The sequence below is a fragment of the Girardinichthys multiradiatus genome, chromosome 9 (genome assembly GCF_021462225.1).
Source record: "Girardinichthys multiradiatus isolate DD_20200921_A chromosome 9, DD_fGirMul_XY1, whole genome shotgun sequence".
Taxonomy (NCBI): Eukaryota; Metazoa; Chordata; class Actinopteri; order Cyprinodontiformes; family Goodeidae; genus Girardinichthys; species Girardinichthys multiradiatus.
Window position 1 is genome coordinate 27,889,335 of NC_061802.1, and position 126,509 is coordinate 28,015,843.

Here is a 126,509-nt window from a genome sequence, read left to right on the forward strand (position 1 = left end):
TTACCCCTCCGCTCGGGTTTAGACAATGGATTGATTTAACTTTAAATTGTTTTCATTCTGGAAAATATCAAATTTTGACAAATGTCTAAAAATATCTAAATTAAAAATACCTATATTGTTTATAAATATTTCTCCTGGTGCTGTACCTGGCAAAAAATATTTATACCTCTTGATCTTTTTTACATTTTGCCATGTTAGAAACAAAATCTGATTGTATATTATTGGGTCTTTAGGTAATACACCAACACATCATAGTTCATAATTGTGGTGTGGAAGGAAAAAGATAAATGGTTTCCAACATTTAAAAAAACAAAAATCTGAATAGTTTGTCATGCATTTGCATTCAGCCATTATCCTGATACCCTTAAGAAAAATCCAACATAATTAGTAAACACAGTCCACCTGTGAGTAAATAAATATCTGTAAAAATTCAGCTTTTCTGTAATTGGAGAACAAGCTATGAAGACTGAAGGGTTGTGTGTCTAACCAGGTAGTCAGCAGCACAGGAGCACCACAGGGGACTGTACTCTCACCATTCCTTTTCACTCTGTACACCTCAAACTTCCAGTACAAGACAGACTCCTGTCATCTGCAGAAATACTCGGATGATTCGGCAGTCGTGGGGTGGATCAGAGATGGACAAGAAGCTGAGTACAGGAAGGTGGTGGATCGCTTTGTGGCATGGTGTGGAAACAATCATCTCATTTTGAACGTGACTAAAACAAAGGAGATGATTGTAGATTTTAAGAGAAACAGGAATAAGTCAAAAACTATTTCTATCATGGGAGAAGAAGTGGAGGTGGTGGAGGAGTATAAATACCTCGGTGTTCACCTGGACAACAGACTAGAGTGGAGATGCAACTGTGAAGCCATCTACAAGAAGGGACAGAGCAGACTGTACTTCTTGAGGAAGCTTAGGTCATTTGGTGTTTGCAGCAAGATGCTGCATATCTTCTATAAGTCTGTTGTGGAGAGTGTGATCTCTTCTACCATCATCTCCTGGGGAAGCAGCATCAGAACCAGGGACTCCTCTGGAACCTCTGGAGATCATTGTGGAAAGACGGATTCTTCATAAAATGAAGAACATTATGGAGAACCCTGAGCATCCTCTTCATGAGACTGTCCTACAACAACAGAGTGTCTTCAGTCAGAGGCTTCTTCAGATCTGCTGTAAGACGGAGCGCTACAGGAGATCCTTCCTGCCCACAGCCATCAGCATCTACAACGGCTCTTTGAAGAAACCTACATAATATGAGCTATAACAACATTTAATTTCCCTTTGGGATTAATAAAGTATTTTTGAATTGAATTGAATTGAATTGAAGACCAGCGAACTCTTAATGCAGGTCATGAATAAAATTGTGGATGTGTTTAAAGCAGGGTTAGCATCTCAAAATTGAACAGTTGGGGCATAACAAAACCTATCGAGACATATCCGTAAAACTAAACTGACAAATCTGACAAGGAGAACATTCTTTCCCAAAGAAGCTAAAAGGCCCATGGTAACTCTGGAGGAGCCACAGAGATCCACAGATCAAGGGGGAGAATCTGGTGGTAGTAGGTAATATCATTCAGGTGTTTGCTGTGTCCTCCTACAAGCTATGTAGAAGACATGGTAAACATGTGGAAGAAGGTGCTCTGGCCAGCAGAGACCAAAACTGAATCTTTGGGCCACCATGCACAATGTTGTGTGGGGTGAAAATGAACATCGCACAAAACCCTGAAAAAAGCTGGAAGAGATGCACCCCAAGAGGCCTGCAGCTATAGTTGCAGCACATGTAGCACACTTTTCAGATTTGTATTATTGGTATCATCTTCATCCCACATCACACAATACTACTGAGCACTACTTTCTATTGGTCTGTCACATAAAAACCAAAATAAAATACTTTGAAGTTCGGGGCACGGCATAGGTGCAGGGGTTAAACACACGACCCATGTACGCAGGCCTTTGTCCTTGACTGCAGCGTCTTTTTAGATCCCAGACAATCAGGCAGATGAAGTGATGAACATTTTCTGGCAGGAAACGGCTCCACTTCCTTCGGGCTATATGTGTAATAGAAGTGAACGAGGGGCTTTGGGAGACTGCTCTATCAGAGCAGTTTTAAATTGTGTGCCAGTAAATTCTACCTTCTTGGTAAATGCATGATGTGCAAAAGTGCAACGTGAAAACATTAAAAACATTTTACTATTAAAATGTTCCAGAATGTGGACACTATAATCAGAAGCAGGTTCTTTTATTCTGAGGAAAATATTCATGGTCCAACTGGCAAAGCTCCATTTCTCTGTGGGGCCCCACTGTAAGTGTGGGGGCCCCATGCAGCTGCTCTGTTGGCTTGAGCCTCTTGTATGGCATACACTGCTGTATTTGTATTGTTACCTACTATGGCAGGAACACAGATGTTTCCTGTGTACATTGAAAAGAGGAAAAGGTTTAACATCGCTTTTTGAATTTGAGAGGACTGTTTCGCCTGAAACATATGAATAAGTAACGTGACATATTACTTATACTAAATGTAGAAATCACAGGGAAGACAAAGCTGTGAGCAGAAAATGATGCAAATATACATAAAAGTAAAGTAAAGTAAAAAGAGTGAAACAATAAAACTGATTGCCTCTCTCCTTTGTAATAAGGATGGGTGTTGGGGATCGTGTGCTTTCAGGCTGGGGCCCACTGTCTGATAATCCGTCCATACATTCAGGATCTCTCACATACATGAGAGCTTTGTGGGTGTTGTACAGAGTCCCCCTTTCTCATTGGCTGGCCCAGAGTGAAAAGTCCAAAACAGCTTTGGAACAACAATGGATTTCCAGAAGACACCCTCATACCTCTTGAGAAGTACATCCCCTTCTCATATCAAATCACAGGAAATAAAAACAAGATCTGGAGACACCATGCACACTCCATGCCTGCCCTGCAAACCCTTTGTTATGCTCCTTTAGAGTACAGAGGCACCTCCAGAGCTGTTACAAGCATTAGGGTTTTACATTGACCGAGTATGTCATTACATCGCCCTGAAGGCAAAAGAGACTAATGAACAATATAAAGCACTGTAGATAGAATGCATTCATATCATTGCACAGAAATATGCCGTGTTTCTTATCTACTGTGAAAGTAAAAGTTAAAAATGTGTCAAATGTGTTTTGCATAAACTCAGACATGGAACAAACCCCATCAATGCTGATTATTATCACCGTTAAAATCGGTGAGAAAGGTCTCGAATACTGCACATGATCTTTGTGAAAGGTAGCATCAGTTTCCTGTGTATATCTGACAGCAGTGGCACCCGGTGTGGACTTTAGCTCCTGTAGCCCATCTGCTTCAAGGTTCGACATCTTCTTCACACAAAGATGGTATTTATTCTGCCCTGACCTCTGACATCAACAAGTCAATTTTGTTCACACAACTCCATCTTTAAAATAATTTCAATCCTTTTTCTTCCCCATGCTGCATCCCAGTTTGAGTGTTAGCAAGTTGTCTTCAGCTCATCTAGATGCTTAAATGCATAGAGTGGCTGCTCTGACTGACTAAAATCCTATTTGAGTTAACAATCAATTGGCAATGTGTACCTAAGATTTTTACCAGGTGCCTAAAGGTGTGTGAATCAGTTTTGTCGGCAAAATAGATCTGACCAGTTAGGTCATGGGGTCTCTGTGGGCTTGTTTACCACAGACACACATCAGAAGCCAAACAAACACCTCATACAGGCTTATGTGACTTGCAGCTGCCAACATTTATGTGAATCCAGAGGTCCAAGCTGCATTTCAATGTCAGGGGACATGTTTATTTGTTCTCTGCATCCACTGTAAATTACTACAGTTTGTTTGTATGTGTTGGTAGAGAAGGTGATGCTTATGGACCGGCGAGTGGGTCCAACCCAGCGATTAGGCAGAGGAGCAACACCCATTCCTCCATTTGGGATTTCAGTTTCTGTCTCATGATCCAGAGATAGACCAGCAGTGATAAACAGCTAGGCTGAATTACTGTGTGATACACACACCAACAACAGCCTCCAAGTTACGTTTAACTTCATAAATGTTTTTAGCTACTTTATCTAGAGGCTTCTCAGCTGCTTGGGGGTTGTTGTGACTCAGAAGAAATCACATTAGGTAAATAGAGTAAACCAGGGGGTCAGAGATACCAACAGACTCAAAATGCAAGAAGAAGACAGTTTTGTTTTTAGCTTTCAAATGATTCAGTTTGCTTTTCCTTAAAGGAAATCAAAGGGATCTTTACGGGAAAAAACAGATTGCCTCCACTTTCCTGTTGCTGCTTTTGTCACGATAGGATCTCAAACCCAAAGACAACACAGTTGATTCACATTTACCGTGTCTGCACAGTCTGACGGTCCGAAGCCGCTGATCAGATCTGAGCCAGGGACCCAACTTCACTAATATGCTGGTGTTTCAGATCTAGTTGCAAATTTTAAAATCTGTCGTAAATATTTTCCACCTGTTTCTCTGTTGTCTGTCTTATGCCTGCTAGGTTTACATTTGTTTACAGGATGTAAAAGTACTCTGAAGAGACACTCAAGATCTGCAGGTGAAGTTACAGGTGCAAGTGAAGCCTTTATGACAACATAGTAAAGTTAAGCTATATGTTTTTATTGTGTAATGTAAACCACATGAACCTGTGTTGATGAACCTGCAAACAAACAGCTTGGAGCAAACATTTATTATGATAAGTCACAGAGAAATGATTCTGGGAAAAACTAAAAAGGGTTTCTCATAATGATGCTTAATTTTTTCCTTCTACTTGATGTGGATAGTGCTGTGTTTAGATGCATAGTGTGTGTCGTCTCAGAATGTTACTCCAAAGTATCCAGCCTGCTGCACAACAAGAAAGTCTTACTCATCCACATGCAGCAAAATATAAATCCTTTTTTTCTTCCCTATCAGTCCATATCCGTATTGTGGATGCACAACCTAACAAATTGACGTCTAACTTGCATGCTTGAGATGCTGCAAGAGCAAGGCCATCCTATAATTATTTTTATTCTCCTGTTGGGCCCCTTTACACTATGTTCCTCTTTATCTGTACGTCTCCACCTTCATTTTTCTCTGCATATCTTCCGAGTCACAACAGAACATCAAAAAGACCTTCAAATGAGGAGGCGTTGAGGTTTTATTTGATGGTCAAAAGCTGAAGATAAACCTCTAATTAGAGCTAACATGGTTCTTGATTCCAATGGCCCATTCAGAAAGAGACAGATTCCCTCTGTGTGACTAAAAAGAAAGTGCCTGCACAGTAGGAGTTTACAAGTCCCTCACTAAAGACTCAATAAGGTTGTAAAATAAACTAAAGGAGACGTATGTTTGTGAGGGCAGCCTTAATTCAGTCTTTTAGTTATGGCTCCTGTAAAAAGGGGTTGTTTGAAACACTTGTGCCAGCGGTTTAACAACCAAACTACTTGTTGCATGAAGTTTATTGTGTGCGTGTGCTTTGGTTGACCGGGTTGCTTGTATGTCATTTTTCTTTTGCAGGCCTCTTTTTACAAACTTGCAGAGAACAAACCAGCTTTTCAGGTGAAAAACATGACTTGCAGGACTTGGAAAACAGGTTAAGTTCAAATGTTGAGCTGTTTTGGTTGGTATACAGATGCAGGCCCTTCCACATCAAACAAACAAAAAAAAACAATGCATATAACGTTCTGTGAGGGATCTTGAAAAACACACAACTTCAGTGTACAGTATTTTATTGGGATTTTATGTGATAGACAAAACACAAAATAGTGCATATTTTGGAAGTGGAAGAAAAAGCATGAATGGTTTTCTAAATCTTTTACAAATATAAATCTTAAAAGTGTACCATGTATTTATATTCACCCGACCTGGGTCAGTACTTTGTAGAACCATATTTTACTATGGTTGCAACTGCAAGTCATTTGAGATATGTTTGAGACAAAAAAATTAAAACCCATTCTTCTTTGCAAATTAGATTAAACTCAGTCAGATTGGATGGAGGGTTTCTGTGAACACAATTTTTAAAGTCTTGCCACAGATTCTTACATGTTCTAAGGTCTGGGCTTTGACTGGACCATCATAATACATGAATATGCTTTGATCTAAACCAGTGTTGACTGTATGTGGTCATTTTCTAATGAAACGTGAACCTCCTCCCCAGTCCACAGAACCTCTATTGGCATGCTTTTTACAATGTCTTCTCCAGAGCTACCAAACGTATTAAAGCACATTATTATGTTATGAAGAGCCAGACTTAAATCCAACTGAGAATCTGCAACAAGACTTGAAGAGTAATGTTCACAGCATCTCTCCATCCAGTCCTTTCCACTAAAGACTTGTTCTAATACTATGTTGTATTAGTCTAGAACGGTGGTGTCCAAATATTTTGCCATGCAGACCAAAATCATCAAGTTGAAAACACTCTTGAGCCACAAACATTTGATTTTGTTCAACTTTAAAAAATGCTTGAGTAAAAGTAAAGAAATGTAAGTAAAATTAAAGTTGTGGTTATAATGTGACAAAATGTAAATTTTCAAAGGGTATGAATTATTTTAGAGGACATTGTTTCTAATCAAAGTGAACTAAAACATTTATCTAGACCCAAGGAGAGACTCACCTTCTCACATAAATCACAGTTAAAAGCAGATGGTAACATGCACTATATAAAGTATATAACTTTTTTTCCTTTCTGTCTGATATTAAATCAGACTAAACTCCCTGATTTAGGTCAGTTATGTTTTAACAGAGTTGTTTCTGTTTGCTAAATGCCAGAAAAATCACAGAGAGAATCTTAAAAGATAAGTTTTTTTTTACTTTCTTCAAATTCAGATGTTTTCATACATTTGGTAAGATTGCCTTTAAAACTGTATGTTTTGGGTCAAATATTTTGGATCTCCTTCCACAAGTTTCTCACAGCAGTTCGCTTGAATTTTGGTCCATTCCTCGTGACAGAACTGGTGAAACTGAGCCAGGTTTGTAGTCCACCTTGCTCGCACACACCTTTTCAGCTCTGCCCACAAACCTTTAAGGGTCTGATGGCAACTCAGAACATAGACTTTTTTTGTCATTCGCCAGTTTGTAGCATTTTATTGGTATACTTAGTGCCAATGCTTTAACTTCCTGGTTGATGTCCTGAGCTGTTTCTTTAATATTTCTTAATGATATCATCTATTTTCTGACCTGCACCATTCCCTCCTACACCAAGACACCCACACAACATGCTGTCACCCCTGTGCTTCTCAGTTGGGATGGTGTTCAGTTGGTTTGCAAGCATCCTCTCTTTTCTTCTAAATGTACAAATGGCCATTATGGACAAACAGCTCTGTTTTAAGTTCATCAGATCCCAGGACATGTCTCCAAAAGTTGAGGTCTTTGACACTGAGTTACTTTTCAAACTGTAATGTGTCTTTTGATGTTGTTTTTAAGGCAAAAGCTGCTTCCTCTCTGAGTGGTATTTCAGTTCATGTCAGTACAGAACTCGTTTCAGTGTAGATAGTGACACTCTCTCACCAGATTCAGCCAGCTCCTTAACAAGGTATGTTTATTATGTTCTGGGGTTGATCACATATTTCACACAAAACACGTTCATCTCAGTAACACAGAACCCATCAACTTCCAAAACAGTATTTTGGCTGGACATTCCCGTGATGTTTATATTTGTGTATAATTGTTTGAAAAGATAAATGTGGCACCCTCAAGCATCTGGAAATTGTACTCAAGGATGAACCAGCAGTTTGTTTGACATGTGGCCTTCCAGAATACCCACAGGTGTTCCCCCAATTCATTCAAATGCTGTAAATTACCCTGTCAGAAGCTTAAAAAGCCAAGGCATCATCTAGGCTTTCGTACATTTTAACAAAGTAATAAAATCATCTAAAGCATCCTTTCTCTCTCATCAAGCTTTAAGCAAATATAAATAATTTTAGTAATGCTATCTAACCTAAAACAGGAAAGAATTATTCTGGTTAGTCAGGCAGTGTGGTAAAAAATATGTCTAATTACACAGTGTATGTAAATATATGGTATTACGAGCAAATATGAAAGGATAATGTACATGTTTCTGGCTGCATGTGTATTGTTCAAATATTAGCTGGCAATGTGTCAGTCAATTCACGCAGGACGTCTACTGTCTTTTACCCACTGTGACCAGTACACAGATATGTTTAGCACACTCTTGCATTGTACCTATCGATTGTACAAGAGGTTCAGCACAGGTTTGGCCACAGCATATGGATGTGTGCAATGAAGCAGGATCAGAAACCTGAGTGACGGCTATATTTCATCCACGCACGCAGCTGTGCATGCTGCTGTTGAGCATCGTGCTGCAAGCAGCCTGCAGACTGGAGTTTCTCAAGCCCTCTCTGATGTCACAACTGGAGGACATTTGTAAAACACTTTTGATTTCATTTGCTCCAAAGGATGCCAGCATCTGGGAGGCAGTGGTGGGGTGGGATTGCACATAAGGACACACTGGCAGGCCTGATCACTTATGTGGAAACCTATCGCACTACAGCACACAGCTTTAAACCTTAAGACATAGTGAAATATATCCCAGGAATCAGCACTCATTTGGATCAATCTTCTGGTATATCTGGGCAAAAAAAGTGACCACCTTTCTGCATGAAGTCCTCATCAGGACAGGTGGATGATATAAAGACAACCTGGACAAAGTCCACATCTTTTAGATCACAAATATTTGACATTTTAACAGGACTGTGTACACCTTTGGGAGCCACTGCTTACTATTTTTCTTGAACGTTCAGAGAAAACTGCTTAAGGACACTCTGAAAAGTATGAATCCAAAATCCTTCCCTTTCTAACAATAAATAATAAGCTCTTTCTAACAACAAAAAACTATCTGGCCCTGAGAAAGTAGAAAGTAATTGCCACCTGAAACAAATAACTGGTTTCACCAACCATTGGCCGCTACAGCTTTCACTGTGGAGGAATTTTGGTTCCCTCTTTTGTGATTTGTTTTGAGGCCACAGCAATTCAATCGGATTTAAGTTTAGTCTTTGACTAGACCACTCCAAAATCTTGATTTTGCTTTTTATTAGCCATTCAGAGGTCTGTCCTGCTGCATAAACCAATGCAGTCTTGGCCTTAAGGTTATGAACTGATGGTTCATATTTATTGTTCCATCCAGTCATCCAAATCCTGAAGCTGAAAAAGTGACTAATACACAATTACCAGTTAGATGTTTCTTGGCAAATGTGTGATAGGATTCTCTGTTTGTTGTGGTCAGCAGTAGTTCTGGCCTTGGATCTCTCCCATGGATGCCTTTGTTGCCCAGTCGATTTCTTATTGTTCAATCATGAACACTGAACTTTACCTGGTCACGTGAGGTTTCCAGAGCTTTAGATGTTGTTCTGGGTTCTTTTATGACCTCTTGCATGAGTTGTTGCTGCGCTCACAGAGTAATTTTGATAGGTCTGCCACTCCTGGAAAGGTCTACCACTGTTCCATGTTTTCTCCCTGTGTGGATAACAGTTCTCCCTGTGGTTCTCAAAGCCTTAGAAATGGCTTTATAACACTTTCTAGCTGAAATATATCAGTGGCTTTGTTCCTCTTTTTCGTGGAATTGGTTTAGATCAGAGCATGATGGGTTGTGTTTTGAGATCCTTAAGACTACTTCATGTTGCAACAGGTCTGGGTATGGCTAGTGAAATTTAAATCAAATATGTAGTTAATCATAGCTGAGTTAAATTTTACTCAGGTTATCTTTCTCTGATATTAGAATTTGTTGGTTGATCTGAGGCTGCACGGTGGTGCAGTTGGTAGCACTGTTGCCTTGCAGCAAGAAGGTCCTGGGTTCAATTCCCAGCCTGGGGTCTTTCTGCATGGAGTTTGCATGTTCTCCCTGTGCATGTGTGGGTTCTCACCGGGTACTCTGGCTTCCTCCCACAGTCCAAAGACATGCCTGTTAGGTTAATTGGTCTTTCTAAATTGCCCTTAGGTGTATGAATGAGTGTGTGCATGGTTGTTTGTGTGTTGCCCTGTGATGGACTGGCAATCTGTCCAGGGTGTACCCTGCCTCTTGCCCATAGACTGCTGGAGATAGGCACCAGCTTCCCCGTGACCCACTATGGAATAAGCGGTAGAAAATGACTGACTGACTGGATGATCTGAAACATTTCAGTGTGGCAAAAGGGAAAAACAGAGGAAATATATAAATGGGCAAATAACTTTCTATAGCTTCTGTAGTGTAAAACGTTTCCCTGCAAGTTGGTTTTCTGTAAAACGTTTCCCTGCAAGTTGGTTTTCTGTAAACAGTTGTCCTGAGAAAATCTGATTTATTTATTATGACAGATTTAAAATTGATTGTTAACTTTTACATCATCCGCAGTATTTTTTGATCATGAGCATGCCAACAGCTCTTCCTGAAATGATCTTCCTCAGCTGTGGAAACAGCAGGTTTGAATCTTAGCAGAGTTTAATAACCCAGTCTGTCTGAAGTTTGCTGTCTGATTCTCGCAGGAGGAGATTTGGCTCGCATCATCCTTCTTGTGCCACATTCCAGCAGCGTGCCATAAGGTCCCCACATATAACACGAATTTTTTTTGTACTACTAAAATGAGTTTTTACTTACCTTTGACGGCAAAACAAAATTGCTGAACAGCCTTTTTAGGGTATTTAGCACCTTAAAAACTCATCCAATAACTCTGACTAGAGCTCATTTTAAAGATCCCAAAAAAAAAACTACTGAGGGATCATTCAGCTTGGGGTTATGTAGTCCAAACCTAAAAATCCATTCAGTGAACACAGCATATCCACCCGGTGCTACTGATCTTTGGTCTCAACAAAACGTTTCCATGTATAACATTCTACTGCTAGAAGAAGACTAAAGGATTTCTGGTGAGATCATTGGTGAGGTGTTTAAAATATGAACTAACAGGAAACATTAAAGCTGTGAGTAGCTTTTCTAAAGAAAACACATTTCTGTGCAGGCACATGGGCTTCTTTATTCAGGCTGCTACTAAAGAAGAGAGTAAGACTTCAGCAAATAACAGGAAGACCTAACCTTTCAACTTTGGTCTTCCATGGAATATGCTTGATTTGGAAATCTTAGGGTTAGGAATCAAAATTCCCTAAGACTGATGTTTGTGATGCTAACCGTGTTAGTCTCTCATATGAGATGCTAAAAGCATGGCAAAAATGTAAACTCCTTAAACATAAACTTCATCTCCTCTGTTCCTAATATAAATGATTAATGAGAAAAATATTCTGGTAATTACAGTTTTAAAAAGAAATCAGAATTTGTCTAAATTTGGCTGGTTGAAGCTTCAAGATTGTAGATTGAAAATCGGCCACAAAAGCCCAGATCGTTGCATCGCTAATAAAATCTAGCTTAAAAGATAAGATTGACTTTATTGACTCCACAATGGGAAAATTTACAGCAGCAAATTGAGGGACAGTGCAAGAGAAAGAATAAAGGTTTATCTTATAGCTGAACGCAGTTTCAGCCTTGATCTCATGCAGACCTCATGCAGCTGATGCTGTCATGATGTGTGCATCTCGGACTGGGCTTAACAACACACACGTTGTATTGTAGGACAATATAGCATTTTGCCTTCTTCGTCATGCAAGTGTTTATTAATGTGTGAAGTATTTGGTATGGATTGAAGCCAGCGTATCCTGGTTGTGTTTGCAAGACTCTTTGCAGCCAAACGCAGGAGCTCTGCTTCTTCTCTGAACTCCACCTGTACTGGAACATAATAAGGATGTTGTCTCAGCTTTGTTTTTGTCCTGCTGGCGAGGAAGCTCTCTGTAGATCCTCCTGCGATGGATCACACTAGAGTAACAAAAAATGACATTCGATCACATTTCAGCAGATTTTGTTGCACATTTCATGCTAGGATCCACTAAAATTAATTCAGAAGATTTGATTGTTTAATATAATGAGAAGACCACTAAATTAGATTTTCTTTCTTAGATGTAGGACAAGCATACATCTCTAGAACGTGCTGAAGATTTCAGATTGTGTGCTGTAGCATCACACATAATCATGGTAAGTTACAGGATGTATCTAGTTTTATTGCGTAATTCTTTTTAGCCTCTCATTCCTGTTGCTGATCATTAAGAAAATACGTTAGTTTGTTATACTTGGCTGGAGCTCATTCACATAAGGCTTATTTATATCAGTGTAACAATGTAAATATTTATATGTAACACCGTCTTAGATAAAATTTTTTTTTTTATGAATCTGAGAAATAAAGTTATGGACTCCTTACATAAAGTTATAGTGATATGATTAGAAGAGAGTAACCTGAAGTCATGACAAAATAAGGCCTTAGGTTTATGGTTTGTCTCTTGTAGGGAATGAATTGTCAACTATCCCATATCAGTTTGGTTCTAACGAAACACAAACATTGTTATTAAACACATGTGTGCTTTAATTACCCAGAACAGTTCAACTAGACCAATAAAAACACAAAACAGAAATAAACTATGACACGAGTCACTATGGCTGATTACCTTTAATTTTAAATTAATTTAAACACGCAAGTTGTATTTTCGCAGCTGCAGAAAATGAGTGAATCTTCTTCTGACATATTGAAGGGAAAGAATAGCAAATCACGCCAATTTAGTAGAAACATCAGAGAAAAACAAACACAATCATGTTCCAGACACCAGGAATCTGACTAAATGATGTTTCACAGTGAGAGGCCAACACTGATGATCAGAGGGGCCTCTTCTTTGCTTTGACCTCACTTTGGTTCAATAGATGGACACAGATTTCTATCCTGTACCTCTGAGGCATCTGAAACCATTCTGAGGATCTAGCTCGTGTTTTTTCTTCTCCCAGTGGTCGCTGTCATGCTGATTCATGTTGACTCTACTACATCTGGAGGATTATTTGTAGTTGAGGTTGATCAGTGCTCTGCTTCTAACCACTAACACTTTCTCATGTTCACAACGTGTCCTCTGTGCCCCTGATTTACATCTCCTCCCTTCCTGCAGAGCAGTTGGTGCCACACTGATGTTTCGAGGGGTCAGACCCATTTACACCATGAATTTATGATGTTTTAGGCAGGTTCTGAAGTTCGGCTTGTTGTCATTTTTCCAGCATGTTTACGTCAGGTGATACTTCCAAACATATTCTTAGTTGGATTTATTATTCATGGTCATATATCGCCCTCTAGTGGTGGAAATGGGAAGTCAAACAGGAAAACTGGGATGACTTTATGCTAATGTTTAAGCTTTCATGCCATAATGTATAAAGCTTCGTTGTTATGGAGAGCAAACGTGGCATTGTTAAAGAATAAATTATTAACTAAATAAATAAATAAATACTTTTTATTTTTAAATAGCAAAGTCAGATTTGAAACGTATTAAATAAAATAAATAAGTGAATAAATAAATTCTTGCCTAATTATTTACTTGTGTCAGTTTATGATATACATATTTAAACATTTCAGTTCAGTTTAATTAAATAGCACCAATTCACAACAAATGTCATCTCAAGGCACTTGACAAGACAAACAGGTCAAATTTATATACTGAGCTAACAAAAAAATCGGATCATATCAACCGATTAAAATTCAGCTATATACATTACAATCCCAGTTACATTTATTATAAAATTTTCATTAAAATCACGAAGAACTATTGTAAATACATGGTTTGTGGATATAAAATTATTAAATCTGTCACCTCATACAAACCCTTTTGATTGGTTAACCTCCACAACGAGTCAAATTTGGACTAAATATAATGACCATAGCAGTTTGAGCCCCATTTACTGGCTTTAATGAGTGAGGTTTACATATTAAAGTAGATTAATGTTAAATTATTAGTGACACATTTAATTTTATATAATACTTTATTGATTTAGTTCTGTCACTTTCATAATTTGTTGCTGCAAACAGTGAAAACAATTTTAAATGACTGGTTCACACATTTTAAAAAGTCCATGTATGGAGATGGATGCTATGATGCTTCAGTTAAGCACATCTGATCAACAGCAAATACAAAAACAGTAGCAGCCAAAAACTTTTAATTACACAGAATCTTTTAAAACTGTAACAGTTTTTGCACGTAGAAAAAATGTAAGTACAATTCTCTTAGGGTGTTCGACCTTCATAACAGTAGAAGTACAAACGTTTTCCACAGTAGGTGCAACTGTTTTCAGGAACTTTTACCCGGATAAAAACTAACATACTTGATATAAATAGCCTGAAGTTGGATGTAGTTGACATTTCAAACTCTTGATGACAAATGTTGAGTTTTTATCTCTAAAAAGGAATTTAGAGGAAGTTTTATCTATGACTAAATGACGATGTGGTTCCTGTTGCTTTTGGTAATTTTGTAACAACTCTATATCTGGAAGTTATTACAAAGCCAGCACTGACAACACCAATGAGTGAGAAGGTCAGAGGTAAAAATCATTTACTGTTGGGACTATTGTTCAAAAGTCATAGATTATCTTCACAAAATACAGCTTTGCTTCCAAAGAAATCTAGAATGCTGTCTCAAGTGTAAATGAAAGCAAGTTTGCTAATTACTTTTAACAAATTTTATGTCCGTATAAAGGCAGCCCAACAATTATAACTGGACCACTCGCTGTTGTTGGCACAAATTATATTTCTACATGGTAGCAAGACCATGGTAACAAGAAAAACAACAGCCCAAAAGTTATGATACGCATGGTGCCGATTCTGGTATTTTTATTATTAATTGAAAGAGGCGTGTTCAAAATAATAGCAATGTGGAGTTCAAATCCACTTTTTTTTTTTTTAAGAAACAAGCCTCAAACAGTGCTGGTTATAGTACTTTATAGTTGTTCAATTCATCGCTCAAAAGAAGAGCAGAGTTTTATTAAATGGAAAATGGACTGAACATATATAGCACTTTTCCAGTCATGCAGACCACTCAAAGCACTTTACACTAGAGTCACATTCACCCAATCACACATTTATACACCGATATGCAGATCGGTAGGCAACTTGAGGTTAAGTGCCTTGCCCAGGGGCACATCGACATATTGCAGGAGGAAGCTGGAATCGAACCCACAACCTTTTGATTGCAAGACAACTACTGTTCCTACTGAGCCACATTCGCCTCATTACAATTAAACAGTTGATTAAAGAGGAAAAAAACGTCTGAAGTGCAACAAATTATGGGCAGCTCAGCTAAAATTACAACAGAAGATTTGATATGAAAACCAAAACCAGGAAGTGGAAAACTACTCGACTTAAGACACATCCATTGATCAGCTTCAGGGTGATCAAAGGTCTGCAGTTCTGGAACAATTAACAGACACCGCAAGAAGCCCCAACAAAGTCCTGTTGATGAAATAATGCTACAGGCTAAAGAAGTCCCAATTTGTCAAAGAACACCTTCACTGGTCCAAAGAGAAATTGTGCACCATTTAATAGATAGACGAAAGCAAGATTGTTCTTTATGGGCTGGGGACCAATGGTTTTCAACCCCTGGTCCTCAGTCCATGCTTTAGATATGCATCTGCTCCAGCACGCCTGATTCAAATGATTGTATTACCTTTTGCATTCCCTCGATGATTGCTGCAGAAGTCTGTTAATCATCCATTGATTAAAGTCAGTTGTGTGGCAGAAGGGACACATGCACGACAGTGGGCCCCAAGGACCAGGGTTGAGGACCACTGAATTTACACTGTCAAGCATGGTGGCACAGGCATCATGGTATGCAGATGTTTCTCAAACATTGGGTTCAAGCCTATATATCAAATCCAAGGAATCATGGATCAGTTGGAATACATTAAAATACTTCCACGGTCAGGGTGCCTTATGCTGAACAGGATATTACCTTGAAACAGATGTTTCAGCAAGACCAAAACCCCTAACAACCTAGTAAAGCTTATTTCCAGACCAAGATTACTTTTAATTGATCTAATCTTGTGGGGTGATATCAAACATGCAATTTCTGAGGTAAAATACAGAATAACAGTAAAATGAAGACCAATCATGCCGGAAACCAGAAACAGTGGTTATCCAACTAAATATTGTGATTCACAGCAAAAGTAAATGTTGGTTTGTAAAGAAAAATAGACAATTCCCAGTATTTATTTTTTCCTCACCTTTGGGCCAGTGATAGCAAGTTTTGAGCCATTTTTCTCCATGTTTGATTTCTTACCACACTGAGCCTTATTTCTTAATGGGTAAGGACAAAAAGTTTGGAAATACAGATATGTTTCTGCACTCAATTTTCCATATTTAACCAAACCTGAAACGTTTTCACATCACCTCATACCTTCCCAAACTGCACAGAACCATACAGCAGAATTACTGTTCAATAAACAGAATCATGACATGACCAACAGCGCCTCCCTTTTTGTCCAAAGCAGGGCAATGTATGACCAATTTTATAGTTTCAAGTAATAAATTTGGATTCCTCTTTAGTGTGAGCTCCTGGACTTTATCCTCAGAAGTCTGACCTATGCGGGCTTCCTTCGTGTGAGCATTAATACACCCCATCTCATGACAGAAGGCTTTATTTAGGTACTTTCAACCAAACCTGGGTGCATTTTGTGTTCAAGACAAGCACTAATAAAATGATGAAAATGTTTATTAACATTTCACCCTGTAAATTTAACAAGACATCAGCTGTTCTGATCCAATATTAAAACACTCTTGAATGAGGAACAAAATCACCCAAACAGTACACACAAAATCAGAACATACCTGACTTGACATTTTAATTAAGCATAAATCCCATTTGCAAATGGTGAAAAAGTCTAACAAGTACAGTTTTAATGATTTGTGACATTAAATTTAAAATTCCTCATATGTGCACAAGGTTTTAAAATAAAACCCTGAAAGCCCAAAGGAACCTGGCAAAATAAATGCTCCTCTAATGAGAACATTTCTAAAAAAAAACAAAACACAAACCTTCTGACAGACTGGGAAACAGAGGAGACTGGTGCTGAGGTTAGGTCCATGAACCCAGGTGTCTAATGAACATCTCAATTTATTACAGTCGAGGTGGTTTCACACACTGAAAATGATCGATTTGTACAAGTGACAAATACAGAGCAGAAGATCACTACCATCAAAACAACACTAATCTAGCAGAGAAAAAAATGCTAAAGATTTCTGGCAAAAAGAATAAAAAATGAAAGTACAAAACAATGTCATCACATCCATGGAAAAAAAAAAAGAAAAAGATCATCTCAAACTGTACATCATCATATGAATTAGTAGCGTCGCCCGAAAGCTCCTCCCTGGATCCCACTGCCCTGCATCATTTGGTTCTGTCTGTTCAGAGCTCCAGACAGAGACTGAGATGTTCCTGTGTTCATGTAACCCCCACGGCTGCAAAACAGAAGACGCACACTTAGTTTGGTGCTGGCATCTCTTATGACCAATGGTTGGGAGAAGAAATTTAAGAAACTGAGTAAAAACTCAATCTACTCACCCTGCCATCCCTCCACGTGGCATGTGGCTCTGGCCTGGAATGCCACCATCTCTACCTGGATTTGGGAGAGAACACATCCATCAAGCCTGTTGGTCAAGATGGTGCAACTACCATACTTTGTGAAAGTATTCACACCCCTGAACATTGTTTCATTTTGTCACCTACAAACTGAAACTTAATGTGACCTTCAATAAACTTGAAAGCATGTGTCCAACTGTTCCTTATTTCAGAACTTTTTGCACAACTTGCTGTTGTCTAACAAGGAGCTGAACTCCAAAACTCAGAACAGGTGTTTGATCCATGAATGGACCAAAACATTCCTGGTCAAGTTAGAATCTGTTTTTAAATAAACCTCATCATCATGCTGTTCACATTTTGACATCATGAGACCAAGACGACACCCACTTTGTGAACGGTACAACGACAATCCCTTACTACCTGAATATCATCATGCATCCAATCAATGTGTCCCTGCATTAACAACACAGGCTCAACTTCATATCTATGGACGACAATGCTCCAACTAAGAGATCATTGGGGCACGGATGCTGCGGAGCCTTGAAAGGAGCGGACGGCGCTTTCTCCAGACCTGAATCCCATAGAGGCTCATGACTGTACGCCAGAACCTCAATGACCTGAGGGCCGCCGTTCAAAAAGAGCGGGATGCCATGCCTCAGCAAACAATAAGTCGACTTGTGAACAGCATAAGACGTCGAGCTGTAATTGATGCTCAACGGCACGACACCTTATTGAGACAAAAACAGGTTTTGTTGTCGTCTACCCACCAGTGTTGTTGGCCTTTGCTTCTATATATTATTGGAGATGAGGAAATGTCAGTTCCACATTTTTAATAAAATGCCCTGCTTTCATGATATATTATTACTGTAGTGCGAACCGTTCCTGTTTTCCAATAATTTCACCTGAAAGCCAGATATCCCTAACCTTTGTGAGTGGTTTAAATTAGAACAAAAAGTTTCAGATATGAACTGGATAGGTTATGAATGGGAAATTATAGACAATATAGCGAGTTTATAGGACTGTATTGCCATAATGTATATGCAGGATAAGTTAAATATAGGGTGGGATATGATGAGCGTTTGCTTTCCGCTTCTCCTTTTTGAAGTGTTAATGAATACATTTTATTTATTATATATTTTTACAGCCTCAGTATTAAGCTTAAGTATGAAGGTTCGTCCCATTAATATGACACACTTCAAGAACTATACGCTAATTTTAATGAAAACAATGTGACTGTACACATATCGGTGGTAATCTAGCCAGATGAAAACAAATATTTACTTTTTGCACAAGAGGCAGAAAAAAATACAATGCAAAACATGAATGGTACAGTTTTTAGATTCTCATGTGCAAAAGGTTTGCAAGGCTCTGTAAATCCTGTCACTCAGGTTATATTACCTGTAGTTTCAGGACATGTAAAATATAAAAGTCTAATGAAATAAACTGTTATTTCTTTACTGATCTAAACCACTGTTTAAAAAACTAAAAGAATCTTTATCACACTGTTATGGTTACCTTGCCATGGCCTGTCTCCATCCATCTTTCGACCAGAGTCCCAATCACGGCCACCCTCCCTTAAAGAAAAAACTGAATTAGAACGGTTGCCATCTGACCAGAGTTAATAGGAGCTTGAGCAGAGGTCAGTGATGTTCACCTGGGGTTAATGCGCTTGTCGTAGCCTCCGCCCCAAGACTCTCTGCCATGTCTGTCTAAGTGCTGCGGAAAGACACAGAGGTAATTACTTTTAAGCTCCTTTTGTGTTGCTGCAAAACAGAGTCTTTTTTAAACGTGTATTTAAAGAACATCGATCTGTTTGATTTCTGCTTCATAAGATTGAATGTAATCCACACTGCTGATTCAGAATGAAAACGATAAAAGTAAATTACTCCCAGACCCTCTGCACCCATGCCAGTGTCCTGCTCTTAACAGAGTAAATTACAAAAGGAGGATCTCAGTCATCTTACCTGGCCATTGTCCTGGAAACGGCCACGCTCTCTGTGGTCAAAGTCCTGATAGCGATCCTGGCGACCAAAGTCTGAACGGCCGAAACGGTCGTCCATTGCCATGCGCTTATCAGGCCAATCGTCTTTTCTGGAAAAAAAGAAAAATACTGTGAGATTTATCTTTGGGGTAGCTGAGTATGTTGAAAGTCCGACCTCAGCTGAGCAAATAGATTGTCACTGTGCTGTATACCTGCCATCCATGTCATATGGCCTCTTTACGGGGCGTCTGTCCTGGTCAAAGCGCAGTTGCTCTTGCTGCCTCCTCAGCTCCTCGCGCTCCCTCATTATCCTCTCCTGCTCGCGACGCCTCTCATACTCTATTCTCATCCTTTCACGCTCCAGGAACTGCCGCTCCATCCGGTCTGCCTCAAGGCGCTGTTTCTCCACCTAGCAACAAAAACATCAACAAACAACTTGTCAGGATTTAATTATAAGCCAAGATGTTGGGAATTTTAAAATGTTTCTACCGGGATCGCACCTCCAGCCAGCGCCTGTTATTCATCATCCGTTCCTCCCTTTCGCGAAACAGACGGATTCGCTCACGCTCTGCTGGGTTGTCACGATTGCGATCACTGGAAAGGAAATGGAGATCAATTCAGCAACCGTCTTGACCTTATATAGCCCACACCTTGGTAAAGTATCCCCAATAGAGTTCCCTAGTTAAAAGCTATAAAATTGCTTTCATATTTTTTTTCATAAATTAAGCTGACTGTGGCATCTCTGTGCCTGCTTGTGACCCTTACTTGAATCTGAACCTTTCAGCCTCTCTCATCTCCCTCTCTCGCTGCCTCTGTTTCTCCCTCTTTCTCTGCGCCTTGATTTGGGCAAACGTCAGGATGTCTTTTCTCTCTTTACTGGAAGATGCACGACTCCGACTCTTAGAGCTCTAAACAAACGCAAGAAAAGAAGCATTAGAAATAAAGTCATCACATGTAAATCATAACACTAGACATTTTCAAATGGCAGAGAAGAAAAACACCCAGCGTTAAAACAGTTCAATGTGAAGCAGCTAATGGGACGTTTTCTTACCCTCTCCCTGCTTTTGCTTTTGGTCTTGACGCTGACGACAGGCTCCCCCTTGGACTTGTCCATAACTACAGTCCTCTCATTCTGATCTGAATAAAAATAGATGCATAACTTTAGATCACTGGTGACTTATTCACAGTTAATTAATTTATATTAAAATAAAAAAGAAAATTCACCTTTGTCATCTTTGTTTTCTCCTTCCGTCTTGTCACCCTTTTCAGATCTATGTAAATTAATAAAATAAGTCATTTCTGACTACAAATTATTGCTTGATTCCAGTTTTGCATAACCGATTAACTACAGTGTTTATAAGAGAGTAACAACTTATGAAGCACGATTTAAAACAGACATGTCCAAGATGAAATGAACACCAAACCAAGCTTGTATTCTTACTTAGAGTCAGTTGAGTGTCTCCTGTTAGCATCACTCTTGTCAGCTGGCTTTTTGCCTGCAGGCTCATTTTTAGCCTAAAATGACAAAACAACAAAGACTTTCACAAAGTTCTTTTCAGTAATTGAATAAAGAAATACTCTGGATTTTATGTAAAATCAAATGTTCTGATGAAACTGCAGTCAAACAGTGAATATTTATATAGTTCTGCTTGCTGAGGCAGATTCTGAAAAGGCTCAGGCTCAAGTAAAAAGCAGCTCAATCAGGAGATATAGAATCATTGAGTACAGTCAAATGTAATTAACCATTTCAAAATATATACATTTTTGTTAAATCTAATGCAAATTACAGCATTAAATTACAGACATCACTTGCAGAACATGTGGACAATTGAAGCAACAAGTTGCATGACTCACTAAACAGAGGGACTTTTAAAAAACCTCTTCAAAAAACACCTAAAAGTAACGCTTAAACCAACAAGGTCAAACCGTGTAAAAAGTTGTATGTTAAGAATGAATTTCCTCCAAAGATTCTTCTGCCAACAATTGATTTTCTCTGATGCAACATCTACTGTTTAAACTGAGAACTATAGGAGGTGCGTGGACCTCTAAAGATATCAATTTTAAAGCAGGGGAGTTCAAAAGTGTCCCTCGTCTACAATTCAATAATGATGCAAATTTGCCATGACAGCACAGGAGGTTGATGAAGATGGAGACATTTTTATTTTTAAATGAGACACAATTATTACCAAAATTAGACAAATTAGTTTTCCTAAAATGGAAAATATTAGGACATTAATACTAAATAGGACCACATTACTCTAGTAGCTTCTAGTAAAGCAGATTATGATAATACTTTCAAAGAAAAAGAGACCTGGTTTTAATTCTTCAGAATAGATTCATTTTCTTTTCCCCAAATGTTTAAGTATTCCAGTAATACTCCAGTGGCAGTGGGGAGCATTTGCTGGGAATGTGGAAACCTGTTGCTGAATATGAGCATGCACTGTACAGCGTGTGGCATAGATAAATAACACATGCTTACTATTTAAATACCACTTACTGGTGTGCTGCCATGCAAGAGGCTAGTGTAAACATTTTATTAATGTTCATACATGCACTATAGGATATATAGGGTATAATTTGCATAAAGTTAAAATAATTGATACGCTCCTTGTCATTTTTATGACATCCTTCTGATGAACAGTTTGCTAGAGATATGGCCTTTAGGACACAGTTTAGTTTCAATAAAAATGGGTAAAACGTGTTTCATTTCAAAGTAAAGTTACCACTAAACAAATTACAGCTGGGCTACTCTGTTAGAGCTTCTCCATTACAGTAGAGGTTGGTTTGTGTTTCTGAGAAGGAACCTCAAATGTTATATTTGAGATTCCTTCTCTGTTGAACCAAAACCCCTACTTAAATGTGGCTATTCTTGATAATGTGAATAATACAATAATGTCGTTCCAATACTTACCCGCTCCACAAAGATCATCCTGCCATGCAGCTCAGTCTTGTGGAGGTGATCGATACAGTTGGTGGCCTCCTCTGAGGACGACATGGTGACAAAGCCATAGCACCGAGCTCCTGGGCTCTTAGCATTGGTCACCACTTTAACTCCAACAACCTGGAGGAAAAATAACAATGCCCAGAACTTTAAATTTAACTTTTAACTCAGCTATATTTAAAATAAAAACAAATCTAGGATTTGCGAGCAGTGATAAAAAAAGGACACAAACCTCAGCCATCACATTTGATCTATGAAAGCTCTCTCTTTTTTGCCTCAATGCTTGTGAATGAATATGTTTTTATATGAATAATCTTTGGAGTGGAAATCCAGAGAGCTGTAAAACAATCCCAAATTATTAAGTTCAAAGATTGATGCTAATGTGTCGAGCTTTAAATTGGTGTCTTATTTGATAGAACGAGAACACAATTAAAAAGCTCGAATGTGAAAACAGCCTCAGTTATAAGATGGGAATTATGGGCTGAAGTGCTAGATTTTACATTTTTTGGAAGTAAAGTCAAAGACTGATTGGTGGATAAGTCTGCTGTGACGACTCCTCTCCCAAAAGCGCTTCTTTTCTCTCCAGGAGTTGAGCTTTGAGACTCCAGCAGGCCAGGACTTACCTGACTGCCTCAAGAAGACTGAAGAATATTTTGAGAATTAGTTGAGGCATAAAAGAAGCAAGATTTTGGTTTGGTTTTCTCAACATACTCTGTGGAGGCTCTGACAGCCTAACCCTGCAAAGCCATCTAGCAAAGGTTTTCCGTTGCTCATTAGTAATTTGATTCTGTTGTGATGCTAACCAAGGAACCAACAGAATCCCAAAAGCCTGTGCCAGAAGAGACAGTTTGCCTGACAGGCTTAAAAAGATACCCCCATTTTACTAGAAAGGCAATTATACCAGGTTGACAGCAAGAGCACAGACATGAGCTGGAAATCCTAAACAAACATGATGGCCGTGTGGAAGATTTCACACTGTCTGTGAGAGTAATGTAAAGTTTGTGTCCTGCAACACATGCAACTAAACAAAAAATACCCCGCAGTGCGAGGCACGCTTCAACACATCGAATTTAATACGACATTTAAACAACAAGCACTTGGCGGAGTACGCAGAGTTTTGGAGGCTCGTTTCCCAGACATCCGCCTACATGTAGACAAGGCCTTAGCAAATAACCTGAAAAATATTTGAATTATTTGGGCCAGATGACCAGTCTTTGTCAGTGGTGAAACCTCGCTACGTGCCATCGGGACGTATGCTACATATTTCACAGACATAGCCCTGCCCAATGCACAACAGTTTGCTCATGCACAAAACAGTCAGCCATGCTCTCAGGTTGTTTTGATTTCGTAACTTACGTTTATTTGACTGCAACCTGCATTTACCTTTGAATGTTTCCTTTTTTTTACCTTGACATTATTTGATTTAGGCACATTTATTTGTTGTTCTGCATTATTTAGCCTGTTAATAGCCTTAATGTTTTCAGTCTGTTGCATATTGTATTACTGATAGCAGCTTTTTCAGTTGTCCTTTTCACTGAATAGTTGGCTGCATTGTGCCTGCAAGTTTTTTGTGTATTTTTTAATCATGAAAAAGTAAGTAAAAACATGTCTAAATTAAAGTGTTTTATGGTTCCCTTTTTCCAGATCACGTAGCCAGTAGCACTTATAACTAAATCAAAACATTCACGGCCACTCTGTTATCAGTATCGGTGATCGGCACTCATTGGGTGATCGGTACGGGCAGCAAAAAACCTGATCGGAACAGCATCCCTAGAATTCAGCCATGAACGTCTTCCTTTAGGCTTCTGACAGATTGCCAGAATATTCATCAACATCAAGTTTTAAACAGTTTAGATAAAAGTATCTGAACATTCATTTGAGTTTACATTTTGTATCTATTTAGTTAGTAGTTAGCAGATTAATTTGGGCTGCTTGCTTTGTTTTTAGATTTGATTGTGCTTCTTTTGCTAAGTTAGTCATTAGTGAGAAAATGTTGCTTGAAAGATAAATCTAATTATTAATTCTATTAGGGATTACCTCTCACAAATTCCTCGCTTTATACTTGAATTGTAAACCATAATGTAATTTAGCATATCTTAGCAAAACACTACACTCACCTTGCCATGTTTGCTGAATAGTGTCTTCAGATCAGTCGCTCTGCTGGTTGAGGACAGACCACTGACCCACAGATTCCTGCTACTGCTTGCTGCTGCTGCAACAAACAGAAAAATAAGTGAGTCTATGTACACTGAAAACTGAGATGACACAAAGAAAAAAAAATTCTCACCTTTTTCATCTTTTGACTCTGTCTTGGCATCTTTTTCTTCAACGCTACAAAGAAAGGGAAAAAGATGTGAATAAATAGAGTATACAGGTCCTCCTAAAATGTTTACACTTTTGTTAATAAGCTTTCATGTTCCGGTAAATTGATTTAATGCTGAATAAATGATAATACACTCTTACATTCATTACTTCTTAATAAATAGTAAAGTGGGACAGGTGAGTGCAGGGAATGACAATATCGTCACAACTCCGCAGGAATTTTTACCTTCAAAGAGCATCCAAATTTTGCAATCACAAAGGGGCCAATGCAACAGAGATAACCATTTTGGTTTCTAGTAGACAGAAAGCAACAAACCTCTTGTTCTGATCATCGCCCTCTACAGAAGAGGACTCTTTCAGTGCTGAGGTTGAATCCGCGGCAGCCTTATCCATTGTCTTCTCGTCCTCCTCACCCTTCTTAGACCCCTTTTCTGAATCAACAGATTCACCCGAGCCGCCCTGTTCGCTTACACTAACAGCCTGTGAGCTTATGTTTTCAGAGTCAAGTGTCTCTTCTGGGACGGTTTTCACGTCCCCGGCCTCTTTGGCGTCATCCTCATCGGCAGATGCAGCGCTGCTGGACTTGGCACCAGCGTTGGACACGCCGTCTTCCCCTCCGGCGGCTTGCTCTTCTTCGGGATCCTGGTGCTGATCTTCTTTTAGAGGCTCTGATAAACAAGACCCGGCTACTTTGTTATTTTCTACGGATTTAACAGGAATAGAATGGCAGAGTTTAATCACTTCTGAAACACATCAATGGTTAACGAGGAACTGGAAAGGCCTGGATTAGGAACCTCATGACCACTTGGATTGTGCTCTTAAAGCTAAGTAATAATACGAAGACCCTAACAAAGAGACTGGAAGAGAACCCAAAGGCTGCAGAACAACCAATCAACTAAGGTGCGGCAAACTTTGGTTCATTCTCAATGAGAACCTCATAACTCTATTCACCTGGTCAAAAACACACAAATCGTGTTCAGTGCTGAAGAGAGCCACAAAACCAGCTATACAGCAGCAGCCATGGCTCGCTGCAGTTCCGTCTTCTTTCAGCAGGGCACATTCCCGGGATCCACGTTTTTCTGAACAGAGCTTCAGCTCAAGATGAATTGTTTCATTCCCAGATAATTTCTGCATCACACAAATCTTATGGGATCTTCTTTGTCCTGGTCTTCATGTGTCAAACCTAGAAACACTACAATCACCTGCAATGGCTCAGTCATCTCTGGCCATACAGAAAATGTAATTGCTAACATTGTGCATCAGATTGTTAACCACAACTGTCTGAACAAATTAAAACAAAGAATTAATATGTCCATTACAACAGTGTTGGGTTTTGTTTCAATATGTTAACAAAATTCCAGCACAAAGTCAGCAATTTCCTTTGGGCTTCCAGTCTCTTCTTCTGGTTGTAACTAAACTGTCTGCATATCCAAAGTCAACACTAAAAAGATCCTTTGATAGACCTTTTGCTACAGTACCTGTGTTTCCTTCTTCAGTGCCAGAATTTGGGTTCTAAAAGAAAACAAAATAGGTCGATAAGGTGGTGAAAAATTTTTACATCTTTTGATGACTTTTACAAGCGCTTTAAAACAGGTTCCTAAACATATTCCATTTCAAATTTTTACTTTTCCAGACTAAAGTTTCTAGACTTTTCCAGACGTTCTAAAATTATTTTGGACATTTGAGGATAAACATTTAACCAGTTGGGTTTTATTTCCTGCATGTCCAAAAAATTAGTAATGTAAGGCTAAAGTTGGCTTTAGAACACACTGGGTTTATGTGACATTTAATACAGACTCTTTATAAAGAATAGTTTGTGATCTATAATGACTTTACTTTCTTGAGCATCTATACTGAATCAGCTTTAGGAACTATGAATGAAATTTAAAACCTTGATCGATGGGAAATTGTCCCCATTTTTAAAATGTTTGGACGTAGGTTCTGTCAGTAATGAAAAACACCAAAAGGATCAAAATGTTGGACAAACGCTTCAGTTCTGATGTGGCAAATCAAAGACAAAGGAGGTCATTTGCTTATAACGGACTATAAAAAGCTTTTTTTGTTTCTCAGAAATTCAGGTTATCTTTAAGGTACTAGAATAAAGAACAGACTGGAAATACAAATGTCTTTCCATTTCATTTCATTTCTGAACAAATATCCAGAGTTGGAAAATTACAATGGCAGATCTCATGCTGCTTAAGACTTCATAGCAATCCTATTTGAACATGTCAATTTTCACTTTGGCCAGAAAACTATACTGATTGATAATTATATATTCAGCTCTATCAAGCATATCAACCTGGTCCAACTGGTAAATGACAAGTGAAAGCTGAGTTTTAAAATGAAAAGTCACTGTAAGTTCTGCTGCTAATCTTACCTCTGGACCTTGGGTTTCTTGCCCTGACCCAAACCCACTGAAGTCGTTTTCATCCTCCAGCAATGCGTCTTCATCTCTGTCATAATTCCCCTCCTCATCCAAATGATCCCCAGCTGGCATCCCGCTTTCATTCTCCGTCTCATCCAGAACGTTCATGTCAAGGATGTCCATGTCCTGCATGTTCTCATGATCGTCCAGAAACTCATCCTGATGAGAACACAAATAAAACCCAATAAACACACCACTTCCACAACAATAGCAGCGCTTTAACTCCAGTAAAAATGAAGAATTTTTCAAATGAACTTACTTGTCCATCACGGGAATCTTCCTCCAAAGGGCCCTCATCTGTTTCATCATCTTGCCGGGAATCTGACGAGGAAATGCGTTTTTTCATTTAGACGTGAGATGGCGGTACAGTTAGCAATGAAAACTATACCATCTGGAAATGCTAGAATAAACTGTTTTTTTTTTTTTTAAATCATACAAAAATATGTAGGTAAAATAGTCTCATTAGAATCAGACATTTTTTAGACATTGAATTTATAACACTGGATTTTTATCCTGTGCAATTATGTATGTACATTTTTTTTGTACTCAAAATTTGCCAGCAAAAATTCACCTGCAAATGTGTTGACCTTCTGGTGACTCAAGCCAAAGCAATCAGCACTCAATCGAGTTGGATCGAATTGAGCGTCTTTTAGCCAATCAGATTACGCTTATTTGATCACGTGACACACCACTGCCTTGGGCAGAGGCGTGTCTCTTAACACTTTGCTGGATAGTGGCTTAATGAAGATCAGTGATGAGATTTTTCTGCCAAAAATATATTATTACAAAACGGCAGGTAATTAACATCCATTTGAGATTCGGTATTTTTATTTATTTTTTTCCCCATCTAATGGACCTGAATGAAATGTTTGACTGACCTGATGACAGCTAGTGCCCCAACCCTGTCCGCAGATGCTCGTTTCGAAGTGACCGGAAGAAGCGGCAACATGGCGGCGGAAAACCTGGGAAGTTCTTCGGTATGTATAGCATACATTATCTTTCAAGTTTTGCTTTTTTTTGCAGGCGAATTCTTGCAGGGGACTTTTCGCAGGCAAATTTTAAGTACAAAATTTTTTTTCACATACATAATTGCACAGGATAAAAATTCAGTGTTATAAATTCAATGTCTAAAAAATGTCTGATTCTAATGAGACTATTTTACTTCCATATAAAAAAAGTATTTTCATAACACAAACAGTTTTCAAATGTCACCAAGGAGACATCCAAATACTCAATATGTGAAGAAAGCCAGTAGAACTACCCCATGGTAAAAGATTTCGCTTTGCATCAGTCAAGGGGAAAAAATACCAAGTCTACAGGCGGGAAGAGTCAGTGCTCCAACAGTGGGTATTATTCCCATCATCGAGTCAGCGGCTTGTGCATTTGTAGGTGGATTTGTGATTAAGTAGCAAGCTCAATAACAGCTTTTTATTTGCTCTTGTATGTCAGAGTTTTAAAGATAAAGGAATGACACACCCAGGAGAGTTGGTGTCAAACCTTTTAGGCTTCTACCAGTGACCTGGCTGGGTCACCATGTTCAGTATCTTTGTCTAGTCAGCTAGTCAATACTTTCAAGGACATATATACCTAAGATCAACTGATTTGACACATGAGAGCATGCTTTTCAAGTTTGTATTAAATCCGGCCTCCATAAACATTTTAGTCATAATTTCATAATTTAACTGAATCCTTTGAAAAATATTACAAGTAAAACACTTTTTGGCTTCATAGCACGATGCCCTGTTACGTTTTAAATGTGGAAATAACACTTATCTTTTTATAACCAGGACACACCTAACCACAATTTGCGTTTTGAGTGAAAAGGATTGCCTTAATTTCTAACCTACAAAATAAGCCATCAACAGTTAAACACACAAACCCCTCAAATAATATATTTTCGTTATGAAGCTACGGTGAATAAAAAGGCGGCCTAATTTGTTTCCGATTTTATAAAAGCCTCTAAATAATAATCTTTGTCTGAATAGCAAATTATAAAAAGCAGAGGTTCCAACCGCTTTACAAAATAATTGCAGAAAAAAAAAAACTAAAATCCTGATGTCGAAAAAAGCTTCTCCTCTTACATAACATGTAGAAGCATATCGCCGCAGGCCTGGCTGATTCAACCAGTTGAATGTAGCAGATGTTAGCTAGCTGCGCACAATGAGCGGGTTTCTTACCTTTGGTGGACCGCTTGGGTGCAGCTTTCTTAGGGTTCGAGTCTGGAATGAGGACTATCTCGTCTGGATTCCCCCCTTCTTCCTCAATCGCCTGTTTGTGAATAATACAGTAAAAGTACGTTGCACAAAATAGACATAAACCTTTTTAAGCAGTTCGACGCAATAGCATATTTGCACACTACTGAGATCAACGGCCCAGTTAGCTAGCGGCGATGGCTTTCCGTTAAAATTCATTAAGCAAAAATGCGCTTTATAAACCAACAGGAATAATTTATTGTATTTTGAGTGTGTTCTGAATAGCTCTGCCTTGATAACACTACGCTATTATTTCGTATGACAGGGACAGAAGAGTACCTTTTTGAGGCGCTCCGACAGCACGCTCTTGACGCCAGTCGTGTCTAGGTTTCGTTTCTTCAGCTCGGCCTTTAGGTCGATGACTCTCAGCTCCGACAGCTTACGAACCTCTGCGCCCTCCGGCATCTCCACATCACCTGAAGGGTTTGCCATTGTTTTGCCCGAAAAATATTTCTAAATGCTTATACAATTCTTGAGATAAATGTATTTTACTAGCGCTGCCTCACAAATGGAAGCAGCGGACTTGCAAAACGACTGCAAAATGGCGGACCTGAGGAGCCAAGTTGACGTCAATGCGCATGCGCAATTTGGAACTGGTGCGGCGCGATCAGCTCCGTCCCAGGGGTGAAACCTCTACAACCCAAGAGCCATTTTGCCCTGATTCAGGCTAAGATGTTACATGAAAAAAATACAACTTGTAATTTTTGATAAATATGTCCCATGAGAAGTTTGCTGTCCTTTTAAAATATTCTCATTTTATTTTGGTTTTTAAGTTTTAAAATAAAGAAAAAAACATAAAACTATTGCGAAAAGAGGATGGATACAATTTCTTCTATGATATGTTGATATTTGTGGAAAATTATGTAAAAATAAATAAATCAATAAATAAAAACTCAAGTTTTCAACCTAATGTCAAGAAAATATATGTATTTTTAGTGTCATTCTGTCAGGGAAGTTCAATGCAATTATATCATGAAAAAAAAACAAAAAAAACATGCTAAAACCTGCATTTATTATTATATCGATATTAAAAAACATTAGCCAGTTCTTTATCATTTTTAGCCAAAGGTTATTAAGAGAGCAAGTGGAAGGTCCAAAGAGCCCAGAGCTGCAGGCTGCAGACCACTGGTCTACCCAAACCACTGCAGCTGTTCTGGGATCAAGATCATTTGGCTCAGCTCATTAAAATAATCACTTCTTTCTGGTCCCCAATTTGTTTTTCTATAAGTGCCAGTAGTTATGTATTGGTATTTAATAATTATATGTGCATACACACATTCACTACTATTTTATCTAATTCTATATTTCTATTTATTCCAGCTCATATTTAGCAATTTGTCTGCATACTTTTTGCTTATACAAAATATTGTTAGTGGTAAAAACTGATTTTCAGATAGGAGCTAACTCAGATTGTTTACATATCATGCTGGCTTTGTCGCAACAAACACATAACTAATGCAAATACATGAGAAGCTTATAAAATTATGGTAAACCAACAAACAGAAGAACAAAGAGAAATATCAAGCATTCAAATTTTTTGGAGATGTATTCAATCTTCCAAACAGTTGAAGTCATGCTACATTTTTATTTTTTCCATTTTAGTTTTTGCTCATCTAGTGCATTTACATTTATAATATATTAAAAACAAGTACAGATCTATAAAAATGAGGTCAAATACATAACTTAGCGCAAAATATCAGCTAAATAAACCTCAAATAACTCATATTCATGTACAGCTTTTACAAAAAGTTTATATTGCCTTCTTTGGACCTGATAGTGTTGAACAGTGTTGAATTTGATTTTAGTATTTTTATACATCTAAAAAAAGTTTGGAAAAAATACCTAATGTATATAACATATTTTTATATTTATAATATAATAATTTTCAAATATATCACATACAAAATATGGGCACATTCTTGGTTTTTGTTCACATTTTAAAATACTTTGTTAAACATATCCAAGTTTAAAAACTATTCCCAAAGCCTTTTTTTAATATATTGTGTACACTGCATGCAGTCAGCAGTTAGCCCAGCCCAAAAACATACACTCATTTTTCAGCTTTAACCTTGAAATGTTACAAAGTATTACAGAGTAAACATACTGCAATTAAGAACACTTGTGAGTAATACCATTCACTGATTAAGATAACATATCTTTTACTCACAGTCTGTACATTTTTATACTTCGATGTGAAAAATATGAAATAATTAGAAATTTTAATAAGCATAAAAACCCGGAAATAATCTCTACGTCATGATGCTTAGAAAGAATGGAAGTTGTACATATCACTAAATTTGTAGTTAATTTCATTGACTTGGCAGTGGGGCAAGCTTTTACTAGAAGTGAGAGGCTGAGGTGAATCAAAGATTCCCGGACTGTCAGTCTCTTCTGGTACATTGGCGCTCCTGGGTGAAGTCAGAGAGTTGGAGGGGGAAACTGCGCTGCCGGTTTGTCCATGATATGGCCATGTGTTTACGGCAGAGTCGACAGACGTGAAGGAGGAGCACTCCGGGTAGTTGAAGGAGTCGAGGCTGGAGTACGAGTAGGCAGAGCAGCTACGAGACGTTCGAGGTTCATGGAGATTCAGTTTGGAGACCAGAGGTTTGCCCACCGTTACTGGCAGCCGCTCTTGGACCTCTTCATCCATGTTAGAATATGTGTAATGAAGGCAGACGGTAAAGGTGAGGTCCCTCTGTAAGGTCAATGAAAAGCAAAGCGTCTTCTTTAGCTCAGAGAACAAAAAAATATTAACTGAAATTACTAAAACACACATCTGTAACAGTTGGACTATGTTTTTCTGGAATAAAACACACGGAAATGTTTTCCTTTAATTTGAATCAGTTAGTGACATGACATAAATTTATTATTTACGTTTATGTAAAATTATCGATATACCAAAATTATTGATATATTCAAATGTTTTTACTTCACACAATACATGGGAATTGTTTTTAACATGTAACTGTACTGTGCAAAAGTCTTCAGTCATCCATCCTTTCTCTGCATATTTCTTGAAATTTCTACATATAGTACAATTTTTAAGTACTTTACATTTATCTGCATTGTCCCTGATAACTAGTGGACACTGAGTACAACTAGAGTTCTGCAAGAACAGTCCATCAATAAATTGGACCTTATAGATTAAGAATAGGATGTCATCACAGTTTATGTAAATGTAAAAAAGGAGAGACAAATGCTTTTGGCAGTATAGTGTATAATGCCATTTTACACAAAACTGCATGTCACAAAGATACAGCTTATTCAAATTTCTTTATTTAAATGAATAAAACATAGCCTTTGATGAAGGAGCCTGGACAATCATTGATTAAGACCAAATTGAAAGAATACAAGAAAATCCAGCTTCTTGAAGAAATATGTAACTAAATTCAAGGATAAAAAATAAAAACTTTTGCTCAGTACTTTTCAAAGCATTTCAGTTTTTTTTATCTGACAGATGCCCAATAAAGACAAACATGTGTCTGACCTTGAGTCTCTGCAAACTGCGGATGCGTGTGTAAAGACTCTGGGCCTCCGGTGAAGGAACTTCCTCCTTAATCAGCAGCAAACAGCCGGCTTCAAACAGAGTCTCTTGGTTACTCTTCTTCAGGTCAATGTCCATTTCCTGTGCAAGGAAAATTAAAAACATTGTGAAGCTTGAAAACCAGTTCAATCCAGTTTTTTGTGCTTTCAAATAATACGTATCAATTCATCAACATCTTCCCAGTACACAGTTTGTTTACCCAGAAAATCAAGCACTACAGACAGTTGTTTGTACGTTACCAGAAAGATTTAAGATCAACCAACCAACCCATGTTTTGGTTTTACTGGTCTGAACAAGAATAAGAACTGAACTCAGATTATATGCAGAGTTTTTACACATTTTTATGTATTCATTTACTTGTACAATCAAAACAATTTATTTTCATTTTTTCAAAGACCTTCATTAAACATAAAATAAATCAAATAATGCAAAGTGTTTTTAACAGCTTGTTGCAGGAAGTTGTGTAGCGGTCAGGTGGTTCTCTCTGTTGTAAAAATTGTTATCTTTGTATGAAAATCAACAATAGAAATAAAATGTTAGTTGTTGAATTACATTGTGGTGCCTTTCTCCAGTGGTCATTAGGGAAAAAGCAGGGTACACCCTGGGCAGGTTGCCAGTCCATCACAGAGACATATAGGACAAACACACACACTCACAGACACATCAAAGGTCAATTATGAGAGGCCAGTTAACCCGACAGTCATTTTTTTGGACTGTGGCTGAACTGCCTGGAGAAAACCAATAGAATATACCAACACTATGCAGAAAGACCCCAGCCTGGGATTGAAACCTAGGACAATCTTGCTGCAAGTTACCTTGTTTCTGTCTTCTTATGATATTAACAGTTAAATCTATTTTTATCATTCATTCATTCATATTAAGAGGCACTACCAGCAAAGCAGGATCCTTACCGGTTAAAGTACAAATATATATATTTTTTTAACAACTATTAATTAAATCAGAAAAGCGGCATTTAGTATTTTATGGGCTTTCATGAACACAGGAAAACAGAACTGGAGGAGGATCAGATTTTAGACATCACATCAAAGGTTTTGATGCTCTTTCTCACATCAATGCTCAGAGATTAACCTTAATGCTGAAAACTGTAATCTTATCCTGAGAACATTGAACAAATAAACTTCCAGTTTGGTTTAATGTTAATTCAGCTTCATCTGTGTGCATAAAAACACTGGATCAAAGCAAGTCAAGGCAAAACACATAAGGAGTCTGCAGCCAGATAGAGCTAACACACCTGTGGGAAGTCTGTGAGCTGAGCGCAGCAGGAATCTATTTCTGCAGGTTTCTCAAGTATCCGAGTGTAGATGACCATGATGTTGGAGAACTCTGCTGCAAACCCCAGCTGAACCTTCACCCCGCAGTCAAAATGGAGGCAGCGACTCTCAGGCAGAACTGTTAAAAAAAACCATTTTAATTCTGAACGTCTGAATATTGAATTGCAATGATTAAATATGGTGACCTACAAATATAATCAGTAACTTCTGTTGAATTTATTCAAGTAAGTTTTGAGGTTTGTACCATGAGCGACGGCCCACTGCAGGTTCCGAGCAGAGTCGGATGCAGAACTGTCAGAGGGCTGAATACGGTCTGTGAGGGAACGTCGTTCAGACAGGTTGCTGCGCAGCTCCAGAGCCTGCCTCCCTCTTGTTATCGCACAGCGACCCATGTCTGGAAAAAATTAACAGCCTTTTATAAAAGGCAAATCCAAATTCGTTTTTGTTTAAGAGTTTTTCATCTGGCTAAAGCCTAGACACCCTCAGAACACAGGTATAGATTAAAATGCTTATGGATAAGACTCTACAGATCCTACCAGCTTTATATTAAAGCTGGTCTTTTTTGAATCAGGGTCTTTTTATTAAAAGAATAGTTTTGTACAATCAGGACATACAAGCAGCAGAATGTACTGCCTCTAAGTCGAGACCTCAGAAGTTTGATAAACAGGTTAACTCAGTCAAAGCAAATTTTTTCCAACTTAAGGTTTTTATTCAAAGTAAAACCCTTTCTATCTTGGGCAAATCTTGAAATGGCTATCCATTAGCTCAAGAATTGACTACTGTAACGCCCTGTACATGGGAATCAGTCAATCCATTCTTCATAAGCTGCAACTGGTACAAAATGCAGTGTTCGCCACCATGTCAGGACTTTGCACTCATCTGAGCACGTAACTCTACTAGTCCCCAGGACAAGATATTAAAAATGGGGAAAATCCCTCATTTGCTGTTTTTTGCTCCGGTAATCTTTACTATCAGCGCTACGATCTGAGCTGGGAGTTTTTAAATCACAGCTAAAAGCACATTTGTTTAAACGAGCTTTTTAGTTGTTTTGTTGTATTTAACGCTTTATCGGTCACCTACCCAAATGTGTCTTTTATATCTTTAAAATCTTTTAGCTCTCTTATTTTCAATTTTATTGTGTATTTTATCAACTAACACTTAAAGCATGTAAATCCCTTTGAACACAACTTGGATTGTTGTGCTATATACAATAACTTTGATAAATGTATTGATTTGAGGCACATTATCACTACTGAGGCTGAAAAATCATTATTATTCTATCAAAGCAGAAATCTAACTCAATGTTACCAACATTCATTAGGAAGACATAAATGCATTTGTTTAAAAATCTCACTGAGTTTCTAATCTAGCTGAGAAAGACTAATGATTTAACTAGCATATTTTGGCAAGTATTGAAATAAAGTTTGTTATTACTACCTTAAAGTCGTAAACCATTGAAGGATGAAAACATTATTTCATCTCAATGTAATGTAGTGATTAAGGCCTTTTCAACAGTATAGTTCAGTGATATGTCTGCAAAAAGGTCAGATTTCTGATAACACTACATATTAATAATATTATTTGCTGAGAGAGTGCTCTACCTTCAGCGACCCTGTCGAGCATGACGGTGACCTTCTCATCCTCACACACGCGCTTTTTGAGAAAGCTTATGAAGATGCCGTTCGACACGTCTTCTCTCTTTACTTCGTACGCTTCAGCATCAACACATCTAAACATGGTAAATTACACACAAGTGGAATGAAGGACACGTTGAAAAACAGACAACACTTCTGGATCAGAACGGCAGCTTATGATGACACAGAACCAGGAACTTACGTGGCATAACCAAACACTATATTGGCAGTGACTTTGAGTGTTCCTGGTTGTACGATCAAATCGTCATTTGGGTTTCTGGGAAAAGATGGCAAGAGTTAATTGCATGGCATATAAAGCACACATTTTTTAATCACTAACCTATAGGTATACCTTTTGCGACACATGTCCAGCAGGAACACATTGAGTCCAGTCTTTTTCTCCTGCATCCTGGTCAGTATGCGCTGCACACATAAGCAGTGCGCTGATGTGTAGGAAGCTGGAGCATCAATAGGAACCATGAAACTGTTGCCATAGTTCTCATAGCCATGACCGGCAAAATACAGCAGGCCTGCAGAAGTAATGAACAATATCAGAAACATACAGCCTAGGTGAAAGGTTTATGTACAGTTAAAGACATGAATGTAAAGAAAGTAATTTTAGCCTTTAATTTATTTATTTCGGCCATGTTTTTTCCAGGGTGGAATGATAGCACAACTACTTTAGCATTTTTTAGAAAGTCGTATTGGGTGCGCAAGTTCGAAATATATGCATACATCATCAATAATATGCAGATAAATGAATTTTGTATCCATCAGCAAGGTTCTAGCTTAATTTTGACTTGGTTTTTTTCCAACCTTAGCATAAAAAATAGAGCTCACTTAAATTAGTTGATTTCCAGGCATGGATCTTGCTTTTAAGCATGGTCCATGAATTTTCAATAAGGATGAGGCAAGGGATGCTTAATTTTAGCCTGCTTTATCTAATAGGAAACTAGTTTTCATGTTTGTTTGGGATCATTATCTTAAAACACACAATTGTGTCCAAGTTTCAACCACCAAAATATCACGCTCAGATGAAAGGAGACTGGCAATGATTTTCAGGGACTGCAATAGAAGCAAAAAGGCTAAAGCCTTAAATTAACTAGAAACTGCTTCAATACCAGAGTCCCTTTCCATATAGAAGCTACATGGGCTGAGAAGTAAAAGGTACCGGCTGGAAATTTGCCGCTGCCAACATGAACAAACAGAAAGGTGATTGTAGGAGTCAAGGTCAGGCTTTTTAACCAAAGAACACTGTACTAGCTGCAAAGCACAGTGGTGGTAGTTTGATGCTGTGGGACTTCTTTACTGGCAGTGGTACCAGTGCATGGCTGGTGGGATAATGGAGGACAGCTTTGTCCCACATTTGAATAAATTCTTTAATTTTACCTAAAATAAACAGCAAGACCAGAGGTCTGCAACCAGTGGCTCGGAAGCCGCAAGGTCCTCTTGGGACCTTCCATAATGGCTCTTAGTAACTTTGGCTAAAGTGATATAGAACCAACTATTGTTTTTAAATATAGAAATATTAACAAATGCCGGTTTGAGCTGTTTTTCATTAAATAATTGGGTTGAATTTCCTAAACAGAATGACTAGAGGTGTATGTAAGACTTTTCTTTTCATTAGATTAGAAACAATGTGCATTTTTTTACATAATTGTCCACAAATAACATATCATAGAAGAAAATGTATCCATCCTCTTTTTGATACATTTTATGTTTTCTGTATTTTAAAATTTAAAAATAGAATTAAAATGGTAGTTCTTTAAAAATAAATGTCCCATAGTAGATATTTATTAAATATTATAAGTTTTCTTTTTTCAAAAAGTCATGTAGCAGATATGACTCTAAACAAGTTTTATTTAGCTGTCCTGATGGCAAAAATGGGTCTTTGGATTACAAAGTTTGCAGACCCCTGAGCTGGATGGTGTAAAAAAAGACAATTCGGTCTTTCAGTACAAAATGATCTAAAAGACCCATAAAAAAGAATGAATAGAGCAGGGTAACATTAAACATCCAGAACTGCCTTGCCAAAGCCCCAACCTTAACCCAATTGAAAATTTAGGGACTATATTCAATATGTTCAACAATTTTAAATGTTACCAGTTTTACTGGTAACATACAGGCTAAACGTCCAACCAGAACTATGTGGTCATGGTGCTACTTGCTTAATGACATTCAATTAAATATTAGTGCAGCTGTTTGTTGTAGTGTCAATACAAAAAACTAACAGTTGAGAGCTCCAAATTAATTTGATATTCTTGCCCATGATGAGCGAATATAAACTTTTCACTTTTTGAACAAATCCTTTTCTAACCTTATCCTACGTTTCATCTGGCTGGACACAGACTTTACAAGCTTCCAGCACCGTATGAAGGGAAATAAATGGACTGACCGTAAACTCCCTTGTCGAGCAGCAGCAGGAATTCAGTAACAGCACTGTTCATCTCCTGCCAGTTAAGGTCAAGCAGGGAGACGACTTTGAAGTCCATCTGTCTGAGAAGGTTGGTCAGCTCATGGACATCAGAAATGGGAGCAGTCAGCTGAGTGTGGTGGAGGTAGTTCATGTTGCCAATCAGGAGGGCAACTTTGTCTGTAGCTGAGTAGAATATGATTGTGGAACCATGAAACCCACGATTTCTAATGTGGAGATATGCTATGTACCTTCTTTGAATGAAACTAACCATAGAAATTCTTGGCTGCTGGAGGAGGACAGGCCATCTGCTGTAGTGGATTTATTCCTACTCCGGTTTTCAACCTCTGGACTTCTTGAGACTCTGGCAACATGAAATAAAACAGTCACAAAAAAATGATAGACGATTACCACTCTTGTATTACAGTTCTGACAAACAGAATATGAATAGAAAACAGGAATAAAGGTGTATTAAAGGCACAGGAAGTATATTATTGCTGTAGTTCCTCTATTTCCTCCTGAATGTTCTAGCAGAAAGTACAGCATACCTAACCCACGATCAACTTCTACCCAGGAGGCGTCTGTGACTGAACTTGGGCCTGCACCAAAGTGCAAAACAGGAAGAGTTAGCTGTTGCAAAAAGTTTGAAATTCAGTGTGAAACTGAACATTTTTCAGTGTCAGTTATTCATTGCACTACTTGATCTCAACACTATATTGTTGTAATCACTAAAACATAATATTTTTTTAATATAAGTGATAAATGAGAAAAAGTAGCATCTATGCCTCACCAATTGTCACTGTTGCTGTGTCGCTCCATGCCTCGTGATACAGATTAAACACCTTGCATCTGTACTCCCCTCTGTGCTCTGTGGTTACACATGGGATCTAGGAAACAGTAAAAACATAAGGAAAGTTCATACAGAAACCATAGATTATTGTGTGACTCTATTCTGGAAAGCTTTAACTGTAAGCCTGAAGCTACAGTCACACCACCTTGGACAAATATAACTAAACAGTTAAAAAGAAGCTAATTGAAAGCATAGAGAAAATGGCAAAAAAACAAAACTAGCAACTACCAGATCATTCACAACTAGTTGGTAATTTTCAATATAAACGATAAAACATGCTAAACAGTTGGATTGTTTCTAATTTCAGATAACAGAAACAGTCCAAGAATCATGTTCTTAGTTTTTGAAAGCTTAGCCAAACCACCAGTTACCACAATATCCAACAATATATTCACCAATTCAAGAAGTAACCAGTTTGCTGCCTAGTATATAAGTAAAATAAAAAAATCTAAAGTTACAGCTCTGCATCAGTATGAGAGAGAGGGAAAGACCTGCAGCAAAGGTCAGTGGGCCAGGACTCGAACCCATGGCAGCTGTGTCAAGGACTGTAGCCTCCGTAGATGGGTAACGGGCCATAACCCTGCGATGCCGCTGCGCACCACTACAGACTATTTCTAATTAGTCTGTAGTACAAGACAGTACAAGTCATTCGAATCATATCTCATAAAGAGATATTTTGCTTATCCTTGTTCATCTCATTATATCTTTTGTTTTGTTTGGTTGTTTAGTACCATTTCTAGATTTTATCAGATTTAAAGCACTGTGTGATGCCCTCACTATGTATGAAAAGTGCTCTATAAATAAGAACTGATAATCATCAAAGCCGTTTTTAAAAGAAACCCACAGGAAGCTCGGTTCGAAGGTTACCATATAGAAGGAGCTTCTCTAATCGTATGAGACCAGAACTAAACATCTGGGCATACATAAAAAACTATTTGTGGTAGAAAACTAATACTGTGTATCACCCTGAACACAGTGTCCCCACAGTGAAACATGGCAGTGGCAGCATCATGCTGTGAGGGTGATTCTCTTCAGCAGGGACAGGGCCTAAACATGCAAACAATGCCACTATGGAACAGTTTAGATCAAACCATATTCATGTGATACAACGGCCCAGTCAAAGTCAAGACCAAAATATCAATTGAGAATCTGTGCTAAGACTTGAAAATTGCAAAAACAAAAAGGAAAGAAAAAAGAGGAAAGAACACAAAATTTCAGTCTTAAGATGAGCAAATCTGGCAGAAACCTCTAAATGTTTCAAAAGATAAGTATGCTCGGTTTGTGTCCTTTTCCTTCAGTTTCACAAATAGTGAAACAGAAATGCTTTGTGTTGACCAATATAAAATTCCAAAATAACACATTTAAGAATTTGGTTGTAACATGACAAAATGCAGAAAAAGTTAAACATGCATTAATAATACATGCACCTTAATTAAACATTATCTTCTTGTAGCCTTTGAAATGAACTTACCTTGAGGGAGCATGCTTTTTGTTGAGGTATGGGCATTTTGTTGTGATACCACTCATACTGGGGAGGGGGGTTAGCCTCTGCCTTGCACTTCATGACCAAAACATCCCCTTCAGATGCTGCTTGGGTCTGAGGCTGCTGGCTGATTTGCAGTCCGCTTACTGAGCCTGGAAACAGACTGCTGCAACCTGTGATGACAATGATTTACCAACATGTTGCATCACACGCTGAGAGATGGGGTAAAGGCAGGAAAAACAGGAAGTAGGAAAAGGGATAATCTGGACTGGAACCTGCAGAGTGAACCAGTCGAACATGAGCCCACGTGGAGAAGAGGCATTGTCCTCCATGGTTGATTCTACAGATGTAGTAACCCTGGTGAGCTGGGCCCAAAGGACACAGAACCAACTCTGGCAAACTTCCTGTCTCATGTAAAATCTAAAGCAAGACAACAATTAACGTGGATTAAGACGAAAAATGATACCCATCAAAAGATTCATGAAAAGGATTTAGAAGTTGTTGCTCTGACCTCCACTTTGCCTTTGAACCACTGGTAGCTAAGTCCAGGAGGTCCAGAAGCCCTGCAGGTCAGTACCACCCTGCTCCCCAGCGAAGCCTGCTGAGACTGTGGCTGCACAGTGATCCTAATCTGCTCCGACACTGAAAAACACACAACATGAGCATTAAGGACGAAAAGCAGCTCAAGAGTTTCTTTTAAGACGTACCAGCATAAGGTGGGAAAAACATACCAATATTTTTAACATGTGCCACCTTGTGAGTGGTCTGATGATGCATATGTAAAAGTCAAACTTTACAAAGTATAAAGGAGTAGCGCTACACACTTAAACAATATAGATCATTGTCTCTTCCTATTATTTATAGCATATTGTTCACTCTGGATGTCATTAATAACTCAATAACATCTGTTCTGTTAATAAGAATGTTTACACCATTAAAAGAAGGCAAAAGGCTTTGGGCCTGAAACCAAACGTATTTTTCCATAAAGCCTTAAGGGAGAAATGTTGATACACTGGCTTTACTTTTTGAAAGCGAGTGGCTTTGTTCAACATGTATACATTTATACGCAGTCTGTGTTTCCATACCCATAACTTTGCAGCAGAAAAGTACAGGTTCTGATCTACTGGTTTTTTCTTACAAAATCACTGGTGCAGGACTTGAAAATCCTGTTCAGTACGTTACTGGAGCATTTTTACTCCATATTCTTTTTACAAATTAGAGTCTTTGAACTTTTAATAAATAATTATCGATTTTTTGAGGACCCGCATTTATCTTGCCACCACACACACTGAGCAGGATGGTAAGGAAGGAGAATATTCTCCATTGCAAGCAGTAGATGCCATCTGCATGCTAGGTGGTTATTGTGGAGGCATACCCAGAAAAGGTTTTTTTTGTCCTCCTATCAAAAACAAAATACTAAATGTTTTCAAAAAACTAAAAAGCTCCTCTAAGTCAACTCTTTGTAGAACCATCTGTCGCTGCAATTACAGCTACTTCAAGGGACCTAAATGTTTGCACAATCTTATTTTCAAAGAAGCTCAAGCTCAGACAACCTAAACGGACTGCAGAGGGGAATTATTTTGGTAACTCAACAATCCTGCCACTTTTCCATTAAGACCAAATTGGGACATGACTTACAGTTGTCCTGTCACCAAATTCTCTCTCCCGAGCTCCTCCAGAGTCACTATGCTTATTGCTCTCCTCATCTAATCTGTTTGTTTAGATGGACAGCCATCACATTGTAGGTTTACATTTGTGCCATGATCTCTACAGTTTTAGATGATCAATTGATCCATGAGATGTTTTATAGCCTAACCCTGCTTTACACTTCTGCATAATTTTATCCCTGACCTGGAAGAATATAAATGGATGTTCCTCTTTTGAAATTTTAATTTGAATAAAATGTTTAAAATCATACATTATGCCTTTTCCACTTTACAATTATGCACTCCTGGGTTAAGTTTCTGGTTGTTATCTGACAACCAGTCTGCAAGGCACTTTATGTTGATGTTTCTGTGGCTGAATGGATCACCTGCCCTCTCTGTTTTACCTGTGGTGGTGAGGAACTGTAGAGCTTCCTTGTTGTCCATCTTCCTCAGACAGTGCAGGAGGAAGTCCATGGGGCAGCCTCGATCTGCTAACCAAGCCAGAAAGGTGCGGGCAGGACTGCCTGCAGCGTCCAGCACCTGAAGGGAGCAGCTGGTCAGCTCCTTTTCACTACAAAGAGAGAGTTCAGTAGGAGGTGGCATAATGGTGGTCAGCATCAGCAGAGCTGGAGGGGTCACACCCTCAAAAATTAAGGAACGACACACATGAATTTCATATTAGAATATGTTTACATGTTTGGATGAAGCAGACATGTTGGTAAACGCCTTTGATTACAAGTACAGCAGGTGCTAATATATGATGCCTTCAGGGTCTCTCACCTACAGCGGAATTGCGGGTGCTCACCCGCGGCGTTGGCCAACTGCCTCCAACCACAACTGCAGTTGTCCAGCATCTTTGACAGCTTGTTCAGCGATTCTTCACTGAGACTGCTGATATTCATTTCTCCAATCTTCTAACTCCGTATTTACCCCTTCCAACAAACCATAACAAATCCAGACAAAGATACAGATTAGATTGTATGCGTTGCATTCACAGGAGAGGAGACCTCTGGCACCACACAGAGCTGTAATGATTCCCCTGAGAGATGTGACTCACTAACACAACAGCGCACCAACTGTTGCCTGAATGGGCGCTAACCACCAAACCTACCCACGGACCCCGACACACGAGAAAAACTACAGGCTTTAAACACAACTCTGGGATTCCCCCGCGCTGTAAGAGGTCGTGAAAATCAGCCTGGAGGAATAAATGTTATAATAAAAGTCATAAAACGAAATGTTAAGTCAAAATCAGAACATACTAAACAAGCTGCAGTTCGGATTTACAGCTGAGCTGCCGCTTCCGGCATGAGTTGCACTGAAAGAATAATGAGGGAAATAACTTAAAGAGTTTACCAGAAACGTCCGAGCTGGAGATAAACCTCAGAGCGGGTGACAGAGGAGCAGGTGGCCTTTATGTCACGCAGATGTCCGGTTGCATTTTTACACCCCTTCGTTCTTCCAAACTGACACGATTTGGTTCCCCAGATAGTTTGCTTCTCATTTCGGTTCCTCTTTTTTCTGCCATCCCTGACACGTTTTACGATCATTTGCATGAAGCGTTTCCATAGTTACGCCAACAATTCACACCAGCTTTTAAAAAGCCTGCTCACAGCTAGCCTGTTAAGTAAAAACTGGTAATAAAGATCTATATGTTTGCAAGGCATTGCATAATTATTCATACCCTTTTTACATTGTCACGTCACAGGAAAAGGAAACGTTTTTTTTTTTCATAAAAACTTTAAAGTGCATTTGTTAATCAGCCCCCCTGAGTCAATACTGTCAAAATACCTTTTGCTACAATAACAGCTGTACATTTGTTAGTCTTTAGTAGTCTTGCATATCAAGAGGCTGCATTTTTTCTTTGATTGGACCATTCAAACACATAAAACTGCTTTGATCTAAACCATTACATTATAGTTAAGGCTGTATGCTTAGTTGGTCTAGACGGACCAGTCTCAAGTCTTTTGCAACATTCAAAAATGTTTGGCCCTGGATTTAGCTCTACCCATCTTCCCTACTAAACAAAATCATCCCACAGCATGATACTGCCACCATCATGTTTCCACTGGATGATATTCAGTTTTAGTCTACTGCCAAACATAACGTTCTGCACATAGGACAGGTTAGATTTTCATCTCATCTGCCCAGGGCACCTTTCATGGTCCCTGTGTCTTTGACATAAATCATGGTAAACTCCAAACAGGACTTAACATGTTATTTTCAGTGGCTTTTTCTTACCGCTCTTCCATGAAGCCAGATTTGTGGACTGCATCTCTGCAGCTCCCCCAGTGTTACCATGCCTCTCGGCTGCTTCTCTGATTAATACCTACTTTGCCAAGGTGGACAGCCATTTCTTGGTAAGTTTGCAGTTGTGCTAAACCTTTTTTTTTTTTTTTCAAATGATGGACTGAACAGTGCTTCGTGTGATCTTCAAAACTGGGGATATTGTTTTATAATCAAAACCTGCTTTAAACTTCTCCACAGGTTTATCCCTGAGCTGCCAGCTGTGATTCATGCTGTGTGTTTGCACACTTGCACACCGTAAAGACTGAGGCAGAATGGTACAGCCAATAAGATTTATGAAAATAAACTAAAACACAAGTACAGAAATGAATAGAGACCATTTTAGGTCCCATCTTTTATTATCAGAGTAGTTCTGGAGTTTTGTTATCGTGCAGAACTTTTCATTTTTTTTTTGTACTGGTCTACTTTTATTGAACTGTACTCCATTACCTCTTTGGGCAGTCTTTCCTACACAGGAGTAATAACTTGAAAAAAATCCACACTTTCGTTCCATTTTTGAGTACAGTTACCATGTAACCTGGGGAGTAAATGGCATGTGACAAAGAGCGGTTGTCATTACAGACATGAGTTGTGAACACAAGTCATATCACTTTCATACTCCACAGTGTGAACCGCACACCCACAAGTCAGTCCAATGCAGGTCCTACATCTTCTTTCCTTTGTGCAGTCTGTTGTAGCGCCAGATGTTCTCCTTCCTCAGACGTTTCCAGTACTCCCAAGTGTCAGGTTCCAATTCGTGCAGCTTTTTGGCTTTCCCCAAGTTCATCTGAAACAACCTGAACAGGGGATAGGAGAAGAGGAAAGATTGTAAGACATTGTATACCTTTTCTTATTCAAATAAAAACAAAGTTTTTCAAATTTCCACCCCTCTCAATCGTACCATCTTCATATCCTGACGGAGTGATGTCTAAGAACATGTATCTGCTGAAAACACTATAGGCTCAGACTACATTTAATCCGACTTGAGTAGAATCAGAATCAGCTTGAGATTGTGTACGCAAACAAGAAATTTGACATTGGTTTCACATGCTCACAGCGTACAGACATCAAGTAAACATAAAAAATCTTTAGAGGGAATAAAGGACAAAGGGAATAGTATGTACATGTGTTTTGACAGACTGTTTTAATATAACAAAAATAGAAAAAGAAAGGCAGGTTGTGATAGTGAAAATTATTTTACTTTGCTTCACAGCAGAGTAGCTGACTACTCAGGCTCCAAGTTGTTCATTGTGTTAATCAGAGAGACAGCCTGAGGAAGAAACTGTCTCCGTGGCAGCAGGTTTTTGCAAATAGTGGTGGCCTGAAGGTAAAGTGTAAACAGTTTGTGTCCAGGATGTGTGGGGTCTGCAGAGATGTTAGCTGCCCTTTTTCTGATACTAGACCTGTACAGGTCTTGGATGGAGGGATGGTAAGCTCTGAAGATCCTATTTGAAAACCCGATTGTTCGTTTCAGTCTGGGGCTGCCTGTTTTGTAAATGATCCAAACCACACAGTGACGAACCCAGGACAGACTGAATAATAGCAGAGTAAAAAAAAATCTCGGAGTAAAAAACTTTCGAAAGGAAAAAAGATGGGTGAAAGGTTTCAGATAATGAAACTGCACAATATTTTTATTCTGTCAGTGAAAGGCTACCTTGAAAACAGCTGAATTGAAGTGATGTAGAAGTGTACGAATATAACAAGAGAATCTGAATTCACACATTTACAGACATAAAAAAAAAGACTTGCATCCCATAGAAAGTGCTCTCAGCCAGGAAACAGACACGTACAAAGGAAATCTTTTTTTTAATTCCATTTCTTCAAAACATACATAAAAACAGAATTCCCACATAAAAAGACACTTTAAGTTAAAATATAACTATCAGGTTTTAATTTAAATGAATAGAATATGATGTTCTCTGAAAAACAAAATCTCTCAAACTTCTCTCTCTTGTCCAACATTTGTCCACGCATCTTTGTAAAGGGGGACAAACTTGCATTGGTTGACAGGGTAAAATGAAAATATACAGCTTTCTAAAGTAATCAATATCGTAGATGTAGCTATTAACACAAAATACATGTAATCTTGCCTAATCTAGGATTGTATGTGGTAAAATACCTGAGATATAATTTTCTGGTCTTTTCACCAGCTCTTCTGACATCCAGCACCCAGCATAGTTTGTTCTCACCAAAGCCAACAAAACTATGCATGAACACATGGAATTATGTAGCAAACAAAAAGTGTGAAATAACTCTAAACATGTTTATATTTCAGATTATTACCAAATATCCACCCTTTGCTTTGATGACTGCTTTGCTCTCTTGGTATTATCGCCATGAGCTTCATGAGGTGATCACCTGAAATGGTTTTCTAAGGAGTCTAGAAAGAACTTCCAAGACGTTCATTGAGAGACGGCCAAATGTTAATATTTCAGGCATCACACTAAAGGGCGGCAACTTTAAGGAGTCTAAAATATAACATATTTAAACTTCTTTTAAATGGCTGTCTAGGTGGTGTCCAGAAAACAATGTGGGTTACATTTTGGGGAAAACCTGGTCTGATCCGGAGAGACGGCATCCATCCCACTTTGGATAAGAGGATTATTTCACTATAATTGAGTCAACTCCTACTAATTATTTAAATTTTCACATTCCTCGAAATACTGGGCGAGGAGGAGGAGTAGCAACCATCTTTCAGTCCGATTTATTGACTAGTCCCAGACCAATCAATAGCTACAACTCTTTTGAATATTTAATCCTTAGTTTTCCTCATCCAAATTGCAAAGCACTAAAACCACTTCTGTTTGTTGTTTTATACCGTCCACCAGGCCTTTACTCTCAATTTTTAGATCAGTTTTCAGACCTTTTATCTGATTTAGTGTTAAATACAGATACAGTTATTATAGTGGGGGATTTTAACATTCATGTTGACGCTGAAAGTGATAGCCTAAATATAGCGTTTAATGCTATCTTAGACTCAACTGGCTTTGCTCAAAACATTAACAAACCTACCCACCTTTGTCTTCATTCTCTGGACCTTGTGCTGACATATGGCATTGAGTGTAAAGACATAACAATACTCTCTCATAACCCTGTCCTGTCTGACTATTTCTTAAAAACCTTTGAGTTTAATTTAACCGAGTACTCCACACCTGAAAGAAAATTTAATTATAGTAGATCACTATCAGGCGATGCTGTAACAACCTTTAAAGAATCTGTTCCACTTTTAATTTCCTCATTACCACTGAAAAGCACAGTGGAGGGCAATAATTTTGTTTCTTCCCCTTCACAAATTGATTCTTTTGTTCATAGTGTTACTTCATCATTGCGTGGTGCATTAGACAATGCAGCCCCCTTGAAAAAGAAGGTAATCATTCATAGAAGGCTAGCTCCATGGTTTAATTCAGAGCTGCATACTTTAAAGCACAATGTTAGAAAATTGGAGAGAAAATGGCACTCTACACACCTAGAGGATTCCTACTTAATCTGGAAAAATAGCCTACTGTTGTATAAAAAGACACTTCGCCAAGCCAGAACAGCTTATTTCTCATCATTAATAGAAGAGAACAAGAATAATCCTAGGTTTCTCTTTAGTACAGTTGCTAAACTTACACAGTCATACCTCTGTTGAGTCATCCATTCCCTTAGCTCTTAGCAGTCATGACTTTATGGGATTCTTCTTAAATAAAATTGATTCTATTAAAAATAAACTCTTTGACATACTCCCGAAGATGATTACTTCATCCTCAGCAAGTGAGACAACATTGGAAATAACTGCAGAACCTGATTTGTGTTTGGACTGTTTTGATCCTGTGAAGCTTCCTGAGTTATCAGAAATATTAGCTTCATCTAAACCTTCAACTTGTATGTTAGACCCAATCCCAACCAAATTATTTAAGGAAGTGTTCCCTCTGATTACCAGCCCCATTTTAGATATGATTAATCCATCCTTAGTAAATAGATATGTACCACAGGCTTTTAAGGTAGCTGTAATTAAACCTTTACTTAAGAAACCTTCGCTTGATTGAGATAACTTGAAAAATTAGAGACCTATATCCAGTCTTCCATTCTTATCTAAAATTCTTGAGAAAATAGTTGCTAATCAAATGTGTGAACATTTACACAGCAATGACCTGATGAAGAGTTTCAGTCAGGCTTCAGAGCTCATCATAGCACTGAAACAGCTCTGCTGAAAGTCACTAATGATATTCTTATGGCCTCAAATAATGGACTTGTGTCTGTACTGGTTCGGTTAGATCTCAGTGCTGCATTTGATACAGTCGATCATAATATTCTCTTAGAAAGGCTGGAATATGCTGTAGGGATCAGGGGTTGGTTTAAATCTTATTTGTCTGACAGATTCCAGTTTGTTCATGTAAATGATAAATCATCTTTAAACTCCAGGGTTAATTGTGGAGTACCACAGGGTTCAGTACTTGGGCCAATTCTCTTTACTATATATATATATATGCTTCCAATAGGTCAAATTATCAGGCAGCATAGGATAAATCTTCACTGTTACGCTGATGATACTCAGCTTTACTTATCCATAAATCCTGATGAGCCCAACCAGTTAGATAGACTACAAGCATGTCTTTCTCCCTCTTCGCTACATTCTCACACTACTCTCCAATTTTGCATTATTTGCTGTTATTTCAGCTTTTAACTTTGTTCTCTCTTTTCTCTTCCTAGAAGCTAACCCGACCTGGCTCTGTGTCTACCTGTGACACCTTTCTGGAGAGGGGCATTGTCCAATCTTCTGCTGGCAACAACTTAATGCTCACCCTCTACCGATGATCCACATGGCCCTGTCTTTCAGTGTTTAACCCTTTCTCTCTCCTAGACATGGCAATTGAGTGAGCTTTTACTGTGACTAACTCTATGTGCTCTCTTTCAGACTCTAACCTTGAAAACTAGCTCTGAGTTTATCTGTTCATTCCTTCTTGGTGAAATGACTAAAGGAGCTACATCCATTAACATTTACTTTTCCTTCCCATAGAAAGTACTCCTGGATCAGTGCTTCTTTGTTCTCTTTGTGTCTCTGCTCTGTTCTCTCAAACCCCCAGTCGGTCGTGGCAGATGGCCGCTCACACTGAGCCTGGTTCTGCTGGAGGTTTCTTCCTGTTAAAAGGGAGTTTTTCCTCTCCACTGTCGCTACATGCATGCTCAGTATGAGGGATTGCTGCAAAGTCAACACCAGTGACTGTCCACTGTCTCTACATGCTCATCTGGGAGGAGTGAATGCTGCAAGTCACTGACTGGATGCAATCTGCTGGGTTTCCTTACACAGAAAAACTTTTATCCAATTTGAATAAATAACTGAATCTGACTGCACTGTTCAATGGTTAGGATTAACTGGAATGTATGTACCTGACTGTTGTGAAGTGCCTTGAGACAACATGTGTTGTGAACTGGCGCTATATAAATAAAACCAAATTGATTTGAATTTTACAATTTTTTGTTTGCGTGGTTGCATTTGTATTTATTTACTGTTTTGATGCCTTCAGTGAGAATCTACGTACAATGTAAATAGTCATAAACATAAAGAAAACCATTAAATGAGATAGGCGTTCTAAAACTTTTAGAAAATATGGATTTTATATAATCCCAATTAGTTTGGGTGTTGGTTACAAGTCTGTAACAGAAAGTTCTTACTTGATTTGAACCTGCATAAAAATCGAGAAAAAGGCTTGTCTGCTGCATTCAGAATACAAACCAACAGGTCTCCAAGTTAAAAAATTTACAAAAAGTTACTTTTGCATTCAGTAAAGCAAAAAAACTTTAGACATAATTTTTTGTTTACTGTTACTCCTGTACCGGGGAAATTCACTATTTAACCACTGATCTCCACCTATTGGTACTTCAACTACCGCTTAACCACCACGGTGCACAAGCAGTAATGGCCAACAGGTGGCAATTTTCACAGACCCATTTCTCTAAAGAAACCCATAAGAGAACATATTTTAGCAGGACACAATAAATAACAGAAAAAGAAGACTGGACCAACTCTGGAGTATGAGGGAGGAAGTGCAGCATTTTGGGGTTTGCTTTACTGCCATCAAAACAGGCACACTTTGGAGATAAAGAACTATAGTTAATAGTTAGAGATCCATCAATCAATTGACCAGAGATTGCTTTATTTTCCATTTAATTAAAAGAAATCCTACCTTTATCAAACAGTTTGTGACACATGTTTAAAATGTGTTATGTTCGGTCCTTTGACAAAAATGAAAAGAAATCAGAATAGGCAAGTCAGACCTTAAACAGAACCCTTGGGATTGACCAGGGAAAGTGTGACGGGTGCATGAGTACAAATAGATCTTAAGGTAATCTTATCGAGCTTTATATGTCTAGCAGACTCATAAAGGAATGGCAAAAAAATAAAACCTGACAAAAAGTTATATCAAATTTGAATTACCTTAAAATCTTGTGTAGGTATTTTAAACTAGAATAGCCAAAAACATGTAAGTACTGCTTAGTGATGAAAAAAATAAACAGCAATCAAAATAAATCTAAAATGTGTACAAGACAGTAATTTACTGTACTCACCACTCAGGATATTCCTCAGTAGGCCTTAGTTTAGGGTCTTCACCTTGTTTGTAGATGTTAACCCCAACGGCATAAGAGGTAAGTCTAACTGGGTCTTTACACACCTCTGGACCTTTCAGCTCCTCCTTCATCATGCCTTTACCTTTTCCTTTGGAAGGCGAAACATGGTGAAGAAGATCTGGTTTAGTATGATGCAGCCTAACTACAAATAGTAACTAAAGCACAGAAGGAAAACTAACCAGTCAGCATTTTAGAGATATATTAAGATATAATAGCAGCTGATACAAGATGAGATAGAAAAAAGAATAGAATAGAAATAATAGATATAACCTTTATGGTCCCTCAGTGGGAACATTCAGGATAGCGAAGGGGCTACCTCTGACAGTGTAGTAGACAAACTTTACATATATAATTCAACACCTAAAAAGGTGACCTGGAAAACAAATATGTCCAATATTTATCAACTGAAGAGAAAATGCAGGTCATACTCACCAACTTTCTTAGCATAGCCACATGTCTGTATTCTGTTTAACGAGCTTATTCTGCTCAGAAACGCTCCAGCGTTTCTAATGCACTGGGTGGACGGCGCCATCCGAAATAAACTGTATGCAAACATTTTTATTCAGCGTTACCTATAGCCACAGAACACCATGCTCCGGGTTGACATTCATAAATGTATCCAACTTCCGTTCATTCTTTGGCTCTGCAGGGACGGTCTACTGCCCCCTCTGGACGGGAAGAAGCACTGCATGCATCTTATTTTTTGTTTTATGGCAGATTGCAACCATGACTTTAAGGCGCATACTGTCACCTACTATATCGGACTATGTTGAATGAACTATGTTCGATTGGATTACTTTATATCATACAAAAACACTAAATCCTATAATACATCCCTATATTTTGGGATATTGTATAACAGCTTTCTGTTTCCTTTACCCCCTCTTCTGCTGTTCCCAATAGACCTTCGAGGTTCCAGTTCCTTCCTGCCTGACTTACCTTTTGATTTAGTCTAACCCTCTCATTCTTATATTTCCTACAATGTAATAATATATGCTGTACACTTTCTGTGACTTTACATTCAAGACATTCATCAGTTTGTTTTTTGCCTAATTCAAACAATGTTTTATTTAATCCTGTATTATCGAATCTTAATCTGGTTAAAACAATCTCCTCTCTTCTGTTCTTTCTAGTCACACCCTTGTTATTAACAGATTTCTATTATCAATAGATAATATTGCCTTCCACTTTTATCCATGTTCCACCAGTCCTGCCATTTATTCATCATTTATTTTTTAATCATACCCTTAGCTTCTCCTTTTACAAAATGTATATTTATAATTTCTGTCATTCTGGCTGATCTTTCAGCTACTTTGTCTGCTCCCTCATTCCCCTTTATACCTACATGGGTATATACCCAACAAAATCTCATACCTATGTGAAGCATTTATAATCTATATAAACTTTTATGGATTTCTTCAGGCATTTTACACCCGTGCTGTTTCTTTCCAAGCCAGTAGGCGGCAGCGGTGATGCGTTGCACTGTCTGGTATAAAAACAAAGGAGAAGAAAAACCCCAGGAAACCAACATTAGCTTTATAATAAATATTAGTAGGTCAGAGGCAAGAAATATAATTAAACAGAGAATCAGGAAAGAGTGGCAAAAAAGGTGGGATGAAGAAAAGAAAGGAAGATGGTTTTACAGAATCAACAAGATAGTAGGAGAAGTAAGAACAGGAAGAAGGAGTAGAAAAGAGGAAAGATTAATTACAAGATTAAGACTAGGACATACAGGACTTAATTCTACATTGTTCAAGATAAAGAAACATAATACAGGAAAATGTGATTATTGTGGAGAGGAGGAAACAATAGAACATGTAATATTGAAGTGTCAGAAATATGAACAAGAAAGAACAATTTTAAGGAGAGAATTTGTAGGTATTAAAGAAAATTTTATATTGAGAGATACTTTGCAAAGAAGTTTAGGTAGCAAACATATTCAAATTATAATTAGATTTTTCAAAAGCACTAAATTAATAAATAAAATTTGATTGTTGTAATAGTAAATAAGATTTAAAACCATGAAGAACCACACTCCATACCAGTTGGTGGCGGTAATGCACATCTTCAAGTTATTTGCCAACTGCCAAAAAACAACACAGAAGAAGAAGAAGAAGAACCCCAGGAAACGTTCTGGAAAATGTCTGAGTACAATCAAACCCAGAGGAGCTCCCTCAAATTAAAAGGTGTGGAAGAATTTTCAGCAGGGAAGAAGTAAGTTTATAGTGTTAATAAAACGCATTCACAACTTAAAAATTATCCGCTGCCACAAAAGCCTGGCGTTAAAACGTTAACCTCTGAAAGCCAGTTAGCTAGTAAGCTAATACGAGCTAGTCGTGGTGCTTTTCTTCAATGTTTGGAATTAATATTATTTGTGAGCATAGAAATTGCATTTAAGCCAAAGAAAATATCAGTGTCCACAGTTCTCTTGATGACAATACCATGTTATGTTTTTATGGAAAGCTTAAAATGCTGGATTGTTAGCTTTAGCAGCAATCGGCATATAAATCACAAATCAGTTTCCACCATGTCGTATCAAACAGGTTTCGAAATACATTTAAAACATTGACAAAATATTTTTCTTTATGCGAAAAACGAGGGTTTTAATGCAATTTAAGGCCACTAAGATCCAGTTTTCTTCTGAAATCACCATCTATACGTTTGTAAATTCACCTATTTTGACTATTTTTGCTCCCAAATTTCCTTGGATTGCTTTCAATCTAAATGTAATTCTTAGTCTGGTCGATCTAAATATCACTTATTCAAAAAACATTTTCTACAATGCAGTTGTATTGTTATTTTTTTGAGTGTAATTGAGATAAATGCAAATTTCATAAATGTTTAAGTTATTTGACTACCCTAAATAAGGATAGTTTAAAAACTAAACTGTTCAAAACATCAGCTCAGTTACTCCTACAAATCAAGCCTAACGCTAATCGTATCTGTTGTCTGCGTAAAGAACCAGAAGTTTGCTCAGACAGTACGTTTTACATTTTGTGCAATAATGGCCATAAACCAAAACTAAAATACTGGCTGTCTAAATCTTTAAAATGTGACATATGTAAATGACATGGCAGCATTTTCAAAAGAGCAATCTCACAGAATCTAAAGAGAGTGAAGTAAATACATTGTGTCTGAATGAATCTGGTGCCAGTCTAAAGAGTTTGTGATAAATATTGAGTGTCATTCGTCTGAAGTAGCATGAAGCATAAAACTTTTTGCAGTAACAACAAATGTGTTTCAGTTTCCATTAATAATGTGATTTTTTTTAAATTATAATATAAAAGAGAAAATAGAGACAATGAAACAATTGTTAGCAAAAATACCTAAACGGTTAAACGTTAAAATGTGATGTATGTGGTTGAATTTAACTGAAGGGCAATCCAATGTGTATTTTTTTTTGGAAGGAAGAAGAATAAAGAGCGTAAACACCGCTTGGAGCAAGTTGAGACCAACCAAAATGATGAGGAGGAAGTGAAGACAAAGAAAGCATATATCGACAAAAGGACACCAGCACAAATCGCTTTTGACAAGACGCAAGAAAAGAGGGTAAGTAGCTGCTGTCTTTGGTTTTAGGAAATGGACAAATAAAAAGAGCCCGCAAAAAATGGGTTTGGTATCAGGCCTTTTTACTACGGGTGGACCGATCACCAATCTTGAAAAAGCCTGACCTGCCAATCCAAATTTTGGCAGATACCACTTTTTTTTTTTCTTTTTATAACTGATGCTGTCAGGTGTTATAATTTAATTCAAATTAAGAGAAAAAAAACTATGTTAATCCCAAAGGGAAATTGAATGTTGTAACTCATACAGGTTTCTTCAAAGAGCCGTTGTAGAAAGTATACTGTGACCTTCAATGTTTTTCAAAAAATAAGTTTGTAACATTCAACAATACCCGTGAAATAATAAAAAACTTGTTTTAAGATCAATGGATAAGATAGGGTGCATTGGCCGATCATCCAAAATTAAGGAAATCTGGGCCAATCAGTCGGCTGGCTGATCGATTGATGCATCCGTACTCTTTTTGTCTACATTAGGCTAAACAGTTGCTGCCTCCATGTAAAACAAATTATTATGGGAATGTTACAGTGCTGTCAAAATGTATTTTCCCCTCTGAGTTCCTCTGTTTTTGTGATTTAAATATTAAAATAAATTGAACTTGTTCTGTATTTTTGTCTGTTTTCTTGCAGCAAATGGAGCGAATTTTGAAGAAGGCGTCAAAGACACACAAGCACAGAGTGGAGGTGAGTCGTGTCAGATCTGGTGCAGATTCACATGTATAGATTTTATTTCCTGTAATTTTATTAGCTTAATTGCCATTATATTTTGGTCTAAAATTACCTTGTCTTGATGTACATATGCAGATATTACTTTACAAGTGGATCTTTATAACTGATGATCTGTGCTGTTGTTAAATCTCTCTGTAGGATTTTAATCGCCACCTGGACAATCTGACGGAGCATTACGACATTCCAAAAGTCAGCTGGACCAAGTAAAACTGAGCCGATGTTTTTTTTTTTTTTTTTTCCAATATTATTTTTTTTTTTTTTTTGCATGTTGATGAAATGCCATCTATAGTATTAAACTGGCATTCATTCCTTGGTCGTTACTGTGGACAATAAAGTATTTAGCATCATTTTAATGTGTTGCACTTCTTTCCAATGATTGAAAACAAAAACGTCAAGGTAAATTTTTTTAATCACTCAATGGGACACTGCAAATATGACACATTGTGCATATTCTTTAAACCTGAAGACAAATGGTACTGCATTTTATTTTTCAAAGAAAAATATTGTGAAATGACAAATTGTACTGAAACACAACTTTGTGTATAATAACGGCTTTACTGACACCACATTCTGGGATGCAATGTTCTTCAAATCAACACATAAAACAGAAATCTTACAGTTTTATTAAGAGATGTTAATATTTAGAAAATGTGATTTTTATTGAGTTCAATTTCCAACATTTTGTAGTGTTGTCAGGTTTTCAAAGTTCACTTTGGCCCAAGCATTTCACTTGGCTTTACCCACTGATCAAACTGCTCCTCGGTCAGGTAGCCGAGCTCCACGGCCACAGCCTTCAAAGTGGAGCCCTTCTTATGAGCAGTCTTGGCAATGGCGGCAGCTTTGTCGTAGCCAATATGCGGGTTGAGGGCCGTGACCAGCATGAGGGACTCGTTCATGAGCTTGTTGATCCTCTCCGTGTTGGCCTGGATGCCCACTACGCAGTTGTTGGTGAAGGAGACAGAGGCGTCACCAAGCAGGCGGGCGGAGTTCAGGACGTTCTTGACCATCATGGGCTTGAAGACATTGAGTTCAAAGTGTCCGTTACTTCCTCCCACTGTGACTGCCACGTGGTTCCCCATCACCTGGGCCGCCACCATGGTCAATGCCTCACATTGGGTGGGATTCACTTTACCCGGCATGATGCTGCTTCCAGGCTCGTTTTCTGGTAAGATGAGCTCCCCCAGGCCGGAGCGGGGCCCTGACCCCAGGAATCTGATGTCGTTGGCAATCTTCATCATGCTGACTGCCACTGTGTTCAGGGCTCCGCTCAGCTCTACCAGGGCGTCATGAGCTGCCAAAGCTTCAAACTTGTTGGGGGCCGTGATGAATGGGAGACCGGTGAGGGAAGCAACTGTAGCAGCAACCTTCTCTGCAAAACCAATGCGGGTGTTGAGTCCTGTCCCAACTGCTGTTCCTCCTGCTGCCAGTTCATACACCCTGGGCATAGCAGCCTTCACCCTCTCGATGCTGTACTTCACCTGTTGGATATAGCCACTGAACTCCTGTCCTAGCGACAGCGGGACAGCATCCTGGGTGTGGGTGCGTCCGATCTTGATGATATCTTTAAACTCTTCAGCCTTGGCAGCCAAAGCATCATGCAGGGTCCGCAGGCCGGGCAGTAGAACATGGTGGACCTCTGTAGCTACAGCTATATGCATAGCAGTAGGAAACGTGTCATTGGAGCTCTGACTCTTATTCACGTGATCATTTGGGTGAACTGGATCTTTGGAGCCTAGTTTTCCTCCCAGTATCTCAATAGCCCTGTTGCTGATCACCTCATTTACGTTCATATTAGTCTGAGTCCCTGATCCAGTCTGCCACACCACCAGAGGGAAATGATCATCCAGTTTACCTCCTGAAACCTCATCTGCAGCTTTTATGATGGCATCTGCCAGCTTAGGATCCAGGCCGTACTCCATGTTTACCTCAGCAGCTGCTCTCTTTAGGATGCCAAAGGCCTTGATCACTTGGATTGGCATTCTCTCACTGGGTCCCCCAATCTTGAAGTTCATGGTGGATCTGACGGTCTGAGCGCCGTAGTACTTGTCAGCGGGGACTTTGAGTTCACCAAACGTGTCGCGCTCAATCCTGAACTCTGAGCCGGCCATTTTGGAAGTGCAGATCAGGAGTTTTGAGTTGGCGTGAGGTCTATGCAGTGTCAGGAGGTCGCAGTTAAACCGCTGGACGCTTCTTAACGAGCGGAACATGGCTTCTCATTAGAGGTGAATTTGGGGGGAGGTCAACGCAGCTTTCCACATTGTAACATATTATTGGTCGCCAAGAAACCCCGAAGGGAAGTCAGCCAATCGTGGGGCAAGAGAGGCGGGATTTCGGACTACTTCATCCGGATGCGTGAAGCTCTTCAAAATATTGCGCACCTTTATTTCCCATAGAGATTAATAGAACGTGTAATGACCACAAATTTTGTATAGGTTTTATTTAATTTTGTTGAGTAAACCCAAAGAAAAATGTCCAGGTATCTAAAATATCTAAATAAATATAGGAACAATTAGTAAGGGAAATAAAACAAGCATCCATTAACTTGGCTAAAACAGCGATACACATTTCACAGTCAGACATTTTTCCTCTGGCAGATATAAATCAGTAAATAATAAGTAAAATACAATTTTGTGGTACTAGTTTTAACAAAATAATCATGCTCTTCCTATGAATTGCTCTCGTGACAGGACACCAGTCAATTACAAAAATAAATTACAAAGGTTTTATGAAGCTTTTAAGACAAAATACTTTTACAATTGTGTTGTTTTTATTTTTAATTTTCCATTTAGATTTTCATTGGAAAATCTAAAGCAATACCCACATGACTTGAGTAAGATTCACCAGGTTACACGAAAGCAGATATTTTTAATTCTTTGGAGCAACTTGTGGGATTTATGTATTTATTTATTGAGACATCGTATATTTTTGTATATTCACATGCTAATATGTTAGACTGTAACAGTGGCTAATTTCCATCTGTAGTGACTGTAGTGACAAGGCAGGTTAAGTTAATTTTCCCCCAACTAAAAAAAAAATAACTGAGATGCGCATAAATGTAAAAATATATAAATGTAAAACAATATATATGGTCAACAGTTTCAATAAAAAAAAAAACCACATAGCTCATGTAGCTAATTAACCATTAACACTGACAAACTGAGAGAGAAACTCAAAATATTGTAAATAAAATTATGTACAAGTGTTTTGCAATGATTTGACCACAGAAAATAAGCTGTCTAAAGTTATTTCTAAGTTTTCTCTGAAAACCTGTCTTATTTTGAAGTCCAAACTATGTTCCCTAAGCGGAAGTGCTTGCTGCGCTCCCTCTGTCCTCTTCTCGCAGTTTCATCTCGCGGTAACACCAAGATCGGTTAGTATGCAGCTAGCTCATTAGCTGACTCCATCGTTTCCAGCTTTCGTGTCAACCTGAAAACATTGGACTAAGATAGACACAGAAGCCAATTTGACAGCGGAACGCTTTGAACATCCAGGCTGTAAGGACAGGTGGGACAATGCCGCATAATTTCCAGGCCGGAGACCTGGTCTTTGCTAAAATGAAGGGATACCCCCACTGGCCAGCTAGGGTAAGTAAGCAACCGAAGACGAAAGGAGGGGGGGTGCTCTGCATGGGACGCTGTGGAAGATTCTCTGTGAATCTCTGCAATATTTAAAATACATTAAACGATACACAATGTAACCTGTGTGAGCTGCAGTTCGCCTTCTCCTAAAACCTCACAGTCGGAGTTACAGTGGGGACATTTGCATGTGATGTTGGCCTGACCTGCAAGGAAAAAAAAAAATATATACAAGCGGGGCTAACGTTAATTTGGAAATGACGTTTGACATAGCTGTGGCTTGTTTCCTGGATCATACATCTCTCTTAATGGCGTCAAATCGCCTATATCTAGCCTCATACTTCTCATTGATTGTGTTTCAGACATGATGCAGAGTGATGTTTGAGTTGTTGCTTGGATATTGTGCTTGGTTACAGATTGAAGATGTGGCTGATGGAGCTGTGAAACCACCACCTAATAAAATCCCTATTTTCTTCTTTGGGACACATGAAACGTGAGTGCAGTGTTCAGCAGAGATAGCATATATAATGGTTTTGTCACAAAAATGTTCCTCCAGCTTTAATTACTTTCATGCTTGTTGTATTTTTAAATTTTACGCATGTATAAATAAACAAACAAACAAAAAAACAATCTCAAAACTGTTAAAGATGGACTGATCAAGCTTTTTCTGGCCAATTTCAGTTTTTTTTTTTTTTTTTTCAAATAAATGTCGACTAATTCAGATTTTTTTCCCAAATACTATTATTGAGGTGGTCATTTTAAATCCCAAAGAAAATGAAAGAATCAAAACATTACAGCTGTTTATTCATGGAAACTTGTGTACCTCACTCACAATAGTGCACCACGATACACAATTCTGGGTGATGTGTTTGTACATCAAAAATGGAGTTCTGATGTATTTAATGAATGTAGTTTAAAACTGTTTTCAGTGTCTGAGCTGAAGGGGAATTGGTCAGTTCCTATCACTGCTTGATTGATCGGTGCATCTCAAACATTTAAAATTGCGCGGCTAAATCTGTCATATTTACATGATGGCTTAAGTGGCAATGTATGTTATCATGGTTTATCCCTTTTTAGATAAATTAAATACAAAATTCTTTCATTCTTTTAAGTCTTTGTGAAAGGTGCAAATTAGATTTTATGTATGTGATGTATGGTCGTATTAGCTGTGTAAATGGCGTTTTATTGGTGAAACTTATTAGGCAAGATAGTACAAGCAGTATATAAATCCACCAGCAGGGGGCAGAATATCCCATTCCAAGGTCTCACCAGTAGAAAACTTGCTCCATACAAAAGCAAATATCCTGTCGGGCTGAACTACCAGCCTCGTTTTCAGTAATTTAATTTTGAACCATTCTTTTTTTTCCTGTGGCACAGAGCATTCCTGGCAGCAAAAGACCTCTTCCCTTATGACAAGTGCAGAGAGCGCTACGGCAAGCCCAACAAAAGAAAAGGATTCAATGAAGGTTTATGGGAGATCCAGAACAATCCACATGCCTCCTACAGTGCCCCACCTGCAGTAAGTCAGCTGGTTATTTAAAATCTTGAAGCTTCCAGAAATGAGACATGCTTTCCTGATTGAAAGTGATTTGTAAATGATCTTGGCTCGATTTTGATGAAAACTTTAGCAGTTTTGAATGCGTAACGTTTTGAAACTTTGATGAAGCCGGTAACCATCACATGCCCGATGCTGACTGTACACATGAAAAAAAAAAGTTTTAGATATTCGGTAAAGTTATGATGGATTATGTTTGCGTAGAAGTTTAAGTTAATACTGTAGCTGGTATGTTTTTGCAGCAGGCTAACTCATCTGACAGTGAGGGCAATGAAGCAGCAGGAGGAGGAGGAAGTGACGAGGAGGATGAAGACGAAGACCCCCCAGTTCCTCAAAAACCTGACTCCGGCAGCGAGGACGAGTCCGATTCTGCGAGTGACGACAGAGGGAGGGGAGGTGGGATAAAGCGAAAGCCGCAGCCTCCCAAGGTAAACAAAGAGTTTGAATATTTATAATGGGAGTTTTTTTTTAATAATGTTGAGCTTGACAGAAAGTGGCTATGCTTTAAAAATGAGGGGCTTCTGGCACAATAGGTGCACTAATTTCAAGATTTGTCTTTTCATGTTTTTTTTTTTTTTTTGCTTATAGAAGAATATCTGCAAGTGTTAGCAAAAAGGAAAAAAATAAGTTTATGGATGTTTGAAAAATCAAATCAAAGCTAACCTTTCCCTATTATTATTTTTTTTTAAGCGGCCACCTCCTCCGAAAAAACCACGCGGCTCCTCCAGTGATCAAGACGAAGAGGAGAGCGGATCCCCCTCTGAGTCAGAACCCACAGCTTCAGAGTCTGACTCTGGCAAAAACAGTGACAAGGTAAGTTGTGCACACATGTGTGTCATGGTATGGTTGCTGGCTGTGGAGACAAAGCAGTTCACAACCTCTGAATTTGGCTTTTATTTCTCTTTCAACAGGATTTTACTCCAGAGAAGAAGTCTGGTGGACGAGGTGGAAAGAAAGCAGGAGGCAGAGGGAAGAAGAAGGTGAAGCATAAACCCTGTTTTACACATCATTGTCGGTTTATTTTGTGTTTTGAAATCATGAAATTTTCTTTTTGCTCTTCTCCCGGGTTCTTCAGAAGGGATCTTCCGACTCAGATTCAGAATCTGGATCAGCGTCAGAGAAGAAAGCAGCAGACAGCGACTCTGAGGATGAGAAGCCACGGCCAGCTCTGTCCGACTCCGAGTCCCGGTCCGACTCCAAGTCTGAGTCAGAGTCTGATCCACCTCCCCGCAGCAAGGGCCCGCAGCCTCGTAAGAAAGGTGCGAGTTTTGAATCAGTTTCAGCCAAAATACTTATAATAAAGACTTGAACATTTTTCTGACTTGTCCATTTGCGTTCAGATATTTATGCTTTGTGATTGTTTTTCTTGATTCACAGAGAAAGCAGCTCCGAAGCCTCGAGCAAGAAAACCCAAACCTGCACCAGCAAAACGAGCTCCGCCATCATCCTCCGACAGCGACAGGTCTGGCTGCTCTAACTCTTTAATTATTACCGGTTATTAAATCGCTGATGTAATGTGAATATCTACTTGGCACCTTAATAGTCCACCCCCCTCCACTGTGTACAGTGACAGTGAACCCGACCGCATCAGTGAATGGAAGAAACGCGATGAGGAGCGCAGACGAGAGCTTGAGGAGCGGCGGAAAAAGGAGGAGGCAGAAGAGCTCCGCCGGCTACGTGAGAGAGAGAAGGAGGAAGACGAGAAAAAGAAAAAAGACAAAGATAAGAGCAAAAAAGGGCATGACAGTGAGAGCAGTAGTAGTTCAGATGAAGGTATAGACGATCACCCTCTGAAGAAGTCCAAGAAACCCCCTCCGCCTCCGATCCCTGCGCCCTCAGACTCTGATTCTCCAGCGGAGGTAAATTGCCATGAATTTCATTTAGTTTTTTTATGGCGCTAGTTAAGATAAAGCATTTTCTTTTTTCTTTGTTTTTGTCACAAAGGTGAAAAAGACACCAAAGAAGGTAGACAAACAGAAGGCAAGAAAAAAGAAAGAGAAGGAAAGAAAAGAAAGGAAAGAGAAGGAGCTGAAAGAGAAGAAAGCTAGACGGGCAGAGGAGAAGTCCAGAGCAAGGTAAGTGAAGAGAAAGGGTGTAGACCACAGAATGCAAACGTCATTAGAAGAACCTGATTAAATATTAAAGGACACTGATCATGGCGTTCCATCTGTCTTAGGTCTAAGCCTGAAAAACGCAGACCAGAGAGGCATCCAGAGAAGAAGGTGGAAAAGAAAAAAGGTCAGAAAAACTTAACAGTTTTATCTGCACTGTCTGGAAGTAAATCTGACTAAAAAACTGCTATGCTTTTTAAAAATTTACTCTGATACCCCTCAATAAAATCCAGTGCAACCAATTGCATTTAAAAGTCACCTAATTATTAACATTAGCGAACAAACAGCAAAATGAAGTCAAGGAACACAGCGGATTCGGAGGAAGAAAGTTATGAAGAAGTTTATAGAACAGTTTGGTTATAAAACAGCATCCCAAGCTTTGGCCATCTCACAGAGTACTGTTCAATCCATCATCTGAAAATGTGGAGGGCACAACTGCTAACCTTCCAAGAGATCACCATCCACCTAAGCCGACAGGCAAAGGAGAACATTAATCAGAGAAGCAGCCAAAAGGCCCATGAAGGAGCTGCAAAGATCCACAGCTCAGGTGGAAGAATTTGTTTACAGGACAACTATTAGTTGTGTGTTTCAAAAGTCTGGCCTTTATGGAGGATTGACAACAAGAAAGCCATAAGAAGTCTCATTTTTTTTTATTTGTCCAAAAGCTATGCACGAATCTAAAAGTGTGGATCATCTAAACAGGATTTAAGCATGTGGGAGAAGGTGCTCTCGTCAGATGAGTTCCACCTTTTTTTTTCCCTCTCATGCAAAATATATGTAGATGTGAGGTGAAAAATGACCAATGATTTCTTGTGGAAACGGAAAAGTTTAGTTGTATTTTTACTGTTCGTCTAAACGACAACAGTGCATGTTTAATCTGAGAATGGTACAATTTAAAAACGAGTTCCTGAGTGTAATGGTTTGAAAACGTTGCGGTGTCTGTTGTCGTGTAGATGGGAAAAACAAATCTTTCTTATGGGGAAGCCCTGGCCTGGCCACAGTGTGACTGAAATCAGTAGAAATTAATGCACAAACGCACAACATAATGGCTGCTGACCAGTTTGAAATCGACACAGACGAAGATGTCAACAAAAACAATGGTGGGTTGCAGAGTACTTCCTTGTGCTGCTGACTGTTTTGAATCTAATGACGTTTCTCCAACAGAGTGCTCATTTTTCTCCCGCGTTTTGTAAGCAGTGTTTGTAAGCAGTGTTTGCGCATGTTGCGTTTCAAAGAACATACCGCCAACTAGTGGCATAGTGGGGGAATTTCACCATTTTCACGTCTGTTGCCTTGTGAGCAGACGTAGATGTGTTACCAGTAATGGAACAAAATCCAGTTTTCAACGAAACGTCATTGTGTAAACAAGGCCTAAAACTGCTAACACCACAGAATTCCACTCTTAAACACGGTGGTGGCAGCATCATGCTGTCAGGATGTTTTCCTTTAATAGGATAGCAGGTCAGAGTTGATGGAAAGATGGAGCAATCTTGAAATAAAACCTGTAAGATGTTGCTAAAGACCTGGGAAAAGACTTGGGCGGAGGTTAACCTTCCAACAAGATAACAACCTTAAACCTAGAACTACAATGAAGTGGATCTACTCCAGGACTAGATCCACTGTGAATCTTTAAAATTGCTTTTAGCAATCACTCTCCACCCAATCTGAGTGTTCTTGAGATATTTTACTGAGACAAATGGGGCGAAGACATTTCAGTCTCTAGATGTGGAAACACATACCTAAAAATACCGGACGTTGTAATTGATGCAAAAGGGGGATCTACAGAGTGACTCAATGCTGAGGGCAGATTACAGATGTGTGTCAGTTTTCAGATAAAAATAATTAAAATCATGTATGTGTTTTCATTCTTTTAACAACTATACACAATTTTGTGTTTGTCTATGATTTAAAAAATACAAACAATTAAAAATACACTGATAAAATGTTTTTTTTTTTTTTTATCAATATCTAGAGCCGTCACCAGAGGAAAGGCTACAGAAACTCCATACAGATATCAAATTTGCACTTAAAGTGGACAACCCAGTAAGTTACACAAACAACAGTTTGTTTTATATTTCTCTGTTGCCATGAGACATTAATTGTTGTGTATTTTTGTTGTATTCTAGGACATTGACCGATGTCTAAAAGCACTCGAAGAGCTTGAAAATGTACCTGTGACCAGCCAGATACTCCATAAAAATGCTGAAGTTATTGCCACACTAAAAAAGGTGCTCCTTTCTGCTTACCGCCTGGCTGTTCATTTTCTGTGGGATAATTCATTCTGCAGTCACACAGGAAAAAACACAAAAGCCTTTTACCAAAATCCAACATTGTGGTCGGTCTACGTTCCTACCCTCACCTATGGCCATGAACTTTGGGTCATGACCGAAAGAACGAGATCACGGATACAAGCGGCTGAAATGAGCTTCCTCCGTAGGGTGGCTGGGCACTCCCTTAGAGATAGGGTGAGGAGCTCGGCCATCCGGGAGGAGCTCGGAGTAGAGCCGCTGCTCCTCCACATCGAGAGGAGCCAGTTGAGGTGGCTCGGGCATCTATACCGGATGCCTCCTGGACGCCTTCCTCGGGAGGTGTTCCAGGCACGTCCCACCGGGAGGAGGCCCAGGGGACGGCCCAGGACACGCTGGAGGGACTATGTCTCTCGGCTGGCCTGGGAACGCCTTGGGCTCCCCCTGGAGGAGGTGTCTGGAGAGAGGGACGTCTGGGCGTCTCTGCTGAGTCTGCTGCCCCCGCGACCCGGTCCTGGATAAGCGGAAGACGACGAACGAACGAACCAAATATTTCCATATGCTGAATATTCATCAATCTTTTCAGGAAGGAAACAGGTTCTTTGTTCCAGTCATTACTCCAAAAGCACAATAAGCCAGATTACAGTTTCCAGAGGCACTTTGGGGGAAAAAACCTTAACTTCTGTAGACATGATTTTTGGTCTTATAAAACTGAAATGTAATTGTTTTAGATAATGAGCATTGTTACATCTGAAGGAAAAGGGGGGAAGCTCTTCAAAGCCATTTTATTTATAAATCACATTTAAAAAACAGACTGTTAAACTAAAGTACTAGTAGTAGTAGAGTACTAAAGCAGGTCAAATCAAGACACAAATAATGAGAATAGTGAAATACTATTCCCAGTAGGTCTTAAAGTGAGACCACCTTCCCAACTGGGAATTTTAGGGAAGTGGTAGCCTCATGAGGAAAGAACATTATGTGGAAAAATTAAAGAAACAACTCAAGACTTCAGTCAGGAAGCTTGAGTTGTGGCACAAATGGGCTTTTGAAATGGACAATGTCATACAGTGACATAAGTTGGCTTGAGGACAACAAATGCCCCTTTTTTTTTTTTGAGGGCCCATCACAAACCCTGATCTCAGCACCATAGGAAACCTATAAACAAAAAATAAAAGTATATCTGGCTTAGTTACGGCAGTTCTGTCAGGAGGAATGGGCAAAATACCAGCAAACTAGTGTGAGAAGCTTGTAGAAAAATGTTTGGCTAGAGTCACGCATTTAGCAAATGTAAATGAACTTCTGAATTTGAAGAAAGGTAAAAAAAAAAAAAATCTCAAACAAATTCTCTCCTTTATTATTCAGATATTTAGTAAACATAAATAGCTTTGCTTATCCTTAACGAATCTTAAAACAGCTAAGGTTTAGTCGGACAGTGAGAGACTGAAAGGCTCTGTGCATGTAAATATCTGCGTTCACCAGGATATGCAATGATTTTATGCTGTTTCTGTACCATATTTTATCTTTTTTTTTATTAATTTTTGAAAAAAAATTTCTAGCTAGGTTTAGGTTAGGGATGCACGATATATCGGCAGTGACATTGGTATCGGCTAAGATTAGTCATTTAAAAAAATATCGGTATCAGTCCACTAAATAAAACTGGGTCAATATTAATAACTGAAATTTATTACCATTTGTTGCTGTTTGTGTTTCTGGAGAGGGAGGGGCGGGGGTTGGCCTTGTGGTATTTGTTTGGGCATGTGACAGTGATGCTGTGCAGGACTGTAGTGTGTTTAACTGAAGCAGAGGAGCAATGTCAGCGTTGTGGTCGTTTTTTCACGGTGTTGAAAGGGTAGTGAGATATATATATATATATATATATATATATATATATATATATATATATATATATATATATATATATGAGATATATAAGATTGGTAAATATCGGCTGTTGGCTATAACAGCGATATTAATAGTGGATGTCGATATCTGCCTTTATATCGGTGCATCCCTAGTTTAGATTATCGAATATTTTCTTCGTGTGTAGCTTGGCTGTCTGTTCTATACTAATATTTTGCTCTCTCTACATTTTTCATTAAAAAAACATTCATATATCAGATTCGCCGGTATAAAGCCAGTGCTGCTGTAATGGAGAAGGCCAGCGACGTCTACAACAAGTTAAAACTTCGCTTCGTGGGAAAACCAGAGCTGGCAGCTAAACCTGAAATGGAGAATAAAGAAACGGAGAATGATGAAAAGCAGGCACAAAACACTGGTAGGACAGAACACTTCAGACTGGGTTTTACTCTCGCTGCAACCATTTCTAAATCTAACTTGGTCTTTTGTAGAATCCACAGCAGTGAATGGAGAATCAGAGGAGAAAAAAGGTGATGCAGAGGAAGAGAAAAACCCCAAATCACCTCTGAAAGAGGAGAACAATGACGGCCCAGGTTCAAGTCCAAACAGGTTAGCATCAACACGCGTCAGATGGTTCTTATTCTGCTTTCAGCAATTCCATATTGGATCATTGTTTTAATTTGAGAAAGGATGCATGGATTTATTTTAAATGGCAAATGGACTGAACCTGTATAGTGCGTTTCCAGTCATACCGACCACTCAAAGCTCCTTACACTAGAGCCACGTTCACCCATGGTACTTGACCCTTTAAGGGTTAAGTGCCATGCCCAGGGGCACATCGACACAGAGCAGGGAAGCTGGACGACTACTCTTCCCACTGAGCCACAGTCGCCTTGTACAGTTCTTGCGGTTGCTGAAATGTTGTTTTCTCCCTAGGCCCGGCTCAGACAGCCCAGCTCAACAACAGACACCCCCATATGAGGAAGCTGACGGCCCCGTCTCAGCAGAGCCAGAACCGGCCTCTGTAGAAACCTAAAAGACTCTCTACAACCCCGGCAGCGGACCAAGTGCTAAAAGACGGTGGCCTCTGCTTGAAGATCAGACACTGCTCCTGGCAAAGCAGCATCGCCACATGCACCCAGCATTTCCTACAGCTCCTGTTACAAAAAAATAGTTGATGTTCTGGACTTTTTTGTGGTACACTGATAACAAATCAGAAAGCCATCCATTCAGTCCGTTTGGTCCATTATTTCTCACTTCTAGATGAAAGTTTTCTTTTGTTTCTGAATTTTCTTCTCATTTTGTTCAATGTTCAACTTAAACTCGAGCTCCTGCCTTGTCGTCTGTCTACCACGTGGACTTCTTTCAATCTGCCCATACATATGAAAAGAAATCACATTTTTTTTTTAGCTCTTGTAACCAGAATGAAATGGAACAATACTTATTTTAAGAAGAGACCAGGAAGACTGGGGGAGAAATTCCTTATCTGTTTCTTTAAGGATTTTTGTGTAAACCCTTACATCTGCCTGCTTTATTTTATAAAGCCTGCCAAACATCACTAAGGCCTCTCGTCTGTGTGTGTGTGGCATTGCCAGAGTGGTACAGTACTGTTTGTGAGTCTTTTATGTTAGGTATTTTAAATATCTGCTCTAATTCCAGTTGATACAGTCTGAAATGTAAAGAGCCACTAAAAAGCTGTTTTCTAACTGAGGTCCACCTTCTTTTTATTGCCTTGTTTTCATAGGATCACAGTTTTGTCTTTAAAAATTATCGCTGTGCAGTTAAGCACCATGCACTCTCCCCGTTGGTGTCTGCTTTCAGTGGATCATGATGAATTGGGGTGAAAAAAACTGAAAGCTTTGGAGATCCCATGTAGCTGCAGCCTATTTCAATATTTTTTTTATGTGCATACGTTGTGTGTTTTTAGTGCTATGTAAATTGGTAAAGCGTTTCTATGACGTAGTTGAGACTTGAATAAAAATCTCAGCATGTTCACTTTGCTTGTTCTCTATTGATACAGTACATTGAGGACACAATAAATGAAAGGGGTTATGGTGAGCAGCTATGAATTCATCATTTTAGAAAGACTACTATATTTTTAGTCAGAAAATCTTGAAATTTGGGGATTATTGCACCAATTTCACCAATTTTTATTCTTGAAAGAACACATCCTTGCATTACACAGTGATATATACATTTTTGGTTTTAAGCCCCTTTCACATTTATTATTGGAACATATTAATGATACATATTGTAGTTTGTTTTTCTTTAATATTTTAGTTGTATGGCTGTTTCCTATTAAAACACTTTGTTATTAAGACAAAGAGAAATGTCACTTTTTAATTAAATGAAACTATGTGACGTATAGAAGCGTAAAACATATATACTACCGTTATACCTGGATATTTGGGGTTCATTTTGAGTTAATTGACTAAGTATGCCAAAATAAAAATCTTTTCCTTTAAATGAAAATTGCATTATTAAAAATACACAAAAAAAGTTATTTCAACCTTTATTATTTGAAAATATCTTAAAATGTGTTATTGTTTTCGTGGTTTGGGGTTAATTTTTATCAACTAGGACACTTTAATTAAATCTTTCAAATTTCATGGCCATTTTCTATGAGAATATGGGAATAAATATTCTTAACTTCACAGTGTGAAATGTGCTCTTTCCTCTGTTATTAATATTAAGATCAAGCAGTGTGTATCACAGCAGCATAGTGTAAACTGGAGGCTCTGGACCTTTAATTCCACTGATTCCCACATGAGATTCTTCAACACTCCAGTCAGCTGACTTTAGACGCCATTTTGTCAGCCATTTCCTACACTGATCCATTGCCAGCGTCTCTGCACACCTCAGGACGCACCGTCCGGCCTCAGCAGCTTCACCTACCCACCCGGGCTCTGTAGACTGTAGCGGACCGCCAACTCTACTGTACCCGGGTGGATGAGAGACTAGTCCAGCGGGTCTGTCGGTCGGTCGGCACCCAGAAGGACACTCTCTGCAAGAGAGAAGCGGCACAAGTCACAGGCAGACATGGCTTTGAAGATTGTCAAAGGGAGCATCGATCGGATGTTCGATAAAAATCTCCAGGATTTAGTACGTGGCATTAGGAACCACAAAGAAGATGAGGTAAAACGAGCACACTCTGCCACCTGGAACATCTAAAAGCCCAACATTCAGAAATGTTTCCATTATTCAACTCATTTTAGCATCACCGTTATACCGCGACTAGCTAACAGACGTTAACGGCTAACAGTGGGTGAGTTAACGTCAACCCAGACGTTTGAGCCAGCGGTTAGCATGTAACCGGTCCGACTCAGCCGGGTTTGCAGCTCAGTTAGCTTTGCTTCGTCACATTTTACACAGTGAGACCTGCAAAGTGGTTTTCTGAACCGCGTCAGGTGTCTCAACGAAGAGGCTTAGTACAGGGCTGATTCGGACAGCTGGCTAGCAGTTAGAGGAAGAAGAAGATGGCAATGAATCACAGTTTACCAGGAAATTAGGCGAGATCAAAAACACACCAGAGGATTACTGAACTGGCGGGCAGAGCTGGCTTCCCACTAGCTAAAACGATAATACATGTATATTTGTAAGAAAAACTAAACGGCTACTAACAAAAAAAATAACTTTTTCTTTTAGGGGTCTGAACAACAAAACTGCAAAGAAAGGCTAACAACTCACCATTTTGGTGTCTTGTACCTTGTAGTCTAGGTTCACAGTCACGTCTTGAGCCTATTTGATTTGTATTAATGTATTTATTATTTGACCCCGGAAAAATAAACTCACGAAATTTAACAATCTCGTCTGCAAGTGTGTGTTGGACCAGACAGACAGCGACACAGGTTAAAACATGACAAATCATACCAATTAAACCATTTTCATACACACAACAAATTTGAGCAGGCAAAAGTCATTTGAAATGTCTGAGAAGGCCTCATCCTTAATTTTCAGATGTTGACCTTTTTTTTGCTTATATTAAATCTGCTTCTTTAATATAATAACTCAACAAGCAGGCCGAGCCAATCTTTGATGAGATCATGCATGTTGCAGCTCTTTGAGCGAAGGACGTGGGAGTTCAGACTGATCTTTTATATCGGCCTTGTTGATGATGATGGGTGGCTAGGTAGTATGATGGCTATGTGGAATCACAACCAGTCAGTCATTTTCTACCGCTTATTTCATAGTGGGTCGTGGGGGGAGCTGGTGCCTATCTCCAGCAGTCTATGGGCGAGAGGCGGGATACAACCAGTTATGATCTAAACTGATGTTGGATTTCTTTCTATCTTTGACCATCTCACAGTCTCATTTGAAAGCCAGGATTTCTGCAGCAACTAAACCAGCAGATTCAAATTAAACTCTCTCAGATCAGCTGTGTTCTTCAAGCCTATTTGGGCTTGATCTCCTGACTCGGATCATGGTTTTGTACTCGGCGTCAGTTGTAACCTAACCTGGGTCGCCCAGATAAGTTGCTGGTTGCCCAGTCGACAGAGGACAGTTTGCTAAAATATTAATACTACGTGTGTGTACTTATGAGTGCGTGGTAACTCCGGTCAGCCTGCATTTTCTCATGCTCTCTGTTTGCTTTTCACATGTGAGCGACATCTTTTACACATTTCATTCATTTGTTCCCTCTTTGAGGCTTTAGAGCAGAGAGCAAACTGGAGAAGGATGCATGGATGTCGTCGAACGGTTCAGAGAGCTCCTAAAGGAAGCGCTTTAGAGCTTTTTGGTAGTTTCTTGTGGTAAAAGAAAGCAAATAGAACAATCTGGCATCCGATAACAATTTAGAGAATTCAGGCCCTGTGGTATATCTCTAGCCCAGCTTAGATAGAAGCCACTATCATGACTGTGTTGGCCTTGCCTCAGTTATTTCAGGTATTTTGATTGGTTCTGAAAGACTTCCTGGTGATGGTTTGTCAACCCGGTCTTTTCCACACTCAGCTACAGCAAAGCGCTGTGTCTCATGGATCAGCAGCAGAACTCAGCCCCATCCTGCCCCTCCTCTTATCCCTGTGCCGTCTCATGACTCCACACACATGACCAGCAAGCACACTCTACTCAGCTATATGTGTTTGTTTTGTGAGGTTGCCCCTCTCAACAATGGCCGACTGGTTTCTTGCATGAAAGGTTTAACTCTGTTCACTCCACACTGCTGAATAAAATGGATTGTTGGATAAATATTTTATTATAGCAGCCTCAATTAATTCGGTTAACAATTTATACTATTTATTTAGAGATGATCTTTTCATGGTTCTCATTATGTCCATTTGTTGGTTGATTGAGTTTTTACAGTTGCATGTGAATGAATCAGAGTGGAAATAGGTATTTATTTCAGAAATTGAGTTTAAAAAGTGACGCCCGTTACATATTACAATTGGAAATGTAATGTTAAGTTAGGTTATATGGCTTACAGCTAACAAAATCCAAAATGTAGTTTTCACTAGACCAATATTTTAAAGAAAAAATGTTTTAACGTACATTAACGCAACTATGGGGAAGAAGGGTCGCTTGACATTTGTCTAGCAGAAAGTCGTCGTTGGCCCTCCACAAAGGGGTTAGCCACAAAGGTCATTCCTAAAGAAATCAACTTTTCATCGCTGCGTACAGGTATATTAAAGGAAAGTTAAGTGGAAGGAAAATGTGTGGTGGTAAAAGGTGCATTAGCACCCAGAAGGACATTCACCTGAATATATATTACTGATTTGTTGCACTGGGGTCAACTTCTCAGTTGCTACTGGAAGTCCCATTAAAAAACGAGATGAAAAAAGCTTTTTAATTCCTAAGCTGTAGAATTCTCCATTTTTTTCACATCTGAAGGGCACACACATTTTTTAAATCTGCTTAAGAAACATTACTTAGTGTTGGGTTGTAAAAGCAGTTGTCAGAGGCTTTAATTATAATTATTACATTATTATTTACAGATATTCATAGTTTATTTTACCTGTCTTTTTTTAATTCAGGCTCACTTGACTCATATTTGTATGTTAAAGGAGCTGATTTTAAATGTGTTATGTAAATAAATATGAAGTTTAACAGCGATAATAATTTTCACTTTTTAAATAGAATTTCTAAAATGATACATTTCTCTATGGCATTCAAATTTATTGACATGAACCTGAAAGTTTCAAACAACTGACAAGACGGGATAAACAATTTTATTCACGGTGTGCTCCTACACCTTATGTACTCTATATTTAACTGTCATTGGAGTATTTTAAGACAACTGTAAATGAATATAGTTTGATTTATGATTCAGTTGCCTCCCTAAGCCAACAGTAGGAGCATTAATAAATGTAATCTTAGATGGGGAGCAACAGAAAGGGCATGGTTTGTGCAAACTATTACTTTAGTTCTCTTTCTGTCGACTGGATAGCAACAACGGCACAACCAGGATTGTTACAGCTGCTTTTTGGTGCCACTCCGGATATTGCTCTACCCGATCTGATCTGTTGTCTGCTTTTGTCTGGTCTGTTTTTGCCTGCTCCTTTGTCTGTCCTCAGGCCAAATACATCTCCACATGCATCGATGAGATCAAACAGGAGCTCAAGCAAGACAACATTGCTGTCAAAGCCAATGCTGTGTGCAAGCTCACCTACGTAAGATCCCTCTCCCTCCACACCCCAGCCGCCTGTCACGTCTTCTCTGCACATATACACTCATATGGATGAGACTCTGTACAAGCCTGACAGTTTAATCCTTTCCCTCCTTGCTTCTTTTTTTTTTTCTAGTAGAAGACCATGTCCTGGTTTTCAAGCCCCTGCTGACAAATGAAAGCATTGGTAGATGCAGTATGCAGGATCAAGTAACCTTGTGCATTCCTCCATAAGAGAAGTGTGCATTCACCATGTAGGAAGAGAAGCACAGAGAACAGCAGTCAGTTTTCTTTTTTTGTCTTGTCAGATTAAGTACGATATACTGACAATCATTTTGCAGTTTGTTTGGAGAGAAAAGAAGTGGTAGAATGTTATCAAGATTATAAATGGGTTAATGATCGTTGGGTGCCACGATGCAAACATATGCACCTTAATAAGCAAAACAAAATCAGGCTGAATTGTAGAGATTTAACTACTGCTAGCAGCACATTTCTTAATCAAAAGTAAGCAGGTATTTTATTTATAGCTTTCAAACACATCCAGGTTTTGATGTCTCACTTCATTTGGCCACCTTTGCTCCCTTTCAGAGCTTCCAGCTCAAATGGATTAGTTTCTGTGTTTGTCACAGACACAGTTTAAAGCCCCCCCCCGCCCCTGCTTTTACACCCAACGTCTTTGTCTCCTCTTTGTTACAGCTTCAGATGCTGGGCTACGATGTCAGCTGGGCTGCTTTCAACATTGTTGAAGTCATGAGCTCCTCTAAGTTCACATACAAGGTATGATTACGGTTTTATTCTTGCTCAGCTCATCTCACAATGAAGGACCTCTCTGAAACCTGCACAATGAATGCAACCTGTGAATTAAGCCGCGGAGGGATAAATGTGTTTGCTTTTCTTCTTGCAGAGGATTGGTTACTTGGCAGCCTCGCAGTGCTTTCACGAGAGCACGGATGTCATCATGCTGACGACCAATCAGATCCGAAAGGTCAGCAGTGCACTTGGTTTGTGCACCCTGATGTTCATGCTTTTTTCAAAGCTGACTTTTTTTTTTTTTTTTCCTTTTGTCATCTCAGTTTCTTTCTGTTTTGACCATTTTTCCCAACAGGATCTCAGTAGTCCCAACCAGTATGACACAGGTGTAGCTCTAACAGGCCTGTCTTGTTTTGTTACCCCGGATTTGGCGCGTGATCTTGCCAATGACATCATGACGCTGGTGAGTCAGACAGAAAATGTCAAGTTTAACCACATGGTTCATCTTCTCAAGTCCCTTTTTCCCCTCCTGGATATCAGGTTTTCCAAGGCTTTTATCTTATTTGAGAGTAGATTAAAAATGTTCTTTTCTTTCTTTAAATTAAAATAACATCATCTTCTTTCTTTTTTCTTTGCTGTTTTTTTTATCTTAGATGTCCCACACTAAACCCTACATCAGGAAGAAAGCTGTGCTGATCATGTATAAGGTGTTTTTAAAGTACCCAGAATCTCTACGCCCTGCATTCCCAAGACTCAAGGAGAAACTGGAGGACCCAGATCCAGGTATTAGGCAAAAGACATGCATAAAGTTTGTTGTACAGAAAGGCTTTATTCATCGGTTTGTAGTACACTTTACTTATTGGAGGTAAATGAGCTGGGCGCAGTGATATCCTGTCATCTAAGTCTAAATTAATGTGAAATAACATGTTTGGTTATTGGAAAGCAAATAATTCTCTACCTATATGATGTTCTTATTGCTTTATAACATGAATAGCATGAGCTGTTCCTGTTTAAAATGTCTTCTTTCATCATTCTGCGTAGTTATGAACAGATAACGTCAACAGGATGGGCCTTGTGAATTTTATCAGGATTGTTTTACAGTAAATGCAGGTTAAGGCAGAAATTAAGGTTATAAGGTGTTGCTTTCGTGTTAAAATGAACCGTGACATTTTAAAGCTTATGGATCGACCCAGATGAGGGCTGCAGCCTCAAGGTATAAAATGTTGAAACTACTTGAAAACGATGTCCCAGGTTTAAATCCTGCTTTAGTGCAATGTCTCTGTCCGAGAGTTTAGTGTTCTTTCAGCAGTTATTTGCAACATCTGTTTGCATGATTCATATTGCTTTAAGATCTCTGTAATAAAAACTAAACCTTATTTGCATCAGGTGAGGAGTAGTTCAAAAATAAGTCAAAGGTGAGCTGAAATGTTGAACATGTGCTTCTTCCTGAAACTGAAAACACCCTGTTAAGGAAATAAGATTTAAAATGTGCAGCGTAGACATTTTAAGGAGCTCTTTAAAATGAATCAGATGTAATTTAACCTCCAGGAAAATCAATTTCCTGCTGTTCAACTTTTTAAGAATTTGACCAGATTTAAAGGCTTTAATTGCTACACATTAAATTATTCCACATTTTCTTTTTGTCGTTGTACTTGCATTATTCCTTATCTCTTATTTTTTTCCACTGTACATAATATACAAACTTAAAAATATGTCAGAACTAATAAATTGTCTTTTTATGACTCGTTTGTTTTTTGGTCTGTTTAATGTTTTTTGTCTGCCCACTCTTAGGAGTCCAGTCAGCAGCGGTTAATGTCATTTGTGAGCTGGCAAGGAGGAACCCCAAGAACTACCTGTCCCTTGCCCCGCTGTTCTTCAAGCTTATGACCTCTTCTACCAATAATTGGGTTCTCATTAAGATCATCAAACTGGTAAGTCAGCAGGATGATGGGAGCCGTTGCAGTGAACTGCAACATTAGGTAAAAATTGTCAACATTGATGGGTCTGTAGCAAACAACAAAAATCTGCTTCAGTGCCTTGTTTTTTTATTGTTGTTTTTTTTTTCAGTGCAATTAAACAAGAAGCTATATTATGAAACTATTGGAGTATTTAGAAGAGCACATCTAGCTTGAAAGAGGAAATTAAGCTACTCCTTCTGACCCTTTGTTGAAGTTTTCACATGGAAAAATAAACAGTAAATTCTCCAATATTGTAATTTTACAAAGTAATCTCCCTTTTTAAACTCCAACAGTTTGGTGCGCTCACACCTCTGGAGCCAAGGTTGGGGAAAAAGCTGATTGAACCTCTGACGAACCTAATCCACAGGTGAGCTTGAGGTCCGGTTTATATTTGTCCCATTTATACTAAAATATTCCCATTTGATGAACAAATGAATGACTTTGTTCTTCCTCTTTGTCTCATAACCCGTCTTCCTGTCCTGCAGCACCTCTGCCATGTCTCTACTGTATGAGTGTGTCAACACTGTAATTGCAGGTCAGTACTGGGGATCAGTAGGAAATGTGTTCAATTCATTGATCCTGTTTGTAAGAGATCCGACTCCTGGATTTAGATTGTGGCTCCTTATTTTGTGTTTGTGAGCCCTCAAAGTTAAACATGCATTTTACAGTCCAGTAAATCCCATTTATCCAAGTGTGTTAGTCAGATTTATGAAAGTTGGCAGGATATTTACGGCATAATCCACTTCTCGACTTAATATTTAGTTCCTGATCCCATCTAATTGCCCTTTTGCCCTTCATTACAGTGTTGATTTCTTTGTCCTCTGGGATGCCCAACCACAGCGCTAGTATCCAGGTAGGGGTTCTTCAGCTTCCCATCTTATGTCTTACAAGTTACTTGACATGATGCTCAATACAATCCTTTCCGAACCAGTTGATTCATAATGCATGATGACCAAAAAGTCTGGCTGATAGCAAGGACAAAGACACATTTTCATTCAGTCCATTTCTCAGTAATTCAGAAATGTGCTGTCTGAGGTTGGTTTCATTGTTGTTTGCATGATATTTCCTTTTGAGAAGCAGACATGGTGTGGAAATGTTTATTAATGCCTCTGCTCCTCTTGTTTTTTCTCCTGTTTCTCTCCTCTCTCTCCCACAGCTCTGTGTGCAGAAACTGCGAATCCTGATAGAAGACTCGGACCAGAACTGTGAGCCCTCTGTCAATGCCTGCAGTGTGTCATTTTCTCATTGTCTGTGTGTTTCTGACTGTGGAACAGTCGGCCCTCGTAGTCGACAAGACCGTAGACCTCCTGTCTCTGGATAACTCGAACTTTATCGCATTTTTACTCGTGTTAGGATGCCTGCTTGGAATACCATTGTTCTTAAGCAGCATCTACAAATTGCTCTGTGGAAAGGCTTGCAGTGTTTGTTCCTAGACTGTTGTTTCAGTTTGCAGCTCTAAAACCAGCCAGGGAAAAAAAAAAAAAAAGCCTGGCTCTAAGTTTAATGTCCCTCAGCCTTAACAGCACTGGTATTTATACTGTTGGTTCCAACCATTCGAGTTATCCGGACATCCATTTATAGGTAGTTGTGTGTATGTGGTGTAGACAGTGGACCTCTGGTGTTAGCGTAGTAGGTTTTGTTTATCCTTTTACCACACCCCTTGTTTGATTTAATGAGGCTTTTCAAGAGAGAATAGGTTTGAAAGGAAGTAGATCTTGCTGGAAGCCTAACCTGTTTCAGAACAGAGGTTTGGAGATCAGATTAAAGATCAAAACCGAGAAAGCGGCGCCTATCATCCGATAAGAAAATGGAAAAAAATAAAAGGCATGCATGAACACCAGGTCCTTTTCTTTCTCCCCCTCACAGAGTAATAATGCTCTGCCATGTGTCTTGTTTTTGTCAGATACTCTTTATGAGATCTCACAGCAGAATGGATAAACCTTAAACAGATATTGAACACTATAAAGTTTCTAGAGATGAAAATGTGCCAGTTTTCCTCTATTTTGGCTCAGATCAGTGATCAGCAGATCTAACGCTAAACACTTGGAATGTTCTTCTATGTATTTAATATATTAAACCTAAACTCCCACAGATTTTGAGCAATAATCGCATCAACCAACAGCTTGCATTTTGATGCTCATAAATGTCAGGTTAGGTGTTAGGTACATATGCTTTGACTCATAAATGGGGATAATGCTCATTGTTGGGGTTTCTCTAAAAGAAAGCCCAGAAATGTTGAACCTGCTTCATAGTAAAGCACCCAGATTTTAGAATTGGGCCAGTTTCTTTTTAAATGTGGAGCTAATGCTGTGGTCTAAAATGATTAGTTCACTGTTGGGGAAAGTGGTTTTAATGTTTCCAGAACAAACTGGCTCACTAACAAGAATGTAACCAGCAGGGCACCAAACCGGTTCTCTGGGTCCTTAATGGAAATAGTCAACAACAGTTTAAATATTAAAGCAAATTTAAGGTCCTTTTTATTTTTTTGGTATACACTTTGCACTCTTTAGTTTGAAGTCAGAAAGGGGGGTTGTGTCTGCAGTGTTTCTGTGAACAGGAGTAAGGAATCAAAGTCTTTAGGTGATTCATTTAATTTGTGGCTCGCAGTAAAATAAAATCCATTGTTTTATTGTAACAATAGATCATGTAACATGTAAAAGATGGTACCAGTCATCATCTGCTGCTTTTGTGAAGTACCTGCGCCAGTGGGCGGCCATTTGCGTGACGGTGTTCACTGCAAAGGATAAATCAAAACAAAACTAGTCTCCTGTTTGTATGTGTGTTTGTCCTTTCCATTGTCTGGTGTGTTTTGTGTTCATTTCCGTTTTTCCTTTTTAAATTCATAGCTTATAATAGAACATAGGGCATATACAGGAGCCTCTCACTGAATTGAAATATTATGAACAAGTTCATTTATTTCAGTAATTCTGTTCATAATGCTAAACCCATATATTGTATATGTTCGTGACAGAGACGTTTTAAATTTTATTTCTCTTTATTTCTTTATTTTGATGGTTATGGCTTACAGCTAATAAAAACCCAATATTCTTTTATGGGCTATGCTTCCCAGTCCCTTTAAGGCTGCTGATACCTATTGCATGTGCACAGTATTCTACCACGCCTTTCCCTTCCACTAAACTTTCCAATAATGTATGGATACAACAGTCAGCTTTTCTAGCAGTGTTATTTTGGGGCTTGCATAGCTTACGGAGGGTGTGAGTTATTGTCTCCTCCCATGACTGTGTACATTGACATCATATTTCTGCATAAAACTCCTTTAATTGGTCTTATATTAAACATTTCTAAGAAACTTGAGTTCAGGTTTTCCTCAGCTGTTAGCCATAATCATCAAAATTAATAAAAATAAACTCTTGAGCTATTTGTCTGTATCTGATTTTCTTTAAGATGTGTTACACTCTAAATGAAATATCTGAAATAAATGAACTTTTCTATGATCATGTTTTTCGAGATCCTCCTGGAGAGAGCTTTCTCACTGGTTAAGCCTTTTGGAGTAAATACATTTACAAACTGACTGTAAAGCAGCGTAAAAATTAGACTAATAAATTATTAGTAATTGGCTGTCTAAACAAATGAATTTATTGTCAGCAGATACCAGAACTGGTAAAACATGAGGTTGAAATATAGTGGGTGCATTGTATGAGGCTCCGTGTGTTTTCATTTTTATGCAGTGAAGTACTTGGGCTTGCTGGCCATGTCAAAGATCCTGAAGACCCACCCCAAGTCGGTGCAGTCTCATAAGGACCTCATCCTGCAGTGTCTGGACGACAAAGATGAATCCATTCGCCTCAGGGCTCTGGACCTGCTCTATGGCATGGTATGGAGCCAAATCGTTACTCCAAACTGTTTAACTTGCGTATGCAACATAGGCTGTAGAATCTGTTTCATTGTTACCTTTTTGCTGTAGTTGCTGTGTTATATGTTCCAGTTAATTTGTTCGGTGTGGTAAAGTTGTTTTGCTGTTTAGTCTAAACTAGAAAAAGGAAAAAAAAAAAAAAACCCTCGATCTCTGCTGCCTGGAACTGTGGTTTCCATCCTGACTAAGTTAACACTAGGAGTGCACAAAGAACTAAGGAGGCGACCAGAATCAGCCAATTTTCAGCTTGAATGACCCTGACTGGTGTTTTGCCTGCCTGGGAACTAAAACATCTGTTTGCTTATGTTCACTGATTGGGGAAAAAAACAATGTCAGGTCACGATAACGAGCTCGACTGTGGACATTGTTACTGAGTAAAGAAGACTCACAATAAGCTCTTTTCAATATCAGTGAGGTGTTTAAAATAAAGCCTGAGACAGCACATATGTAAGAGGCTACAACCTCCAGGTTTGCCTGGCTTATTCAGGCTGGGAGAGACCCAGACCTCAGCAGATAACAGGAAGCTGTTCCTGATATAAATGATGGCTAACAGCAGGATGGTTTGGAAAAAATGCAGAGTGTTTCCCTTATTCAGAATAAGAATAAATCTGATTAAATCAGCAGGACAAAGTTTCACAAGAATTGGAAGTTGGCAACAAAGTTCAGTGCATCTCTAATTTAGTTTGCGACATTATGAGGTTTGTTCAGTAATGAATAAACAGGAAACAAATGGTGTAATCCCAATCTCACTATGTATTGTTAGTCTCAGCAATCTGTTCTGTTTACATACATTTTATTTAGTGTTTTTGTTAGTTTTTTTTAGGTAAGAGACATAAAGTAAAACCTGAATTCATGCCTTCCATCACTGTGGATTGGATTTCTGTTCTGTTCAGGTCTCTAAGAAGAACTTGATGGAGATTGTGAAGAAGCTGATGCTGCATGTGGACAAAGCTGAAGGAACCACTTACAGGGATGAACTGCTCACCAAGATCATCGATATTTGCAGCCAGAGCAACTACCAGTACATCACCAACTTTGAATGGTTTGTTTTACTGTTTTCTGTTTTACTCTAAGTTCGTTTAACTTCGTTTGATTAAACATTACTTACTATACTGTTGTCTGAATGGCAGGTACATCAGTATCCTAGTGGAGCTGACCCGATTAGAGGGCACACGGCACGGCCACCTCATTGCCTCTCAGATGTTGGATGTTGCCATTCGGGTCAAAGCCATCCGAGCATTCGCTGTCGCTCAGATGGCCACTTTGCTGGACAACGCCCACCTTTTGACAGGCAACACGCAGCGGAACGGCATCTGCGAAGTGCTGTATGCTGCAGCCTGGATCTGCGGCGAGTTCTCAGAGTGAGTTCAGTTTTCCACATGCCACGCACTGAGCATTGAAAGGTTCTTAAAGCAGTAATTGTATAAATCCTATTGTTTTAATAGACACCTAGAGAACCCGATCCAGACATTAGAGGCCATGCTGCGGCCCAAGGTGGCCACCCTGCCAGGCCACATCCAGGCCGTTTATGTACAGAACGCAGCCAAGCTGTTTGCCACAGTGCTGAAGGGCCAGGAGGGCAACACAGACAGCACAGCTGCACAGGACGCCAGCCAGCTATTTATAGACAGGCTGCCGCTGTTTGTGCAGAGCGCCAACCTCGAAGTCCAGGAGAGGGTGAGACAAAAAGGAAGCAAATGGGTCACCTCAAGGCAAACTAATATCCAGTATGTGTAATGTTGACTGGCTCACCTTCGATCCTCAGGCGTCCTGCATCCTGCAGCTGGTGAAGTACGTCCAAAAACTTCAACAGAAAGATGTGGAAGTGGCAGAGGAAGTCAGTGCGCTGTTTGCTGGAGAGCTCAACCCTGTCGCCCCGAAAGCACAGAAGAAAGTACCTGTTCCTGAAGGGTCAGTTCACCCTGTACATTCTTCCTGTTTAGGGAGTCAGCAACTAAACAACTAAAGCTTTAGCGCATCTATATCATAATTAACTTAAACCACTGAAGTGTAAACATGTTTGTATGTTTGTGAAGCCTCGACCTGGATGCCTGGATCAATGAGCCGCCATCTGAAAGCGAGTCTGAGGACGAGCAGCCCAAGGCAATTTTCGCAAAGGAGGAGCCAAAACATTCCCGACCGCGCCACACGGAGGTGGATGAGAAAGAGCTTGCAAGGGTATGCATTGGTGAAGGTTGATACAAGTCTTCCTTTTTTTTAACCAACATTGGCACTTTAATTTGACATTCCCAATGAGGGATAAATATTTATCCCCTTAAACTCGAAGGTGAGGCATGAATATGTTTGTGGGCAGGGATTGTTTTTAGAAAAATAGTATTGATTTTTAGCTCGAGTTTAAGCATGATTTATCTGCCTTCCCATGTGGATCCCTGCTTGTGCTAAAACTAAATTAGGCTTTTATTCATGGATTAATTCAGGCTGCGGATTTTATTTCTTTCCCAGAGGAGAGAAGCCAGAAAGCAGGAGCAAGCCAACAATCCTTTCTACATCAAGGCTTCCCCATCCTCTCAAAAGGTATGTTGACTACTTTCCACTCATCTTTTATAAATAACAGTGTTTTGCTTTCCTCTGTTAATGAAATACAGAGTTCCTACTTAGTTTAGAAAAGTATACATTTATTTCACTGTTCTTTAGTTCAGGATAGGTTTGGAAGAAGAAAATGGAGTATGGAAAAATATTTGTGTTCCCAGACTGTATTAAATCTCAGTCCTTTTGTCCTTGGACAAGACACTTCATCCTCCTTGCCTGCTGATGGTGGTTAGAGGGCTTGGTGGGCCCTATGTATGCCAGCCTCTCTTCTGTCAGTCTGCCCCAGAGCAGCTGTGGCTACATTGTAGCTCACCACTGTCAGTGTGTATGAATGGGTGGATGACTGACTGTAGTGTGAAGCTTTTTTGGGTCTCTGGGGACTTGATAAAGCGCTATACAAGTTCAGGCCATTTACCATTTGCATGTTCCTTGTCAAAGGATTATATCCATCCATCCATTTGTTCAATCATATGTCCATCTGTTTTGCATGTCTGTCCATCCATCTGTCCTTTTGTCTATCCCTTCAGCCATCAATTGCTTTGTTTGTCCATCCATTGGTCCATCCATTTTTCCATTTGTTTATCAGTATGTCTGTCTGTCCATCAGTTCATCTGTGTCTGTCCATAAATCCATTTGCCCATCCATCATCTGTTTGTCCACCAGCAATCTGTCCATCTACTATTTTATCTATCATCCATCTTTCCAGGCTCTGGTTTTGCAGGTTCCATATTTAAAGCCTGACCGCTAGAAATATCTGCTATAGCTCATAGTGAGGTTTTATGTTTATATTTATTCTCTAAGAAGAGAATTGGGAGCCCTGAAAATTCTTGTCTGAAACATCGTTTGTGACGGGGAGGGAATTTTGTAGAGATGTTAACTGTAGATTAATGAACAATGATTTATTTATTTTTGTATTGCTTCTGTAGGTGTACCAAGATGCTCCTGGAGTGGAACACATTCCAGTTGTGCAGATTGACCTCAATGTGCCTCTCAAAGTCCCAGGTAGGGTCCAATATCCTAACACAAATACAAAGATTAATCCTCAGAACTCTTGTCAACATCTAAATAGTTTAGTTAAATTTAAGCATTACTAAAAATCATATTTTCAGTTAATATGACCTCAATCTCACATTCCACACAGCGTTTCCCGTCATTGGTTCTTGCTTTATTTAATTTGTCTTTTTTATAAATGACGTCTCTGCTGTTTAGGTCTGCCTATGTCTGACCAGTATGTGAAACTGGAGGAAGAGCGCCGTCAGAAAGAGAGAGCAGAGAAGAAGAAGAAGGAAAAGAAGAAGAGGAAAGAAAAACGCAGCGGACGAGGGAAGAAACATGATTCGGGTCCGGAGAGCGAAGAGGACATCGCTCCAGCACACATGGTGGACATTGTTACAGAGGAGATGCCAGAGGTAGGCTTGCTGGAAGATTGTAATAATGAAGCAGAAACACCATTCAACCCAAACATCAGTCACAGCCGCTGTTTAGGTTTAGTGCTTAATATTGCTTCTACCAACTGTGTAGAAGGGGATCAATTATAATTTGCTTTGTTTTTGCCTTTAGTGTTTCTGTACCTGCTGAGCATTAGATGTCATTCAGTTGTGACTTCTAGTTGGGGATTTTAATCAGTTTGCTGAATTGTGTCAAACACAGTCAATATTTAATATGTTGGCAAACTTAAAAGTCTCCATGTTGGAAACTTGTTTGCCTAACAGGAAAAAACTTATTTTTGATTTTAAAAGAAGTAGCTACACTCAGACGAAGTACACTATCGCTTCACAAGAGGAAAATATTTTATAATCATAACTGTTTGCAAATTCAAAGTAATCAGTTTTATCTGAACATCAAGTGAACAGTAGCAGTAGTATAAGTTAAAAAGGTGTAATGTCTCTCATCATTTTATCTCTCTCACCGACACACTCAGAATACATTACATATCTGCATTGCATATCTCTCTGGGCTTAATTAGTCTGCAGCCTGAACACACAAAGCACCCAGCATTCAGTGTTTTTCGTGAGGAGAGATGATCTTGTAAAGTAGTTGAGGCTTCCTGAGGCTGAAAACCTGGCATGAACTGTCATGCTATTATTTTGGCTGCCCTGCCAAAAATAAACTGATATAAGGCCTGTAGTCCAGTACGTCTGAGAAGCTGGTGTCTAGTTAAGCAGATAAAAGCAGATGGTTTTAATGGTAATTTCATTTCAAACAGTATGACACACTAGAATGGCATAATACATCGCCATCGCAATACCTGTTTGTTCGATGCTCATATCCCAAAGGACTGTTTGGAGTGCAGTAGTTGTTGGCTAATACAGGTCCTTCTCAAAATATTAGCATATTGTGATAAAGTTCATTATTTTCCATAATGTCATGATGAAAATTTAACATTCATATATTTTAGATTCATTGCACACTAACTGAAATATTTCAGGTCTTTTATTGTCTTAATATGGATGATTTTGGCATACAGCTCATGAAAACCCAAAATTCCTATCTCACAAAATTAGCATATTTCATTCGACCAATAAAAGAAAAGTGTTTTTAATACAAAAAACGTCAACCTTGAAATAATCATGTACAGTTATGCACTCAATACTTGGTCGGGAATCCTTTTGCAGAAATGACAGCTTCAATGCGGCGTGGCATGGAGGCAATCAGCCTGTGGCACTGCTGAGGTCTTATGGAGGCCCAGGATGCTTCGATAGCGGCCTTTAGCTCATCCAGAGTGTTGGGTCTTGAGTCTCTCAACGTTCTCTTCACAATATCCCACAGATTCTCTATGGGGTTCAGGTCAGGAGAGTTGGCAGGCCAATTGAGCACAGTGATACCATGGTCAGTAAATCATTTACCAGTGGTTTTGGCACTGTGAGCAGGTGCCAGGTCGTGCTGAAAAATGAAATCTTCATCTCCATAAAGCTTTTCAGCAGATGGAAGCATGAAGTGCTCCAAAATCTCCTGATAGCTAGCTGCATTGACCCTGCCCTTGATAAAACACAGTGGACCAACACCAGCAGCTGACACGGCACCCCAGACCATCACTGACTGTGGATACTTGACACTGGACTTTTGGCATTTTGGCATTTCCTTCTCCCCAGTCTTCCTCCAGACTCTGGCACCTTGATTTCCGAATGACATGCAGAATTTGCTTTCATCCGAAACTGAGCAACAGTCCAGGGCTGCTTCTCTGTAGCCCAGGTCTGAGGAATGCGACACCTGTAGCCCATCTCCTGCACACGCCTGTGCACGGTGGCTCTGGATGTTTCTACTCCAGACTCAGTCCACTGCTTCCGCAGGTCCCCCAAGGTCTGGATTCGGCCTTTCTCCACAATCTTCCTCAGGGTCCGGTCACCTCTTCTCATTGTGCAGCGTTTTCTGCCACACTTTTTCCTTCCCACAGACTTCCCACTGAGGTGCCTTGATACAGCACTCTGGGAAATTTCTTTCTGTGTCTTACCCTCTTGCTTGAGGGTGTCAATAGTGGCCTTCTGGACAGCAGTCAGGTCGGCAGTCTTACCCATGATTGGGGTTTTGAGTGATGAACCAGGCTGGGAGTTTTAAAGGCCTCAGGAATCTTTTGCAGGTGTTTAGAGTTAACTTGTTGATTCAGATGATTAGGTTCATAGCTCGTTTAGAGACCCTTTTAATGATATGCTAACTTTGTGAGATAGGAATTTTGGGTTTTCATGAGCTGTATGCCAAAATCATCCGTATTAAGACAATAAAAGACCTGAAATATTTCAGTTAGTGTGCAATGAATCTAAAATATATGAATGTTAAATTTTCATCATGACATTATGGAAAATAATGAACTTTATCACAATAAGCTAATATTTTGAGATGGACCTGTACACTCCAAGTGTTGTGAACTTGTGGTTTACATGCTAATGTAGTATTTAGCCAGATGAACAGAGTCTCACGGCAGCAGATGCTCACACTGGACACAGATGACATCGTCTAAAATGCTAAAAGTCACACAGTGATGGAGGCACAGATGAGAAAGGGAGGAAAGAAGAAAACAGGCAGATATCATAGCTGATATTGTCGTCGCCAGATTTCCTAATATCCTGCAGCACTATGACTAACTATATTAAGACTACACTACTATCATGCTATATATTTAAACCAGTAACCATCTCTTCCCTCCTACATGAGTTAATGTGTGAAGCTGCAGGCAAAGGAAAACAAAACTGATGCGTCTGAGCAGGAGTGTAGAACCACACGGCATAGAATGTGCCACACAGACGATCCTTCGGTCTCTCTGCTTTGGGAGCTCATCAGCGCTTTGTAATCCTTGACACCAGTGCAGCTATAAATCATCAGACTCAACATAACTTTTCATAAACTTGTACGGAAGTCGCTCTGAATGACTGTAGCTTGGTATCTCTCTGAATAAGAAAATAAATATAGAAGCTGCCTCGGTTTTCCTGAATCAATTAGTACTGTTATGTGTGTCTGAGACAGAAAACAATAGAAGTCCAGATTTCTCGTTAAAATAAGATGTTTTTTGCCAGGTTATTAACTGATTGCTGTCTCCACTTGCTTCAGAATGCCTTACCCAGTGATGATGATGAAAGAGACCCCAGTGACCCCCACAAAGCTCTGGACATCGACCTGGACAAGTGAGTCTCTACGGCTCTGATCCAGCTGCAGTTCATGTTCTAACCTTTCTTAGTTTAACTCTTCATTTGAAATGTCCTCAAATACCTACTGAACAGACAATCCACTTCTGTTTTTATTTTGTTTTATGAAGCTACATTTCCATAGTGTGCTTTTTTTCAAAATAAATTTTAATTTAAAATCATTTTTATTTATTTTGAAATCCTTTGTTTTGATCACAGTACTGATTACATCTATCAAACAGTTTTCTACATTTTCGGGTTATGTTTATCCTAAAATGGACTCTGTTCATTTTCTCTCACCTTTAACTCATGTTTCCCAAAATATTAAAGTTTTTTTTCCTTGAAAAATCTGAAATTCTTCAATTTTCTCCTTTTTTCAAAATACTGGGAAGGGGGCACATCCTGCTCCTATCAGTGGTCCTTGATGGCTCACCTGTTCTTCTTTGAATCTCAAGGTCATAACTAGGAGGCACACAGATGTCCTTATATGGGAGAACCACCAAGACTATTTAAACTTCAAGCTGTTTTACTGTGCTGTTATGTTTGAAATGATGACCTGAAAATGTCTTAAATGAACTATAAATAGTCTGAAGATTTTGCCTCTTCACATTGTGTTGAGATTTCTGGCCAAAGCATCAAAGTCGATGTTACTTGGTCCTGTCCTTCCTCACACTCCTCATTTATCTCCTCTTCCTCTTTCCTATTCTTGCACACAACCATCACTGCCTCTTCTGTGGGCAGTTTGATGGAGTCGGCTGGGCGCAGGTGAGTAGTACCCCAGCCACAGGAAGTGGGCTCCAGCTGCACACCGACTGGCTTTGTCTTTCTGCAAATAGATGCCTATATACTTACATTACATCCATCTATAGTTGGAGCTTGCCCTATGTAACTCCTTTCTTTTCTCTTCCTGCCTTGTATTTTTTAAAACTAGCACGTTGGGACATCTATAATCTTCCTGTTTCTCTTTCCCAGATGCTTTTTCCCATCTTTCCTCTGCCTTTGCACTTAGCTTGAAAATATCAGCATCTTTAATTCAAACAAATGGTTCTACTCTTTATGTTCTCTTTAAACGAACACTATATATCAAAGCTTACAAACATGGATATTTACCTGTTGGTGCTGATGTTCTCAGGTTTTAATCTTTAATAACCCTTCTTCCTGTGATAGGCTCCTGAAAGCATGTTGTACATTCGTTTCATTAACATGAAAAGATGCAGCATGCTTTTAGAGGCCTTATCCCATGGGGTACATCAGGCCTACTGGGTTTGATTAGGCATACCTGGCTGCTGGCTCTCTGATGTGCCCTCAGATCAGTGCTAGCGTACACCTTTTGAAGCCCAGAACATCAACATTTCTAAAATGGTGTCTGACATCTGGCAGAAAGCATCTGCTCCATAGAACACAGCCAGCAGGGGGAAAAAACTTGCAGGCTTGCGTAGAGAAATGTCATGATGTCTAATGCTTTTGGCCCTGTTAGAGAAATGGCACAGCACTGCATTTTGTAAAACCTGAATGTGCCTGAGTGTCGCTTTCTGTTGCACCAAGTATGCCTCATTTTGTCAGCTTGCATAACATATTAATATTTTGTAGTTTTCCAGATCATGGGACCAAGTCCAGGTGGGTCATTTGTATAAAAATGTCTGGTGATTAAACTTAAGGGTTTCTGTACATTCTATTTGTCCAGGCCGCTTGCAGACAACGAGAAGCTACCAGTCAGATCACACCGTGCACCTGAGGCCCAGAAAAGCCCAACAGATGGAGAAACCGAAAATGCAACTTTGCAGGAACCCAAGAAGAAGAGCAGCAAAGAAAAGAGGGGGAAGAAGAAAGATAAAGACCGAGATCGGAAGGTGAAGGTGTTAAGCAAAGATTGTGACACCCAAAATGGTTCAGTCCTTCTTGTATCATAAGGTGGACTAAATATCAGATTTGGTGAAGAACAACAGCAAGATGTCAGCTGCTTTTGGTCTGTTCCTCAGCCTGACTGACACATGAATCATTTTTTGCTTTCACAGAAGAGCAAAGAAGAGAAAAAGAAGAAAAAGCACAAACATGAAGACAAGGAGGAGGATCTTCTTGGGGGTCAGGCTGAGGAACCTGTGCTCCAATCAGAAGAAACAAGTCAAGTGGCAGCACCTTCTACATCTACCACTGCAGAGGTACTTTTTTATAACAGGTTTATTTTGTGACAGATTCTACTATGTAGTACAAGATTTGCTATGAACCATGAATTACAGCACCTTGCAAAAGTTTTCAAACCCCTAAAACTTATCTAGGGACACAAAAATGTCAAACATGATGCTGATACTTAAAAAACATGCAATACTAGCATTTTCGATACCGATGCAACAATTTTTTTTTTTTTTAAAGGTACAGGGTTTAATAAAGAGCAGAAAATATTACCAATTATAGAATGACAACATTTTCATTGTCACAAGGGCAAAGTAGAAATTTTGCAAAATACATTTAATTCAAAAGTAACTTAAATAAATAGAATGTTACGTGGTTCGGACTCCACACCATCTCCACATCTGGGAAACGTCTTAATGGGGATGCTCAGATTAACTCAGCACTCTAATGGGGCTGTCAGTAAGTAGCTAACGGATGATGTTAGCATATGATGTCAGGGAGGGTTTTTACTTCACTGTTGCATGTACAGGAGTTGGAGACCAACTAGCGTCTGAGGTTATTGGCATCCTTCGGCTTTTCGTCTTGCCTAATTGGCAAAATAAACACCGTTTTTGCACTTGCCTCGTCAGCTAAAGAGTGCTGCAAAGGTTCTTTTCCAGATATACTTACGAGGTTGCTTTAGTTTAAACCTTCCAGCAGCAGCTTAGTGTCTTGATTCTCTGCCATGATTGTTCAGGTGATTTTCTGAAGGGGAGGGTCCGAGTGTTTATGCAGTACTGCTGTGTGAACCCGTGTCTGCTTGGAAGATGAAAATGGCTCAGTTTCTATACATTTTGATGTAAATGACTATCATTATATAATTAAATTTTTTTTATAATGGATTAAATAGAAATATTGATTATTATGACAGCCCTAATTTAATCATATTACAAGCAAAATTTATTTTACTGGGATTTTATATGTTAGACCAATACAGATTAGTGCATAATAGTCAAATGGAAGGCCAATGGTGCATGGTTTTCAGAATATTTCAATAAAGTATTTTATAAGAAGTCTTTTTTTAAATAACAGACAAAAAAGCATGGCCTGTATATATAATCAACCAACAAGAGTTTGTACCGCCCGCCCTTTAACTGCAATAACAGCTGCAAGTCTCATGGGATATGTCTCTACCTGTTTTATGTACCTAATGGCTGAATTGTTTTGCCTATTCTTCTTCAAATCAACACAGTTTCTTAATTGAATCTAGGTCTGGACTTTGGGGTCAATCTAGCACATAAATATGCTTTAATCTAAACCACCTAGCTCTGGCTACAATGGATTCCTGTTGGAAGTTCAACCTGTGCCCCAGTCTCAAATCTTTTGTGGCCACTAATACTATTTCTAAGATTGCCCTGCATTTGGCTCCACCATTCTTCATATTTGCTTGTGGAAAACAGGATCTCTTCAGCTCCTCCAGAGTAACCATGGGCCTTTTGGTTAATTCTCTTAATTAATGACCTGTCATTTTAGTGTCTTTCTTAGCTTGGGATTGTTTTATAACCTCACCATGCTTTAAACTTCTCCACATATTTATCCCTGACCTGTCTGATGCCGTTTGTTCTCTAATGTTTTCCAACAACCTCTGAGGCTTTCAAAGAACAGCTTTTTTTATACTGAGATTTATGTTACACCCTGGTGGACTCCATTAATAGGATGACTTCTGAAGGTAAATGGTTGGACTGGATATTATTTAGGGTTTTGGGAATAAAAGGGGCTAACATACATGCATGCCACACTTTTTACAATTGTTAGTAAAAATGTATTTCAAACAATGTATGTTTTTCCTTCCGCTTGACCATTATGCTCTGCTTGTGGCTATGTCAGACAAATTCTCAATAAATTTCATAGACAGTTTGTGGTTCTAATGTCCCAAACTGCCACGAAGTTTAAGAGGTATGGTTACTTTTGCGAGGTGCTGTACACAAAGTCACACAATCAGAAACGGATAAATATAATATCGGTCAAGAATGTGATTATATTTGTCCTACCTTTGCTGTTCAAAGGTTGCATGTAAACAAATCTGTTTGATCATCTTTGCTTGACTCAGCGCTTCCATTGCTTCTTCCTAAACTCTCTTTCAATCAGCTCCTGTGATCTAGTATCGGCTTCCTCATAGCTGACTGTGCAGTCTCTTGCCAAATACTTGATTTATTCATGAAATAGTGCAGTGTAATCTCTCTATCCGTTTTCATGAATAGTAGTAAGATACAGAACCTGTGTGGCTCTTGCCCCTCTCACCTCCTGCCCCCCGCCTCCCTCTCCTAGGTTTCGGACCTGGATTTCTGGCTCTCAAACGCTCCAGTGCCCTCTAACACCCAGGTTGAGTCATTCCCTCCCTCCCTCTCTCCACATCCTGCCATCCTGTTCTCAGTTTGCACATCCCTGTTTCATAATCCTGTGTTTCCTCACATGTTGGATTTACTGTACTCTGTTTCAGGGCACATAAAAATCTATCTGTTCCCATTTTAAAGTGCACCTCTTTTCTCTAGCATGTATGCCTGTACACTCTGTTTGTGATTGTGAAACAGTGCTGGTAGTTCACATTAGCCTTTGTTTTGCCCAGTGGGTGTCCTCCTGTTTTTGAGGTCAAAGTGGGAGTGGGAAAAAAAAAAAAAAAAAATTGGAGTGGGCTGTGTTTGTTTTGTTGGTGTCCACATCGCATCATGTTATGTCTTCTGACTCTTCCTCTGCAGTCACGTGGATTTTAGTGTTTTTTAATATTAACCCTGGGAATATTACCTAGAGAGATGTAAATCCCTGATTGGGAAGCTCTCAAAGTAATTTTGTGGTTAAAGCGATTGAGCGTCGAGATTTTCTTCTGTTTGCATGCAGGAGCATTCATAGCAAGATCTGAGAAGGCATGTAAACAACGTTAGCTTTTAGACTTTTCTTCATCGTGTTTTTTACAGCGGCAGAGATATAGTTATCCCTATTACGCTAAAGTATAGGCATCACTCAACTGTTTACAATATTGTTGGTATAATAACTTTATTATAGTAATAATATTGGGTACAACTAGGAATTGGCTGGCTTGTGTTATGATGTAGGTATGAAGGTTTTGAACCATTGTAAATTATTACAGTTCTATCATAATGTTCTTGTGGTTTTATAAGTTGCCAGAGCAGAGGTCAGAGTACCCTGGGTTCTCTCTGTGGAAGTAAGACAGCTCTGACCTTCCCCCACATGTTGTCCTTCCTTCCTTTACCCAGCTTCACCCAGCTGATCTACAGCTGGGTGAAGGAAGGCAAAAACACTTTTCCCTTGTAGTGCTCCATTACTCCAAACTCTGGACGGCTGGTTGAAAACCTTGGTCAGTCCTGTCATTTTCCCTGGCATCTCATTAAAATGACTTTAAACCGTGGGAATACCGTGAAAATCTTTGCGATTTTGAAACAGTAACTGTTTGAAACGGTTGTTCGCCTCTTCTGCCAAGATTGCACAAAATGGAATTAAGCTTCTCATTTGTCTTGTTCCTTTTCTCATACATCATCTTGTCTGTAAGCAGTAGGAGAAAACCTGCTATGCTCTTATTTAAACAAAACAACTTGCCTTCTGATGTTCACACAGTCTTGCTTTTACGTCTTTAATAGATTTATTGGACACTTGCTTAACAGAATCAGATGTTTGGAACTTTATCATGAAGCTCATCAGCCCTGAAGAAAAACAAACGAACCTAGAAATATGCCTCAGCGTGTCTTTGTTTCTGTGTTGACTGTCACTCCAGCATAACAGATCTTATCTGCATACATTTAATTTGTTGCTTAGATCATGCCTGTCAGACCATCTGAGTATTTTAACTGTAGTTTGTGTTGCCGATTAGTGCAGTAGTTTTAAGACACCTCCCCATGCATGTATGGGTGCATTCACAACATAATGCAGCTAGGCATGTTTGGTGATCTCCTTACCTATTCAATGTGGCAAACACAGCTGTGTGTGCTACTTGTTGTGGGTCTCTCCTGCTAATGCATTAATTTGGTGCTTTGTGTGTGTGTGTGTGTGTGTGTGTGTGTGTGTGTGTGTGTGTGTGTGTGTGTCTGAGCAGGAAGCAGCAACAGTAGCAGCAGCCCCAGAGCCCTCTGTCACAGCACCCGACTCTGAGCCTGAAGAACCCAAAGACACAGAAATGGAGGAGATGGTGAGTCACCGCTGATGATGTGATAATTACAAAGTCAAGTTAAACGTTTAGCTGCGGCGCTCGAGATTCCTGGTCACAACGCCCTGGCAGGGTTAATCACGTTGCAGCTCTCATTCTAACACATTGGTGTAAATGACATCAACCCGACAGCCTCTGCATTGTTTTCAGTTTAATTTCTGTGCTTCAGCCACTTTCACTACTTTTTTTATGTTTTATTTAATCTTTTTTTTTTTTTTGGCCAAACTTTAATTGGTGCCCACATTTTTGTGTTTCAATGATAAGAAGTCCTCAAAACACAAGAAGAAGAAACAGAAAAAGGAAAAGGAGGAGAAGGAGAAGGAGAAAAAAAAGAAGAAGCATCACAAGCATCACCACCATAGCGACGGAGGTGGAAAAGAGTCTGTTCAGAACGGCACCGTTGAGGAAGAGGAGCCTCTCCCGGTCAGTGTTAAAGCAGTAACACTAAGGCTGCCAAAGTGTTTTATCTTCCAAAGTAATTATCAATCCATGTTCCTTTTTTCTCAATTAATGTCTCTGACGTCAAAGCCAGAGGAGCTTAGGCAGAATCATTTATCTTTATTGTTTTTACTGCTTCTAACTCCCTTGCTGCTACAAAAACACTCTTGCTTATTCAGCATCAGCAACACAGAACAAAGTCCTATTGCCTGCTTTTCCCTTTGAGTGATGCAGAATGGCTGATGTGACCTGAGCTCTTCTCTCCTTTCAGCCAATGTCCAATTACTGCCTGCTGGCTGAGAACTCCTACATCAAGATGGTGAGTGACTGGAATGTTTTCTTTTAAATCCCATCCTCCATTTGCCCTTATTTGGCTCATGGTAACATTTGATTCCCGAGTTTAACTTCTAATACATGAATGTCTCAGGATTGGCATTTTATTATTGAAATGCTGATTTACAGCTAGATTCTGTTGGGGATTCAATCTGATATTAAGACACAGTTGTTGCTTATGGCTTTTATTTTATAAACATTTGTCTTATTTTGTAGAAAAATGTTTGATTAGCTAAGATTACCCAGATTCCTGCTGCTCTTCATATTGGGACTTTATATATTCGAGCTGTACAAAGTAGTAACTGTAAAGTGGAATGAAAGGGAGACATTGTTTCAAACCTTTTTTTTTTACCTTTGTGCATTTGTATTCAACCTCTATATCCTCAAAATAAAATCCACTGCAACCATTTGGTTTCCAAAGTCAGCCAGTTAGTAAATAAGAGTTCACCTGCGTGTAAACTAAACCAGATGTTCTCTGAAGGTGTCTGAGGTTTGTTTGAGAACATTATAGGACTAACGGCATCGTGATGACCAAAGAACACAAACCTACTGAGACATGGCGGTCCATCTAAACTGATGGGGCGCACAAGAAGAGCATTATTCTTAAAACTCTCCCCCAGAGCATCCACAGTTAGGTGGGGTAGTTTATGACAAAACCATGGTGGTACACTCCACAAAGTATCCTTTATAAAACGGTTGCAAAAAGAAAGACATGGTTGAAAGGCAAAAGTAGAGTACGTTATAGTTTGCCACAAACGCTGGGTGAATCCAATATGAGGAAGATGATTTGTAGGGATCAGACCAGAAATGGACTAAAGAAGGAAAATGGAGGAAGCTAAATACAGCACAAACCTGAGAGAAAAACCTTCTAGATGCTGAGATGTTTACTTCCCAGCTGGAAAGTTACCCTAAACATAAGCCAGAGCTACAATAGACTTGTTTATATCAAAGCATATACCAATGTCAGAACCGCCTAGTCAAAGTCCAGCCCCAAATCCAATTAACAGTCTGTGGCAAGACCTAAAACCGCCCTCAGAAGCTCTCCATCCAATCTGGGTTTGAGCTATTTTCAAAAGGTGAAAAGGCAAATGTCTCCAGACGTGCCCAAAACAACTTGCAGCTGTTAATGCACCACAAAGTATTGATTCGTGGGATTTGAATACAAATGCATGCCTCAGGTTTTTATTTGGAGAAAAAAAAACGTTCAAACCATGCGTACTTTTTCTTCCACTTCACAATTATGTGCCATTGTGTGTTCGTCTATCCAACTTAAATACAATACGCTGAAGTTGATGGTTGCAACATGACTATATGTGAACGTTTCCACGGAATATAGATGCTTTTCCGAGGCTTTTAGGTTCCACGTCAGAACAGATGAAAAAGGATTCAAGTTTCTGGGAACGACACTGAGTAAACAAGCTGTTTGCATTTGAAAATGTTAGCAACAATATTGGTGTGGTGGATATTCTGAGTATGATTACAAAATGAAGGAAAAAGTCTAAATTGCTTTCTGGTCTCACTTTCTTTAAAGATGATGGAAGATGCTGACGAGGTATTGGTTACCATCCTGTCAGAGTATCTTACAAACTCCTTCCTAGACGTGCTCTTCTCTGTCCTTGTTGTTGTGTACAGACTGTCCTCTGGGTCAGAGTACATGAACGCCTCTGTGGAGTTTTGCTTCAGTTTCTAAGGCTGAACGTTTGTCCCTGTGTTGATCTTCTTGTGTTCAGACTGGTTCTATGAAACACTGCGTCCTTTCGCTTCAGACTAATTAATCTGATTTCCGATGTTTCTTGAAAACCTTCTTTGTCCAATTTTCTTACGTTTTTGAACTGCTGGGGGAATAAATGAGGCGTTGTGATTATGAGATGGGAACCTGTGTAGTTACCTGTCCTGTGTATCCTCAAGGTGTATGACATCCAGGGGAACCTGCAAGATGGCAGCCAGGTGGTTGTGTCTGTTATATTTGAAAACAAGTGCAACAGCTTCCTCAAATCCATGGAGTTCAACGTCTTGGACTCTCTGAACTCCAAACTGCAGAGGCCAGAAGGCTCAGGTCCGCACGATGGCCTCGTCGTCCCCTTTCAGCTTCCTCCAGGTGAGAAATTATCTGCAGAATGCATCCAGAACAGCCCCACCAGTAACATTTGAGTGGCATTGCCTAAAATCAACTTGTTTTTCTCCGTTGATGAAGGAGTGTCCAACGAGGCACGATTTGTCTTCACTGTGCAAAGCATCGTAATGCCACAGAAACTGAAGGGAACTCTAACCTTCATTGTTAAGGTCGGTATTAAAAATCACATGAACTACACTATTCCTATAAATAAAACAGAAAAATGCAAAACATTGTAGAAGCACCACACTTATACTCACTGCCTCGCAGCATCACTTATGATTGCCAAAGGTTTTTAGTGCAGTTTTTGTTTTTTGTTTTTTATGTTTGACAGCCATTTGTGATGTTGCTTTTAGATTTAGTTGCACAATTTTACAATTCAAGCCTTGGGTTTTAGTTCAAATCTTTTTAAATTATTTTCAACGACTTTTTGTTTGTTACACCCTGAAACCAGAAATCAAATAGGAAATCCTATAGAGGATCATATTCCCATTGTGTCTGTATAATTATTGTAGTCATTTTAGTTTTACTGTTGGGCATCTGTATTATCACGTAAAACATAATGTTTACCTTGTTTAATTTGAACCTGGCTAGTTTTGATGTCAGCGGACCAAAAACTGAAGCAAACTGGACCTGCAGAGGATGCCCTAAGAAAAGAAGGCTGAACATGGTAGAACAAGATAAATTTCCGAGAATAAAAACAGTGGGGCTATGAATGTTCAGTGCTGCATGTTTTTCCAGGGTCTTAAACAGACTGGAAAAGTAGAGAACCACAGAGGATGCAATTTCTGCATTGACCAAAACAAGAAAGGTATGTATTTGTAACATTTTCTGCTATATTTGTTCTGCAGAATGAAGACGACTCTACTCACGAGAAACTGGACTTTAAACTGCACTTTACCTGCACCTCCTACCTTATCACTACTCCTTGTTACAGGTGGGCATTTTAAATGCACACATACACAGATATTTTAAAAAAAAAAGTTTAATTTTATTTTTTCAATTTAAAAAATGCTTCAACATGGATCTGCAACAAAATGCCACCTTTATTTGGGCCCTCAAACCACTCGGATGGTGACGCAGTCATGTGATCATCATGGCTGGAATAGAAAATCCCCCCCGGACATAATTTTACTTGTTTTCAGAGCCAGGAACTGTGTGCGCTCCTACAGAGTTCATGGACAGGGCCTAAATGTTTAGTAATCTTATAAGTGTTCTTCATGCTTTAGGTTCACCGGTGTCTTTTTGGTTTGACACTAGAAATGCTGGGAATGAAAACTGCTGAACATTTTGTCCATTTCTTGAAGTATGTCTCGTCATTTGGTTTGTTCTTTTTAGCGACGCTTTCGCCAAACTGTTGGAATCGGGAGACCTGCAGAGCAGCTCAGTCCGGCTGGAGGGAGTTAACATGCCCTTCCACCATCTTCTGGCCAGGATCTGCTTTCACCACCATTTCTCAGGTAAGATTTCTACTTGGTTTTTTTTTTGTGGTGTTTTTTAAAAGTTTAAATCACAGTTATCCCTAAATTTAAAAGATGCTTCACATATAAGAACAAACAGACATTTTTGTTTTTTAATCGTTGGAATGTTCTCTTGTTTTGCAAGATTGTGTACCACCCACACTGAGTTATTGCACCAACTCCGTTTTAGTCCTAAGTTGGCTGGTGCCTGCAGAGCACAACCTCCTTCAGTTTCTCTCAGCCTCAGCGCTGACACTCCAGTTGGGCCAGAGAAAAAAAACTTGTCCAAGGCTTTAAGGGGTTCCTAAAGATCAGTTATAATGTTGTGAGGTGAATATTAAAATCTCCCATTTATCTCTGCCTTATTCATCAGGGCAGATATAACGGTTTACAAATATAGATTGTCGTTTTAATCACCTCTTTAAAACTCATTGAACAAAAAGGGGACCTGCTCTCGTTTTTCCCCACCTTAGAAATATTGCAAACGCTGGAAATGATCATTCACGCCTTTGTTTCATCACATCTCAATAACTGCAATTCTCTATTAACTTGTCTTAACAAAGCATCTGCAGACCATCTTCAGCTAGGCCAGAAGGCTGCAGCCTGGCTGCTGACTAGATCTGTTCAGTTCTGTCACGTAGCTTCTGTCTTGGTGTCCTCACCCAAGCTTCCAGATGGTTTCAGGATGTGCATAGAAGCCTGATCCTAACCCAGGACCTGCATGGTTAGGCACCTTTTTATCTGTCTAACTTACTTTGCTTGCACTCTCCAAATAGGTCCCTGAGGTCAGATGATCAGGGTTTTACTGGTTTTCTCTCGTAGCGGATTGACAACTAAAGAGGGTGGAGCCTTTGTGTGTGTGGCGCTTCCATAGTGTTTACTGGATGTTTTTTGTTTATATTCTATATGTGCATGTATTTTAACTTTGGGAAAAATGCTGTATAAATGACTTATAAGTAAGACTGGAGTACTTGAGGCATTTGTTTGTAGGGATAACATTACAAAATGAGACTGCAAGCAGTAATGAAAGGGCTCCAAACCCCCATCAGCATGTTCAGTTAAATTCGAAATGTTCGATTGTGCGTGTCGTTGCGCAAGTAACACATCAGCCACTGAAACACAATACGTATCCTCATAAGAGTGGTAAAGTAAGCTCTGCTGACTGAACGATCCACAAATATGAGGAAAAAAAGCAATTCCAAAGAAGTTAGATAAGAAGAAATTACTTCAGAAACTTGTAGTGTAGCTAAGAAGTTTCGTAGTGCTTAGCACAGCAAATGTTGCTTGTCTTTACGAGGCATAATTTCTTTTATCAGCGCCCCCTGGTATTTGATTTATACTGAGCTTTGTGAGTAGGTTTTGATTTATCTTATAAAGACATTTTCATGTCTCACCACACAAGAGTCCAGCATTTTTTGACTTGTTGGCAGTATTTCAGCATGCAACACTGGGAGCATCAGGCATTTAAAGCCTATTAAGATCCCTCTAGCACCATGCTGTTAGGTTTATACCTCTCGTGATTCTTTGTGTTGTCTTTGACAAGTTGTGGAGAGGATCGACTCCTGTGCCTCCATGTACAGCAGGTCCATCCAGGGTCACCACGTTTGTCTGCTGGTCAAAACTGTAAGTATAACCATAGTTATTTTTTAAATTTTATTTAAAACAAAGAGAAAAGAAGATGATAAAAAAAAACTGATATGTTATAGGACATTCTGTTCTATTTAATTACAACCATGAGCGACCCTCTGACACAGCATGAAGTATATTTTATTATGTCTAAAGCCTTTAGTTTTTGTGGAATTTACAACCAATCCATCCAGGTTAAAGCCCGACTAGAGTCTCAGAGATTGATATCAAACAGTTAAAGTGAGTTGTAAAATTTTAACTTTGTTGCTTGCTCTTTCCCAGTCTGGCCAGACGGTGTCCATTGATGCAAAATGTGACGAGCCGACACTGCTTGGGAATGTGCTGGATGAGATCAAGCAGACCTTCTCTCAGTGCTGATTGTTTCTGACGGCCCCAGGGTGCCCCCGACCCCTCCATGCCACCCACTCCCTCATTAAAGCAACACAATCACATTACGAAACACTGCGGCTGGCACCTCCAGCTTCACTCTATTTATTAGTCCTCAGATTTTCAAGGTTTCTTTCTCGTCACCTCCACTCTGGCGCACCCACACTTTGATTCTTTTCTCCACTCTTAGCTCTGTGGTCACTCACTTGTGTTCTGAGTTGTTTTACAGACTCACTGTCTACTTGCTACGTCTTCTCTGCTTTGCACTTTTATTTTTACTTCTGTTCTCCAGCTCCTCCTTACACTGGATTGCCTCATGTCCTCTGCTCTCCCTGGCCTTACCCCCTCCGCCCTCCTGCTCTGCTGGCGGTTCATTCTGTGAAAGTCGTGTAATGTATCAACTGGATGTTTGCTGTTGATGGTTGAATTGTACTTTTACTGTTTGAGGTTTTATGTTTTAGTCAGTAGTTTGTTTTTGTTTGACCTATGGGTTTCTTTTCGTTCTCTTTTGTTTGAAGCCTGTCTGCGCCTTTGTCTCAGCTCCTTACTTTCTGCCTACTGAACATCAGTGCAGCTCTGCTCTGTGGGCCTGGAGAACAGTGTGACTGACTTTTTTTTTTGTTTGTTTGTTTGTTTCTTTCGGAGCCCTGGCTGGAAAAACTGTAGTACTCTTACTTGGTCCCTCACCTGGTGTGTGAAGACTAAACATTTGGGCAGCTGCATTGACGATAGAGCAAAGATGAAACCAAAGCTAAAAAACACTAAAAGGCAGGGGGTTTAAAGGTTTAATAAAAAGCTTTGTCCCTAGTTTCTTATTGGCAATGGTCAAATGATGTGGTGGCATTTAAAAAAATGAAACTTAGTGGTTCAGTGATTTTTGCTCTGTGCCTTTTCTCCTACAGTCTATTCAAGCTCCTCAGAAGAATTTACATATCATTCCTTCCATAAATAAAATAGAAAAAAAATTGTTTGCGTAGAGTATAACTATTCATCAGGAAGGAGTATTCTCTGCTAGCAGATGCCGTTTAGGCTTCCTGTGGTCCAGTATTAGTTGATCTCCACCACGAGGAGGCACCTGCTCTGTCTTGCGTTCTTTTCAAATATTTCCGCCTGTGCCACTTGAACGTTTGCATCACGGTTGTTCCACCCATGTCAGCCGGCACCCAGGTGACATCCCTGATGTTTCCCTTGCATCTTTTCATTTGCTGTTCATGTCATTTAGAAGCATGAGTTTGTTTGTTTTTTCCCTGCCCCTAAAGACGAATTTATCTCCTCTTAGAAATCTTTCTTGAGTTGTTCTGTTTGAGTCATTTCTTTTTTGACTGCTTACCCTGTTTAGCAAGATTAAAATTAGTCTGTTCATATATGTAGTGGTAAGGCTCCTCCTTTGCATCAGTCTGCTGTTGTAGATAATTATAATGATGTCTGTGACCAACAGGTCAGGTCAGCCATTCCACTTGATATTCAGTCTAGTTTGTAGAGTCTTAATACAGAGGTGATCCTTCATTTTTCAGGAATGTTAACGGGAAACGATCATGTATGTATTCCATGTTCCCGAAAGCAGCCTCAGTGAATCCAATAACACCCGTCTCATCATTCATTATTACGATCATTGTTTGCATAATATTAGATTAAAATGTGTATATTGCATGAGTAGGAATGTATTTTTTTATTTTTTTGTTCTATCACAGGACATGCTTACGCAAACAAAAAATATTCTTTCCATACTGTCCTTTATTTTTGTTTTTTTCTTTCCTCTAAAAATATTTTTTGTTTTCTTGATCATCTTCTATTTTCAATAGTATTGTGTTTTTACCTGTTCAGATGTGATATCACTGAATGTTTTAAATTATTAAACACAAGGGAAGGAAGGGTTTGGTGTCATCACACCAAGGGCACGGGGCTCAGAAGAACAGTTTAGACATTCACCTGAAGCAGTGTACTGAGAAGCAACCCACTGTCTTAATTCTCCCTTTGTTGAGTTCATTGTGAGGTCTTCTACCATGTTTGGCTTGTGACATTGAAATATACTCTCAAATGAAAGATTTTCAATCGTTATTTTTTTTTTCTCTTATCCATATTCAGTTATCAAGCATTGTACATTGTCATGATGTCAAGAGGACGACATAAATTATATACTCTCCCTTTAAAGAAAGTCCACCAAAATTAGAAATAACTTCTGGGAGAAGCTTCTGTAGTCTTTTTGTGTTACAAAAAAATAAATCAATAAAAACTTGCATATTCCAAAAGGTATGTTTTTGTCTTTACTATACATAGTTTAAGTTTTTTTTATTCATTTAAGCTATGCACTTTTGTCAACACAAGTTTTCTCGTGTTAAACTTAATTTCCATAAATCCTTGCTTGGCCCTTTTCTGGTTGACAGCGTTAATTTCAGTCAAAATAACAGTTCAGGAATTTAATCTGGTTTTTAAATTCTAAATTTTCTCAGTGAACCGTTTCACACCCAAGCGAGTAGGCAGGATAACGTAGTTTTCGAAAACTACTTCCGGTTTAGAATTTCAAAATCTAAAATTCGTACATTGCTGTGCATCCCTAGTGACTCTGCTGCTGGAACAATAAATTCTGCTCTCTAGCAGAAAATCCTGATTGCGAATGACTGGCCATCAGTGTACCTCAAGTTCAAGCGCTCTTATGTTATGCAGTGGGACCATGATCTGAGCCAGCCCAGAAAGTTTTTCTCAGGTTAAAAAAGACTAAATGGTTTTTGGAGTGGCACACGTAAAGTCTGGACTTAAATTAAAATGCTGTGACAGCATTTTAAACAGTTCCTGCTTGATAACCCTCCATAATTGCTTAATGAAACAGCTAGTTATTAGGTTTAGATATGGTTTAGTTCACCATGGCTTCTTGTTTTTTTCAGTTTGCTGATAAAGGCTTCCGTTGTGGTTCACTGAAGTCCCAAATGCTTTGAAGGGGCCAGATTGCTTCATGTACCTTTTGTCCCTAACTAAATCATAATTTGAAAATGGCTTTTGTATGCAGTCAGGCCATCTTCGTCAAATATTAAAAACTTTAAAAAACTTGGAACAAATGATTGTGCTTTATTTTGAAAATAGGCAACCGGAAATAAGGCAAACTTGACGTCTAACTTGATCGGAGGAGGTTTATTTAGAATGTGCTGAGCTCCCCTGGATCCTTCACAACAAGAGAGGAAGAAGGCGCACCAGCTTTGACCAAATAAAGCTCAGGCGTCGCAGTTTTTTTAGATCCTCTTTTTTTTTTTTTTTTTTTTTTTTTTTTTTATTCTTTTTTTGTCCGAAGACACACCAACGGAAACCAACGTTCACTAACACGTTCGGGGGGCTTCGTTGTTCCGTTGGTAGCCGTTGTTCGCACCGACCTAGCTTTGTCCTTCGCAGTCACAGTTGGCGGTGGGTTGCTGAAATATATTAATATTATTCGTTGTGGAATATGGCTCAGCATGGACATCACGTAGCCAGTTCCCAAAAAGCGCTGATGCTGGAGATGAAAAGTCTCCAAGACGAGCCGGTTGAAGGATTCAAGATAACTTTGGTGGACGAGTCGGACATGTACAACTGGGAAGTGGCGATATTCGGACCCCCGAACACGCACTACGAGGGTGGTTATTTTAAGGTGAGTGGCTAACGTTAGCTAGCAGCACATCTATTGTTCTTCAGCGATTTTTATTTTTCCTACTTTTCCCACACAAAGAGCAGCACTCCAGTTAGCTTCACCTTTTATGTACCAGTTACCCACATAAGCAGGATAAAGTTATTACTGTGAACTCATTGTTTAACTAATAGTTGTTTCCTGTTTAATTGGTGCTGTGATACAACAGAGCTCTTTGTTCAACTTTAAACTAACTCTCCTCAATCAAAATGTATTCAGGTCTAATGGTGAGTGCGTACTCACAAAGAAGCTTCTTCTAGTGGCTTATTTCTTTTACATAATTCTCATTTATTGACCCTTACAGTTGCAGTCAGGATACGATTGATACCTTTACAGTAGAACAAAAGGCTGTGTATACCCGCCTGAACAGGACGCTCCTTAGTTCACCAATTCAATCATCTCCTGGTTACTTCACTTTGAAATGTAGCCAGTTCTAACAGTTCACCTGATCATTTTATTAACCAATCAGTAAAAAAAAAAATCTGATCTCATCAGGATTCCTTTTGCATCGATACGCATTCAACTGTTGAAGCATTGGTCCCTATTCTACAGAATGGCTTTATTTAATCACACAGAATTAAATTTAGCAAACAGTGTGCATGCAAAATGCTTTAGATGCATTTTTTTTTTTATAGTCAGCAGATGCAGATGGAAAATGATGCCACAAATTACAGATGTACGGTAACAAAATCACCATTCATCAGAAAGAGTCTATTTAAAGCCAAATATCCAGATATTGACACCATTGAAATCAGTTGTTTTGGTTGCTTATTCAGCTTTTTTGGTAGAGGTAGTATTTGCAACAACAGAATTGAAATGATCACACGATTACCCTTATTTATGTATCTAAGCTTTTGTCCCCAACTTTAGTTTTATTAAACTCAACTCATTCATTAAAGTCAAAGTAGACCGAATGTGTGTATGTATGTATGTATATATATATATATATATATATAATGTGTGTGTAGTTTTTTTATTTTTCGGCCTGCCGATCACCAATCAAAACTAATTTCTTCATCAGTTTACAAACAATCATCTCAAGACATTTCTACAAGACAAACGGGTCCAACAATGTAGAGTCCAATTCAAGTTCAATTCAGGTCTACCCAGTTCATTCCAAGACAAATTTTCACTTGGGAGAAGAAATATTAATGATCTATTGAAAATACCCATGAGGTAAAACTAGGCAAACCATGTTACAGAAACACACATATCAAGACGGTCTCAATTTAAACACGTAACCTTAAAAGCCCATCTACATTGTCTTCATGTGCAATCAGACCTAATCATACTTACATGTTTTCTTGTAATCTGACTGATTTATCTCAGTCCGGTCCTCTACTGTGTGTATTCTGTATGCTATGCTGAGAAGATAAACTTGTCTGCTCTCAAACTGATTCAATCCATCCTTTGTGTCATTTTTAACTCAACAACCTTGAGAGGGGTGGGCTGTTCATTTTCTGATTCAGATTCACTGGCTGCAAGATGACCCCAGTCTTTTGCATATATGGCCTGGTGTCTGTGTCAGATTTCCCCTTCAGTGTGACAAATAACTGTCTTTGTAACTCATAACCCTCTTGTTTTCTGACATACTTCCTCCCTCGAGTGTAAAGAAGTTTGTTTAACAGATGTTCTTCTTCTGCTGTCGTTTTTGACTCTGCATCTGTCTGGATCTTTAAAATGGACTGCTTGTTTATATAGTTTGTAACCCAGCAATTGAGGCTAGCTACAATAGTTGACTCACTTTAGATCCTACTGAAAGCTACACACCTACATTTCAAATGGTGTTGCCATAGCAAACGGCTTTTTGTCATTTTACATCAGACTTAATAAAGAATGTACACATGACACTAATGCCAACTAAAATAAACAAAACCCTCAGCTAATGTGGCGAAGCAGTCTGTTTTTGAAACAGTAACATCAGTTCATCATCAAAAGATCAAACTTAAACTACTACTGTAATGTATATGTTTGCCCTGTCCGACTCTGTTTGATGGATCTGTTTTGCAAAAACACCTCTCAGCTGTTTGAGATTGAGTAATTCCAGTACTTGAGAAGCAAGCTCAGTCCGCCTCTGTTTTTTTTTTCGAGCCTGTGAACACAAGCAGAGGGCCCCATTGCCTCTGAGGACGGTGTTTTAGTGTGTCGGTGCTAGAGGATTCCTTTGTTGGGACAGAAATGCACATCCCGGCTGTGAAATGCACCGCATGGTTATGACTCATTGTTCTTGTTTGGGTTTCCATCCAACCAGTTTGCCCTACTCTAACAGGCAGGGGCAGAAAAAAATGTTTTGGCCAGGTTACCTTGTTCAACTGAAACAGGGCAGGATACTATTGAAACCTGGCTGAGTCAGGGATCTTCTTCTCTATATGGGTGTTGCTTTCAGTCACATCGTAACTACCGGCCACACAGTGGATTGAGAAATATTATAATATCTTTCCATTTTGTTTAGGTAACTGGCCTGTATATGCAGTGACTGGGGAATTAAGAGTATGACCTGGCCATCGTTTGACGTGCTCCCCTAAACATTCCCAGGCTACTGACACATCTCAGGTTTCAGTTCGTTTTCTGCCTTGTCATAGGAGGTATCCCAAATCCACCATCCCAAGCTCCGAGTGTCTGATTACAGGCAGAGGACCATTTTGTTTCATAGCTGGCAATGATCTTGGGACATGTATAAAGCACCTCAGCTGACTTGGCTACATTTGTAGTACAGGCACACTGTTGGTACACTTTATCTGAATTGTTGTACAATAATATTTTTTTACTGTTTAATGAAATAACCTTCGGTCTGTTAAGTGTTTTCCTGTGAATTTCAGCCCAATATGGAGGTAGTATTAGAACAACAGATGAACGAGCGATTTGAGCACTGGCATTCTCCAAACAGCAAACACTACACACATATGGAATAAATTCACAGCAACTCTCCAAAATACAATAATTTATTAACAGAAATCATTCAACTCCAAGTTAAACGTTTTTCAGTAAATAACTCTAACTAGGCTAGAACAATTCAACTAAAACTACCAAGCAAAATGAAGGAATGAAGAAACTAATGAACAATGTAAAAATAGAGGAACAAGGGAACCAATACAAATGATGTGACGACATCACAGTTCAATGTGGATATTTATGTTTAAGAACCGTTTATGTTGAAGTCAAATTAGTTGTTAAAACTAAGTAAGGACAGCGATTGGTTGTTCTTCGATCGGCAGGTACTCAAACACCAGATCATGGTCACCCCTGGATCCAAGGGTTCTTCCAAATAGTAGAGTTATACTCACCAGCGAGACCTCCAGTTTTGGGCGCTGCCCCCCAATGTGTCAGCTGTGCTGACACGGATCAGAGAGAACGAGGCATGGTTGGAGAATATTGTTAGTAGCTCCATGACATCATGGGGATTCCAGCTGTGACTCCTCCTTCCTGAGCTGGACTAAAAGTAGGTTAATGTGTGTAAATAAAGATGCAGTTTCCTCCCTGTCTCTTTTATTGTGTACAATTCAGTCCACGTTTTCATCCCATGGCTGGGGCACAACAAAATCTTTGCAGAGTTATTAAAGAAATGGACAGATTTAATAAATTAGAAAAAATATATCTTGATGGATTTCTATTAACATTGCACTCTTCAGATAAAAGTGAGAATAGTAAAGACATGTGGAAAAACTGGTAGAACTCTTATTACCTAGAAACTCCAAACTAGAGATGCACTGGTCCGGCTTTTCCGGGCCAGTGCAGATTTACGGTTTTCTTTGAGGTGTGAACAAATGATCCCAAAACTGGTGGAAGTTCTTAATTTGGGGAAATTAAATCAACAGGAGAGAAAATTCAGTTTTTTTCTCCCAGCTATTTGACCTGCTGATGAAGAGAAAATTTACTAATTCAGAATAGCTCACTGATTGGTGCATCTCTAAAAGCATCAAAATAATCTCTTATGATGGCCCCCCTCAATTAGTCACAGTCCACCCAGTTTAAGGTGTAAAAAGAGACTAATTCAAAGAAAGATTTCTGCTTTGTATGTGTATGAAAAGTCTCATACTTATTATTAAACCACAGTTTTTTCTATAGTTGCCATAACATAACAAAGCTGAATTTCTTTTACTTCTCATATGTTTGGTTTTTGCTAAAGTGTAACAATTTATTTATTTAATGTTTTTCAAATTTTCTAAAAATTTTTGGTTTGATCAGTAACATTCACTTTGGGAAACTTTGGGAAATCAGACCATCAATGCATATTTAACAAGATTTTACCTCCTTTTCACTCTGTCCTCCTCTAACCTAGAGTAACTCTTATCCTTTAGGTACACAAACAGTTTCCCCAAAGGGCCACATGAGTAAGTGTGGTGGATGTTGAAAGCCACAACATTGGCTGAACTCAATTATTCCTATATATATATAAAATAAACTTTTAAATAGGGTTCTTTGAGCTTTAGCTAATGGTAGATTTAGACATAGCAACTGAACAAGTGTGATTTGTCAGGCAGACAAATGAAAATTAAATTCTTTAGAAAAAAAAAAAAAAAAGACAAATATGCATGTTTTTGTATTTCACAACTTTTTTCAGATAATGTTTATTCTAGCGGTAATCCCTGAAAGCAGCCGCCTATTCTCCACCGACACGCTGTCTTTACCTTTGGACTTCAGTAAATAAGTACCAAAGAAAATGGCTGCACATTATTAGAAAACTAGATGGCAATATTAGTGCCTTTAACACTATGCATCTTTATCATCTGAGTCAGACAGGAGCATCTACTGCTACTCAATCCAACAGGCTGAATATTTTATTGGCATGTAAAGTGTGTACTCTTCACAACTGGAAATAAGCAAGTATTACATTCCAAGTAGTCGTTTGCAATATTAATAATGCACACACAGATATAGGGATGACACGTATTATGCGGCCCTTTCTTTCACATCCTTGGTAAACTCTACAGCCTCAAACATTGATACTCGTGGTGTTTTTATTGTGAGGATGAATCAATATAGGGCAAACACATGAGGAGTTAATTTAACTTTCAAAAAAGGAAACGACAGGAGTCTCCTTGAAAATAAGTATGTATTAGAGCTGTTGTAGATCAAAGAACAAAAATAATGTGGCCATGTAGGAGTAAAATTCCCCCCCAAAACATGGAAATCTCTACATTATTTTCACATATTTAGAAGAAAAAACTGGGATATTCTCAGATGCCAAAAAGTCAAAAATTTGCATGAAAAAAAATGATAATTTTCCATGATTAAAGGCATACATTTACGATATTAAAACTAGGATATATTCTGACATTGGAAATGTATTCCTCCATGTCTTGTCCTTCCAGCAGAGATGTGTAGAAGGACAAGCTGCACTGGGTTTGGTTGATAATGGGTAGCTCTGATAATTAGCTGACAGCCACCCTTCCCTGTTGAACAGCTTGCTTTCTTCTCCGCTCTGGCTTTTTAGCCTTGCAGCAGCAGTCGAGGGACGGGTACAGGCAAGACGACCCTGCCCAGCTGCATGAAGATCGGCCAGGCAGAGTTTCTAGAGTCATGTTTCCCCCTCAGGCTGTGTCACAGAGAAACAAGAGCAGGCAGGGGAAAGGGGAAGGAATACTGAAACGGCTCGCTCAAGAGCAGACAGATCCCTTCCCTTTGAAAGCAGAGCTTGATGCAAGCAGGGGTGGGTGTGAGGCTCGGCCCCTGCTAGTTATAACCGTCCCCCGAAGCACTGGCAGTGTTTTTTTTTTTTTTCTTTCTTTCTTGTTTAGGCTAGCTGCGCGGTAATCGTATCTCTGAAACATGGTTGTTTGTGCAGCTCGGTCTCATAAGAACCGTTCTGACCATCATTTCAACTTTCCTTCTCCTTGTTTTAGATTTGAGATAACGAGGCAGGGGCCTGTTCAATAAGAATATGATAAACTCTGGAACATGTGTGTGCTTGACATTAGCTGTTCCCTCTTCTCAAGGTCCATTTTTCCCTGTCATTAGGGATGACCATACGTTGTGTGTGTGTGGTTAAGATGGAGGCCTTGAAGAGGTGGAGAGGGAGAACAAGAGGATTTGTTCCTTTCGGGGTCTTTTCATTGACTTGCTTTACTTTGCCTTGCTGTTATTTTTTCTAGGGTGGGTGTGTTCTCCGTCTCATTGCTGTTTTCTACTCAAGGCAGTTTTTTAGGTCACAGTCCTGGAAATATTTTCATAGATTAAAGCAACTAAGCTCACATTTGTGTTAGCAAGAAAAATCTTTCCTGAGTCATGTTTTTGTATGTTTGGCAGCAAATTGGCTTCACTCATGTCTGTCGCTCAGATCTTTAACCCTTCGATGAACGAGTGATTGAACCCTGACTATCTCCATAAGTAGGTCAAAAATGTTTTTTATGCAACGTATGTTGGTTAAGAATAATCGTTTGCATTTTTATTTTATTTTTTGTCCAACATAAGAATTATATTAGTTTTTACTTGGGGAAAATGTCACAACGGCAATAGAACAATGTTTACATTTATTTTTTTGAGCTTATGGCGTCATGCGCACGTGTGTGTCTCGCTGTGTGTCGTGCGTTAGTGTTTGGGAGAGTTTGCCTCAGCATGGGCGGTCCAGCTGTACACCTAAGATTGAAATTGAATAATACTTATTAATAAGTTATTATCCATGCAGGGTGACAGGTTGGCTGGTGCCTATCTCTGGAAGTGCTTGGGTGAGAGGTGAGGTGCACCCTGGACCTGTCATATTGATCATCTCTTCATACTGGCTCCTGACCTTGATAGATATATTTGCAGTTTGCACTATATTTGAAGTAGTTTAACAGTGGCTTAAAAGTGGACTTAGAACTCCTATTTGAATCTGAAAAAAGTATTATTAGTCAGTGTTTTTCAGGACCGGTAGGTATCATTAATAGGAATCTAGATTAATTTGTGTCCCTTTTTAAAGGAGGACAAGGAGAAGCCTCATTCAATGGGATTTCTCAATGAAGTAGACAGTTGCCTGTCAGGGAAATTACATATGCATGCATTTGGAGTTCCACAAGCATGCTGAAGCCCTTTTTTATATCCAAAACTCTGGTCACTCAAACTGACTTATATTCATCTTCTCTTTTGTCTACTCCCCTGTGTGCCAAGTAGTGAGGCAAAAAACAGATCCTATGGTGCTGTAGAGCAAATGAGCCAAGCGGGCCGCCTGCCTTCTTTACACCATCTACCCATCAGTCACAGAGTCTGCAGTTTGAGCAGGCCATTAGGTCCATTATAGCTAAATGACAGAAACTTGTAGTTAGTTTGCAGAGAGGAACAACAAAAAACACTATAAAAGCTAAAGAAAGCCGGTAAGAAGCTTCTTAAAGGAATGATTTTTGCACCACTGAATTTCCCCGCGTTACACATTAGCTGTTTGCTTTCATTTAGCCTGGCAGGGTTGTGATGAATGGGGTCTTTTCCACAGGACACATTGTGGAAATGTGCACAGGCCCTTGTGGATAAAAGCCAGAAAATGATATGTTGGATCTTTTTCTATTGCCAGCTATCTACTGACGTAAAGTTTTCTCTATTTGAGGGGCAAAGTGAGGTTTTAGTATTTATTTGTCCATCACTGAGCAGTTTTTTTGTTGCTATTCTTCATGCATTTAATACACTTGTTTCTTTTTCTAATATCTGAGGGCATTAGGAGTTGATGTCCCTGAAGTGAAATATGTGAAATGTTAAATAGAAATGCACCTAAAGATTTGATCAGCCTACATGAACTGTTTATTAAAACATTCTTGAGGAGAAAAAATGTCTTATTGTATTTCTAATGGTTGTATTTACTTTATTTCTTATCCCAAGTCCTTCTTTAGGTTTACTATTTAATGGATGAATGATGTGGAATAACAGAAAGTTAGATGGTCAGATTTAATTGAAGTTTTTCTGCCTCAGTCTTGGCTAATTTATGGACAAAATATTAATTGTTGGACTGTTTTGTTTTGAAAGACAGCCATGTAGCAACAGTCACTGCTGCTGTATAGGTTTTGTCCACCACCCCCACCGGCTCTCCTCTCTGTGCTGCACCGCTGCCAGCCTGTGATGTGTTCAGTATTGCCTTGAACTCTGGCCTCTGCCTGTCTGCCAGCTTCCTGCCAAGAACCAGTCAAAGCCTGGGATTTCATGTTTTCTCCATTTGTGATCACGTCAGCATTTTCTCTCCAGTAGTGTCTCACGACGGGAGAGCAGATTAGTTTTCCTGATTGTTGATCCTCTTTACATAATACATGTCATGTCAAATGTTGATAGTTTACTCTATGCCTCACAGATCAGGACACAGACACATACAGTTAGCAAAACTCTACAAGTTTGACTAAAACAAAGATTTTGACTTTTTTTGGTTGAAATTATACTTAAACCTTATTATATATAGCCCAACCCCCTCGTCTCAGTCCCCAACCCCCCGAACAAACACACACACACACACACACACACACACTGTGACAGTGCTAAACCAACAAATGTAAGTAATTGTGTGCATATGAAACTGACAAGGGTACCAGCTGAAAGGCTCCTGCTGTGATTGATGTACATGCATGTAATCGGTCCAATCGGTGCATGATCCCCCACTGTGTCTGTCTCTCCTGACACGCTTTTTGTAAAGCCAGAGGGGGGTGGGGGGGGGGGGGGGGGGGGGGTCCTGCACACTGGTTTTACACATTACATGTGCTTGTGGCGGTGCTTCAGTGTTGGGACATACAATAGCAGAACATGAATGTGAGAGTAGTGGGTTGTTTTGGGCCGTCTTTATGTGAACCAACCTCCCCTCCTCCCAGTCACTGATATTTCTCTGAGTTCCCCACACTGTGCAGCTGAATGCACTGTGAGCCTCCATCCCTCCCATCCTCCACACTATATTCCATTACATTAGCTCCTCCATGTGCAGCCACCTTGGAGTGGTTTGCAGTGACAGAGTGTGGACATGTGGAACTTTTAAATGATTTATAATAACCGACCTAATATTGCTTCCAATATTCTTGTTTTGAAGATATTGTACATTTTGATATTTTAGCAAAGACTGCAAGTCAATATATTGTGCAGCTTGAAAACGTTTCCCTGGTGGTTTGTCTGGATTGTGGAAGTAGTTGGATTTGCCTGATGTCAACCAAGAGGGTAAATTAAACTTCCTGCCGCGTCACCAATGTTTCTTCTCCCACCATCAGGCTCGGATCAAGTTTCCCGTCGATTATCCGTACTCTCCACCTGCCTTCCGCTTCCTCACCAAAATGTGGCATCCCAACATCTATGAGGTAATAGTAAAATGTATTTTGTTTTTACTTTTTGTGAACTCCACTTTAAATTCTGAGTAATACTGAAGTCGATGTTCCTCTTAAATCTGGTTTGTAATTATGTGTTTCTGCAGCATCGTGAAGAGGAAGAGATAATCACTCTTCTGTCAGATGCTTTTAGACCCGTATTGCAAACCAGAAAATCAGGCATTTTTTTGTTTCTGTTTAAAAAATTTTTTTAATTTTTCACGTTGGAGATTGAAACAAGAGTTTCAAGTTTCTATTGGAAGCAGGATAGCATGGTATTAGAAGGGATAACGAAGGAGAAAAAGACAGGTACATAAATTCTATAAATTGCTTCTGGATGTTATAAGAAGATGCACAGAAAGTCAAGAGAATTACCACCACAAGGCTGAGGCTCTGCAGAGAAAATGGCTCAAAGTCTTTAGAAATCAATGAGATTAAAAAAAGGGATTTTCTTTAAAACTTTAAAACTCAAATACTGTGTTTGTTTTTCATTCTCTGAATAGTTAAAATATCAGTCTAAGCAAGGTGTACGCTGTTGTCTCTGCAGAATGGAGACGTGTGCATCTCCATCCTTCACCCACCGGTGGACGACCCACAGAGCGGAGAACTCCCTTCAGAGAGGTGGAACCCCACACAGAATGTCAGGTAACCATCAGATCCATATAAACTAACTGATCAAATTGTTTCTTAATTTAAAAAAAATAAAATCTTTGTTAGTTTTGGGTTTAAATGTTTAGCGGATTTGGTGCTATGAACCGTTTACTCACCTGTTTTAAACCGGGTTTTAGTGCTGCATGAAAAGAGTAAAAGTGCGTGATGATGCGTGATCTTCTCATCACATGTAAAAAAAGAAGTTGGTTTGTTAAAATGCTATTAGATGATGGTGGTGAGAAACCTTGGTGCTGGTAGCAGCTTAAATGGTTCACGGCTATAGAATCTTGTCTGCTTGTTTTTACTTTTAATATACTTGAGAGGAAATGTTGGATACAAACATGATACCGACTGGACGTGATAAACTACATGAGTAGTTCCAGCTTGTGTCACTTTGACTGTGACTAAATTGGCTTTGAAGACACGTTTAAATCGTTTGTTTGGAAATGTTGGAACCTGTAGAAAACATACGGTGATAAACTTTGGGATCCCATGTGAAGCGACCTGCTCATGGGTCTATCTGAAACGATGGTCACACCTGAACTGAGTTGTTTTCCTCTGCTTAAGGGTTCTGTAAACAGTTTGTGTTTTCATAATGAATAAAACTTTAAAAACTCAAAGGACGATTTTAGGCTGTAGATGCGACACTGAAGTTAACATTTGACACTAAACCAAACTAAAAGACTGTTTCAGTTTTTTGAGAACTAGACCTGAATGTGTCTTCACTAACCAGAGGCTCTTTAAAACACATTCAACTCTTGACGGTCTTTAAAGTCTTTAAGATATTGTTTGTGAAACCTTTATTTGTGTAAACCAAAACAGGTGATTCTTTGTTCTCTGTCTCATCGTGTTCTTGAGAACAGCTTAGGTTCTGATCTAATGAGCAGAAATCATTTAAATTAAACATGTATCTAAAATCTGCAGATTTTACTGCTGAGTAAAAAGTACCATCCGGACCTGATGTCAACTAGCTGCTGTCTGCATGTTGTGTTTGTCTTGTTATGTAACTGATGCTTCATGCTGGTCAACGTTCTGCCTTCTCAAGTCCTTTCAGGTTTTACACGAAGTCTCGCCTACTTTTTATCAGATATTTATTCATAGGTTTCTGTGTCTAACCCTGCAGTTGCCAAAATGGGTCTCTTTATTTTCATCCAATGTCACATAATCTGACTGATGGTTATCTAAAGTGACACTGGTCACATTGTTGAAGATTAAAAGCAAAATTCAACCAAACTCTAATAATAATGCTCCATTATTTCAGATACTGGGTTGAACTAGTTAAACATTTTACAACACTGTAGCTGTTGTATCCTTTCTGCTTAGTTCAGACATAATTTCTCACTGCCTTACAGTAAAGTAAAGTACTCTACAAGATTCTGGCTCTGTGCTGGACATGGTCTAGATTGGTCCAGATGTGGCAGTAATGATGCGTTTACCTTCTTTCTGCTTTTGTTTGCTGTTCATTTGTTTTGTCTTGCTTTGTGTCTCTTGTCTCATCTTACCTCCCTTCTTGCCTCCCTGTCCTCTTCGTCTCAGTTTACTGCTCATGCTGCATTACGTTCCTCTATTTTAATCCTCCTCCTCCTTGTGTCCCAGGACCATCCTGCTCAGCGTCATCTCTCTGCTGAACGAACCCAACACGTTTTCCCCAGCCAACGTGGACGCGTCTGTGATGTACCGCAAGTGGAGGGACAGCAAAGGGAAGGACAGAGAATACATCGAGATCATAAGGTATCAAGAGGGGATAACATGCAGCATCCTTTTAAAAGGACACTTCCCCGCACAGTGGTGACTCAAAGCGCTTTTTTCTTTTTTCCCCATTTCAAAGGAAGCAGGTGCTGTCCACCAAAGCTGACGCAGAGCGGGACGGTGTCAAAGTTCCCACCACGTTGGACGAATACTGTGTCCGCACCCAAGTCCCACCCACAGACGACGGCTCGAACCTTTTATACGACGACTACTACGATGACGAGGAGCTGGATGAAGATGAGGAGGAAGACAATGAGGACTGTTGCTATGACGAGGATGACTCTGGCACTGAGGACTCCTGACCACGCCGCGCTGTGACATCACCCACCTCTTCCCCATCCCCTGACCAGATCTTGTACCCACACACAGTCAAGTCTCCCTCTTGTGTCACTGACTGAACTTTAACTCCCTTCCTCCTGCTAAAAAACACACTTGGCACGGGGGCCGTCTGTCCAGCATCTGTTACACGCAATCAAAGAATGCACACTAAAGCCTGGGTCATTGAAAACATAGCAGCAGAGTTGTTTTTGAAGTTCCTTTACTTTATTTTGCTATGTTGTCTGAGTAGAGCTTACACATGATACAGAATCAGGAAGATAAATGTAAAAAAATACTTCTGCACTGATACCTGTCAAAATGTCCAAAAGAAAGGCCTGAGACCTATTTCCTCCACAGATGTCAGGGGAAACACCGCTTTCTTATGACTGAGTTTCTCTCTTTTGCAACAGATCAGATCACTGTAAAACAGGAACGTATTTGCAAAGGAAGCTAATTAAGGCAAAAAGACAAACTGTTCTGCTTGAGCCATATTATGCGTGACCTCCAGTTAGCACACAGTCCAAAGCCCTGACACACTTTCACCTATGACTTTTAAAGCCGCAGGGCTTGGGATGTTCTGAACGGGGAAGTTATCCATTTCAGCAAGCTACTCATACTTCCTTGTGCCTTCCTCTACCCCTGATCCAAGTGACCAGTTCAAGCAAGTCCCTACCAGAAGAGTGATATTCAAGCTCTGACTTAAGGGTTCAAACTTCTGTTTCTGCTTATTTATAGAGGCACCTGTTAGATTTATCTATGGTGTGAGGTAAGATCCAACAGCTGAACTCACGAGTCAAATGTAGATCATGCCACCAGTGTGCTGTTTCAAATTAAAAGGAAATCTATGCAGTTGGAGGTTGAGTTTCAGTCACATTGCACGTTTAAAGCATTGCAGTGTTTAAAATGTAACGGTAAAGCAGAGCCTTGCAGCAGTTAGACCAAACTCCAGCTGGAGAGGATCTGAGGGAGTGTCTGTAGTGGAGCTTGCAGCTGGAGTCGTCTTTGTTAGTTATTGGTTCGTCATTTCCACTCAAGAGTAGCACAGATGTCTGCAGCAGAGGAGCTTCATTGTAACCTTTCGCTGAGCTTGCCTCCTACTGGCGGCTGTGTGCACAGCAGCATTACTATTTATTTTTCCTACCCCCTGAAATGCTGGGCTGTATTGCAGCCATCTTGGCTCTCCTGAATCAATGAACCCAGTCGTTTGAGCTGAGATCGGGTGGAAGTGTGTAGGATTCAGAAGAATAAATAATGGCCGGTTGAATACCTGGACCGATTGGTTAGTTTTCAGTCTCCTTTGCACCAGTGGAGGACTGGACATCGCACACATAGCCACCATTAACAACCAGCAGTATTTCTAGAGAAAATCTCAACTTTACTGTAACTGTTTCCGTTGTGTGAATAGCCGCCGTTCGTTTCAAAGATGTGCTGAAAAATGTGAAGAGGACGTTCAGAATGGGTTTTTATCCGAGCCTGAGCAGGACACTGTGGTTCTTCTCTAGCATGCTAATTGGTGTTTGTGGTTTTAGATATGATGTAACGGTTGGGAATGTGTGCAAGGTAAAAAGGTCCTCGAATTTGCTTTTATATATTGTGAATGGGCTGAGGGTTGATTTTTGTTTAGTTTTTATTTTTTCTTTCTCCTGAAATTTTGCAAAGATTTCATAAATGTTTTGATGATTGACTTAATTTCTTTTGAACCCAAGTTTGTTCATGGAAGTATTGAGCAGTAAAATGTTGAAGCAGAAACACGATTATGTAACAACAAAAATGGACAAAGCACACAATATTATGAGAACCTTTTTTCCCCACACTGAGTTATCAATACTGGATCACCAACTAATTCCCTTTTTAATTACCTTTTTATGGTCCCCAATCATGTATTATTAAGTTTTTGGAGAATGGGATTTGTTCATTGTTTTTTTTGTTAAACTACTGTTAAATTATAAATTTTTTTTCTTGTCTCTCATTCCCACTCGCCCCCCTGAGTTTTCTGATCCCTGATTGGTTAAAACACGTTTGATGGAAAACCAGGCTGTTGAGAAAAAAAACGAAAAACCTCAGGAAAAACAACCACCAACAAATTAATTGTATTCCAATTGAGCGAACCTGACCAGGTCGGGAGGGGGGGACTTACTTTTTGGCTTCAAAGGACTGTTTACAATCTCTACCTTGATATGCACATGTGGATAGTTTGACGATCACTTGATATCTTGTTTTCTTGTTTATATATTTTTTTTTTCTTATGGTTTGTAAATCTATTTAAATTCTGAAATAAAGTTCTTTATTAGATATTGTTTTTTATTTATTTTTAATAGATTTAATCCTTTCATTTGTAGTCCCTTTTAAAACTCTCACGTCTACTCTTCATTTTCTGTGCTCCTTTGCAGGTGCTGAAAAGGAGGAATATATGAAACCCAGGGTCAACTCTGACACATGTAAGAACTGGATCTTTCCTTTTCTCTTTTTGTGTTTGCAGTTTTTGACACGAAGTTTACATTGACCTATTTTCCTTTGTGGAATGGCCACACAACAATGAACCTAAATATTCTCGGACTACTGCTTTTTCCAAGATTTGCTGAAGTCTATTATAATTTTTGTTATGTGTAATCCCACAAACTTAATGTTGGCATGCTTCAGCTGTTCCAAAATCAGTTTTGATGTGTGTTGAGAATGCTGATGCTCTCTCTGAACAACCTGTTGTGTTCAGATTTCAACCATTTTACCGAAACTGGCCCTCTGAGATGAAAGAAAATTATTTGGGGGTTTTGAGGAAAACATCTAGCTTTTTGAGTGTAATTAGGCCAGTTAAGATATTTGTTTCTTTAAGGAAATATGACCTGCTCTAAGTATTGAGGATGCAGTCTGCAGCATAACAACATAAAATGAGTAAAGGGAAAAAAAAAACCTTCCCCTTTACCCTTAATGGTTTTAATTTGGTTGTTGTTTAAACATCGAATTGTTTAAACCAGTAGTGCTCCAGGCACATGTTTCCCTGCTTCAGCAACCTGATTTCAGTTGATGGCTGATTACCAGGCTTTTGCTGAACTGCAATCATCTGAATGAGGCGTGTTAAAGCAGGGAAACCTCCTAAACATGCAGCGCATTGTTCCTTGAGGACTAGGGTTGGAAAAACACTGACTTAACCTGGTCTTTCCTATTTTACGCATAATGTCATTACTTATTTTGGAATAACTTTAGGTCGAAGTTGTGGGACCACTGTGAAGAGTTGTATGTGGATCTGGAGACGCCGTTTTAAAGCCGTGAATTGAAAGCTGATTAAACACCTGAAAACTGTCTCAGTAAAGCAAGTGTTACATCTCCATGGGTGGTACAGCTCCTCGTTCTGCCAAAGAGTGCTCAAATTTCTAGCCAGAATTATGCCAGAGGCTTGTTGATGGCTACATGAAGCCTATGGTCAAGATGCAAATCACCATCTAAATATCGGCTGTGTATGTATATATATATATATATGTATGAAAAATTAAGACATTCTACAACCGCCTGTACTTTTAACAGTTTTGGACATATGGATTTTTTTTTTACATCAGTTTGAACACTACTGAAAAAGTAAATCACAGAAAACTGAACAAAATACATTCTAAAATTGTATGTAAAATGTTATTTCAAATTAGCTTTTTTTGTGTGATGCCTCTGTGTGTGTTGAGGTGAGAGTGACCACCTTGGTGAAATAGTAAGAGCCTTCAGAGGTCTTGAACAATTTGAAATCAGCAATTTGATTCTCTAGGAAACCGTCTGCAAGTGGAGAACATCCAAACCAACTGCAAAAATGACAAGGTTTGGCTCTTCAAGTCAATTCAATTCTGAAAACAGGACCACAAAATGCTAGAAGAAGTCTCCAAAACCCCTAAAATGTCATTTCAGGACCCACAGCAGGTTCTTGCTACTGTTGATATAAAAGTGCGAAGTGCTAGAATCAGAAAGAGACTGAACATAGAGGTGTGCAAAGAGGAAACGTTTGCTTTCTAAAAGAAACATGAATGCTGTAATAGGTTTACCATGCAGAATTTAGACAAAGACCAGAATTTCTTAAGATAGATGAGTTCAAAATTGTATTATTTGGACGCCAGTATTAAGAAAATTTTTGGCATAAACAAAAACCAGCATTTCAGTAAAAGCACCTGAATCCAACTGTGAAGCACAGAGCTGGAAGTGTCATGGTTTGGAAATGCCTTTCTGCAGTAGCATCTAGTCAGTTCACCATCATACAATCCTCCTTAAATTCTATGGTGGGTCAGAGGGTGCTTGACAAATATAAGACAATCTGTCAAAATTAGAATTGAGATAAAGCAGAACCAGACCCTGAAGCATGTCCCTCACTTCAAATATACCAGTAAACCCAATAAAGACTGGCCAGGAGTTAAGAAATTGAATATTTTGGCCCAGTTCTTTATTTCATAGAGATGATGTGGGGTGACTTGAAATGGGTTGTACATGAAGAAACCCCTCAAACATCCCACATCTGAAAGTAAGGAGTGGGGGGTACTTTCTGTAGGCTGTTGTCAGAGACCGGTAGATGGCTATGAGAAGCATCTCACCGAATTATTTCAGACAAAACCTTTCCTTGAGAATAAAGATTATCTTTTTTTAAAGTTTGGTGTTTACCTCTAATCACTTTTTATCCAGAGATTAAAAACTATTACAATTTTTTAATATGTGAACATGTCATAATAAAGAACTGAATATTTATTGGGGTGTCCTAATTTTTTCATATAACTAAATTTAAGTCTGTATGCATACCTTTGGAGTTGTGCACCCAGTGCTTCTTTAAAACATGTATTTAAGTTGTTTGTTGTTTGATTTCGACCTGCAAAAGGAACACCTCGAATGAACAGTTAAAACACAACATAGTGTGAACATGGTCAACATATGTCAACTTCTCACCTGAACTGTAATGGTGTTGAAAGTGCATGATGAGCCATGGAAGCAGGAGTCACCCTGCTACACTTGGAGGGTGGGGGAGACTTTTAAAGGATTTTCTAATGCTTTTGTGTTTTGAGTTGCAAGAAGGAAAATAAGAAGCAACCTCCCTGATTGTAGCTGTTTTTCCCTTCTCTTCCTGCTCCAGGAAAGTTTGCTCTTGGAGGAAACAAAGATAAGATGTGTGGAGAACTTGCTGATAGTTTAGCTCTGACCAATCCCAGATAAAAGCTTTCGATCAACGTTTTTATCGGGTTCATTATTTTTGTCTTGAAACTTTTTTTTCAAAACTCAAAACAAGTCACAACAATTTTCTTGCATGTTTAATTGACATTTTATTGGGCACACCACATTGAAACGATAGAAACTTGTATTCTAAGCGCTCTCTTTGTTACGTTTGGTCATTTCTGGATTTTATTTACAGAAACAAAAAATACTGAATACCACCAAAAGCCCTTCAGCACGATTACTAAAGCTATACATTCTCACCAGCATATTTTGTGGAAAATTAACAAAATAATGTGGATGTGACACAAAATGTAACACAATATTAAAACACAAATTCCAGTAAGTTAATTATTAGTTAATTGTTTTAACTTGAAAAATATTTGATCCTTTCATGCCTGTATATTTTTCCAAATTTATAACAAAGGGCAAGTTCTTCTCAACATTATTATTTTTCTTATGTTCAGTGCAGTTAAATGTACTGACAGACAGAAAGAGCAAATGCCTGCAGGAAGGGCTTTTCAGTACTAATAGTTACTATTGTGCTTGCTTCAATCTGAGCAGACGGTTCAACATTATGTAGTTTGCTATAAGTGATGCCTGAGGGGTGTAAAACATTTAAGAAACATGATGGTTCTCATGCTGTTTTCTATAGCTCTACATTTATACGGTCACAGAGGACTTGAGTCAGTAATGAGATTTGATTCTAAGTTACAAGATAGTTGTGTTTTTTATAGTTGGAGATTGATGAAATACTCTGGTTTATTTTGCATGTTATGTTAAAATCATGATTATAGGAAATTAATCGCAGTACAGTGTAGTCGCATTTTGCTTCTAAAGAAGCCAGCTTTATTGTCATCTTTAAAATGGTCTTAGACACTTTGCTGTCATAATCTGTTTGAGTGTGCTCTGAACAGTAAACTGTCATATGACTGAGTAAAAATGGCTGAAGAAACAGCAAAACCTTTGGGAAGACCTTTAGAAACGCCGGAGAATAGCTATTCAAGACCACATTAAAAGGTTTTCAAAAAGAAAGTGCATAGATAAATTTTATTTTAATAGCACTGATAAAACTGACAGTGCTTCATAAAGAGACCATTAAAGCACCATTAAAAGATGATTAAATTAGAGCAAATTAAATGATACAAATAAATAAAAATTAATACACCCATCCATCTATTTTCTATACGCCATGTCCTTGCAGGGTCATTGGTTGAGAGGGGAATACACCCTGGTCAGGTCGCCAGTCCATCACAGGAAAAACAGCCATGCATGCACACATAGGACCACTTACAGATCAATTAACCCAACAGGCATGTTCCTGGACTGTGGGATGAAGCCAGAGTACCCCGAGAGACCACTCATGCATGGGGAGAACATGCAAACTCCAGTCCCGAGGACTTTCTTCCTGCAAGGCAGACAGTGTTGCCAACTGTGCCACCATGCAGCTTAAACAAATACTATAACATGTTTTTAATATTGTGTCGGCCTGTATCTTTGGAAGCAAAATATGTAAAAATGTGGCCTTTGAGCTCAGGGGTCCCTCCAGAAGAAGTCATACAAAGGACCTTTAGAAACCAAAAGGGCTCCTGCAGAAAAAATGCTGCAATATTCATATGAATATATTTTCCCCTCACTTTTAAAGCTTAAATCTTATAAACATTCAGAACTGTAAACTTATTGAATATTTTTTTTTGTTTTACATTTTAAGTCCTTTTTTATCAGTCTAGCGTTCCCTATTTTACTTTTATAAAACTTTTATAAACACAATTTATAAAAGGCTGACCTGAACATTTGGACTGTGGACGATAATATATTTTATTTTCATGCAATTATCCAACAAAATACTGTATAATAGGGGCTAAATCTAGACCTTTCCATAGGCTCTGCTGCCAAGTAGTGGTTAAACTTGTGATTTCAAAGAAAATTAAAAACAATTTCACCCAGATGCTTGAAAAAAACGATAGTCACTTGTATCTGGTTTTTGAATGCTAAACTAATGATAACAATTCACTTTATTTATATAGAACCAATTCACAGCAACAACTAAAGGCAATTTAATCAATCCAATCAGACAGACAAATTTCAAATCAAGTACATAGATTCCAAATTGATCTGAGTTATCAAACAATGCAGTCAAGTTTATTTTTCAAATTGGTTAAAGAGTTTTCTATCCAAGAAAACCTAGCAGATTGCAGTAAGTCAGTGACTTGCAGCATTTTCTCATCCTGTGAGATGCTCCACTATGAGCATGTAGTGACAGTGGAAGGAAAAACTCACCTTTCCTAAAGTAGTAAGTGAGTGAGTAAAGGTTGTTTGAATGGCTGGTAAGGGGGGGTCCTAAGTGTGTAGTGTATGTTTAACTTTTATGCTATGATTGGAAGTGAGGGGGGGGCACTTTTTAACCTTGATCCAAATTATTAACCTTTGAATAAGCCATTAGAGTTAACACATGCAAAAATATTGACTACAAAAAAGTTAATAAAAAAACCCCAGTGTGCTTCCCAGAGGGTCAACATCTTAAAAATTAAAATGTTATATGTTTCAGTTTATTAGCAAACCCCATGGTTATAGTATCAACAGATGATGCTTTCTTCAAGCTTCTCATCAGCATGCAGAGGTACATGCTGATGTTTGACAGGCTTTTAGCCATATCTTCTGGCAAAAAACATATTCTACATCGCCTGTTAAGGATATGTAAAAGCCCTGAAATGCATATTTTATTGCAGAAGTTTATTCTTACACTTTTGTTTTTGTGTTATATTTAAGTATTTCACATTATAATTGATATTGCCAATAAATGTGGACAGTATAGAATGTCTAAGAGTTTTATAGAAAGGTCAGACTAGATGTTAAAACATCTGCAGACATTTCTACCTGTACTTAAAAAAGGGTGTTTCTGCTCAACTGAGGTTTGCACAGTTTTTTCTTTTCTGTAGACAACTCGGTATTTGATGTCAACTAGACTTAGAGTTGTTGACTATTAGGGAATATTCCTCTGAGAATTAAGTCGATGTACCTTTTGGTTCCTCGTACATTTTAAGTCCTGTAAAGATTTTGTGTCACTGTTTTCTTTTTTTTTTGTATTACAAACACATGAACCTGAAATAAAGGTAAGACAGAAATGTCCTCTGGGATGAACTGAACAAACAGCTTAGATCTGAATGTTTTTATTAAGTAAGGTGATTGAGTTTGTATTAACAGCTGCCAGAGTCTGTTTCTTTAACTCAGATAAAATCTCGGAGTAACGTCAGATGTATTAACTGCACAGTTTTTTTCTCCATCTGAGATATTTGTCTACCTGAACAATCCCACATCCAGACATTTCTTTGCTTCTTTAAACATGTATTGATGAGGGAAAGTTTAGGGGTCTCCAGTTCTCCATCATTCTCCTGTTAGTTTTTATGGTGGGTGGAAGTTTTTTTTTTTACACCTTATCTAACTTTTCCTCCTCCTTTGTTTTAGCATAACCCCTCTAGAGGGCAGCAAAGGCTTGTACCTGGTTACAGCCAGCTCTCTATCCATGGTCTCTTCACAAGCTGGAGAATAACTGTAGATCCGATAAATTTGAGAAGAGAAACTTGATATTTTAGAAGGTATCAATCTGTTTTCTGTCTCTTGTTTTCTTAGCTCACACCTCTAATTAGTCCACCAACAATGCACTCTGAAGATGTTTACCTGCTTTAGCTAGAGAATCTGCACTTTGCTGGAGAATAGAGAGCAAACACAGCTTCACGAGGAACCTTCTCATTGCTGCTTGATATGCCAGACTTTGACAGCATATTTATCTGGCAGCATGTGCTGTGACATCAATTCAGAAACTGTAATATACAGTCCAGTTAATCCTTTATTTCCATAGTGTCCTTTTTCTGCATCCCTAAAATGCTGGCCCATCGTCTACCCCTTGGAAATGAAACCCATTACTCTGTGAAATGCGATGAAAGACGTTTTATTTGACAAAACTACAGATCAGTATCCCATATTTCAGGGCTCCAGGCAGTTCATAAATGCTCACAGCAGTGTGCTGGCCTTTCTTGGTTTATTATTTTATTTTCTCCCACCTTCCTACCACTAGACCCCTAACTACTTCCATCAGTTTCTCCTTGCAGCAATATACCATATATGCACGGAGTCCATTCAGATTTGCTTCCTGTGGCAACAGTTCTGACCTTTTGCCCTGCGTGTGTCCATTCCAAATGCCAGTTCAGTGAAGTGGAGAAAGCAAGACGCTCAAACAATCCTGGCATTTGCCAAACTGCGCTCCCACCCCACCCTCTTTTGTGATTTTGCTCATACCTTACAATGTTTTGTTTTCCTCTCAATGTCCGCTCAATGTCTCTGTATATATATATAAACTACCTCTGGATCTCAGCCAGATATTCCAATCAGTGGCCCCTTTTTTTGGCTCTTTCACATTGTGACCATGAGTCACATATGTTACTATGTCCTTGTGCTGTCTGAATGGCCATCAGTGGCTAGAAGGCAGCCGAGTCGTCTGTGAGCTGCAGAGAGATGGAGAATGAGGGAGCTGCAACAGACTGGAGAGATGAAGAGAAGCGAGATTGGGGGGGGGGTAAATCCATATGTCAGTCTATGAGATGTCTCCAAGGCAACAGAAGCTGTGGTGAAGGAGGGAACAGGTTGGCTGGCAAGGAGAAAGATGGATGACAGCAATAAGAGCAGGGTGGCTAGAAATCTACATGTTGCTCTTTGTTTTTTCTCTGTACTTGATCATAATGGATGACAACATAAGCAATAGACCTTGTGAAGATGAGTGTCACCGAGTCCTGTACAGGCATGAGCTGAAAGGCCACTCGGAGAGGAGGTGGCCATTAATTCAAAAACATCACAAAGACACAGAGTATTGTTTGCAACTGGATTCAGTGACAGTCGTTTATTTTTACTTTACTTAATGTTCCTTTACTTTACAAAATAGATGGCATTAGGAGGAAAGAACATTCTATTGAAATATTGTGGTGACATTTCAGGACATGAGGCAGGAAGTTAAAGCTTGGACACAAATGGGTCTTCCAAATGGACAATGACCCTAAGCAAATTGCCAAATAAATAACAAAGTGAAAGTGGCTTAAAGAAAACAAAGCTGACCTTCAACAGAAGAAGTTTAACCTGAATAAATGTCAGAAAATGAGAAAAACAAGGAAGGCGTCTTTTTAAACAATGTGTGTAAACCTTATACATATGTAGTACTAAAGGAACATGTGTTGAAACCTGAACATTTACAGGAACTCTTGCTAAGTTTCTGTTCAGCCTCGTTTTTGAATCTGGATCCTAACTACTACTACGTCTGTCCAGGAACCCGATCAGACCTCTGCAGGACCAATAATCCGTAGCGATGTGCACATTCTGACTCTTATCCTCCAAGTGGTTTTCTTTCCTCCTTATTAAACAGCTGATTTTCCTACTCTCTGCCTTCAGCTTTCTAATTGCTCATGTGTTCCTCCTGTTCTCTGACACACAGAGTTGTAGTGGCTGGTCCCCTTAAATGGGAGAAGAACAAACACATTAACCTTTTCTCTGTAGATCCACTGAAACTTCTATATTGTTCTCATTTTTTTTTTGGGGTGGGGGTGGGGGGGGGGGAATGTTTAAGCCCAGAGTTCTGCACAGAGAGATCTAATATCCACCAGTTTTTTTAGTTTTAATAAAAATGGTTTCATGCAAACATCTACATAATGTATTTTGATTAATAATTACTGTATCACGTGACCCAGTCAGTTACTAGTTTATGTGCCTTCCTAGTTATATAATTCAGATTTTAGACTGAACAATAAATAAATAACCAGATTCTTTTTTTCTCCTGTTTTCTTTTCTAAGTGTAGCAGGTCGATCTCTGGCCTTTCTTCTCAGGACAAACAGCAGTTGGTTCAGATGTTCTTCAGTAATCCATCTAATGAATGGATTTTTCCACAGGTTGATCTAATCAGGCAGAGCCCTCTTAAAGTGATATATATATATATATATATAATGTGCGCCAGGCTCAAAGGACTGATGTGGTTCTTAACAC

At 39.1% G+C, this 126,509-nt stretch overlaps 8 protein-coding genes across 12 annotated transcripts; 4 read left to right on the forward strand and 4 right to left on the reverse strand.

The window, feature by feature from the left end:
- Positions 1–16,864: 16,864 nt before the first annotated feature.
- Positions 16,865–29,843, reverse strand: safb (scaffold attachment factor B). 2 transcript variants are annotated; one of them, XM_047374814.1, is made up of 20 exons: positions 29,574–29,843; positions 29,220–29,310; positions 27,302–27,363; positions 26,995–27,201; positions 26,096–26,129; positions 24,934–25,285; positions 24,583–24,626; positions 24,413–24,504; positions 22,266–22,415; positions 20,796–20,869; positions 20,579–20,625; positions 20,406–20,491; positions 20,120–20,262; positions 19,855–19,948; positions 19,567–19,763; positions 19,338–19,464; positions 19,028–19,089; positions 18,889–18,947; positions 17,356–17,410; positions 16,865–17,252 (listed from the first exon to the last, which is right to left on the reverse strand). In XM_047374814.1, exons 1-20 carry the CDS (start codon positions 29,724–29,726, stop codon positions 17,135–17,137), a joined length of 2,247 nt encoding a protein of 748 aa, XP_047230770.1. In that variant the 5' UTR covers positions 29,727–29,843; the 3' UTR covers positions 16,865–17,134. The 2 variants fall into 2 exon arrangements, with proteins under 2 accessions (XP_047230770.1, XP_047230769.1); XM_047374813.1 differs by having other exon boundaries at positions 24,413–24,507.
- Positions 29,844–30,859: 1,016 nt separating this feature from the next.
- On the reverse strand, positions 30,860–44,592 carry malt2 (MALT paracaspase 2). 4 transcript variants are annotated; one of them, XM_047375652.1, is made up of 17 exons: positions 43,513–44,592; positions 42,937–43,092; positions 42,561–42,727; positions 41,022–41,152; positions 40,786–40,930; positions 40,499–40,683; positions 38,968–39,064; positions 38,726–38,776; positions 38,449–38,541; positions 38,160–38,363; positions 36,117–36,294; positions 35,967–36,041; positions 35,732–35,859; positions 34,375–34,524; positions 34,091–34,248; positions 32,782–32,919; positions 30,860–31,989 (listed from the first exon to the last, which is right to left on the reverse strand). In XM_047375652.1, exons 2-17 carry the CDS (start codon positions 43,056–43,058, stop codon positions 31,558–31,560), a joined length of 2,454 nt encoding a protein of 817 aa, XP_047231608.1. In that variant the 5' UTR covers positions 43,059–43,092; positions 43,513–44,592; the 3' UTR covers positions 30,860–31,557. The 4 variants fall into 4 exon arrangements, with proteins under 4 accessions (XP_047231608.1, XP_047231606.1, XP_047231607.1 ...); XM_047375650.1 differs by having other exon boundaries at positions 42,937–43,088; positions 43,513–44,591; XM_047375651.1 differs by having other exon boundaries at positions 42,937–44,592.
- Positions 44,593–44,761: 169 nt separating this feature from the next.
- mrpl54 (mitochondrial ribosomal protein L54) lies at positions 44,762–51,697 on the reverse strand. Its single transcript, XM_047375654.1, has 3 exons — positions 51,484–51,697; positions 50,992–51,139; positions 44,762–45,239 (listed from the first exon to the last, which is right to left on the reverse strand). The coding sequence occupies exons 1-3, from the start codon at positions 51,605–51,607 to the stop codon at positions 45,107–45,109; spliced, it is 405 nt and encodes a 134-aa protein (XP_047231610.1). The 5' UTR covers positions 51,608–51,697; the 3' UTR covers positions 44,762–45,106.
- Positions 51,698–53,157: 1,460 nt separating this feature from the next.
- Positions 53,158–55,693, forward strand: fam32a (family with sequence similarity 32 member A). Its single transcript, XM_047375772.1, has 4 exons — positions 53,158–53,265; positions 54,459–54,600; positions 55,242–55,295; positions 55,479–55,693. Exons 1-4 carry the CDS (start codon positions 53,192–53,194, stop codon positions 55,545–55,547), a joined length of 339 nt encoding a protein of 112 aa, XP_047231728.1. The 5' UTR covers positions 53,158–53,191; the 3' UTR covers positions 55,548–55,693.
- Positions 55,694–55,731: 38 nt separating this feature from the next.
- Positions 55,732–57,618, reverse strand: fh (fumarate hydratase). The gene has a single exon (XM_047375767.1). The coding sequence runs from the start codon at positions 57,545–57,547 to the stop codon at positions 56,048–56,050; it is 1,500 nt and encodes a 499-aa protein (XP_047231723.1). The 5' UTR covers positions 57,548–57,618; the 3' UTR covers positions 55,732–56,047.
- Positions 57,619–58,676: 1,058 nt separating this feature from the next.
- Positions 58,677–68,679, forward strand: hdgfl2 (HDGF like 2). Its single transcript, XM_047375765.1, has 16 exons — positions 58,677–58,924; positions 59,332–59,408; positions 60,293–60,434; positions 60,713–60,898; positions 61,161–61,283; positions 61,382–61,450; positions 61,546–61,729; positions 61,848–61,932; positions 62,038–62,329; positions 62,415–62,545; positions 62,647–62,708; positions 64,554–64,624; positions 64,708–64,809; positions 66,946–67,102; positions 67,176–67,293; positions 67,621–68,679. Exons 1-16 carry the CDS (start codon positions 58,853–58,855, stop codon positions 67,718–67,720), a joined length of 1,971 nt encoding a protein of 656 aa, XP_047231721.1. The 5' UTR covers positions 58,677–58,852; the 3' UTR covers positions 67,721–68,679.
- Positions 68,680–69,473: 794 nt separating this feature from the next.
- Positions 69,474–101,961, forward strand: ap3d1 (adaptor related protein complex 3 subunit delta 1). Its single transcript, XM_047375773.1, has 33 exons — positions 69,474–69,819; positions 73,191–73,286; positions 73,979–74,059; positions 74,187–74,267; positions 74,388–74,495; positions 74,686–74,815; positions 75,824–75,963; positions 76,284–76,357; positions 76,476–76,525; positions 76,794–76,843; positions 77,147–77,195; positions 79,680–79,825; positions 80,758–80,906; positions 80,995–81,225; positions 81,310–81,541; positions 81,630–81,775; positions 81,901–82,042; positions 82,328–82,399; positions 83,341–83,416; positions 83,624–83,823; positions 86,957–87,030; positions 88,715–88,880; positions 89,046–89,189; positions 91,468–91,521; positions 93,245–93,337; positions 93,620–93,778; positions 94,065–94,112; positions 96,035–96,224; positions 96,321–96,409; positions 97,091–97,176; positions 97,578–97,699; positions 99,243–99,322; positions 99,608–101,961. Exons 1-33 carry the CDS (start codon positions 69,724–69,726, stop codon positions 99,701–99,703), a joined length of 3,750 nt encoding a protein of 1,249 aa, XP_047231729.1. The 5' UTR covers positions 69,474–69,723; the 3' UTR covers positions 99,704–101,961.
- Positions 101,962–102,841: 880 nt separating this feature from the next.
- Positions 102,842–117,610, forward strand: cdc34a (cell division cycle 34 homolog (S. cerevisiae) a). The gene is made up of 5 exons (XM_047375771.1): positions 102,842–103,328; positions 112,508–112,594; positions 113,148–113,245; positions 114,848–114,982; positions 115,080–117,610. Exons 1-5 carry the CDS (start codon positions 103,146–103,148, stop codon positions 115,300–115,302), a joined length of 726 nt encoding a protein of 241 aa, XP_047231727.1. The 5' UTR covers positions 102,842–103,145; the 3' UTR covers positions 115,303–117,610.
- Positions 117,611–126,509: the final 8,899 nt, after the last annotated feature.

Excerpts from the sequence above, each read along its gene's own strand:
- malt2 (XM_047375652.1), bottom strand. The coding sequence starts at position 43,058 with ATGAATATCAGCAGTCTCAGTGAAGAATCGCTGAACAAGCTGTCAAAG. Across the intron at positions 39,065-40,498 it reads AAAAAGCATGCTCCCTCAAG|ATCCCATGTGTAACCACAGA; the intron begins GTAAGTTCATTT and ends ACTGTTTCCTAG. Across the intron at positions 38,364-38,448 it reads AGCAGCCAAGAATTTCTATG|CTACAGACAAAGTTGCCCTC; the intron begins GTTAGTTTCATT and ends TATTCTACTCAG.
- cdc34a (XM_047375771.1), top strand. The coding sequence starts at position 103,146 with ATGGCTCAGCATGGACATCACGTAGCCAGTTCCCAAAAAGCGCTGATG. Across the intron at positions 103,329-112,507 it reads ACGAGGGTGGTTATTTTAAG|GCTCGGATCAAGTTTCCCGT; the intron begins GTGAGTGGCTAA and ends TCCCACCATCAG. Across the intron at positions 112,595-113,147 it reads GGCATCCCAACATCTATGAG|AATGGAGACGTGTGCATCTC; the intron begins GTAATAGTAAAA and ends TTGTCTCTGCAG.
- mrpl54 (XM_047375654.1), bottom strand. The coding sequence starts at position 51,607 with ATGTTTGCATACAGTTTATTTCGGATGGCGCCGTCCACCCAGTGCATT. Across the intron at positions 51,140-51,483 it reads TGGCTATGCTAAGAAAGTTG|GAAAAGGTAAAGGCATGATG; the intron begins GTGAGTATGACC and ends CGCCTTCCAAAG. Across the intron at positions 45,240-50,991 it reads ACTGAGGAATATCCTGAGTG|GTTGTTTCAGATGAACTTGG; the intron begins GTGAGTACAGTA and ends TCCCCTGTTCAG.
- safb (XM_047374813.1), bottom strand. The coding sequence starts at position 29,726 with ATGGCAAACCCTTCAGGTGATGTGGAGATGCCGGAGGGCGCAGAGGTT. Across the intron at positions 27,202-27,301 it reads AAGATTCCCGTGATGGACAA|GATGAGTTTCTGGACGATCA; the intron begins GTAAGTTCATTT and ends TGTTCTCATCAG. Across the intron at positions 20,263-20,405 it reads AAAGCAAAAGCAGGGAGAGG|AGCTCTAAGAGTCGGAGTCG; the intron begins GTAAGAAAACGT and ends GCGTTTGTTTAG.
- hdgfl2 (XM_047375765.1), top strand. The coding sequence starts at position 58,853 with ATGCCGCATAATTTCCAGGCCGGAGACCTGGTCTTTGCTAAAATGAAG. Across the intron at positions 59,409-60,292 it reads TTCTTTGGGACACATGAAAC|AGCATTCCTGGCAGCAAAAG; the intron begins GTGAGTGCAGTG and ends CCTGTGGCACAG. Across the intron at positions 67,103-67,175 it reads AAAGCAGGCACAAAACACTG|AATCCACAGCAGTGAATGGA; the intron begins GTAGGACAGAAC and ends GGTCTTTTGTAG.
- fh (XM_047375767.1), bottom strand. The coding sequence starts at position 57,547 with ATGTTCCGCTCGTTAAGAAGCGTCCAGCGGTTTAACTGCGACCTCCTG.
- fam32a (XM_047375772.1), top strand. The coding sequence starts at position 53,192 with ATGTCTGAGTACAATCAAACCCAGAGGAGCTCCCTCAAATTAAAAGGT. Across the intron at positions 54,601-55,241 it reads ACAAGACGCAAGAAAAGAGG|CAAATGGAGCGAATTTTGAA; the intron begins GTAAGTAGCTGC and ends GTTTTCTTGCAG. Across the intron at positions 55,296-55,478 it reads CACACAAGCACAGAGTGGAG|GATTTTAATCGCCACCTGGA; the intron begins GTGAGTCGTGTC and ends ATCTCTCTGTAG.
- ap3d1 (XM_047375773.1), top strand. The coding sequence starts at position 69,724 with ATGGCTTTGAAGATTGTCAAAGGGAGCATCGATCGGATGTTCGATAAA. Across the intron at positions 76,526-76,793 it reads TGTCAACACTGTAATTGCAG|TGTTGATTTCTTTGTCCTCT; the intron begins GTCAGTACTGGG and ends CCTTCATTACAG. Across the intron at positions 77,196-79,679 it reads AGAAGACTCGGACCAGAACT|TGAAGTACTTGGGCTTGCTG; the intron begins GTGAGCCCTCTG and ends ATTTTTATGCAG.